We start from the raw sequence: 130,188 nt of genomic DNA, 5'->3' as shown, positions 1-130,188 counted from the left end.
TCAATACAAGGTGGTTAAGAGGATTTAAACCCAAGATAGCCTATTGGCTTGTTTACACTGACTGGGGACCTTCATACTCAATTCATCAAACGTGAACCCAGGGCGATATTGAACCACTCAGTGAACCACTCATAGTATTGTTTAGACAGATGCTACAGGTTTAATTTGGTAAATGGTAATCCATGATTATAATTTTTTTGCATTCATTGTTCACTTATTTGCACTGTTGACTATAGTGTTCATTCATGCATGCTTTAATACTTACCGTACTCTGATTGCTCTGGGATGGCTAAAAGCATCTACTAAATGCCTAATTGTAAATTGTACTTTTTTTGTAATTTGTTTGTGAATTTATTTAGGCCTGTGTTTTCACTCCAAACTCAAAGGGCCGTTTAAATATAGGCCTCCTTATTCTTTTATTGTGAAGGAAAAACGATCATTCCGGAAGTAAAGATGTTGGGTAGGGTGCGTATATTTTCTCTCCAACAGGGACAGCAGTTGGTAACAGCGAAACAAACAACTTGCCATTCAAAAGCTGGGGGAGGACCTGCAGTGCAGCTGGGCATGTTGGGACATGTAGTTGTATCACAGATTCCAAATAGAATGAGTGATCCTCTACTGCTTTATGGGAGACAATTTAGGCCAGGCTATACATTTTGACATTTGAGGGCATTTTTGTGACAAGTGCATGCTGAATTTAATTAGCAAAATGTAGCTAAATGTCTCCGTCCAACATAAAATTGACGACATGATTGGCATCCCAAAAATAGTAATTAATTTAGACAAATAGGAGTTAACAGCTGTGTAATTGAGACCTCATCTGTGTGTGTGTGTGTGTGTGTGTGTGTGTGTGTGTGTGTGTGTGTGTGTGTGTGTGTGTGTGTGTGTGTGTGTGTGTGTGTGCGCGCGCACGTGTGTGTGTGTGTGTGTGTGTGTGTGTGTGTGTGTGTGAAATTCAGTTTCAGCTTCACCCAGGTAATGGCTGCTCAGATAGATTGTCGGAGGGGATTGAGCTGTTGGTATTAGATGTCTGTCTGTCTGTCTGTCTGTCTGTCTGTCTGTCTGTCTGTCTGTCTGTCTGTCTGTCTGTCTGTCTGTCTGTCTCATGTCTGCCTGTCTCATGTCTGTCTGTCTCATGTCTGTCTGTCTGTCACCAAGCTCACCCATACTCTCAAACCGGCAAGCTTCTGATGGCAGGCCCTATATTGCCTTAACACTGATCTCTCGATTTGTACTTTTGTAGCCTTTTGTTGCTTTTGTTTTTCAGCAGAAAATGGGAAAAATCTCAAATTACCTACCTATACACAGAGAGACTGTGTTGAATTGTCTATGCTGCCGTTTATCTAACTCCGTCCGAAGTCATAGGAACAACAGTATAAGGAAGGAAACCACCCTTGTAGTCGCAGTACGTTCATATCTCTGAATCATCATTGCTGCCAGTCTACGGTCACAGGTTCATGTAGTAGGGTGATTATAGCAGGGCATGTGCTGGCTGTAATCTGCAGTACTTTTATGAGCTTGGGTGTACTAAATGCACCTGGGCTTTACTAAACCCAGTGGTTCTACGATTAGACGGCAAGGAGGGACACAGAGATAGCATCAGCAGAGCCTGCATGGAGCTGTGTAAATTGACTGCCCCTGCCCTGCTGACAACTTGTCCACCATCAGTGCAGGACTGTAATTGAAAATCACCATGGTCCTGATGTATCCTTTCTTCTTGACAGGCTCTATATGCCTTCTATGGAGTCACAGGCGTACAATATCTGATTCTGACTTTCTGAGACATTTACAATGAGGAGACATCCACCGTAAATATAGTATTTGCTGTCGGAGTCGGTGAGTCCCAGGCAGTAAGGGTCTCTGGCCAGGACACTGCTAAAAGCACTGCTAAAAGCAGCCATAGCCACTTTCCCAAATGTGCCCAAAACCTCACCACATTTGTCATGATGTGTTTGATGACGTTTTTAGCCCAAGGAGTGTATTTCTTGCAAAACTAATGCTTGGAATGGATTCAGAATCACGAAAACCCCCATGTAGGATGTTAATGGTAGGGTCATAAGAAACCCCTATAAAAAATGCCCAATACAGCCGGTCAGCAAGTGGATTCATGAATGTATGTACAGTATATAGACAATATTTTAGGCCAAATTTCCCACCTGTCCACCTCGGCTGCCGGACTATGACTGGTATCGTAGCCACATCAAACTCTGACCCTGCATACATCTGGTCCTTGCTGGAAGAGAGGTCCAGTCCTCCTCATACAGCGGAATCTCTTCAATAATGAACATCTCCCAAGCGTAGTTCACATCTTTCTGAATGTAGCCGTTTTCAGTGCCGATGAACACGACAGGGTATCACTCTCCATCTAGTGCCAACACACTATCCACTACAATCAGAGTCAACAAGGGCCCTTTCTTCACCACCAGTGGGGCCCTGATGAGCGGCCAAGCACTGTCATCCATGACAATTTAGTCTCTGATAAACAGTTTTATCAGGTAGTTCCTGAGAGATTTCATACCCCAGCTTTCGAGCAACATCATTGATGCAAGCCCCTGGACTGGGGGCATAGGCAGGACCACTTAAACGTCTGCTCATTGGTTGCAACCTCTCCAATGGCAGCAGACAATCAGACAATCTGACTAGCTCGACTGAGGTGTAAAGATGGCATAGATGACACTTTCATTCCAGTTGTGGTGTTTCAGCAGGATCACATCCTGTCGATTTCATTGGATATCATTGGTCATCTGACCAGTTTCATTGGATTTTATTGGATCAAATCGACAGGAAGTGGAGCACGCACAGCCCAAGGACTGTCTAAAGAGGACAAGAAGCGAAGACCGTAAGGGCGCCGCCATGTTGATCACATGGTGCTCCATGGAAGGAAAGGAACATGCGCAGTTGCAGACCAAGGCTGCATAAAGCCCATTGCGCATGTTTCTTTCCTTCCATGTGATCAACATGGCGGCGCCCTTACGGTCTTCGCTTCTTGTCCTCTTTAGACAGTCCTTGACACAGCCCAGGAAAAAGGTGAATAGAGCAGGGGTAGGCAACCTTAGGCACCAGTGCCCACATTGGCACAAAGGAGGGTGATCACTGGCAAGTGTGTGAGAGAGTATCTTTTACTCTATTAAAAATAACTAAACTATTAAAAAAATGCAGTCAAATAAAGTCCCTCACATTTGTGTGTAAATTACATCCTGCATTCTACATTCATTAAAACTGAACTCTGTTATTGCCCTGACTCTAATGATCATTATAACAACGTAAAAGAAAATATTAGAAAAAGAAGGAAAAACTTTATTTGTGGACAAGCAAAATATGTTGGAATTCTTCACGTGGTGTCATTAAAATGAATTAATGTTGATATGGCACACTGACGATCTAGAAAATAAAAACATGACACTTAATTTTAAAAAGGTCGCAGACCCCTGTTATAGAGCAGTCTGGCCTCAGCAGTCCAGACTTCAGGAATGAAGTCCATTTATTCTTAAGTGTACTCTGAGTGGCCTCCTCCATATCCCCCTTGCAGCAACTTTCATTTATCTTTTCGAGCTGAGAAGTCTGCAAGAGCAGCTTTTTGTAGATGTGTTTAAACATTTTAACTGCTGTAGCAAATCCAAAATCCAAAACAGTAGTCTCCAACTACTTCATGTCAGAGTGCTGACTCCTCCTTGTTATGCATTGACAGATTTTCATATGCCATGAAGTGAAAGGATGATGTTTTCATAATTAATGCATAGTGATTTGGCTGAATGTGAATGCAATGCACATATTGTGAAGTGCCATGGATAAAAAATAATAATACCTCTTCAGTCTCCAGCAGTTAACATTCACTCCACCTAGTTTTAATGTTTGGGTTCTGGTGTGCACAGATAAGGTTTAATTCATGACACGCACGCACGCACGCGCACACACACACAAACACACACACACACACACACACACACGTTACACACGCGCGCACACACACACACACACACACACACACACACACACACACACACACACACATGATAATATGGGGGGTATGGAGCTCGGTGTGAGGTAGAGGTGAGGTGGGGATATGGGGATTGATTGATTGATTGATTGAAATATTTATTAACAGTTTGCAGAATTACAGTACATTTCAAGCACAACTCAATACAAATACTGTTAACTGTGAGTGGACGACCCAATAAAGCATTACACTTGTTTACAAGAAGGTCCACCTTGTTCAATTCATCAAAACATTTAGAGACGTACAAATAGACACTTCTATATAGCCAAAGAACAGAACAGAACAGGAATTCATCATCATCATGGTAATTTCATCTTTTCGTGTGATAATATTTTCACCCACTTTAACTGAGAAGCTGTCAGCCTTGCTGAAATTACTATTGCAATGTGACGCCCACCAGACCATGCGGGTCAAATGGGGTGGGAGTATATCAGCTCCATTTGGTGTAAGCAATGGCGTGAGGCAGGGGGGGATCTTATTTAATTTATATATGGATGGCTTGTCTGCTCAACTGAGAGCCTGTAACACAGGGTGCATGGTCGGAGAAACATTAGTAAACCATCTGATGTATGCAGATGACCTGGTGGTCCTCAGTCCCAGTAGTGCTGGTTTACAACAGCTCCTTGACATTTGCTCTAAATATGGTGTGCAACATGATATAAAATACAATGCCAGCTAAAGGGCTGTTCTAATATGTAGAAGTAAAGCGTACAAATGCCTTAACTTTCCTATTTTAAAACTATCAGAAAATAGTCTTGAGGTCTGGAATAAGTATATCTTGGCCATTTTATTACGGATCAAATGACTGATGATGATGATATATACAGACAATGTCGGAAGTTGTATGCTCAAGCAAACACTATTGCCCGAAAGTGAAGGCATATTGCACACCATTTTATACTGCTCACCTGTGGTCATGTTATAAAAAAATCTAGCATGCATAGGTTGCAAGTTGCATAATGATGCCATGAGAATACTCCTTAAACAACCCAGAGGGGGCAGTGCTAGCCAGATGTTTGTCACTGCTGGAGTGAGGACTTTTAAAGCACTCCTAATAAATCTAATGTTTAAGTTTATGAAAAGGCTGGATGTGTCGACAAACAGTATCATTGTAGCGCTTTCAAGCCCCTCAGTGAGCTGTTCACGTTATACATCAAGATTAAGGGTTCACTGGCTTAAATGCCTGTATGTTCTGCCTGTGGTTAAGTTATGCATTTGTTTTACATTCTTTTATGATTTTATTGCCTGTTGTATCTCTTGTGTGTTAACCCCGTGTATGTATCTATATGGACCTGTGTCTGCTAATAAAGTTGAATTGAATTGAATTGGTTAAAAAACATCACCATTTCCGACATACAATTAGATTGGTTTCTGATACAGACACACGTTGATGTCTTGCAAACCCACCTCGGGACTCCGGGGGGCCTAAACAACTAAATAAAGTAAAAAATAGGACCACACCATAAAAAATAATACACTGTATGAATGATGAGAACGTAAATGTTATGATCTCTAAAATACTACATTCGCTTATTCACTATTAACTAGTGGACAAAAAGCATGCTGAATTGAAGACATGGATTAAGTCTTTAATCTCTTCCGCATGACTCATGTGAAATGCTGAGAACACCACTGTTGGCAGGGCTCAGCTCACACCTTAAAACTATATTCCCCCCTTCCAGTGCACACAAAATACATCTGATCACAGATTAATGGAATGTGCCAGCTTGAATTGCTAGACCAAGAAAGTGGCATATCTGTGCTTTCCTTAATTACATAGACTTGTTGGAAACTATATGCACAGAGCCATATTACAGTCTCTGTAGCTAAGATTGTGGAAAAGATAGTCTGGTTTGAAATGTGACAACTGAAGGCGATAATAGCCAAGATATTTTCTCGATGGAAATTATTCATGCTTTTGACATTCGTCTGTAACCGTCTTTCACTTAATACCTTGCATTGAAAATGTTGGATCTGGGAGTTTATCATCATCATCATACTAAAATTCAGCGAATGTCTGAATGTCTGTCTGTCTGAATGTCCCTGACAGCGCTTTATCTCAACTATCTCAACATTGGCTGGCCCAATCACTCCCACTTTTCACACAGGCATGGACCATAATTATATGGAGGGCGTAACGGAGCCCTTTTTCCAATTTGACACATTCATGATTTATAATGAATTTATTAGTGGATTAAAAAATGCAAAAATGGGTATTGTACTGTCAATATGACATGAATATGAATGCAAAGTAGCGGTCCATGTGTGGACAGGCTACCTGTCGCCGTTGTGCATGGTGAGATGTGTGCAAACCGTGTAGTTTATCAGGAGAAGAATACCAAAGGATGCAACATTTATCTGTGAATTAAAAACACACCGGGCGCAGTACCCCCCCACGGCCACAAGAGGGGGGCAAATATCTCACAACGGGTAAGGGCTAGTTTTGTATAATTCAGTATCTTGAAGTATACAAATATTGACATTCAGTACAAGCAAGTACACACACACACCCACCCACACACACACACACACGCACACACACACACACACACACACACACACACACACACACACACACACACACACACACACACACACACACACACACACACACATATATATACATATATATTATATACATATATATACTCAGTGACCATTGTTTTACCATGCTGTTTTGGATGTTATTTGAACCGATATCCTTTCTTTCAATAATTTTATTTTTCATTTGAACCGATATCCTGAAAGCCAGCTCCCATGCATCATCACCAGGGAGAGATCAATCAACTGACAGAGGTGATAGTGCATGCACATCCAGTCATCCACTCTAGTCCAGCTGCTGGACAAACAGCAATACAAGAGGAAACTAGAAAAGTGCCCCCTCGGGACACAGGTCTCCACCAGGATATGATCGTTTGTTTGTGACGTAACAGTGTATTCATAATGCTTAGTAATGTTATAAAGATTAATGCATGCTGTGTTTAAAAAAAATGGCTGGCATACATACATGATTACATGACTATAAAGCAGCATATCACAGAGAGCCACCATGCTCTCTGAGAGCCTCCTCAGCTTTCCATCTCTTTCCAGTGTTCTTCTGCGTGCGTGCGTGCGTGCGTGCGTGCGTGCGTGCGTGCGTGCGTGCGAGTGTGCGTATACCTCTACTCATTTATATAATATTTAACTAAAATGTTATGATGGAAGTCAACAGGGCTGTGGTCATACTTAACCTTGTCATGGATCATAATGTCATAGATAGTACAGTGTAGATATGTCACAGATGACTGATGCTCATGACACAGATGATGTGACGTCACAGAATCCCTAGAATCCCTGAATCCCTAGACTCCTTCATGTGAATCCCCGGACTCCTTCAAAACCGCTCTCAAAGAGCACCTACGGGCGGCTGCAATTCGAAACTGGCCCATGTAAAAAAGTCAAAGCTCTTATTTTTCTTTAACTGTATATATGATTATTTCCTGTGTTTCATAAAAGTGTGTACGTCTTTAAATGTTCTGATTAATTGAAAATGGAGGACCCTGATGTAAACAAGCCTTAGTGCATTTTTCCTGGTTTCATCCTCGTAGCAGTTTTTGTATTGTTTTGTATTGTCACGTTTTCGTTTGAAATGTAGGCTACCCATTCTACATACTGTGAATAACATTTTCAAGCAATGAATCAAACTGACATCCACATTGAAGCCAAGTCAGAGATCAACATTGGAGCCACATCACTTCCTATTTCTTTTGTTTGTGTTTGCCATCCCCTACAGTAAAAAACAAATAGAAACAATAGAAAACTAGGCATTCAGTATGACTATGGGGACTATGACTAGGTCGTCTACATTTCATGAGATTTCATTAGTCTATTCTGATAAAAAGGAAGAAAAAACAGACTGCAAGTTGTTACAGCACATAATGCATATCATCATCAAGAAATTCTCCAGGAAACCTCCATCTATGAAAAACCAGTTAGCTACTACTAAAATTGTTTTTATTTTAAGTGTGGTGAAAAATGAATTATGTATGAATGTATGATACAGTGTTATATTCTTTGGATATTCAAACTGAGAAATCCTTCTGTTGGTGTCCAGACAATTTCCCATGGGAAGTTACATAACCAGTCTGCAAGTTTCAAGAAAATGCTACCAGAACAGAAATCTTTATAGTGTGCCTTGAATCCATGTTCTTTTTTTTCCTAAAAACATTTATCCCACGATTTTGTAAGCCAGTTTTCTTTTCACCCAGTGCCAATTATCTAATGTAATCCTGGGCGCTACACTTCCTCTGCCAACCTGGGGGGGGCAGCGGACTGACCTCATGCCTCCTTCTATGCATGAGGAGTCCAAGCTGCTTCTTTTCACCTGACAGAGGGGAATTTCCCCGGCCGGACGTAGCGCGTGGAAGGGACACGTTATTCCGACCAGTTCCTTTCCCCTCCATCGGGCGCCCCGGCTGGCCAGGGGGAGGTAGTTTTAGAGACCAGGATTACGGCATGTTTTTGTGAGGGTATCTACCCTAGGGGACACGGGGAGAACATGCAAACTCCACACAGAGGGGCCCTATCACCAACCCCCGTCTCGGGTATGGGCACTGATGACGCGGAGGAGGGAGCACGCCGCCAGTGCCCACAGCGTCCCCAGCGGGAATCGAACCCAGGACCTTCTAGCTGTGAGGCGACAGCACTACCAACTGTGCCACCGTGCCCCCCCCCCCCCTTGAATCCATGTTCATCTACATTCTTTGCGATAGTGACCATCAGTTGTACCCAAACGTTTCACAATGCATTGTTGTGGACAAAATGGCATAATCATCACTAGGTTTATCTGGTGCACTAGTGAGTCAGAAGGGATTTCGGACACAGCCTACATTATATATTTCAACGCAACAGCATTTCATTGCGGTTTACAGCTACTCAGCTAGTGCCAAATTGAATATTGTAATAATTTATGTATTGTATTTATTAATTTACTGGAAGGCTGTATACGTATAATTATTTAAAAAAAACAGAAGTGGCCGTGGCACGGGGAGGTCAACTTGGAAGTCGTGGCTCCTGAGTCCAGTGACTTTTTCCACAAGGTCTCCTTCGGAGGCATTAATAAACTGGAAGTGGGCATGGTTGCCCATGGGGGTTTGACCAGTGGCATTGAGCTGAATCCAATTATACCCAACAAGACCCCCTTTGGAGACATTAAACATTTTTTTAGCCATGGCCTGGGTAGTGGGGACGTTTCAAAAGTTATAAATGGATAACTTTTAAATGGCTTTGCAGAGCATTTAATAATGTTACTGTATGATGATGAATCCTTGTTTATATTTATAAACAAGGATTCATCAAAGACAATCTTGGTTTATGAATTTTCTTTCTGAACAGCATTTTATTTAGTTATGAAGATGAAAATAATAATTAAAGCTATACATTCATCAGAGTGGTAAGCTGAGAACCAAGATTCTTATCAGCAGCTAGATTCTGTTATAAGACAGGAATCAGTCTGTCAGGAATCAATTCTTCATAACCCTAACCCTAACCCTTACATGCCATATACTCCAGCCTTGAATTGTTAACACAGCCATTACAAATGTCACACAGTGTATGCATGCCTATCTTGCTCCATTGTGGAAGGAATATAAATGTTAAAATATGTCTCATGGTAAACCAATAAAGAATGGATTAACCTGGCTATGTGGTGCAAGACTAAGATGTAAGTAAATAAACACATTTGTTTTCGTTACATAAAACCACCAGAATAATGCAAACAATCGCCCGAGTTAAAAAGGAGCAAAAATTAAGGAGAGTATTTAATTAACATCAAGTCACGCTTCCAGATAGTCAATACAGCCTAACAGGCAATGCAATATTCTTTAAAGGTACAAAATGTTGTCCAGAATAAAGACTGACTTGTAGCATTATCATATAGCATGTACACAGTTGTGTTTTACAGAAAAAACAGCAGTATCAAACATTAGGCAAAGTCGTCTCATGACAAACCAAGAACATATGCATGCATTTAGTTTTTTTCGTAATATTGAGCTTCAGTACAAAGGCAGACAGATTACAAAATATCACATGTTGGCTGTATTAATAGTACTGTATATCACTGGAGAAAGGTGGGTCACCATGTTCTCAAGGGGTATACTGGACTCCCAGCAAGATTTCATATCAAGCTTGTGCCTCATAACGTTATACTGTCCATAAAGAGACTGTAAGGCTTTTTCAAATGGGTGTAGTGATTAGCTATTGGAGTAAGCTGACAAGTGCTCATGTAAAGTAATGAACATTCCACCTGCTTTGAATATTATCTAATACAATTGAAATCCTGAAACATGAACAATGACACTTTCTCACAGACAATGTAACTGTCTGTAATTTCTCATAAGTCATAGTATTAATACAGTAAAAAAAGATGCACTGTGCTAATAATTAAACAAATCAGGTGAGATAGTCAAAATTATTTAAAAGGAAATTAAATACCTATTGTTTGGGGTCTCCAAAGTTGTTAGTCACTGTGCAGTAGCACCTGAAATTAAATAGAGTACTTCTAATATGTCTTTCTGAAATCCTGTCAGCCACAAAGACATACAGTAAGAAAAAACTGTAGTGCACAATAGCAGTAGGCTTATACTTTTCTTGCATGTAAGTACAGATGAACAAATCAACGATATATACATACAGTACTGCATTTTGAAACATAACCTGACAGGAATTATAAATGCTGCATGGAATTATGGAAAAAGAAAAGTGGGGTGACAAATAATTAAAGGGTCTGTAATTTCAGCGCGTGACATTGGTGTGCAGAGTTAAATTACCCTTAACAAAGGTCATGAGCCAGAATCAAACGTATAATTATTAATTAACATCACTAGTACAGGTCTAAAGCCAAACAGCGAGTGGCCATTTAAAATGTGTAAAAGCCTACTAGGAGGCCAAGTAAAAATATAGATATGATCTGGTATACAATCTTATTTATGAAGCCCAATGTATTATTGTTGAGCTATAAATTCAACTGTCTCTGTTCCATCATATGTGTCCAAGCAAAGACCTTTGAACAATGCATAAACAATATCAACAACACTGAGCACTAAGGTGCACATTCTCAGTGGATTTACTATGGTATAGAGAGGATTAAATGTACATTCTGTCGAATACACTTATAATGGAGTGGCTTACATAAATAATACCTCAAAGAACATATACTCAAAAACATACATGTATGCTACAGGATACTAACAACATACATACAGAGCTAGTACAGTAATAATTCATCCATTCAACCCCTATCCATCTAAGTAAAGCTTACAATGCAGGCCGGGACTATTGCAACGACTTTCACAATATGCTCCGGCTGCAGGTTTCTCGTTGTAGCACCAGCAAGCCACAGCCCCTCAAACTGCGCCCACCACTCTGCAACCCGGTTATATTTCGACTGACTCCACGGATATGTTGCATGATGACCTTTCTGAACAATTCGGACCTGCCAGCCCAACAGAAATGTGTGCTGACATTAAGCAGACTTGAGCCCAGTGAGCTGCCAATTAAGGTGCATTCTAATATAAACCAACTCAAATAGTACTTGAGAATTAACAAAATGAGATAATTGAGATTACACCTGGGGTTAATTTCCACATGGACTGGGTTGAATCGACATGATCTGCAAAGAATGTTGATATGATGAATTCTACTTATTTTTGGTGGTGGTGATGGCGGTGGCTGTGGCGTGTGAGTGGGCAGGGTTGAGGTGCTACCGTTAGGCCGCAGCTGGACTCCTCTCACAACGTTAACAAGAGCTTGTTTGCCCTTTCAGCAGCAAACTTGAACTTTAGCAAGAGTAGCTGTTGTAAACATTACATGCTTTTGTCTTAGCAGTCTGTTGTAAACTTTCTATGTTAAAAGTCTGCCCTTTTAAGATAAATACATGTTTCCATATTTCAGTTGAAAATGCAATCAGCATGATTTGTGAAAACACATTTTCCATAGTGTAAACTTTGGGTTTAGTAGACTGCACACTATACATTATAGGGGTTGCACTGAAAAATGTACTAGTAAGTATACATCAATTATTTACCTTCACAAGAAGAATAGTCAGAAAAGACTTTGAGAGCCATTGTCCATATTTTGTCATACTGTAGGCCTACCTTGCTCAAGGTTTTGCAATTGTTTTGTAATAGCATGCAACATCTATACTTATTGCAATACTATTTGACGGCAGTTTAGATTATTCATTCATATTTTGTGGCATTTAAGTTAAAAATAGACCCGACAAGTGGCATGATTCCTACAAAAGATATCTTTGCTATCAAACTGACAGTAATTATCGTTTGTACTTTGTTTGTACAGTGTATTAACTAATTATAAGGGGCTTTATCTACAATTGGTTTGCCGTCATGCACCATGCATGTTGAGAACAATTCACAACATTACAGCTCCTGTAACAATGACAATGTTGCCTTGTTATTATTTTTTAACTTGATTAACTTTTTTAATTTGATTTGGCCAGGCCAAGTTGAATAAGCACGGGTGCTTCTTTTCACGATACCCTGCTTCACACTCACACTTCACACTGCGAAGTTGTCGAGTGCAACCATATAGTATTCTACGTTGGCCACTGGGAAGCTCCCCAGGAGAAATTGAGGGTTAAGTCTTTTGATCAAGAGCACATTTCAGTAAAAGATGTCCAGGGAGCGGAGAGCATTTCACCCTATTGACTTTCCCCACCTATAGATTTTCCAAGCCGGTCTGACTTGATTTGAGCGGGCAACAAGCTTGGTCTATTTTGTAAAAAGCAGATGTTGTGCAACCCCTATTATACGTATGTGATACATTTGTTGAACACACACAAGATTTCTGCTATTTTGATTCAGACAAGCCCTATACAGTAGATATACAGTAGAGGATTACACGGGGGGGACGGGGGGACGGACGACGACATCGGTCACTCACTGCACAGTTCACGGCCAGCCTGGATATAACACATACAGTAAGAGGAGCTGCGAGCAATAAGACATTGAGGCCGTTGGTCGTACAGAATCGATCTGCTTCATCCAGGTATAGGGACAAATTGATTGGACAAGATAGGTTGTGGGTCTTTAGTCGTTGAGCGCTGAACCAGGCAATTCATTGGTCAATGTATGCCAACGCTCAATTTTCTTGTCTTTGTTTTTGAGGCAGTCAAACCAGTGTTTGAGCCGCTCCCCATTTGCATTGATGCCCAGAGAAACGCCACCTGTGGGAAAGGCACAATTCAAGGAGAATACCAAACATTACATGGTGAAATATACTGCAATAAGTCAAAGAGTTATACAGTGGCCATGAGTAGCCTATACACTGGAGGGCACTTTGAGGGAATTTCATGACATCTGGCACAAAGGTCCACTTGGACTCAAGGATGAACTGATAGATGCAGGTGGTCAAAAGTCAAAGGTCAGGGTCCCTGTGACCACATGTTTCCCATTGTTGTGAACGCGATATCTCAGGAACGCCTCGAGGGAATTTCATTACATTCGGCACAAACTCCGCCAGGACTCAAGGATGAACTGATTTGAAGTATAGGTGGTCAAAGGTCACGGTCACTGTGACCTCACATAAAGCTTTCATTCCATTCCATAAAGTCTTCAATCACTAGTAGTCTGGACCGACAGATGTAAACGGCAACTGGCATGGCGGAGGCATACAACCTCATTGCGATATTTTTGTTACATAATAAAAGTTGGTCATTTAACAATTAACATGACATCAACACGTTGGAACCACCCAATCTGAGAACTTCTGCCTTAAGTCAAAGGCACTAAAAGTAAAAAGGCTTTCAACCATTTGTAACCTGACCTAATAGGAAAACCTGAGCATATGATCTGGCTCCAAGATCCAACCTGACACAAGAGCCCACAGTCACTCCATCCTGATGTGTTCACTGACAAAATTAGCCTGATTTATATTTTGTCATACAATTAGTCTCACGCGGTCTCACACTACGTTGTCACTACCCACCATAGCTCCACCATAGTTTGTGATACAGGAATAAAAGGCAAATCGAGTGGCAAAACAAGTGGCAAAGTGAGTCAATGTTTAACGTTGTTTAATGCAATCAGATAGGACTTTTCTGTATGGTCTGTCAAGGCCAGAATTTATTTTTTGTCACTCAGTAGGCCCATAGATATATATAAGAAAGGCTACATGACTCACCCACGCTGCTGGCCAATGGAGAGCTACGTCGTTACGTGGCGGCTATCTTACCGAGGGGCAGCATAACATTGTGTCTGGGATATGTACTTTTTAAATAACCATAACTTGCTCAATTTTCAACCGATTTTCAAAAGGTTTGGTTTGTTATAAACGTCAGAGACGTCTGCATACTTTTTTCATTAAAGTTTCATTAAGCAGATAAGCGTCCTTTGTAATAAACCAACCCGTTTGTAAATCCGTCAAGATTTGAGCGAGTTATGACTATTTTTGTTTGAGCTGCCATATAGAACATACTGTACTGTAGCCCCTCAGCAAGATGGGTGCCGGGGTAACTACTGTACGTCAGAGACTCCGCCTTGAGCCATCTAGCCTTTATATATGTCTATGAGTAGGCCTTCCTGCATAACTTCCAGGTTTGATGATGATCACGCGCATACCCTCTATAGTAAATACTGTCTATGGCGGTTGCTGCAGAGCTAGGTTAGATAGGGTTGGCGTCAAACAGCACCAGTGCAATGCCTTGCAACTGCCATTGGGGATAATAGGTGCAAGTAGTTGCATATTGGAAGGAGTTGCATGGCGAATCATTGGTGTGGTTTGGGCTTGATAGGTGACCAACATGCACAGCACACACACCATTTTGTTTTGACCTTCACATTTAGCTATCTTTGTGCCAACAACATGACATAATGCTTACCTATGAAATCATTGGATTTTCCTATGTCATAGTCCCACACTGTCACCTCCAGGGTCTTTTTTGTGAGGTCTGCATATTTGATGTCATAAGAGAATTCCTAAGAAGGAAAACAAAATGAAAAGGCAGTATTTCCCAACCTTTTCATCTGAAAGACCCAAAAGATAAATGTGGTGTCTGCCTGGGACCAGAAGAAGAAGAAGAAGAAGAAGAAGAAGAAAAACACATTTTGAATTAACCACTTTCACAAAATAGCTGAGCTACAAGCTCACATGTTGCAACACCGTGAGGTTGTAGATCTGCTGTAGATGGGGCTGTAGAATGTAGATGCGGCTGCCCCCCCTCCCACTTTGTCCCCTCCAATTGGGACAAAGTCGTTAACACTCGTCACCAAAGACCACCACCAGTAGTACATACCCAACAAGATACACACTCATTCTTTCTTCACTTGGACTAAATATATCTCACTGTAAACTACCGGTATTGTTATATTTTATATTTCAATTTCAATTCACAGTTTCACCGTGAGGATGTAATGTTGAATGTACTATTAGTGTCCATTTATGTTTTGGACCTTCTGTATGAAACTTTTCAGTCAGTTCAGTGCAAAGCAGGGTAAAGATTAATTTGTTTTAAAATGCACAGGTATGCACTATCCCACACCCCCACATCACACTTAAAAAGGGCCAGAGCCAACCAATCTAGGATTGACTAGTGCAGTAACATAGATCGCCCTCCCGCAAACATGGCTAATTGTGGTGGGCAGGAATTGACCCCTGATGAGCGTCCAGAATCAGTGATTTCTTTGGAAGAAGGCAGAATGTCAAAGGAATTGACAAGTACGTTTGTGGCCTGTGTGTGTCCCATGGTCAGTCTTTCTGATACTTCTTGGTCAGGGCACACTGTACTATAGTAATAAGGGCCCCATTCACGCTTGAGAGCATTTCTGGCAGCCTCTGCAAGCACATGGATCTGCAGGGGGGTTTGAAATCCATTTCTGAGAAGTGTTACACAAGCTTTGGCAGCCAATCTTTCAGGATAGGACGACAGAAGTTCCAAAGATGTGACCTGTTGCAAGTCTGGGGTGATTCATTTGGCTGGAAAAGGAGATATTCTATAAACTTGACAGCTAGGAATGTTTCCTCTACAGCTTTTCTTGTAATTTTTCTTATTTTAAAAGGTTTTCTGACCTCAATTGTACCAAACAAATCTGAACTTTTTGAATAATTAGGCTCAAACAAGTGCTCTGATCTGCCTGTGGACGGTACGATCCACAAATCTGTGAAAATCCATGAAAATGCAAGGTTCTAACATGAGCTGTTACCTCATTGAACTCTGGATTGAGCGTCTTCTTCTTCACAGCAGTCTTGTGCTTTGATTTTTTGTTCTCATCAGGCTTCAGGTACCTGCAGGCAAGGAGACCACTGTTTGAAAAGCAACTATTCCGTTTATTATTATTCCTGTTTATCACTGTACTGTACGGTAGGCTACCGTAATGCATTATATACTCTGATTCAGACTCTGAATAAGTAGAAATTACTCAGAATAACCATTAAGAATTATTTCGTCAGTCCTCCACAGTCTATTAAAAATCTATCAGATGTAGATGTTTTCAGAAATTGCTCTGTTAAAAGTCTTGTATTCAAAATGAACAAAAGTATAAAAGTACTCATTATGCAGAATGTCCCAATTCACAAAATGTTCTTTAATTTCTGGAAATCTTTTGAAAATAGCCGATCTACATGCTCACAATACATCACATTGTGGCACGTTGGGAGCTTGGCTATTTAAATGATAAAATAGGGCTTCATTTTTTAATGTATGTTTTATAATATTTAAATCTGCAAAGTAGCATAGCAACTACAGTTTTTAAATAATTGTAGTGGAGTAAAAGTGAAGCAGATACCATAGATAGATAGTCTTAGAGATGTTATACCATCCCAACCCTAGAGGGTGCTGTGGCACTGCCCTACAGTCCATTCTACAGCAGTTAACAAACTTTCATCAGGCTGATTAAAATATTCAATTTTAACTATCAACTGCATTATTGATAGCCTTAGCCTAGCATTCAAATCTAACAGCATGGATTAAAAAAGGAAAAATTAAATATAAAATATTTACTGGGCTTTGAGGACAAGATAACTTTAAATACAAATGTATAGTATTCATTTTATAATAACATGGCCATGTATGCAAGAGTAGTAATTGTAACTGTTAACAATGGCAACCAAAGTGTTGGTATTAAATGTGTTTTTAACTTGTGTTAAACAGTGGAAATATATCAGCCAAGAGAATCTTTGGTCCATCTGAGAGTAAGCTATCTCTCAATAGGTGCAGTACATTTCTATCTACTCGCGTCCATTGTAAGAATGTGAACAATAATTTACAAAGACCCAGCCAAGGTTATCAGCACAAGTGAACGATGTCAGTGTACGGGAGACAGACAGATAACTATATCTATGTGTCACAGATTTCAAACAGTCACAGACCAGGTGTCACATCCTTCGTTTACTGCATGCATTTAGGTAAATCAGCCAGCCTTCGTCTGTTTGACATGGAATACATTCCGTTTATAATGCGTTTATGGTCTCGCATAATGCAGCCAGTAAATCTATTTATCTGTCTTTGTGTCATTCCATCCAGACAGGAGGTGCTATATCAGCCTCAAACTGTTAGAAAATGGTTGCAAGCCCTGAACACTGTTTAAAAAAAGAGCCTCTCTTTTGTTCACAGGGCACGCTTGATGGAGTCAAACATTTATTGTGATTTCATTACTCAGCCAGATGAAAGACTAGCTAAAAGTTAAAAGGGTGTGATACATAATTCACTGGGGCTGGGTCTGTACGTTGTTGATAATCATTGAATGGAGAGTCTGCCTACAGTTCCCCTGCTAAAATGTGAACATGTACAGTACTACCCATTTTAAGCAAGTGGCTTTGGATTGGACTGACAAAAAATAAGTCAGTTTCATATACTGACCTATAGGTACAAAACATCTTCTGGATAAACATGTGTGGTGTGATATTGTAATGATCTGATATTGTAATCTGCCTGTGCGTATAGTTTTTATGTATGCTACTATTGCAATACATTTTCAAGCAACAGTGTGCAATATTATGATGGAGAATATCCTGGAGTGTTTTATCAACCACCTGCAGTAAGTAATGAACCCCTTCAGGGCCATGCAGAACCTACAGTATCTGAACACTGTTCTGAGGGCTGAGGATCATTTGGTGTTGGTGGTGGTTTGAAAAACATCATTGCATAACAATATGAATTATGATGTTTCTTACATTTTGAGACACAAGAGGACCGCTCTATTAAAAAACGAATAATCAACTATCAAACAACGCTAAAAAAGTTTCTATTACTTCTGGTAAAGCTTGTACACTCTCGGGAGGAACGACATTCCTATGTTTGTTCATAAACGGTAAGGAAAAAGTGTTCATTTATGTATTTGTATTTATGATTATTATATGTATATTACAAATGCGTCCATTTGGTTACATTTGTACACAGAATTAAATGAACACTCAAGATTGTACTGTTAGTGTGCGTGCGTGCGTGTGTGCGTGTACACTAACGTTTTGACATAGGGGTCAGAGAAGCCATTGGCATCCATGGCGGCGAGGTGGGCACAGCGTACAATGCCCACAACCAGACTAGACTTCTGCGAGTTGTATTTGAGGGAGATCATGATGCGTCCTCGCTCCTCCAAAGACTTGTCTTCTGTCTTGTTGACCTGTTGCAGTGAACAGAGAGGTCAGCTGCATGTTTCAAATATACACTGGAGAAGTATATATGTATGTATATGTATTTATACTCTGTCAGAGTTTTAAAAAATAAGACAGAGGATTTTACAGTATAGCCGAAGTGGTTGGTTTTCACATCATGTCCAGAACATGATTTCAAAATGAACCTTTTCTCTGCAGGTATGACAGTTTCACCATATTTTATTGAGTCCAGTGGCCTGCCTGACCAGCCACCTCAAAAAAAAAAGACACCTTCTGAAAATTACACTGAAAACATTTGAAGAGTTCATTTCTAAAACATTGTATATCGACTTTGACAAAGCCCTAACATACAGTAATATTGTGTTTGTGTGCTCGTGTAGACAGAGTCAGAATCAAATTCTAAAACGGGAGAAAGCAAGTGAGAAGGAGACAGAGGGATGAAATCGTGTTCAATAATTTGTTCAAACTCTGCCATATAGCAAGATAGAAATGATTTCAACACCAGCTCTTGAGTCTTCATACAAGTGGGCGCACGCACACGCGCGCGCACACACACACACACACACACACACACACACACACACACACACACACACACACACACACACACACACACACACACACACACACACACACACACACACACACACAATCACGCAATCACAGTTGGCAGAGGCAGACTATCTCTGAGTTACAAGCAGTATGAGTGGACTCAATGTCTGACTCATCTGACATAACAGCGGAACCTCGCTGGTTGTCAGATTAATTTTGCCTCGTTGCAAAGGATGCATTTTCATTTTTGCAACACTTCAGCCACATGTCTCTTCTTCCCATCTCTCCCCTTCTCACTCTCTCCACCCCCTTTGTCTCTCTGCCTCCCCAATTCAGTAGGCTATGTCTACACAGTTAAATCATGATTTAACTCAAAAGTGGGTCAGTTGGGTTACATGTGTAAACTCTCAGAAAAAGAAAGAAAGAATTGAGACAAAGTATGGACACTCTCAGTCAAATCTGTACTTGAGTTAAAGTAGCCTATAAGTATTATAAAAATAAAATAATAATAGCTTGAGTTTATATAGTGCCTTTCATGAACCCAAAGACGTTTTAAATAAAAAACAAAGAATAAGCAACAAACAACCAAACCAAACATTAGCACTGTTGCTTCAGCTAGAAGGTTGCGGGTTCGATTGAAGGATCGATGCACAAGCTCAGTTCGGGCCTCTCCCCAGGTTGGCAGAGAGAGAGTACACTAGTACAGTGCCCCGGGATTACAGATTAGGCATTGGCACCGGGTGAAAAGATGAGTTACAAAATAGTGGGATAAAATATTTGAAACAAACAAACAAAACAACAAACCACTATCTGTCATAACTCATAAGCCTGAGAGAATGTCTTTTCAAGGCAGCCTTAACAGGGTCCAGTGTTAAAGACAAGTATCCGATCACATACGCTGTACTGTGAAACATGCAAAAAAAAAACTAAATAAATAGAGCAAAGAACTCATACAGTAAATAAACATGCTTATTTAAATTGGAGAAAAAGCACACAGAAGACTGATCTTGACACAAAGTGGGTTATTTTGGAATCACACCAATGCCTCGTGTAGAGACTGCAATTGCAATGTTGCCTCAGATTAATTATTTGTGTGGATGTAATCATAATGTTTTTCTGTGCTCCACAGGCTGGCAAAAAAAGATCAGAAAAAAACAACAACACAGCAACACATCTCAATAATAGCACAAGCAAATTGTTTGTGTTCAACATCGGTATTAGTCATCCCCTCCGCATGGTGTGAATGTTGCCAGAGTGTAGCATCCTGCAGGATGCGCATTGGAGGAGAGAGGGACCAGCATGCATTGTGGTGCACAATCAACAGTAGGCTATTGTTCTTTCATTTGCAATGTGTTGTTAGGGGAATTTATGTGTTGTTGTTTGTTTGTGATTGATATGTTGTTGGTTTGTGTTTATTTAATCATTTCGTGTGCCGTCTCTATAGACAAATTCAGAAACAGGTCTCATGGTCGCAGTTTACGTATTCATACTCATACTTTAAATGCTTAGTATGAGGTATAAAGTACAGCAGCCTTGTGTTCATAAAACAGAAAGATCACTGCTTCTTCTCAACCATTACTCTATGGCTCTGCTCTCAGCCACAGATATTTCACATTCCATCTTTTTATGTTGCCACTACTGTTGGAGCAGCCATAAACTACACAGGTTCATCCCGATGTTCTAGGCATCTTTGTAATGTTAGTGTTAGTAAAAAGCAGGTAAAAGAGTAACGTTTGAGGCAGACTAACATGTCAGAGGTGCGGGTTCGCAGCTATGTCGGCTCCGCCTACAGGAAATACGTAAGCTGAATACTATTACCGGTACTTACTACTGCTAGAAAAGACACCAACAAACTCAATCCTCAGCAGAGTGCAGACAGCAGCACTTGCTGCAACATTGTTGAATGCTGGAAAATACACCAAACTGGCAACCTCGATGTTGTGTATAATGAGGGAATGTGATTCACGTGCGCTCTGAATGATTTGGATCACAGAAGGTCAAGGTGTAATGCGCACAATTGCGCAGGCAGCGTCAGGCTTAAATTGTGTAATGTTGAAAAATACATCTGTCATGACACCAAAACAAAAAAGAAACAGAGAAGGTATAGCCAAAGTAGGCACAGAAGAGCTAGTATAGCTGTAGAGTAGAGCTATTCTCAGGTCAGATAAGGGCAGCCTCGGACCGGTACAGTCCTAGGCTTTTATTTTCGTTCGCATACGGCGGGAAAAGGTTTTCTCATGACGTGAATACTGTGTTTTGTTATTAAACTAGCTAGGCTACTTTAGCTCTCAACGTATAGTAGACCCTTAGAGACTAGACCACACCGGCATAGACGGACCACACGACCAACACAGGGTGCTGACGATGTTGGTGATTAGTTGGTAAGTAGGATATCAAATTAAATAGAGTAGACCCATATCAGTATCAGTCAGACAGACAGATATGTTGATATATAAACGTTACAATTACGGGGTCATACCTATGTTCCCTCAGCCCTATGTTTCCTTTTTCCATGTTCCCTGCAGGACCCCAGCCACGAAAAGCAACTGGAGAGAATAGCATACAGGTATTTCGGGCAACTACTACGTCCATATCAGACCCGGAGAATGCTTTGTCCATATTTTTTTACAGTCTATGGTTTCAACTGACTGTTTAGCCCTATTTTAAAATGGCGCAGTCAGAGTAGACCACGTCCTGATTAAACACGTGAAGCATGTGTAGGCAGAAGAATTATAAAACCTAAATTAACCACTTTAGCTCGATTTTATACTTGGGCTATTTGAAAATAGGCAACATGTGAGCTTGTAGATGTGCTATTTTCAAATGTTTTAGTACTTTACTTTTGTATTTATAATCTATATTTTGATGCCAGCACATCTTCCGCTACAGATTATGTGTGTCACCATGGACAGCTCCTGGCTTTATGCTGGCACACGGAAGCCCCTGATGCAGAAAGTGTTTTTTACTTTTTTTGCATGAAATAAGTGGTAAATAGCTCTATATTCTGATAGTACTGCGATGCTAAACAGAAAAGACTATTCTCAGGTTGGTATTGAGACTTGTTATTTGACACTTTAATAAAATTGAATAGAATTGGTATACCCGTATGCAATCAGGATGCAGAATATAAACACGTGAAATTGGAAGTGATGACACAAAGACATGAGCAGACAAAATTGAAACTGGAACACTATGCATTTTAAGTTGAGTACTTGCTCCTGATTTGGATGAAATTGGCAACCCCCCTGAAAATGTGTTTTCTGTTCATTAAAGAGATGGAGCGACAAGCAATGATTACTAAGTGAATGTAGAGCTTATACCTTTTAACAAAAAAAAAACTTTTTAGTTTTAACCCAAAAATATCAATTACCATACCTTCATGTTACCCATCAAAATGTCTATTGTTATATCCGGTACAGGCCTAGGCTACATCATATTCTTTGTAGTCCTTTAACTTTACCAAACCATATAGCCTACTTGGTTGACCAGTTTCCCTGAGGGCTCTATAGTCTATATACAAGTGACTTCTGTTTTCACTTTACACTTCACTAAAAATAACTTCACTGGGTCTATTTCCATAGACACAATCGGCTGATACCGGGGGCACGATGATCATGCTGTTGGTAAAGACACTGCTGGTAAGTGTTGGCCAGTTAACATCTCTGTTTTACTTCTGTTTTTTGCTGTTTACAAAGAGGGTCTCTTAAACCTTTTTGCTTGGGCCCCCCAAAAACCCACTGTAATGCAGGCCCTGCAATGACTAATATCACAGAAGGACTGATATTCATAATCCATGCTAATCTGGAAATAAACAAAAAATAAGTGATTTCAGTTATTTGGATTCTGGAGATGCCAGCATTTCCTCTATTTAAGCATAAGCGAATAAGCCAAATTAGCCTATTCTACAAGCTCTCAATGTGTCTGCGACGCATTGAGAGCTTGCAGAATAGGCTACTTTTGTTTATTTTAATATTAGAGCATTTCAAGTGGTTGAACTAGCATTATTTGCAGGAAAATCTTCCATTAAACCCTAATCGTCTCGGATATTTCATATAAAAGCAAACATTAAAGCCTCAGTCTGTGATTTCTTCACATGATTGGCAGTATGTAACGGCAGGAACAATATCACGAAAACATCATAATTTAATTCACATATTGTGTTAATTGTTTAGGAAACGCAACTAGTAGTGTGGGGTCACACTGTTTGAGTCGTGAGATTGTATTTTGATTCAATCCATGGGAGAGGTAATGAGTTCCTCTGAGCAATCTGGCAAGCTGTCCTAGTTGGGAGAAACCAGAGCCAATAATGTCTATTCCATGTTAACAGATCAGCAGACAATTTGGCTGCTAATGCAAAGTGCTAGGCTTAGAAATTAGTGTAAAGCTTTTTTTGCCCCTAAATTGATTTTCAGGGGATTTCTCGATTTCAGGTGCACTGAAATTATATAATGATACAGATTGTTAAACATCCTTTCAACTAAGGGCAAGACGGGGGATACTGTAGATCAGAGACAGTTGCAACTTGCTAGGGAAAACACGTTTATGGACATGTAGGAAAATGCACCAGGTGGTCAGAGCACAGTGGCATCCCTGCAAACAAAATTATTAATCACATACAGCCCAAGGCGTTGTGAGTTTGTTGTGAGCAATGTGGCCAGCAGTCCCGAGTTGGGAGGAAACCAGAGCCAATAATGTGTATTCCATGTTAGCAGAACAAACCAAACTAAACTATATAAATAAAGTTTAATTTGATTTGGAGGCCCCCCTGTAGTAACTCAGAGGACTCCCTAGGGGGTCCCGGACCCCCTGTTGAAGTTACAAACTAATTCCAACGTCACACCGCAACAAAGTCTCACTTTGAATAGTGAGCTCTGATTGGTAAATGGTACATTTATATAGCGCTTTATTTACAGAGATTGTGCATTACATTCACCCATTCACACACACATTTACACACCGATGCCGGAGAAAACCATGCAAGGCACCAACCTGCACATCGGGAGCAATTAGGGGTTCAGAGTCTTGCTCAAGGACACTTCGACACCAACTCTGGGGGAGCCCTAGCCCCGCAAGCAGAACCCGAATGTAGTAAAGTTTCTGACACTTTTATGACTTTACTGCATTGGGTCCTGCTTCACGTGGGGCTGTCGCCAGTTACGCACAAACAAATACAATGTAAACACGCCATGATACGGACTTCTGCGCGCTTTTACCATGGTTATTCATGTATTGACTTACGAATGTGCGAACTATAAGTACCTTACATACCATACCGACACATCTCCTGTGTCGCGGAAGCCGTTAAGTATTTTTAATCCATGATTGATTAAAAATGTCGCTTCTTCCTACCTTGTTTATTGACACCTCATTGTACCGCCTATCTGGCTAGCTAGTGGTGCTACAGCTATGACGGAGCAGATCAAAGGCAGGGACATAGCCCGCAAAGCCAACCGCACATCGGGAGGCGGTACAATAAACGGTAAATAAACAAGAAGAAATCAAAGCGACATTTTTAATCAAACATGGATTAAAAATACTTAACGGCTTCCGCGACACAGGAGATTTTATCAGAGGTATGTAAGGTACTTATAGTTCGCACATCCGTAAACAAACACAATAAAAAGCGTCGTAATACCGCGCCGATCGACTAAACTATGAGTTTGTGTATATCCGCGTCCCAACAATCGCATTGAAAAATCTTAGCGTGACCAGGAACCCTACGGGTCAGCCCGGTTCGGTTCGGATTGGGCTGACCCAGGGGGTTCCGAGAGGGGCTAGGGGAGCCCGGGTTCAAACTGGGAACCTTGCGGTTCCCATCCGTTCACTCTACCCCTGAACCACAACTCTGTGGTGAGCGAAATGTAATTCAAACTGAGGAGTGCCCTGTGGCAAATTCATCTGGTTTCCACGCTAGAAGAACCCTTAATAAGTGATTCATTATCTCTAGGTAAATGGATGCCACTGGAGAGCTAACATTTGGCAGTTTGGCAGCATTCAGGGCAGCAAACATTCTGCATCTCTGGGGGTCCGTGGAGACCTGCCTCAAAAACATATAGCCATATTGCTCTCTCTTACAATTTAAATATGAAAGCTTGGCTGCAATGACCAATTACCATCTAAGCTTTCTTCATTCACCTGAATGGTGTCCTAATAGTTGTTTGCTACTACTACTTTGTTTAGGGTTGTGTTCAGCAATAAAAATGCAATGCATTCCATGTACATAACAGTATCAGCATATACACACAGTGCATTACCCCAAAGTCGGCATACTTTGCATGTGCACACCCCCGGCTATGGACTACTTTAGTAGCAACTAGAAAAAGTGCCCCTTGGGGCACAGGTCTCCACCAGGCCAGGTCAGGTTGTGGCCTCCTGGTGGCGCTATAATAAGCCAATGTGAAAAGGGTGCCATTTCCTCTTACACCTTCGATGGCAATTGGATGATTTGAGGCATTTTGTTCCGAAAATGTGTTTTGCAAAAATCCACCTGTTGGTGGCGCTATAACATGCCAATGTGAAAAGGGTAGGATATATTCCTCAGCCTGTAGGAATGTCTGAAAATTTCACGGATGCTGCGTTCTTGATTTGAGGCTTTTTGTTCAAAACGGGCCAATCCTGCAAACTTTGAAAGCCAATGTTAGCCAATTAGGATGGAATATGAAATATTGGACGGTTAAAAAATGTGTTTTACAAAAGTCGGTGGCACTATAAAAGGCCGTTCTAGAAAATTTGGCGCAGAGGTTGCCGGAGATTAGCTGTACACGGACACACGGACGGACGTAGTGCAAAACATACTCTCTCCCCATGCCTTCGGCCTGGTGGAGACAATAAATTGTAATAATTATAGAACAAGGTACTGTATTTTTGTTTCATAATGTAACATTTTCTTATGTGGATGAAGTTGAAGTGTACAGTATTTGCTGATTGGTGTGTGGGGTTTGGGATGAGTCAACAACAGATTTCCATTTTCTATCGCAGCTTAAATCTTGCTTACTTGACAAGGGTATATTTATTCAATGATGCTTGCACTCCCCACCCTTAAACACATCATATTCACTTAATTCCTGCTTATGTTGGACTCAAATTGTGTGTGTGTGTATTCCTATTTAAAATCCACAAAATTCTGTTATAGCTAAATACATATTTTTGATTGAAGCCCTGCATGGTCATCAAAAGTCTGTTGGAGCAAGCACTGGAGAAATATTGGTTCACTGATCAGAGCCCCCCTCCGCCCCTCCCCTTCCCCACTGAAGTCACTATATTGAGAGCGACGCCCCTCTGCACTGTAGTTCACTCCCTCTCCTAGACCAGGAAATGTCTTGCGTTCCCCCAGCCGTAGCGAACTAAAATAAAAGCCTGGGTACCGAGGCTAGACGCATACAGATCTGCAGCACCTAGTCTCGGACCTTTTTCAGGCAAATCTCGCTGATTAAAGGAAGCATCATTATGTACAAAAGGCAGGGTCAACGGTCACATACAATTAATTAGTGGCAATAGGAACACACTTAATATACATCACAGGAAGTCATTTGACCTCAATCAGAAATCGATCTGCATAATGCAGCCTGACAGAGGATCAGGACAAAGGGCAACATCAGGGGAATAGCCAACCTATAATTACATAACAACATCTCATGAGTAATTGTTCACCCTTAGAGGTGAGAGGTATGTGTGTATGTACAGTAGGATTCACATTGCTCAACCCATTAAGACCTGAGATTCTACAATGTCTTCTCAACAGTTTTCTCAAACCTTTTCAACATTATATTAGTTTGGCCATGGACCCCCATCTAAATATATTTTGTGCCGAGGACCCCCAGAAGCAAAGGTTTGAGTTAAAATGTTTGCTTTAATATACAGTAGGGCCTATTCAAATATTTAAAAAATAGCCGATCTACCAGCTCATCGTGCCGCAATAGACAAAAGTTTGGGTTTTTGTTGATTCAGAATAGTCTCTCTTATATCTACCGTATATAGTAGCTTCCCCTTTGGTAGGCAACACTCGCTTGTGCTGTGGTCCCCCCCTTCCATTATAAGCGTGATCTTAGACTGCGTTTTTCTCTGAATTGAGCCTCAGATTGAGGTGATTGAACAGAATGTCGCTGTTAGGAGCTCGTTAAAAAATCACTCTGAGTTTAAAGTTACGATGGTCACATTAGCTTTAGGCAATTTAGCTTCCTGTTTTTTGGGAAGTGAATTTTGGGGATTTCAAAATAAACATCCAGCTGCATCAGTTCAACAGTCTGAGTTGGTGATATACATACTGAATCAATATTGGCAGTCAAAGAGGGATTACGCAGAAGATCCTCTGTTGGGCCGGACAACCTTTTCTGTATCAGTGAAGCAAAATGTAGAAATAAGGTTAAAATGAACATTAAAATGAAGTGCAAAGAGATAACCCTCATCATTTGTGATGATTGAACTTATGTTCACTGATCCTCCACTTGTCTCAACGTTTCGCCTACTGTACATACGTAAGTCCACAGGGACAACATGTAAAATTTCCCTGATCTTCTGCTTAATTTGTCTAGACATTTTGCCTATAACACACCGGTCCACAGGAACAATATTAAATATATGGTTAGATGCACAAGTAATTATACTTTTAATAGTGAACTTTACCCTGTATGTTGGTGGCTAAAACAAAGGTAGTTTTAGATGTGTTGGTGCACTGCATATCACTGCAAGAGTTCCCATTTGGTAGGGGAATTAAGTGTCTGACTCTGTGTCGCAGTGTTCTGGAACTGAAAGCCAGTGTTGGACCAAATTATCTGTCCAAATCTAAAATATAACAAAGGAGAATCTTAAAATATAGGTGCCAATTCAGGACCTGGAATCATGTTGTGCCAATGTTTCTTAAAATATTCACTTGATCTGCGAAATATGAGAATATGTGGTGATGCGTACGGAATTTCTTTCTCCTTTTCTTCAGTAAATCATTACAAGACAAGACCTGCTCCCCAGGCCCATGGCAGGCTGCGGGTCATACAGTATGCCACCGGGCCATGAGAAGGCCAGGGCTCCCACTAATGGTGAGTTATGACAAAATGTACATGTTTCTAAATGGTTATCTGCCTGTGTATAATCGGTATATCGTATATGACATAGCAATATTATGAGACTACTGCATACTCCAAGAGCTGTGATGTCGAATAGCAAAATTGTGCATCGTCTATACCGACCGCGTGGGCCTACATGTCATTATGTTGGAGTGTGGCTCACCTCTTTGCATTGGCCTGCCATGTGTATTGCTTCCTGTGTTGTTGTAGTAGAAGCCAGTTTATCGATAGAGTTAGGGTTAGGTTTAAGGGTTTCGAGTAAGTCAATGACTTACTCAGATTACTATTAAACTGAGAATTGAAACTTTAGTTCTTTTGAGATGCAGATTAATTTCCGATTGAGGTCAAATTACTTCATGTGTGATCTACTGTAGGAGAAGTTCACTCTGAGCCAATTTCCAGTAATGAAGTGTAGGTGATGAGTGGTCACTTGTTGACCTTGCTTGTTGTACATAATGGCGTTGGTTCCATTTGCCAGCATAATAACTGAACGTTGCCTATTCAATTGTTATTGAGCAAGTGAAGGCAGTGAGACGTCCCTGATTCCCCAGGAGATAAACACCTAAAAAGTTTCACAGTTTTATATCTCTAGTTTAATTATTTTGTTTAACACCAAGAAATCTTATTGAGATTAAAATTCATTTTTTTTAAAAGACCTTGTAGTCTAAGCAATTACACATAATGATGACTCCGTTCTTTGTGTTAATGGTAACTGGTGGGCTGGGTAAAATCTGCCAGTACATTCAGGGCTATTGTTAGGACTGGGCCTGGCCTTTTCTATTCCTTGAGCCTGAATTGTTTCCTTCATTGTTTCCTTCATAGACTAAGGAAAGTTTTACCAAAGTAGGCTACAGTAATATATTTGTTATAGATCAAGATTCTGTGCTATACAATATACATTGCTTTTCATTGACACAGCACACACACACACACACACACACACACACACACACACACACACACACACACACACACACACACACACACACACACACTGTTGTTATATTGTAGCAGCAATGAGTAGGATGTAATTTACATGTGTACCAATTTGGGGCTTCTTTACATAAAGATCTACTGGTATGGACCAGCATGCAGCCATGTGTAACAGAACATGTTAATAATGCACCTTAAGGCACTAATTTCCATCCTTTTGTCCTCTGAGCCCCAATTATATCTGAGAAAAGCTGAGCCACAGTTAGCCCCATAGCGGACCCCAAGACTGTGTGTGCTACAGAAGGTGCTGCGACATCTAGGTTATAGTATTTTATTTATACATAATAATAAATCGGCAGCATCAAAGAGCTCATCCACACCAAAAAGGTACAAAAGAACAACTTGCGGACTGCCTTATAAAAAAGGGGGCTTCTCCTCTTCAGTTACTGAAGGCCCTTAGTGAAGGACAGTGGCAACTTACTGAAAGTACTTAGGATTGTGACATTGAAAGGACATTGTCTGTAACAAAAGGGAACATAGAAAGGACATTGCCTATAACAAAGAAAAAAAAGGGAAAGGAAAAAAACTTTGTCACAAGCTGTACGTTGCTGTATGTTGCTGTACATTTTTGTTTAGTTTTAATTATTGAGACAGTGTGTTTAAGTCAATGTAATTCCCTATTGACTATTTCCAGTGTGTGATGTGATGCACTGTGACTTTAAGGGGAGACCGGGAGAGATAAACCCGATGTTGTGACACTGTGTGTGTTGTGCAGTTGGGAATGGCGGAGTGCCGACAATAAAGTTGTGTTGAGAAACTACAGTTGTTTTATTCCAGTAACAGAAAGGAATAATACTGATGCTGGCATGCAGCACACTTACAGGTAGCTGTTTCTCCAGGCAGTTGTAGAAGTTCTTTGTTTGGTTGGGTTTGAGCTTCTTGAGGGGAATTCGTGTTTCCCCAATGAACTCATTGTGGCGAAATTTGTCTTCATCACACACCGAAATCCTGAAAGGGACAGTACACAAGACAGAATATGGCCAGATTAAGTTTTTGTATGAACAGCAGTACACAAGAACCAGTCTTCAACCCTAAATTGCCGAAAAAGATACCATGATAGCTAAAAATGATTGGCAACACACATACAGTGGCCTACTGAGTGCAGCTATTCGTGGCATGAGCTGAGTCAATGACAATTTTATCTTTGCGTGCTCCTCAGAGCGCAGGTCTTTGCCAGGCCGGGTTCAGTTGCCTACCCACTGTACCCAGGGCTGTGTCAGTCATGGGGTGCAGCCGTCAGGACATGAGGAAGCTGTGAGGGGAAATAGAATTTGTACGACAGACGGTGCTACTTTTCTTTTCGGATGTGCACTTTTTAAAGGGCCCTCAACGTGCAATTCCATTTTGGGGATACCGGTAATTGGATGCATTCATGATATAATGGCATTCATTTTCCAGCATTTTTTTTTTAAACCAATCGTAGCCAATTGGAATGGAATATGAACATCTTGATCACATCTTGATCACATTACTCCAAAGTGTGTAATGATTTACGTGAGCTTTGGACAAAAGCTAGAATTCAGAATTCATTTTCATTCAGCATCCTGATGAAAATAAAAATTAGTAGTAGCAAAAAAGTGTGCATGGCTATATGAGATGTTGCATTATGATCAAAGCCATGGAGTTTTTTGTATTTGTTTTCATACGACCTATGGTTGAAGAGTTGTATGGCAAAATGTGAAGCGGCGTCTTATAAGACACCACTATGAGGCCACTAAAGTGTAAAGATATGATGGTGAATGGTACAGTAGTAGCTATCCATGTCAAACCAGTGAGATGTATAAGAAAGCCAATAACACAAGCATGCTTTTTCATGGTTAAGTGCCAATGCCGTACAAATCCGTCATACGCTATGCGGCTCTGATGTCCAGGGTGCCTAATGACGAATTGTACGTCATGTACATTTTCAGAGGTTTGCCACTAGATGGTGCTCTTAGTTAACCTTTTTGTCACTGTTTAACCCTCAGCCATATATGGAAAGAGGGTGACTGCCAAACAAGGGGGGGGGGTCTGCTTCAGTTCTACAGCTCGTTTTCACACGCACTTTGGAGCTCTGCTAGAAACAGACGTCTGCCTGGTCGTCATAAAGGAGCTGTAACTAATTATCAATATCAACGGTCGGGGAATCAATTGTAGTGGATATAAATATTCTGTGATAACTCATTGGCACTGAGAGAATTAAATGATTATTTAGTTTGGCATTGAATGAGTTCATTGCATGGCTGTGTTGCAGCTTTAGGCACGACGTGAAGTGGAGTGTTGTCACCGTGCCAATCATGTGTACTGTTCAGAGTCCAGTCCATGGTGTTTAACCCATTTAGGCCTGACGTCGAAATTTATAAAATGTCTTCTAAATCCTTACAGTTTTCTGTCCGGATTTGCACCACATTTTCACGATTTTTCAAAAATAGCAGAACTACAAGCTCGTAGCGCGCCACTCGGTGGCGCACTATGAGATTGTAGATCTGCTATTTTTCAATAGCTAAATTATTACATAATGCTTAAAACACCAAAAATGGTTTCCGCCCAAAATTGATTAACAAAAGAGCATCTGTATATATGGTCCATGTATGTAAACACCCTCAGCATTTTAATTACTTGACTCACATAATGGGTTCATAAGGTTACTGTGGTGTTAATTATTTTCCTGTCACAAGAATGAAAAGCTGATAGTCTTTTTACACTCTGAAAATATATTTGCTTTAGGTATCATCACTGCATTAGGTATCGTCTGCAATCTGGAACTCATTTAAATTAATCAAATGCTATTTTAAGTCCTCTGTATGTTATTACATTACAATATAACTAATACATCTGCAGTGGCTTGAGATTTCTCTGTTCCACTGAGAAATCTAGACCCTGGTGACAGGTAGGACATAAGACCATAGACCCTGGTGACAGGTAGGACATAAGACCATTATCTAGACCCTGGTGACAGGTAGGACATAAGACCATTATCTAGACCCTGGTGACAGGTAGGACATAAGACCATTATCTAGACCCTGGTGACAGGTAGGACATAAGACCATTATCTAGACCCTGGTGACAGGTAGGACATAAGACCATTATCTAGACCCTGGTGACAGGTAGGACATAAAACCATTATCTAGACCCTGGTGACAGGTAGGACATAAAACCATTATCTAGACCCTGGTGACAGGTAGGACATAAGACCATTATCTAGACCCTGGTGACAGGTAGGACATAAGACCATTATCTAGACCCTGGTGATAGGTAGGACATAAGACCATTATCTCGCCTGGCCAAGCGAGGATTCCCTCTAGTATGAGCCGTAGATATGGTGAGTGGTGGAAAAAGTACTCAAATGTTTTACTTAAGTAAAAGTATCAATACTGCAATATAGAAACACTCTGTTACAAGTACACGTCCGGAAATCTAAATTTACTTGAATAAAAGTACTGGTATTCTACAAAAGTAGAATAGACTGTACATTATGCAGAAATGTCTCATTTCACGTTTTCAATGCATAAATATCTTCAATAGCAGATTTACAATCTCACAATGAATCGCATCATGACGGATTGCGAGCTTGTAAATCTGCTATTTTCAAATGGCTGAAATGTATACAAGGCTGAAGTGGTTACTGTATGTTTTGTATTAGATCACAGTGGCCAGACATGAATCTGCCGGTGACAAAATTTGCCCTCCACGCAATGTGATATTAGTATGGCCAAGCCAGGCTAATTATTAGACCCTGTCTCACTGTAGTATCTGCTTGCGGACAAAACATAATACTGTCCTTGGAGATGTCCAGCAATAAAAACTGTCCCATTTCCACAATGGTTGTGCATGGCATTGTGCCCACTCTGTTGCTCTTCTCAGGGGGAACATTCTTGGTGAATATATATTTTGTCCTTGAGACTGGAAGTGACGATGGAGGACTTGTCTGAGGACGACCTATAGAGAGAGACCCACTGGACAAAATCCAAGACACAAAAAAACGATTACCTTAGTCCAGAAGACAAAGTCAAGCAAACAAAGTCTCAAGCTCATACACTAGTTGAATGTCTGTGATAGTATGGCCTGTAACCTTTTTACACCTTAGGGCCACTGAGTGCATGGTTGTGCGAATAACAATCACACCTGTGTGAAGTGAGGGGTGCTATTATCATCATCAAGAATGGTGGTCCCTTATTGGCCAAGGGTGGCCACCGTCATACCTAGCCGATTTGCTCAGACACATGATGTATATTCTCCATTCATTGTCAATGGCATTTAATGTTTGTGTTCAGACAGAATCTACACTATACTGTAGCTGTTTATAGCGCCCCTCAAAAAAGGTCTTTTTACGCCCCCCTTAACAGCAGCTAATCAAGCAACCACATGCGGGTGGTTTCAACTTTTGCCAGCAAGCTGACGCAGTCTGTGGGTGCCCTCTCGTTATGGGGAGTCTGGGGCAGTGGGGCTCTGTGGGTGCCCTCTGGTTATGGAGAGTCTGGGGCAGTGGGGCTCTGTGGGTGCCCTCTGGTTATGGAGAGTCTGGGGCAGTGGGGCTCTGTGGGTGCCCTCTGGTTATGGAGAGTCTGGGGCAGTGGGGCTCTGTGGGTGCCCTCTGGTTATGGAGAGTCTGGGGCAGTGGGGCTCTGTGGGTGCCCTCTGGTTATGGAGAGTCTGGGGCAGTGGGGCTCTGTGGGTGCCCTCTGGTTATGGAGAGTCTGGGGCAGTGGGGCTCTGTGGGTGCCCTCTGGTTATGGAGAGTCTGGGGCAGTGGGGCTCTGTGGGTGCCCTCTGGTTATGGAGAGTCTGGGGCTCTGTGGGTGCCCTCTGGTTATGGAGAGTCTGGGGCAGTGGGGCTCTGTGGGTGCCCTCTGGTTATGGAGAGTCTGGGGCAGTGGGGCTCTGTGGGTGCCCTCTGGTTATGGAGAGTCTGGGGCTCTGCGGGTGCCCTCTGGTTATGGAGAGTCTGGGGCAGTGGGGCTCTGTGGGTGCCCTCTGGTTATGGAGAGTCTGGGGCTCTTGTCTGCGATGGAACTCATGCTGGCTATCATTTGGCCCATAATACAAATTGTACAGAGGCTCGTTAAAGTAAGTCGGCTGAAATGCTTCTCAGCTATCCAGCTGGGGGAAGTTATCCAGTATTCCAGATATCCACTGCCATAGCAATGAGCACAGCCGTAATGGCTCTTACACTATTTCAGCTGCACACAAGGTATTATTATTAATATAGCAATAAATAAAACCTTTCACTTTGAAATGAAAGGCATATTAAAATATCAAAAGTAGTACATACCATATGAATAGTCAATAGAAAATAATCTTTTTCAGAAAAAGGACTGATCAAAAGGTAATTCCAGACCTTTTAGTCTGTTACATTCTCTGTTCGAAGTCCAGCGTCCCATAGTCTGCTCTTTCAATAGGCCAGATGTTCGGATACCCTCAGATTAGCCAAAAATGCAAATGAACAGATGAGCATTTGTCGTAGACATGCGCAGAGCAAGTTCAGTCAGGGAACCACAGTGCAGTTGCTTCCCGGCCGTTAATTGGGCCGCCTCAGCATCACGCTCTCATTCACATGATTCACTCAGCCAATCACACACTCACTCCATCTTCATACCGGCTACTTTAACTGGAGGTTTGCATTTCTCCTCCTGCTTCCTTTCTTGCTGCTGCTGTATCAGCGTGCTGCTGTATCAGCGTGCTGCTGTATACAAAGCTGCTGCTCACACACCTCCACCCCAGCTACCACCTGTCGTTTTGGATCTACTGTTTAGGTACGGGGGATTCAGAGTCCCTATGGTCGGGACTGATGCGCTTGATCTGAGTACCTAAAAAGCAGATCCAATACATCGCCAAACCATAATAAATATATTGCTCATCTTATATTCAATAAATATATATTCCATCCATTCTTGAGTTGTCCTGACTGAACTTCAATTTGGGAAGATTGAAAAACCTGCTTCATTAGCCCCTGCCTATGCCACTGTGCAATTTCAGATCAGTTTATGCTTTATAGAGAATGCAATAAATAAATAAAACTTCACTTTGTTTTAATTAACTGTAAAAAATCTTTGATGCTCTCTCCCTCCTAGCCTTTAGCACAGGGGTGAGAATACGTACATGGGGCCCTCGTGGTACTGTAGGCGTTTACACACAGCGTGTGGTTTACCTGATTTTCGATGTCGCACGCACGCGCAGCAGCAGCAGCTCTGCCAGTACAGCAGAGGCAGGCGAGAGAGAGAGAGCACCTGCCACACACAGCTAGATAATAGATGTACGTGAAAACCTCAAATCATGCAACACATTATTAGGGTTGTTTGGTTGGTCTGTCATCAAATCTCCTTTCTTTCAGCTTGCATTTTTTGGGAACAGAAAAAGATGATATGGGAATCTTACGCAAGATCTGGTGAATAGGAGTTGTGTGGTATCATAGGAATGTTTTGATACATTCATGAAAAGATAAAGTTAAGGAACGTTTCTGGTTTCTGTATTTCTTGGACATTTATTTTATTTTATATATATACTAGAGCGCTGCCTGTTGGGCACTGGCCTACTTGGAACGATGCAAGTTGGAAATGGATGCCCAACCCAGTTATTATCTGTGTCCCTTTTATGCCCATATATGGAGTTCTTTGTCAGATCTGTGCACTTTTCTACTTTGATATGAAATCATATTGCATAGTTTATGGGTCCTCTGCTGAAATAGAGGGAGACAGACAGCAGTACAGTACGCAGGTCAAGGCTAGTGTGCAATTTACATAAGCGTCAGTCAAATCAATATAATTCCCTCTCCCAGGGTTGACTCAGTGTATAGTCTCTAGACCAGTGTTACCCTTGCGTTTTGCCTTTGATCCCCCCTTCTTACAAAAGCTGAAACCCTCCACGCGTGGGCAAGCACGCACGCTAGATTCGGCAATCTAATGACATGCCCAAAATAGGAATGACAGGGTGAAAGTGGATGAAAGCATGTTATGATTTGGTGCAACACGTGTCAAATTTAGACTACTTCCAAAAAGATACAGCTTCGAGCCTCTCCCCTCAAGGGGGGCCCGGACCTCCGGTTGTGTGTAGACCATTGTGAAACAGTAGTCTACTCTAGATTCCATAGTGAACGGAGGCTGCGGAGCATCCTAGTGTCATTATTTAGTGCAGTCAGTCATGCAGTGTGTTTATTTTACACTGCACATTATGTGCACTTCAGACATTGTTTGCCTGTTGCTAATGCATCCTCCGTCAGTTTCAAGTTTTACAGCTTACTGTGTCATGCCTAGAACTCTTGGGGGAATGACGAGATTGTTTTGATGCAGCGTAGACTAGTCCCATTCAGAAGAACGACTGTATGACAAGTAATTTTCATCGTACAATTAAAAAAGAAAGTATAATGTCAACATTACTTTCTTTCTTAATTGTACGATGAAAATAATACAACATAGATGATCTACAAGCTCACAGCACAACAATGTATTGTGTGTTTTTCCCCCCACTATTTCTGATTTCCCAAAACAGGGACACCAGGGTTTAATGTTTGTTACTCTACCAGCATTTGCATATATATATATACACACTTTTTCTAATAAAACAATCAGTGAAACAAAATAAATAAAATGGCCGGCTAATAATCCCACTAATAAAACAGCTATGATAATGAGAGGACATGCATTGCTGGTCCCTCCAGTCTCCCAACAGGTTGTATGGAGTGGACACAACAAACTAATATCCATTGACTGCAGAAAGCCCACCATATGTTACTAGAATACATTGCCAACAAACTAATGACACATAATTGCATTGCCTGATTTCATCACCAGAGATAAGGCCTTGTTCGAAACGAGAAGCACATTCTGGGTCTATTGTCATGACTGAGCCACTGGGTTGACATGACCAGAAAAGACAATGAAGCATTTATTTCAGAATGAGGAGTGTTTGTTTTCCATGTAGCTGTCTGACTCTCAGATGTTGTCAAGGAAACAGATGTATCTCACCAGCAACCGTCCAAACAAATGTACTAATTCAGTTTGAGAGTAGATGACACAGGGCTTCCCATCTGCTATCTGATCAATGGGGCATCACAGAGTCACATTTGGCTTTGCCCTTCACTACACATATTGTGAATTACATTTAGTAAACGGAAACAGCCCAGGTTTTTGAATAAAACCCTTTTGTCATACACTCATTTTATGATATCAGTTAATTTTGCCAGACTATGTACCTACTGGATGAATGGGGTTTGGTGTCATTTTGTTTAAATCCTTCCTTCCGTTCCTCCCTGGGCCCTAAGCATAATATATTCACTGTATTGCTTATAAATAGTGGTAAAGGCTGTAACCAAATATGTTGATAAGTGGAGTTAAAATGCATAATGGGTGTCACTGTACCTGAGTGTTTTGCGGACCATATCCTCATCAGTGATCCCATAGTAGGTCAGGGTCTCACTCCAGACAGGGTTGAGAGTGTTACGCAGGGTCTTGGTTCTGAGCTTGTTGGCCTAGGAGACATATTGTAAAGTGAAATGTTAAAAACGGTTGCCTGTTAAATGGACCAGGATTCTCTGCATGTATTCAATGTGTTCACCATGATCTTCAATTTACATATCGGCGAGACAAAAATAAACTATAGCTTGGTTAGATGATTTGCAGGAAATGCCTCCATAAATATTCAAGCCTAATGCCAGAGCTGCTGGTGTAGAATATTGTATTTGCATGTCTGATCACTGTATCAATTATAATTCAGCAATGATGATGGAAAATAGTGTAGCTGTCTGGGGAGAGTATTTTCAAGGTAGGTATATCCTTGGGGCACACTTATTAAACGGTGCAAGATGATAATTAGTTAATTACATTGTGCTGTTGTATGCGGTGAAAAAGATCTGATTCTGTTGAATTTAATCAATTAGCTGTTGTGATGATTTGCTAGACTGATGGACGTGTTCCAGATAACAAGGCTCTCTCAGATTGTTTATCTCTCAATCAGTATTTCGCTCTCATAGGAACGGTACTGCGTGTGCATGCAAATTCAGACATGCACACACGATAAGCATATACCGTACAAGGAGTCAAGGACACAGAGCTGATTAAAAAGCAGATGAAAAATGCAAACCATTTAATGGTCCGCTTTTAACCAAAGTGCATTACATTCACTCATTCACACGTGCATGATGGAGGCAACCAGGCAAGTCATTCAGGGGTTCGTAGTCTTGCTCAAGGGCACCTCGACATGGAGCCGGGGATCTAACCGAGAACCTTCTGGCACCAAGACTGCCGCTCTACCTCCTGAGCCAGTGCTCGTCATGTTACACACACCATTACTACTGCTAGAGATCATGAAAGGGAAGTAATCTCAAGGACAAATATGGGGTATATAATATAGGTTACAGATGGATGGCGCCTGCACACTATATTGGGTACAAAAAAGACGTATTTATTATTCGTCTGACGTTTCGATCCTGTGGATCTTCATATGTGCTCAGAAGTCTCTAAGGCCAGCACCCACCTGTCGATGTGCGTATTCTACGTCCTCTCTCCCGTATAATATTATCCCACAACATTTATTGAGAAATTTGTACGTACATGAAGTCCATACAATTATGTTAATGCCGACCCCAGAACACACATGTGGCTAACAGATTTCAAGGAGAGGAGAGAAACTGTTGGCGGACACCTTGCTTATTTCATTGGCATTTCTTGGCAGCTGCTAAGTGGATTGCTGGCAGCAGGGAAAGAAGCAGTCTGAGGGAGCAGATCAATTATATTGTCAATTGATAGCACTTTGAGGCCAGGAGATGGCAAGTAAACACTGTCATACAAACTGTCTTGATCAGTTAACAACCTTGAAATTGCATAATGGGAAAGTTAAACCTGACTTTTTATGTTGGTAGTGAAATATGTATCCTGGTACACAACGGACAGAATGAATAAACTTTTCAAGAACATTATTATTGCAAAATATTGATGGGGAATCCAATCTAATAGAAACTGCAGGCTTTCTATTCCTGAAAAGTTGCAATGTGATAATGGAAGCCATCGTTAGAATAACGATAATAATAATAATTTAAAAATATATATATTATTATTTTAATCTTGTTTAAAACAGAATCTGCCTATCGATGATGTCACTGGTGCACAGGTTTCTGAACTGCCCACAGCCCTCCTATGAGAGTATAACAAAATTGTGGTATTTTATCATGAACATTAGGGACCACACACACACGTAGTCCTTTAAGTATATAATATTTTCAAAATAAATAACATTTGAAGGCTTTTTAAATTGTTAGGTTTTGCTTCCTCAACTTTGCAGCAGGAATAATAAATGGCAACAAAGAATAATATAAATTAGGAGCATTAATATACAATAGCAAGAAATAATGGCAATAAGAAAATAAAGTGTGTCCTTTGGTCAGTCCATTAGTCATAGTACAGTTGAGGTGCTGTGTTCATGGCTGTCACTTCTAAATGTTATCCATTGTGTGTCCAACAAAATTGTTATTATTTCAGCTTATTACACATACTGCTTATTACACATACGGCACATCGGCAGACTTCGAAGCAAGTCTGCCGCAATGGTCCAGTGCCAGACATTTATTATTTTCTTTCGAGAAATCTTGGCAGTCTGTTTGAGTGGCCTTAGAGTCATTGTTGACAACTCCCACACAAGGACATCAATTCTCACTTCACTCACAAAAGAGTCTTTTCTTCCATGTTGCACTTCAATGCACTGCTCTTAAAGGTAATATAAAGTGGGCATTATTTGACTGGCCATGGCTTAATCCATCTACAACACACTGATAATATATTCAGCCTCATCTCCCCATGCACTGTGCCACTTCTCCAAACATTCCAAAAGTGTATTCAGGTTCAGCCGTTTCCCCAAAATAGGGCCAAATATCAATGTATTGTATGAAAGTATACATACAAACACGCATGCACGTACATCAATAGTTAAGTAGCCTTGCCGAGCCATGAGGTCCATAGGGCAGGAGACTATATCTCCTGTTTCTGTAGCGTGAGGCAGCTTGATGTACAAGTACACCCCCTGGACATGACGCTAGTATGTCGCAGGGACTTACCCCCAATCCAACCCTTGATGCTGAGTGTCAAGCAGGGAGGCACTGGGTCCCATTTTTAGAGTCTTTGGTATAACCCCACCGGGGATTGAACCCCAACCTCCCAGTCTCAGGGCGGACACTCTAACCACAAGGCCACTGAGCTGGTACATCAATGCACGCACATAAAACATCAGCTACACTAGTCCATCTTTTCTGTATCATTGCAGGAACCTGTTTTCTGCAGGCAGGTTAGTGGTTTTGGTTTGACAGTTAGTGGAGCTCAGCCTGTGCAGCCGTACGTGTCGTGTATATGTGCCAGAATACACTGCCAAAGCAATAAAACGAGAGGGGAAGAGGGGAAGGCGACTGTCCCGGTCGAATGGGAGACCTCTGCGGAGGAAACGCATCTGGGCTATTCTAGGTCGGACAATGACATGAAACCGGGGATTCCACTATTCATTATTTAGGCCAGGGAAAGGTCTGCCTGAGTGAAGGTGGATATGTACAGAAGCATAATGAATGGATTATTCTTTTTCAGATTTGTATCACTTAGGACTAATATATGTACTGTACTGCACATACCTTGCTGGCCCCGGGCAGAAGGTGCAACTTGACATATGGATCTGAGAGCCCATTATGATCCATCGGCTTGAGCCCCTGTAGAAGATAAGCATGAAAAACAGAATGATCATCACTGCAGTGTTGATTTCGTTGACTGAAACTACGATGAAAAATGTTCGTCGACTACCTTTTTTCACTGAGAACAAAATAAAAACGAAGCTATGATGACTAAAACTAAATATATTGACAATTTCGTCAACAAATAAAAAATAGACTAAAATGTTGGACGGGCTAGTGGAGACATTTTATGTTTGGGTGTACTCTGGTGTTGTGCTCTGAAAATAGCAGATCTACAAGCTTGTAGACCGGCTATTCCCATTACAACACCATCAAGGCTTGCCAAAATACATTTTGGTCTTAGTTTTCGCCGGCTGCCGGGCGTGGCAGGCCCGTCTAGAGTTTGAATGTACAGGTATCGGTCAAAAGGGAGACATCGAAGAGGAAGGATGGATGGGGAAGGATCAGGTTCTGACATATATCCATATATTGAGATCTAAGGGTTTGAGGTCAGATGTAGAGTTGCTGTCCAATATCGATGACATTAGGGATCTCCATATATGGGCTTAACTGCAACAGCAAGTCGCATTTACTATGACGTCAGGGACAGGGTCTCCACATCTACATCCCTGATGATGTCACATGATGTCACGAGACCTGGGCACCATACTGTATATAGTGCCCGACACATTGACCAAGAGCCACACTGTTATCATACCCTGTCTTGTTCAATTTTCAAATAAAATCTTTCCTACGTTCCAGAAAGCCATTGATCTTTATTCATTTCAGTATGAAAATGATCTCACAGAGGCGTGTAACCTGCATCAGATAGGTAACACAGTGAACCTTACTTCACCTTTATTTATTTGGGGCAATGTTACGTAATTGTTGTGTCTACTGTCTAAGAATGGATCGATCTGAGAATTGTAGCTGAAAATTGTCCATGAAGTATATGACGACTTAATGGAAAACTGGCAGAACAAGACTCGCTGCTTACATAAACTATTAAGGAAGACTCTTTAGACAGAGACTAAGAAGTGCTCTGTACTCAAAGTGAAGGGTGCATAAAATTTGCAAATGTTTCGGGCCTGGGACCTTCGTCAGTGCTATACTGTACTATACTGTACAAAATGCTTAATCAGGTTTATTCCAAAACATAACTAAATTGTTGGCAGTAATATAAATTATACATTCAGTTTATAGTATAAACATAGTCTGCGATTTTACATGGTTAGATTTGAGATGATCTAGTTATGCTCAAATTCAGAAATGAAAATGGTCCCTTGATCTTTTCCTTTCATGCCACCTCTAACATTCATTATGTAGTGGTTCTATTGAAACAAACAATGACGCAGTCAAAACGTCTGGGAGAAATGGTAGCTAAGATGTTACAGGAAAAGATAAAAATGCCTTGTGACCTGACCTGGCCTTAAATTCCAGGATTGGCTGAGGACACCCCGGCGGGGAATGTCAGTGAGAATTGTAGTACTCTCTCTCAGCTGCTACCATCATGCTGCCCTTGAGTTGGACATTAACCACATGAACCCTAGCATCTCTTTTCTGGGCATGTCAAAAAGCAAACGGGTAAATGTTAAATAATATAATGAAAATAACTTTATTTAAATTCAAAGAATTCTTGCCAAAAATATGGACGCCAGGTTGAAAGTTGTAGAAAATCGAAAGTCAAATATTGGCTGCTATCCTGTAGCCTATCAGTCTGGCAGGATCTGAATCAAGAATCATCTTTCATCTAGTTTGGCCCTAGATGAAATGGATCTTACTCTGTAGAAGACACCCGCATGGTTCCCTAATGAGAGGGATGAAAGTTGCTTTTCCAATAACGGTCAAATTAAGGCTAAATGGTTTTTCAAAACGGTAAGCGAAGCACATCTAAAAAACATTGTTTTAGCTTGACGTGTTTTAATGTGATAACCAGACACACTCCCAGATTACTGGATACTTTGTACATCAATCTTTCATAAGATTTTCTGTGACAGCATCTGTCATTAGATAAGCCTATATCTGATTCACTATTTAATTACTGGCAAGAGGAGTAAACTGCAGGATGTAACAGGCAGTTGAGGCAGAGTTACCCAATGAATGGATAAACCACAGCAGTTTGATTTCAGTTAAAGGGGAAGAGTCACAAAGACAATCTTTCAATAGCGTAAATTAGGTTACTGCTTCATGTCTGAGCTTTGAAAGAATAAAATAAGAAATAAAATAAATTAATGCGGTTTGTAAAAATCAAAACCTTGGCCCTGAAAGAAATAATTCAAGAAAAGATTTTGATTTGCCTCCTTGTTCCAGCAATTGTCTGTGTAGGATAGGATGAGAGAGATCTTATTAATCCCTAGGGAAATTCACTGGTCTAGCAGCACTGCAGTGAGGATGAAATAAAGATCCAGGTAATATAAGTGTAGAGAACAAGTACAGATGAGTAGTAACCCTAGTAACAAAAAGGGTAAGGTGAGGACACATGCCTGAGCCAGGCATGCATACCTTTTGTGTAATGAGCTAATCTTACAAACTACTAGACCGATCATCAGCGCCCAATTTCTCCTGCGCTACACCTGTTTCAAATGCCATCAAAACATAGAAACGTAAAAGAGCATTGAATGCTCTCCGTAGCCAATCTACTGACCTACCGGTACCAAGATCTCAGTAGGCTGCATTCTGTGCGGTTAATCACAGCTACCAGGGATGACGCACGTTGTCAACTGACTAAGTGGCCAGTTAAGAATGATATGAGGTTAGGGGACTTAAGTGGCCTGTTAAGACTGATATGATTAAATAGCAGATCTACAAGCTCACAACGCGTCACACTGCTCTCCCATTTCCCACCGAAGAGCTCACGTGGACTATTCCTAAATGGCAGCCATTCAGTGAAAAAATTCGAACATCTGGCAAAAAATAACATCTAGATTCGCTATTTTCGGTGAAGAGATGGGCATAGCAGTTTTCTGGTTCCAATGAAAATCGGCCATTAATTTTTACCATAGACTCATAGAGCTTTACAACAATATTTATATCAATTCGTTTAAGCCTACAATCAAGCCATCCAGGATCACCTTTGATTCTGTGAAGAAAGAAAAAATGTAAACGCTAAACAAAGGGTATTTATTAAATGTAGTATATCATATTTATTTACTTGCTTGCTTGCTTACTTAGTTTACTTACTTTTTTATTTCACAGAATCAAAGGTTTTTTTGGTCATGATTCACCAGGATCCTGGATGACTTGATTCTAGACTTTAAATTTATATAAATATTTTTGTAAATGAATGGCCGATCTTTCATTGTAACCAGAAAATCACGGCCACTGCTATGCCCTATAGAGCGTATGCGCATGCTTAAAGTGAATGTCACATCTGAGTGTCAAAGCTACATGCAAAGTGAGTTTAACATTGTTTAATGCAATCAGATATGACTTTTCTGTGTGGATGTATGGGCTGTCGAGGCCAGAAAGTAGTTTTTTGCTACTCAGTAGGCGTTCCTGCATAACTTCCTGGTTTGATGATGTCACGCATACCCTCTATAGAGCGTCGCAGTCCCGCCCCCTTTCATGACAACGCCAGGCCCAGAAAATGATTCCCAATGCATTTTTCCCATAGACATTTCACAAAGTATTTATTTAAAGACAGTTACACCACGGACAAAGCCAACTCGAGTTGTGAAAAATCATGACAACAAACATAATATTTTGGACCAAACAAATAATTACAAAGAAGAAAAACAACAAAAAGAGTGTTTTAACCTGCCGTTCTTCTTTCTAATTATTTGTTCGGCCCGAAAAATTGTGTTTGTTGTCATGATTTGTCACAACTGGAGTTGGCTTTGTACGAGGCTTAAAGGGTCTTTAAATAAATACTTTTTGAAATGTCTGAGGAAAATGAACGGGGAATCATTTCCTGGGCGCTGGTAGGGGGCGGGACTGCGACGCTCTATAGAGTGGGAGTATAGTCCCCTGGGGGTCAACTAAGTACACGATGATTGAAGTGAGTAATGACAGGATGTTTGGGGGCTATTGCTGAAGAGCAGGGAAAATCCCGGGTGGCTAAAACTATATGTATAGCGTGCATGTAATGTAGACTACTTGTTTGATGCCTAGACTTCACTGAATCTTGTTTAGTGGTTTGAGCAGCACCGACTGCTTGCAGAGAAAATAAGACACTTAAGATTGTTGTGGTGTTGTTTGTCTGCATGTTTGTTGTGTTGCCTAGACAATTTGATAGGCCTAGTTTATTGGCCTGAGAGGGGAGAATCCATACAAGCAAACAAGGTTGTTCAGCACCATGGACAGCAACACTGTCAGAAAACACACCCAAGTTTTGAAACAAAATGAATCACAAGGCTATCCATTTCAATAAGATATGTAGACATTGTCTGTTTAATTACAGTAGATTGGTAATAAATACATCATGTGGGTTAATCACCCCTCAACCCCTCCCCCCCCCCCCCCCCCCCCCCCCCCTCTCTTTCTCTACCGGAAGCACTTCAATGATCTCGCTAAAGAAGTGTGGGATGTGCAGTAAAAACACTTCCATTTCAAATTGTAACCTTTGATTGACTGATGATAAAAAGGTAACTGACACAATGAATTGACAGACTTTGCCGATTACAGATACATTTGAACTACATAAATCTGTTTCGTTCAGCTCTACTATCGGAAGAAGTTGCAGCTCCTGATTCTACTCACATAATCGTCATCATTCAGATGAAGATACTAGTTGGGTAATATCTGATACTTCCGTCACCGTGAATTTTTAACTTTCATAATCCACTGAGAAATGGACCTTTGCTCTCCACGGTCACGGAAGTATCAGATATTCCCCAACTAAGTTGATTTTCTACATCAGCACTGAAGGCAACATAATTACAGTACAACTAGATCCATCTTGTAGATCCCTCTTTCTCCTGGAAACCATGTCCAGAACATTTTGGACCACGCACATGATGGCGTCAAAAGATAGATGATTGATGTCCATTGATTATCTGCATCTCCCTTATCTGTTGCTGATTATTGCGGCCGACACTTGAGCTGTAAGCAGTGTTACTTTATTAGAGGGTTGAAATGGAAGGCACAGACAGCTGTGTCATGCCACTGATTGCACAAGCATCGTGTGAATACCCGGTTGATCATAATTACCGGGAGAGGAGAGATAATGACCATCCTGAGCGACAGATGGGTATCATGCGTCCGTGTACCCATATCTTACTTATTCCTACACGGCAAAGTCCACAGTGTTAACCCATTAAGACTTGAGACCAGATTCTACAAAATATCTTCTAAATCGTGACAGTATTCTGAAAAATGTATCAGGGGTGCTCAAACATTTACATATCAAGGACCCCCAGAATCATCTGTATTTGGCAGTCGACCTCCATCTCAAAATATGTTGTTCCAGGCACCTCCCAGAAGCAAAGATACAAGTTAAAAATGTTTGCTGCGAAAGAATATATATTCAAAGATTTGTGCCAAAGATCTACAAGCCCGTAACGCGGCACCAAGTACTGCGCTATGAGCTTTAGGGCTGCCGTAATTGTCCAAAAATTGGATTCGGATATTCGTTTTAAAAACCCACGTGGATTCGAACAATTCGAGCCATTCGGATTTCGGATTTCAATTCGAGCCAATCGGATTTTTTAATAATTATATTTACACCAATACAACCTGAGACATAACATTTAAGATCGCATTGCTGGCGCAACTCTCTCTCTCCGCGCATTGGTGTTGCTGAAAACTGAGATGGAACGGAACGCATACATTCTCCCTTCTCCAGTAAAACATTTTTCTTAAATGAGCAATCCTACCACACAGCCTTATCAAAACGAGGCACGGAGGCAGTGTTAATTCTGCTGCATTATTATTATCTGTGGACTGTGGGTCTGCTGCCGAGTGCCGACGTTATGAAACTTTTTAGCTGGCTAGCTCCGCCGCTCCGCTGTTATGCTCAAATTAGTGACCCTAAAGAATTCTGAGGCAACACGGCTGGAGACGAGGCAGCCAATCAGAACTGCGCTGCGCTGCGCTGTATAGTCTGTGTTTAGGAAATGATTTATTCTTCAATGTATGCCGTTTTCGGCGTGTCGCGTGGCAAATATAACTAATATACAAGCTCACAAGTCACAACGCTTACCCATGGCACCGAAAACTAATAATAATAATAAATAAAAAAATATTTTTTATTATTATTTTTAATTCGAACCTTAATTTTATATATTCGGTTATTAATTATTATTTTTGATTCGAATCTATATTCGGATATAGAATATTCGTTGGCAGCACTAATGAGCTTGTAGATCTGCTCATTTTCAACAGGCTAAAAGCTATAGGTGACACAGATGCGTGCGTTCCCAGTCTTAATGGGTTAATGTAACTCTGAGAGTGTTCACATGGAACCAAATGGAGCCATTTTTACACTCTCAAAGCTACATTAACACTCCATATTTCACTGTGTAATAACTTCCTGTCAGCAAGCCATTGAAATGCTTTGAAGAAAGATCTAAATTATATCAGAAACGATGATGTTCCACAGCCTGATTTGAAGGAAATTACTAGGTGGTTAGCAAGGCTTGGGGGGTGCATGGGCAGTGCATTTTGAAATACAACTTTACAACTGGAAACAAGGTTTCATTTTGAACATTTGTATGATACCTTTTTGTATGATACATTTTGGACAGGATATCGCAGAGACACAATAAATCAAAGGCAGAGAGAGAGAGGAAAGGCATGCGAGAATTATCGGTGGTCAGATTCGAACCTGGGTCCTCGAGCTACGGAGCATTATGGTCTGTGCACTGAAAGACTGAGCCTGTGAGCCACCAGGCACCCCAAGAGCCTACACTTGTACTGTATCTATTGTATAGTTATTCTAATGAATAAGATTTCCTTTGACATATTTATTTAAATTAATTTAAAGGCAATAATGTAGTCCATCTCAATATACTGTACCAATCATTTGCTCACAAAAATAGATGTTGCACACATATGCCTGATAGCACAAAGGTTGAACAAATTAAAGTACTTTTTTCAAAGGCTTATACAGTAGCAAACAGAATTCCTTATTTGACTAAATTATAAATTTTCCTGATTTTGTATATTTTACAGATAAGATATAAGATTGTATACTGGGCAGTGGGCATGCGCACACACACAATGTGGTATTACTGTGTTTCATGTATGTTAACTCAAAGCTCTGTCCACCATGCACGCTCATTTTCCACGGTGGTTTTTGGGCTTTGCTTTCACATCATGGATCACTATTAGCATACGGGGCCCCGGCCCGAAGACAAGCCGGGGCAGGAGACATCAATCACCAGCAGCGATAGCTAATGGAAGGGATAAGATGGCCCACTGCTCTCATCCCGGCAGAGCTGACCTGTTGTCACGGTTTAGAAGGTGTTAACTCTGCAAGGGGCCAACTGAGATCAATATAGACGCTTTCATCCAAACGGCCTCATGTTGCTAGGCGACGAGCCAAATCCCTACACATGCTGCTGGTCGGTTGGTTAATATTTTCTTGTGTTAGCATTGGGCTAACCTCTGTATGTTAGCTCCCATCGACCGTTAAGCCCTGATTTGTACTGAGAGAATGGGTGTCGCACACCGAAAACAGCAGATATACAAGCTCAGAAATATAAAAAATGCATACGAATAATAAACAAACGAATCACTTATACAGTACTGCACTTTTAACTGTTGTTTTTTGTCAGTTTGAATTTGAAACTGTCTATACATAGGTTCTCGGGTCAAGGCTGCTCGCCATTAGCGCGAGGGGATGAAGTGACAGAGGAAGGCATGACAGAGAAGCAACACATTGACGTCGTTTATCAACATTGAATTGTGGTGTTGCTTGTGGCTTGGTCCGTCGTAGCTTGGAACCTTGACGCGGTGGCTGCTTATTTAGAATTTGTGTATGAATCTCAGGAGTGTCAATGTGACACATTCATGCATGTCAGTCTCAATGTCAGTCATGCCATTAGTGGTGACTGGTGAATTATTGATTTGTCGGAGGAATGTCATTATACCATACAGGAAATAAATATAGTATACGACTTAATACAATGAACACAATAACCCATGCTCTTTATACAATTGCATTCAATTCATACAATATTTTAAATGAACACACTTCTCTGAGTCTGGGACACTAGATTTATAACCAGACAGGAAGAGCAAGTCCACCAACAGTAGGTAGGTAAAGGGACAGTGTCCATAGTGACTGCATGGCTCATTGATTCCATATCTGTCCCGAATATACAGTATTGGCTTAGTAAACAATCTAAAGCCCTAACCACACCGAAGGTTCACCATGCAACTCCTTGGGTCAAAACGGTTGCAAGGAGTTGACGCTAAAACCGTCTCGAGCCTTTGGTGTGGTTTGGGCCATTGAATTCCATGCGTTGAATCACTAGGGTCAACGTGGGTCAACGTGCAACAAGATATATCACACTGCAGGGACAACGCGAAAACCGTCTGGACACTTTGGTGTGGTTATAGGGCTTAATTCTAAGTAGACTCCCAAACATATACTATACTTTAAAATTTAGACCAATAGCCAAAATAGCCCTTCTACAATCTCACAAAGTAACACGTTGTTAAATGATTCTTTAATCATTATCTTTATAGAAATGTTGTTTCTATAAATATTATGGACACAGGCTTAATGTGATTAAAAGGGGAACACTACATTTCAGGGTTTTTATATGGCAGATAAAGGAAGGGGACAGAAGAAGGTTTGATTAGGATATTGGGCGTGGTTGTTGATTTGTTGGGATTGCTAAGTATTGACGAGTTGGGATTGGCTGGGATCCAAAAGGTTATCTGAGTGCCTTACCTTCTTGTATCTGGGGATAGGGAGCTGTTGTCCCATACAGATAACGCAGCAACACACAGACAGGATGAAAGCATGCAAGAAAATAGGGTGGAGGAAGAAAAAGAGAAAAAGAAACATTTCAAAAGAAAGTCAAAGGTAAACAAATATGCAAGTAAAAAAAGGAAGACAACATGCATACAAACAAACAAACAAACAAACTGAAAGCACATGACATCTGAAAGATACTTTAAGTATAATTTGGGTAATCGCCAACAGGAAGCTACAGTATATGCTAAATGTATTGTTTGTTTCGGCACCGCCACGTTCCAGCCCATTCCATTCGGTTTGTAACTCCACCAACGCAGACTCACAGATGTAATCCATCATTGTCAAATCCAGTTATGTACAGAAGATACTAAGTCATTTTATATTAGAACAGAAACATGGGAATTGCTCGTTGCACTACAGTGATACGTTTCTGCTGGCCGGGGGTAGGGCGGGGGTGGGGGGGTACTACCTGTCAGTGGGGAGTGTTGGCTGATAAATGAATATCAACATCCTAATACTGGGGGGTCAAATTATGACAGGCAATTCCTGCTGTCAAAATATGACCCCCCAGTCAAAAAACACTGTTTGAAATAGACACTCATGCTTTCCAAGGTGTGATTTGGGGTCCTAAGGATGAATATCAACATCTTAAAACCAAAATGTTGAATTGTGGGTTTGAGCTCACATGCCCTTTTGATGTAAATCAAAAGGGGGGGGGGGTAACTACCTGTCAGTGAGAGTAACTAAGTATGTTTACTCAAATACTTCAATATTCAGTATTTTAATATTTCAATTATTTTAATTTATTGATACTTCTACTCTCCTACATCTCTGTTGGGTGGGTGGAGTAGGACGGAGGCTCTACAATAGCGACTTTAAGCAACGACGGCTACGGCAGTCTGCTCCAGCAAACGGAAATGAATCGGTGCTCGATGCATAAACCTGCTCTCCGTCGCAGCCCTTTATACTACGGGAGAACCATACACTAGTGTCTACAACGCCATGTCATAACCATGTTTATTGAAATTATAGCTGTCATACATTTACACTGATTGCTCCATCACCTCTCTTATGCTGTGTAATGTGTTGGCATGCTCCGAATTAAGAAATAACACTACCATTATGTCATATTAACCATGTTTATTAAAACATTTTAGAATAACACAGATTGATCCAGCACCCTCCTCTTCCCACTGCTGATCATGTCCAGTGCATGTAACAATTAAGCAATATCGACAAGTTAGCTGATGCGCGACGGGTGTTTAAAAAGAAAGTTTGACACATGCTGCATAGACACGTCACCATGGAAACCAATGTCGTCGTTGCCGACGGCTGTTTGCTTAGCGATTTTGACGGCTATGGCGATTGCGTCACAGCTCCCGTATTTCTGCCTAGTGGAGCCGTCCTGAAAACAGTCGTTGCTTAAAGTCCCTAAGGTACAACAGTAAGTGACATGGTTAGGAATTGACATAACGACAAAAATTGGGGTGGAAGAGGGGTAAAATGATTGGCTACTCATAAAAGGAATAAAATAATAAGGCTCAGAATGCAACTACGACTAATAAACCAACTTATTCTGTGTTATTTTATTTCCCCTTGGTTTTGTTTGGGAGCACTTTCTCCCCATTATTTCAATTCACCATTAATTAATGAGCACATCTGAGATCTGACACTCTGAACTCATTAATGTGGATGGTAATGTCATGATAACCCCAGAGCTACCTTATTCATATCTTAATTCCTTTAGATGCGTGGTTTGCAAATCCCAATAATAGTGATGATGATAAAACTATATTTAAGTATTTTCTTTCAATAATACTGCATTGGTTTTTCAGAAATGGCATAACATACAAGCAAAGGAGACAAGAAAAGAAATGAGGAGGAATAAAAAGAGATGTAAAAAGGACAAAGACAAAAAAATAATAAAATAATAAAAAATACATATAAATAAATAATAATAAAACTCCCATTCCGCAAACCCTCAACACCATCAGTGCCACAATAATCCATACAGTGCAAAGGGGTACATACATACTACATAACCCCCACAGACAAGAGCACTTGCATTGCCCGGGCGGTTAGCTCAACCGTCTGGGCACCTAGGCTGCTGAGCCAGCCTGACGGCGTGCCGTGGGTTAGACTCCCAATCCCGACTGCCTTTGCCGCATATCTTCCCCCCATCTCTCTCCCCATTTCCTGTCGGATTACTTTCAACCTATCAATAAAGGCAGAAAAAGACCAACAAATATCTTAAAAAGAAAAAAAAGAGCACTTGTGTAGGAGAGGAAGTCATCTTTAGCAGGCATAGTGGTGGTGGTGCCACCAGTGATGCTAAAGAATGAGATGCCATGTTCACCGTGTCCCCAATGACTGCACCGTAGCGCCTTTATCCAGAGCTTCAGGACAGATCTTTCTTCGCCTTTAAGACCGCACATCATCACGAGGGAGAACATTAAAAAAGCGTAGCAGTTGGATAGTTAATCCAGTTCATTAAAATCCATCAAAACAATATATAACTATGATAATAATGAATGAATGATAATGTGCAATGAGGTCATTGCACATTGCACATTATGCAATGTGGCCATAAATCAATGACAGTTTTCCAAACTAGTTTGGTGAATGTATTTAATTAAGTTGTTGAAACAGATTAACAATTTGAACAGCAGGGGGTCCTGGCACAAATTTAGCTGTACATGGATCTTTAATACAGGTGTAGGAAACTTTCACAGGTTAACCTGGCGTGTTTATTTATTTTTTGGGGGCCATTCCTTATCTTTTAATGTCCTTATCCTTTTTGTTTGTTTGTTTTTTAACCTGGTTGGCTAGTTTTTCTTATCTCATGGATTAAAGTTCTAAGTCGCCACGACTGATCTGTCAGTCATTTGGATTCTATAGAAGCCAGCATGTCTTCCATGGAAGCATGTCACACACCCAAAATAGCCTACAAGGCCAAGCCTATCTACAAGGCAATATGACCTGAGCTTGTAGATTTTTGGTTATTTTAAGATTGTGTGTTTGAATAGTGTTTCAATGGGTCAAACAATAGAATCCATGTTCAGATGCATCTTCCAAACACCCTTATGCTCTCAGATATTTCATGAAAGCAAAGGTTAAACCCTCAATCGGCAATTTCTTCAACTGGTTAGAAAATATACGACTAGAACGAACTGCTGTCTCACAAATCACTTAACTCTGTGCTGTACTCTACTGGCCACTTTAGGTGGTGCAGCTTTCCGTTCTTGGACATGCATACAGACACAGGGACGGATATACGGACACACATAGCTCCGTAACGGAGCAGAGGCACCGCTCAAAAAACAAGTATTTATTACTTACACAACACAAAAGCATCTCTTCTAATAGCATATCATTTGATTAATAAAATATATGTATTATGTATGTAAACCACAGACAGACCACTTCCACTTGCAAATAATCTTTAAAAGTTGCAAAAAATAGCTGGTCTACAATATTTATAAACCTCACCGACCGACTTAAAGGAACACTTCACCCCTTTTGCAACCAGATCTTATTTTAATGATGTTTGGGAGACAAACACTTTCCTGGGGTTTTTATGTGGGTAATACGTGTTTTTAGATACTTTAGTATTTCCAAGTGTGAAGTGTCCCATGATGTCATGGACACTGGGCTCACTTACTTCCTGGACTACATGTTGTCTCAGTAAGACAGCCCTCCTATCCACAAGGAGGAGCATTGCACCAAAGCATTATGGGAATTGTAGTCCAGGAAGGAAGTGAGCCACTGTCCAAGACATCACGGACACTTTAAAATACTAAAATATCTAAAAACGCATATTACCCAGCTAAAAACCCCACAAAAGTTTTTCTTGTCTCCCAAACATTATTAAAATAAGATTTGGTTGCAAAAGGGGTGAAGTGTCCCTTTAACCTCTTTCACTTAACACATGTGATGCGTTGTGAGCTTGATTTCTATTGATCTGCTATTATATATTATTTCTTTATTAAGTAGTGTTAAGAGATTATTATACTTTTCTTGACTGAAATAATGGAGATACAAGGTTTCTGCCCATCAGCAATGTATGATGATGAGTGATGACCATGAGTTCTCACAGAGAGAGAATAGGAGAGGAGTGCTGTGCTGCTGACCATGAAATTGTAGCTAATTACTTGGTCTAGTTGGAAATGTAATTCAATTTAATTGATTTTGCTTAAAGTGAAAAGGTTAACGATAAAATGAACGTACTTGTGTAATGACTTTTTTTCCCTTCTAGTGTAATACAGGATCAGCAATCATTTAGTGACATTTTTGTCACATTGTCTTTTAGATGTCACGCACATTGAAACTCTGCAGCTTTCCACATTTGTGGTATTGGATTGGCAACTCTCAAAAGGCTCCAAATTGTCAAATCTTTTCAGTCATGCGATCATTTATTAAGTGTCTGCAAATGTGGCACAGCTAATTGGAGTGACATTGCAACAGAGAGCAAAACGCTCTCTGTTGCTAAATGCTTCTTTCTAATTATGCACTACTGTACATCACAGAATCAGAATCATCTTTATTGTCACATCACAGGTTTACAGATGTAAAACAGTGGGTGAAATTCGTGTAATATTCCCTTCCTAGTAAATTAATGACCAGCAGTAGCCCTATTGTTGAAATCAGTGAACCATTTATGAATCACAAAGCTGTTTGGCTGACAGATGGCAAGATAATCATAGTTCTTGTGGTTATCTTTAGTATGCACATTACATTCATAATTGATGCTACCATCATATCTTTTGTTCAGCTTAAGTGACATTTTCCCCCTTTGTGTGTGTGTGTGTGTGTGTGTGTGTGTGTGTGTGTGTGTGTGTGTGTGTGTGTGTGTGTGTGTGTGTGTGTGTGTGTGTGTGTGTGTGTGCATGAAACAAAGCTCACTTTGACAAAGTGACTTGTTTTGCTGTCAATGGCTCACAAATAGGCTGTGTTCATTTATCTGTAACGGTGGTTATACACTCTGTTTCACGGTTGGAGCCGTGCCGCCCGAAGGTGGCTTTAGGTACATGAGGCACCAGTGAGCTAAAGCGAGCAAGTCGCCGTGCCGAGCGTTGCGAAGTCTCCTTCAGTCGATTCAGTGCTGTCCGATTTATGTACCCAATCATTGACATTCACAGAAGAAAACGAGTACTTATTTTTAAAGCCAACTGTAGTACTGCTATATATATATATATATATATATATATATATATATATATATATATAAGAGAGATGTAATTAAATGTTAAGAGGTTGCAGTTGGATCTACTACGAATGTACACAAACCCCCAGAGTCCAGAGAAAACTCAACTCGACAGCCAGTGTAATTTTGCTGAATGGGATAACACTGCTGCCGGCGCCACAGTGTATGCTTACACCACTACACCAGCCATAGAATATTGTGCAGAAACCTTGTATCTCCATATTTCAACTAGGGATGTCAACTGGTAACCTGATAGCCGGTTAGCAGACCGTTAAGAAATATCCGAGTATGCTTATCAGCTTTACGGTTAATTTGCATAATAATAAATGCGTGTTCTGATCTTAAATCCCTTTATTTTAGATCGTTTTTTAGTAATAGTATAACATAAACATTACAGAGACTGTAGTTGTCACTGTACAATACTTTAAAACTGTTGTCATGTTGCACACATGCCTAAAATTGCTGTTATTTGCACCGCCCAGCTTGTTACACTCCAGGCTGCATGAACAGCGCTCAGGCGCTGTTTTCTGCCCCCTCAATGTCCCAAAGTTCTCTGTTGTACTTCAATGGCTAGGAGCATAAATAAATGTATACCATTCGTCTACCAACTTTAATTATGTAGTCTATATAGGCCTACATGCATATTACATTTGGGGTAGCCTAATTAACCGGATAATGCCATCGGCTACCGTTACAGACATCCCTAATTTCAAGTTGTGTTTTTTTTCCGCATCATACTATGATACTACAGTGTCGCACAAAAGTAGCAACGTTGTGAACTTGTACTGTAGACCTGCTATAATTCTGTCTGTGGGATTTATACATACTTTCACCCAACTGTGACGACAATGCTTTGTGGCATCAAATCCAAAGTTCATCTACAGTACAAATAACATTTCCTCACATTATGTACATGAACAGCATAATAGATACACCTGTATCTGTTGTGGACATTCAGACTGGGTAACTCTTTTGCAACATTTAGTCGTCTGGACACTTTTTTTGTACTACAGCAGAGTACACGCACGCACGCACCGGACTCCTTAACCCATTAAGGTTTCCTATACTCACCAAGGGATCGATAACAATCACCAGATTTCATTAGCGGTATTTCCACTGCTCTTGGAGCAAACCGCTTCTTCCAGGAAATTACATGGGCAGGATGCAAATCTATAGGTTTTAATTAACACAGCCTGCTTATTTGAGATGTAGGGGCACTATGTCAAGCTATTAGCGTGTTCCACGTACTAATCAGACATGAGCTGCCTTGGCCTGCATGGCCAAGAATGAGAATAAGGTATTGTAAAAGATACAGAGAAATAACAATAATACAATACAATTTACAACAGCCATTCTCACGAGGGTACTGCAAGTGGGCCCCCAAATTAATTGGCAAAACACTTGTTTTGAATGATAATTTATATATTAATTTATATATATAAGTGACGGCAATAAATAATGTGAATTATACTACTGTATGTTGGTTCCATTGATTCGCGGTGGAACACAATTGTTTGTCAATCGACATAATAGTCATGCTACCAGTAAGACGCCTGAAGGCGAGGTTGCGTGCACCCATCCGCCTCGTTGACGGCAGAGCGCTGGCGCTTTGGCATCCCTCACCCGCTCCTCGCATGACTTCTCCCTCACTATTGATGGCTCCACTGTCACCCCCTCCACCCGAGTCCCCAACCTCGTGTCATCCTTGACCCCACCCTCTCCTTCCAGCCCCATGTCAACCAGATCACTAAAGCTGCCTTTTTTACCTCCGAAACATTGCCCGCCTTTGTCCCATGCTATCACACACTCCCGCTGAGACACTCATCCATGCCTTCATCACATCCAGACTCGACTACTGCAATAGCCTCCTGTATGGCGTCACCACCAAGGTTCTCAAAAAACTACAGTGTGTTCAAAACTCTGCCGCCCCCCTTCTCACCAGATCCTGGGACCACATCACACATGTCCTCCGTGAACTGCACTGGCTCCCAGTCAAATTCAGAATTGACTTTAAAATACTCACCATCACATACAAAGCCCTCAACAACCAGGCCCCCCTCTACCTCTCTGAACTCATCCAACGCCATGTCCCCACCCGCTCCCTCAGGTCAAGCACTGCCAACCAACTGGAACCCCATAAGTCAAACAAGCGAACCTGGGGGGACAGGGCCTTCGCAGTGGCCGCCCCCTCATTGTGGAACTCACTCCCAGCTCACATCAGAGCTGCCCCCACCTTTGAAATGTTCAAAAGCACACTTAAAACCCACCTTTTCAGACTTGCTTTTCCTACATAATTCCCCACCCCCCACTTTGTCTGCCTACCTTACTTTCTAGTTTTTAACCTTTTAACGTTTAAGTTTATTTTTCTAATAAAACTGAGACTTAAGCACTTTTCAACCTATCTTCATATAATTGGTCCTCAGTCTCATAGGAGGGCTGTGGGCGGTTAAAAAAACCGTCTTCCAGTGACATCATCCATGGGGAATCCAAGCTAATACAAACTGTAGGCTTTCTATTCCTGAAAAGTTACAATACGATAATGGAATCCATCGTTCTCGCAATACTAAAATGCCTAACGATGATGTCACTGGAGATGGGTTTCTGAACTGCCAACAGCACTCCTATGAGACACAGACCGAACACAAAAGAATTGTGCTATTTTATCTTGAACATTAGTGAGGACCAATTGTATGAAGAAAAGTGGTTAAGTTGTCCTTTAACACGGTCAGATGGCTGCAAACGCTTTTGTGGTTTTCTCAAGTGGGCCCTGATCCAGAACGGGTTGAGAACCACTGATTTACATTTTATGCGTTCAGCAGATGCTCCTATGCAGAGCAACTTGCAAATTGCAAGACTGGCGTAAATGGCACGAGCCTTAATCAACACACGACAGGGTAGGGCTGACCTTCAACCTCTTTTGTCAAGTCGAAGCTTCTAACCATAAAAACAAGCCGAATGCAAATCTTCGAAGACGGGGCCCGGGCGATGGTGGTGCGGGGGGGATTAAATAACAAGTCAGTAATTCATGAATCATGGAGCTCAAACACATGGCTTTGAAGGGTAGCAGATCTACAAGCTCTGAACATGTCATGCTGCAATGTGTGGTGGGCTTGTAGATCAGTTATTTCAATAAAAATAAACTGGAAAAACAAATTTTAAATGAACTAGATTTTGCAATTTTCATGTTCAACTTTCGTGCCATCGAACAAAGCTTCGAATATTCAAATGTGTTGGGTCAGCCCTTGTAAATAGTCAGCTAAACAGAGTGCAAAGAAAACAATGAAGTGCTACAAAGTAACGCGGATACCAGTTAAACATCAAACCTAGCATCCGTCTAAACAACATGCTATCTAAAGCATTTGAGATAACCATACTCGGTGGTTCTCAAAGTGGGGTCCAGGGACCCTCAGGGATCCTTCAGAGGGATTCAAATGGACCCTTACAGGTCTGTAACACTGATACCCTTACTGGTCCATTTGGTTCCATTTGTACACTTCTATTTGTTGTACACCATTTGGGTTCCATTTGAGTTATGGGGGTTCTTGAAATTAAACGTGTGTGAACCACGTCTGTATATGTCTAAAATCCAGATTTATGACAGGTTTATGACGGAGTCGAGAAAAAAATAAACATGGTTTCTTTGGTTGACTAGTCTGTGGTGTACAAGTAGATCCATCCAGGAGTCTAGCAGTCCAGCAAAATAGCTACCATCAATCAAGAGTGACGGGTGCCTGTCCACGCTATTGCCCACTGTCGTGCTGCTGCCCACTCCGCTGTGTGGCACTTACCTTGTCAAACATGCCTGTCAGACTGTCACCATTGCGTCTTTGAATTGTTTCACAATAACAACAAACATTCTTTAAGAAATACTGGGGAACACCACCACAGGCTCCTGAGGAGTGCAAGGACAGCCTGAGTTGTTAGCTTTTATATGGTGTGCCATATTAATTTGCTCTCTCTCTCTCGAAGGCAGTTGAATGAACTCACACTGAATAATTGTGGCGTAGGCAATGAAAATCCTACACTTCCATTGAAAATCGTAACCTTGGACAGATAATAAAAACATTCATTAATTAATAATTGTAGGCAGCTGTGGCTCAAGAGGTAGAGCAGGTCGTTCAATGATCCCTGGGTCGGCGGTTCGATTCCCGGCTCCTCCTGTCCACATGTCGAAGTGTCCTTGGGCAAGACACTGAACCCTACATTGCCTCCAATGAGTCGCTCGGTGTAAGCTTGCCACCGTTGGTGTGTGAATGTGGGAAGTGAGAACACTGACGTCGACTGTTCGCCGCTTCACCTCCCAATGTATGAATGAATTAACCATTGTAAGCGCTTTGAGCACTTGGAAAAGCGCTATAAAAATGCCATTCATTCATTAGTTGACACAAGGAATTAACAATCAGACGTTGTGGATTACAGAGAAATGGGAATGATATCAGTCTGCATCGTGCACACATGTATCTTGTATTGCAACATTGATGTAACCTTAAAGTATGTACAGTATATCGATCATAGTGATTGATACAACTGTTGTTTGAGTCAATGGTCCTCATTCAATAATGCTCTGCCTACACAGTATGTGGTGACTGGTGATTGGGGGGGGGGGGAGATTAGTACTGCTATCTGCAGTGATTTAACACAGCTCTGTCTGTTAATCAAAACAGGATTTCATTGAGACATATGCCATCAGTACGTCCTACACTGTGACTGCAAAAACTGTGTTTTGTGCAAACGACACACACATCCATAGAAGAAAGGATGTCATTGATGCCAGGCAGAAACCTCTTATCTCCATATTCTTTTAGTGTTCTTTCGTAAATGAATGCCCTTCTTAATCACACTACAGCTTCACGCAAAAGCATAAAAAGTAGCAGATCTGCAAGCTCGAAACTCGGGACAATGCAACACGTTCTGAGGCACAAAGGAACGCATTTCTTTTATTTGAATGCTAACAGTTTTGGACATAATGAGGTTTCTACCCGACAGAGACGATGCATACGGATATTTACCAGCATTTCCACGTTCAAATTATTTTAATATTATTGACGACATCATCAAATGAATTATTAACCATTCAGACTATAGCCAACTTTAATACCTCTGACGAGGTACATAGTATGGTTGAAATAGCTATACGTGTCCAGAACAACAATTCTCCAGGCATGATTCTGATATCCGACAGAGATATGATAGTAATCCAAAGGATAATGCAGCTCTGATAAAAAAAATATTGGATATATTTTTTACCTCTGCAAAGGAGAGTGTGCAATTGTTCAATAGAAAGGGCTTATAATATAATTGCCAAGTAGCCTTGGTCCTGAGCTTGAATTTAGGATACTTAAATCAATAGATTAACTAGAGTTGCGTTATGTGAGTAGCCTATATAATACTTTTTAACCGCTGTCAAAATAAGCTGATCTACCAGTTCATGCAGTGCGGTGCATCGCGGGCCACCTCAGAGATGAGGAGATCTGTGCATTTTGCAGGAATGTGATGACGTTTTTCACCCGAGGAAATATATTTTGGTTCCTGTTGCCTTATATGTGGAATGGACGTGGATGTTCAATTATACCAGGCTGTTGCGCTCTACCTCGGCAATCCATCTCCCAGAGTTCTAGCGCATTGCGAAATGGGGATAGACTCCTGCTGGCTGATACTGACAATAAGCCCCTCCTACTGTTCTGCAGAATTCTGAGGAACCAGACTTATAGTGCTCAAAACATCACTACGAAAATAGCTTTTTTTTTTTTGGGAGCTACCTGGTGTGCGGATCCTTTCTTTCCTACTTGATTGTTAAACTGAATCAATTCAATTACAGACAATTTACTTTCAGTCTACATTAATGCTATAGATCAGATTAACGTCACCCTACAGTATGTAATTCTGTTTTAAAATAAATATAGTAATATACAGTATAATCTGAATGGACAAGCATGAACACACACTCGCACGCGATTGTTATTCAACCGTGTTAGATATGCTAGTCAATACACAGGCTGTGACTGAAATATTGATTCGGTGACTAAAGTGGTTTGTTTTTATAAAAAAAGAAAGTCCACACAAAGGAAAATGAATGAAAAGCCTCCAAGGTCCTTCTCATAAGGAACCATTTGTGTGGTCGTCTGTATCATGCTTATGCTTATCAGTGGTACTCACCTTGGCTTTGTTGATGGTACAGTGTAGTGCGTTGTTCTCCTGGTCGTACAGCAGACTGAAGTCCAGGGTCCCCAGGGTAGCTACATAAAGACACAGTGGTCAAGGGGAAGAGAGAGAGAGAGAGAGAGCAATTAGAAATGCAAAACGCTAATTAAAAGGCTCCACTACCACCAGTGTTGTAACTAACGCCCTTACATCACGTTACGTTATCTAACGAAACTACTTTTTGCAGTAACTTGTAACCTAACGCTTTACATTTCCCCATTCCATAACAGCGTTATAGTTATTGTGCGTGCGTTACCCGCGTTATGGCGTTATGTTATGTCAACTTATGTGATCCAAGTGAAAAGTCTCCCTGTCGTCTCTGTGCTGACTGCTTAGAGAGCGCTTTCTGTGTTGTACTCTGTTGACAGGTTGTGCTCTCATACTAGCCTCTGAGCCCACATGGCTTTTCACTCTAACATGAACAAAGCACGTCACAGAAGAGGTCATTGATTGGTTAACGTAGGGCCGGATTTCAGGGTAAGCCAATCAGAGACAGTCTGACAGAGTAGGGCGGGTCTTAATCTTATGGCTGTGGTAAACACAGACACACAAACCCTTGTAACGCATACACAGAAAAAGCCGGTTGAACGAACATTATTAACCACACGCTACAATAGCAAATGCGGATAGCGGCGAGATCGGATGCTTTGTGGGTTGGAAATACAAGCATTATTTTGAGTACTTGCGGGTAAAGGACGACAAAAACATGAGGTGAAAATGCAAATTATGTGGCGGACAGAAAGCATTTCCTCACATGGACCAACCACCAAAACAGACAAAGATCGATTTTAAATCGCCACAGTAGCATGTCACCAAGAGTCAACTTGACAAAATGATTGCTAGGTAGCCTATGTTCCCCTCTCAACGGTGGAGTCTGTTCCTTTCAGAGCACTACTCAGCAAAATACCAGTGAAAGCAGGGCCAATGTGCAGAAATACATTTTCCAAATACCTGAACAGTGAATATTCTAAAATGGAAGATGAGCTCAAAAATACATTTGATGAATTAGAATATATCTCTACCACTGCAGATACAGTATATGGACTCATTCTTTATTTGATTATTATAAATAAAAATGTAAGGCAAGTTGAGGCTACAATAAAGATGCCTGTCAACATTTCTGAGCATGTTTTAGCATCTTGCAGCGTTCTTGAGAACCGCCCATCCATCCCATCGACCTCACACTCAACACCGATGCGATGCCGTCTAACCGAGAACAGTGTAAGGTCTATCGGCTGAACGGTTCTCGAGCTATGCAAAGGACAGGCAGACGGACAGACAAATAAGCAAACAGACATTCCTGGGATTCATAGATTTTGTCACTGTCGGGCAGAAACATTGTATCTCTGTATTTCAAGTTGTTGCTTCACTTAATTAATGCTCTACTTGGTCTACTACATCATACAAGAGTGTTGCACAAAAGTAGTGAAAATAGCAATTGAGCTTGTAGATCAACAAGGATTTCTAAATGAATTCATCACTTAACGGTAGTAATTCATTCTAACATGCATTACAGTACTTTTATGTGACTCCCCGCAAATAGGCGATATGTAGGCCTATGGTAATTGGTCAGGGTTAGGGTTAGAGCTGAGTGCAGTTGCACCTGAGTGCAGTTGCTTAATCTTCTTTTTTAAACATTTTATCATCCGGTACTACTAACCGGGGCAAAACTCACACGCATAGCCCTGTTGCCAGGATTATTGGTCTCCGCACGCCCAGCCTCATAGAACTAAACAACAAAGCCATTGCACACATTGAAATCTCAATAGCACAGAACATCACACCCACTCAATCACCACCTTACTCCAATGGCCTGCTCCGGGCTCTGGTACACATTACAAAACTGAGGTGCAAAGGCTCTCGCTTTGGCGATAGCCTCGTACCTGCACTCATAGTGTTCCCAAATAGCAGCTGCACAAGCTTAGCCAACGCAGAAATCTAAACTGACGCAGATAATACGCTCAACAGCAGTGGTGGAAAGTACATTTAAGTACTGTACTGTACTGTTTTTCAATACAAATGAAGCCCTATTTTACACTTCAGCTATTTGAAAATAGACGATCTACAAGCTGACGCGTCGCAACGCAATGCATAGATGTGTAAATTGGCTGTTTATAAAAGTTGTATATGTATATATTGATGTCAATGCTTTTGTACTCGAGTAACATTTTGAAAAAAGGACTTTTATTCTGAGTACTTCTTCCACCCGGCTACAGTATGATCACCACCGTATAACGATTCCCCGCTCTGGGCGGCGTACAGAACTGAACACTGAGGTGAAGGCTGCTGTCTGACCATAGGTACAGTATGTACTGTTTGCTCTCTGAGAAGTACAGTGCTGTTGAAAGGAACTCGACCTTATGAGACTATAAAATCGAAAGTCTAGTATCACTCAAAATACATTATGTTCAACAGCAAAAGCTCCTGTGATTCCACACTAATAAATCATGCATTTTGTATTGATATCTTTAACGCACTTGGTAAAACTTTTGGATGATCATGTCTCTAACAAGAATGACTCTCAGTCATAACTGCCAGGTGCAACAAGCTCTTGTAGCGCCCGTTTTCGTTCGTTTCCGACTTCCTTTTGTTGGTTCACTCACTGTGTTTTGTTATGGTTGTCCACTAGCTCCAGTTAGCTCATAACGTTGGCTCATTGTATGTTGCCACTTGCTCCGCGTTGCGGCGTTCAGAGTATGGGTTATTATGCTGTTCAGACTATCATTGGCTTAGGAGGCAGCCAATCTTGACTAGGTCATCACTAAAGTCGCCACTAAAGTGGTCTTTACGGTCTTCAGTAGTGGTGGGTGCAAATGTAGTCCAGGCGCTTTTCAAGCACCTGGCAAAAACTATGATACAGTACGTGTCCAGGCTAAATTACATATAGGCATCTGAGAGTAAGTGGCTAACGACAGCAACACAGTTATAGGCTTTAATTAACCACAGCTGTCTCCTCTTTTACTGACTGTGGACAATTGTATCTCATAATGACCTGTTTCCACAGAGTCTGGTCATTGCATTTCCTCCTACTTCACTTATAACTTGACCTTAAAAAAAGACAAAAAGGTGGGCGGTGGCACTGTGGTCAATGCAGCACTGAGCACAGATTTGGTGCCTGTCCAGACAATTTGACTAGATAGGGCAGTGATGCAAATAGCCTGCATCCTGCATCCTTAGACTCACTAAATTGAGAAAAGACGCCATCATGTCACCCTCCGGGGGTCCTGGGCTGCAATACTGTACTTAGTACTGTACTCTAACGTTGTTGAAGTAGTGTCCCTGGGACCCATCTAAAAGACCACCCCTGGATCCTGGGACCCATTATATTGGAAACCTATTTATATCACTGATAGGGTATAGATATGTACTATGGTATGTATTGTCTCCTAGCTACAAAAAAAAGAAAATAACAAAGAGAGAAATGTAGGTTTGCTCAGCTATGTAATTGAAGTTATTCTGCAAAGTTTTAAGCAGACCAAACAGAGACCTGCTTCCTTTCTGATAGAAAACCACCATAAACTGTCCTGGGATTTCCAGCGTGGCCTGAAATGCTGATGCAGCTTGTGCCGCATGATGCTGAGGCAGCTGATAATATATTGTAGTGATAAAATATTGTCAGTCAGATGGATAATCAAAAACATGTCTGTCAGTATTTATGCTTTTATGCAAAATGCAGGATGGCTAATTCTGATTCTGTGTCTGAGAAATGCTCGCATTCATGTTTCTCTTTGGCATGCTTCAAGATCGACAATGATGGTAGGACATAGGCACTGGTAAAAAATATATATTTCCAATAGAATTCTTTCTCAGACGATACTGTTACCTCTTGTAAAGTAAAACACCCAGGTTACCTTCCTCTCGAGGGAGAATGATACCTTCTCAATACCAGTATATATCTTAGATTGGAAATAGAATGTGCTGATTCTACACAATGTCAATGTGCTACATGTTTTTACATCTAATAGTGCTTTATATGATCTGCAATACGAGTTTTCAGCGCTCCACTACTAAGATACATTTATGCTCTCTATAAGATATAAGATTGAGTGTGACAAGAAATAACTCATTTTATAGTGATCTATAAAAGTGATCTACCACAGCAGCCGTTGTCCTCAGGGAGGAGTACTGTAGCCTACGTTTATGTAAACATGAGTTTACCAGATGGTTTGATTGAAGCATTTATTAACATTTTGCAGAATGGGTACATTTCATATGAAAGCACAACTCAATACAAATACTGTTACTGTGGATGACACACTGATAAAGCATTAGGCTACTCTTGTTTACAACAGGGTCCACCATTTTCAATTCATCAGAACATTTAGAGATGTACAAATACACAAAAAAGGAAATCATGTAAGGAGGTAAAAAGGGAAAAGAAACATATACAGAAAGGGGGTGGAGGGGGATTCAGATTTTACGGGGTCCAGTTGAGCTGCCAGAACTTTTCTGCCATATGCATCTCCATAAAGGCCTGAGGCTGATTCTACTAAACGTCTTCTAAATCCTAACGGTTTTCTGAAAAACATATGCTGCTATATCAATGGTTATGAATTTATATGTATTTGGCTGCAGAGTGCAGACCCCCCCCATCTCAAAATATATTGTTCCAGGGACCCCCACAAGCAAAGATTTGAGTTAAAAATGTTAACTATATATAGTGCAAAACAGTATATGCTATAAAGGACAGCTTAGATTTTGCACTGTGCATGGATCAGCCATCTGGGTAACCACATGAGAGCTCTGTGAAAGCAACACATTCTCCCTCTCAATGTGTCACATTACAGTATGGACCCCTTGACATCACATTTTAGCACAATGGATAGCATTTTGCATTGTGCAGTGCAGACGTCGTGGAAGACATGTGCGCCTCCTACAATGGGTGACGGAAGGTGGAATGCTGCAGACCGGCTTAAAAGCAAGGCAAAGCATTGTTGCCATTTGAAACGTAGAAAACAAGTTCAAAACACTGAAAATACAGCAGCGGCACAGCCATTGTCAACATCCAGGAAAAGTTGGTACCTGACCAAGCATCAAAAAATATGTATATTGAGTTGGGAGTGCGAATGCATTGGGGAAGCCTATAGCAGTCTGCTGTACTTGAGTAATGTCTTATACATGGTTAAGGGGCATTCATAAAACTGTGCATGTATTCCTTATTAAAGGCTTACATGCACAAAACGCAAAGTGGCTACGGACAGATGCAAAGGTTATAATTGTATATCATTCTATTCAGAATATCAATATCATTTTGCAGAGAGGTGAGAGACCTTTTCTGCAAGGAGACTCATCACAAGGGAATATCCACGTATTTCATCCAGTAGAATAATATGAATGCACACCTGATCGGCTCAGAGACGGCTGCGTAGGCAGGGATAAAAAATGGCCTGCACACCGTCAGCACTTGCAAATTGCAATATGAACCCATTTATTATTTAAGCTGCGTTTCATTCAAAGACCATCTGCATCTCTCTGCTGACAGCTAGTACTGTAACACAGCCACAGTAAATACATACAGAGATCCACAACAACCAATCGCAGTCTCCCTCGTTGATGGGGATGAGATACAACAGGTGGTGGTCTCATTTGATCAAGTGGTCTTGCCATCACCATCAGTCTGTATACAATACGTCTTCGCTCACTTTACAGATGAAAAAAACACAGTGGATCATAATGTATGAAATCAATCCATCTAATAGTACACCTCAATTATCAATATAAAATAAATTATATAAATGTCAAGCATAAAAATACACTCAGGCAGTGTTCAAGCAGGAGATTAAGACCTAGCTCCTGAGTAGAGAAATTAAAAACGGCAACATTTGGGAGGCAAATCCCAATGAAACAAACTCTAAATATCCTGTTTCAAATCATTAACGTGTACTGCGACTGGATATTCCTGATCATGCCTCCGAATCGAACTTTTGTGTTCACTCATTCTCTGTTTGAGTTGTGTGGACATTTTTCCCACGTAGGCCAGTCCACAGGTACAGCGTATAAGGTACACAACACTACACTTTTATCTTAAACTGTTTACCAGTGTGCAGATGAATAGAAGATGTGGTTTTGACCGTGTTGTTGCATTGCGCACAATGCCCACATGGATCATTTCCCTTAGGGAGGGGAGTCAGGCGAGTCTGCCCGTGTGCAGCAGAGCTGCGGGATCAGCATGAACCAAATGGTCCCTCAAGTTTTTGCTTCTTTTATAAGAAAAGAGGGGAGGGTATTTAAAAAGTTGTGACAATTCAGGGTCAGACTTATTGGATGTACCAATGTTTCTTAACCCATTTTGGGGCGGGAACCCCTTTTGGGTGGCGCGCTACGAGCTTGTAGGTCTGCTATTTTTGAAAAATCGAAGAACGACTGACATAGAAACATAGCTTTTTCAGAAAACTGTCAGGATGTAGAAGACATTTTTTTAATCTGATCTCAGGTCAGAATGGGTTAAAGATCGATTGAATCTTATGCAAGTTGGCAGAATAAGTGGTTGCTTTTTGACGGGCGCTAGCCCCTCCTATATACAGGTTTAATGATTGTCTTTAGTTCAATGTTTGTTTAATAAACGACAATAAAGGGAAAAACGTCATTTTGTAACTCATTACGTCATATTGTCTCTTAATTGTTTGTGTTGGCACTTGGCACCATTAGTTTTACATCACCTATTAGACTTTATATTAGCACCCCCCACTTCACATGGGTGTGATTTTTTTTGTAATAAATCAGAGCAGGGTTTGTTTAAGGCCAGTGTAAAGGCCTGCTCAACACACTCAAAATCGTATTTTACACTTAATCTCTGAAGTTTTATTAATAAGCTCATCAGTGGAGCTTATTAGCCTAGGCTACACGTCTCTGGATCTTTTGCAAAACGCACATTTCTTTTTTTCGAAAATATCCGTTTCAGTGGAGCTGTGTAGTCATGCGAAACGGAGCTTTTGAGAAACGATGATGTCACCGCTTATTAGCGCATATAATTTTTACTATAAATTAGGTGAGAAATGCAGCTTGTGCCTGCATGGAAACTACACGGATATCTATCCATCATTGTTCATGTTTATATATCACTGTTTAAAACGTATCATATGTTGCATCAACTGCAGCGAGCAAAGGCTCTGCTCGTCCAGTGCAGACTGGTAATTTCATTGTATTGCTATGTGCCTAGTGCAAAGCATAACCGATTGTTTTAATTCAAAGTGGTATATATTCTGTGAAATGTGTATCGTCATTCCGTGTGTATCTACAAGCTCCAAGTGTTGTCCACATGCAGCGCGTTGTGAGCTTGCAGATCGTCGGTGCCCCACTCACCATGAATCCAAGCAGAGGTCCTCACAAGTATAGGTAAAACACTGCCAGTCCTCAGCACAATTCACCCGTGTGAAATGAGGTTAGCTCTTGTCATCGTGCATCTATTTATGTTAGCGGTTATCTGACATTGCTACATAAGGTACATAAGGTGGTCCCTTATTGGCCAAGCGCTCCCACCAACATGTGATTGGTTAGCCGATTTGCTCCTTTACATATGACGTAAGTTTTCGTTTCAATGTCAATGGTATTTAATGTTTTGATATTTAATTTACGTCATATTTTGCGGAATTATCAGCTCTTATCATCACACATCATCATTTATCTCATACAGGCCAATCAGAATGCCTGTTGCCTGTGATTGGTTAATTCTGGCCAATCAGAATTCCTGGTGCCTGTGATTGGTTAGCTGATTTGCTCGTTTACATATGACGTACATTTTCCCTTCAATGTCAATGGCGTTTAATTTTTTAATGTTTAATTTACGTCATAAAAAGCGGACATCTGACGTAATGGCAAAACTTGAGACGGGTGGGGAATTTTTTTTGCAGATATTTGACCGGAATTCTCTTACCGTGTTCAATGGCAAGTGACACAAGCTGTTTATAGAAGGGGGTATGGGCCCCTTAAAAATATATAGATGTCCTTAACGATTTACATTTAATTGCTTCCTGAGCACAGTCACGATGACTCACTGTAATTGTCAAAGGCAAATTAACTGACCTTGTTAACATGTCTCTAAAAGAGATCTAATAATGCTGCCTGTCGAGAGAGAGAGCATAATCTAAAAGACCTTTTCTCTGTGAAGATCTGATATGGTAGATTGTCCAAGCAGCAGCATGTTTACAAATCTAATGAATGCCTTGCCATGTGTTCAAAAGGACATCTTCAAGAGAAGAGAAGGTATCTGACTGACTGACCATTGATTACTTTGTGAACATGATCGGCTTCAATAACAGTGTGGCTTCACATGGTTTTTTGGGGGGTTTTTTTAGGTTTGTTTTTGGCCTTTATTGATAGATAGACGTGATAGATAGAAGTGATTGCGAACGCAGTGAGCACTTACTATGAGACCTAGCAGATCATGTCTGTCTGTCTGTCTGTGTGTCTGTCTGTGTGTCCCACCTTTGTGCCCATATATGGAGCTGAGTGATTTGTTTGTGATTGATGCAACACACTCCATATTTGGACGTATAGCTGCTTTGGGGACTCCTTATATGGTTATGGTTATTAAAATAACTTAACTTAAATATGTACGAGCTGCGTTCGCTTCCCGCGTTTGCGCGTCTTACTGGTGATATACAGGAAAGAGGGGGAGAGACGGGTGGAGACATGCAGCAAAGGTCGTCATGAACGGGACTCGAACACGCAACATGCTGTCAGACCAGAGCCTACAGTATATGTGGCATGTGCCTGGAACTCTAGGCCAGTGGGCGCCCCTGGCTTCACATGTGATCTCTATAGCTTCATGTGGCCAGGCTTCACATGTGATCTCTATAGCTTCATGTGGCCAGGCTTCACATGTGATCTCTATAGCTTCATGTGGCCAGGCTTCACATGTGATCTCTATAGCTTCATGTGGCAAGGCTTCACATGTGATCTCTATAGCTTCATGTGGCCAGGCTTCACATGTGATCTCTATAGCTTCATGTGGCCAGGCCACCCATCAAGTCTACCCCCATCCTCAATAACGGCTCACCCACCATCCTGGGCAATCGCACCTATGAGCAGCACAATTGACTGCACTAAATCCAAACGCTTGACCCCGCAGTTGGACATCATGGGCAAGCGGGTGAGTAGCCCCACTGGCAGGGGTTCACAATTGTAAGATTATAACTATAAATGCACCAAGTCTCTTTCTGTGTGTGTGCATACGTGTACTGTTGTAATCCACGTAACTCGAGAACCGTTTGCCCCACCGACTTCAAATTGGACAGACGCGTTCCACATTACCACAGGGAGTGCAGTGCCAGGTGTTGGCCCGGGAAATATTTCCTGGGCCAGTCGTCGTCATGAAAGGGGGCCCCACGGGCACATATCTAGTATTATAAGTTGGGGGCCACAAGACAAAAACAAATCTATTTAGATTTACCCTTTTACCTGAACCAAAACTGCATTGCTACATTTTCTGTCGCAAGTCAACATAAAAGAACACAAGATGAGATTTGAGTGCAGTTCATCCATTACATGCCCTTTTAGTTTTGTAGCTACAGGTATCTATTTCTGGGGTTTGAGTGGATTTTGTCCATCACACCAAAGAAAGATTTCTCCGTCTCATCTCTTTTACAAGGTTGTGTGATTCATCCAATCACTCAATAGTGTCTCGTGCTTAATGTCATGATGCACTAACTAACTCTCAACTAATGGTTCATGAAACACGTCATAAGACCCTGTACCCTTTATCAGCCAGGTACTCAAATATAAACAAAAAAAACAAAAACCTTTCATTCATACAAACATGGAAACACGTCACCATGCATGTCAGCCTGCCTCAACTACTCACAAAGACGCTTTCATGCCAGGGACATGATATATTATACCTATTTTATCAAAATCAAAGCCTGTGCACTATAAAGGCTTGGCAGAGATTGATTCATTGATTGAAAACGTTATTAAAGGGACACTTCACCCCCTTTACAACCATTATAATATTTATTAGTATTTCAAAGTGTCCATAATGTCATGGACACTGGTCTAACTTCCATCCTGGACTACAAGTTGTCTCAGTAAGACAGCCCTCTCCCTCTGCACAAGACGGTGTGAGTGCACCAAGCATTATGGTAATTGTCTGAGCCCCTTTGACTTACATTATATACCTGTATGTGTAAAAAGTATATTACAGATGATATGAACAGAAATCAGTGGGGTTTATGTTGGCCCTAGTGACAGTGTGTACAAGACATCTGGCACTGATCGGTACAGTGGTATGTGAAATCAGCTCTAGAAAGACACACTGACAGACAGACAGACCTAGCCTGGTTTCCAGCCCATAGACCCCGCCCACTCGACTGAGCGCACTGGTTGTAAGCTGGAAGCTCTCTGAGTCTGACAATCAGGCTAAGACAGACCCTCTTCGGATACCTCTTTCATAGCCATGCTGTAAAATCACGTAATCAAGCATGACATTTGTGATAAGCTGCGACCAGCTCTCACTCAGTTTGTGCTTATAAGTGTGGTTGCAGTTAAAATTATGAAGTAATGTGATATAGCTTCCCATGAAATATGACAGAAATGGCAACGCCTTGAGTATGGATTGCCAGGCAACTGTTGCAGGTGTATCCCAAGTTAACACCAAATGTCAAACATGTCATTGTGATGAAGATGTACTGTACAGTAATAACACATCTAGAGGCTTCCTCTGCAGCCATTATATGATTTGGTATCAAATAGCTGACTATTAACCCTGGAAAACAAATATCTTGTCCATACACAAAGAACACCTATTTAGTTGAGCAGATTATCTGAAACTAAAAGAAAATACAGGTACAAGCAGTGAAATGTTGGCATGTCATGTTCTGCAAGACTGTGTTAGCAACAATATTGGATTGTGATCAAATAAATGAGAACAATAATAATAATTAGGTTCAAAACAAGGGTAAAAAGACACACACGCCATGGTTTAATTCAATTTAAGACTTCACTATTCAGGGGATAAGCTGGCCAGGCTCTTTAACATGCCAGACCCTGGATTACCAAAATGTAGCCAGATCCCAGCCTCGTTAGGCCACACGCTTTGGACGTGTCCTTCCCTCACTACCTATACTGGAAGCAAATATTTGACGTATTCTCTCATATGTGTGGAACAGTGGCGACCCCTTCTTTCCACACCGCCATTTTTTTGCATAATTCCCCCAAACTGTACACACACATCTCCACAAGCAAATGCTTTGGCATTTTTATCCCTATTAGCCCGTAGACTAATCCTCCTTAATTGGAAGGCACCTTCCTTTCAACAATGGTTAAAAGAAGTTCATTCCTGCCTCTGGAAAAACTCAGGTATAGAGTGGACAGAGCCCAAAAAAACTTTGTCCTGGCTTGGAGTGCCTTTGTAGTTTGTTGAGGACTTTTCATTTCAGTGAACTGTAATCCGGACTGTGTCCAACTATGTCCCTGTCTTGACTCTCTTTTTGATCTATGATTGTCCGCTGCTTTGTCCCACCACTTCGTTTTTTTTTAGTTTTAGTTTTAGTTTTAGCCTAGGGGGGAGGGGGTTGTATATGTTTGCGTGTTTTGTGTGTTTTCTTGCGTACATGTGTAATGTCATGTGAAGAAATGTAAAAATAAAGTTTACAAAAACAAAAAAAAAGACACACCAGTCTAACCCTCTTTAAAAAACCTCTTAGTAATGGGTAATGTGCAAAATAGGGAGGTGGAGGGTATTAGAATGTGGCATGTTATGGGCCATATGCCATACGTGTTGTGCATCGCTGAGATTACCTTAATGTATCCACGTGTTGTGCCTGCAGGCAGAGTTTGGAATAACCAGATGAAAAAGTGAGGGAGATGGTGTTCCGCATCCTCCCCAAGAAGCCAAATACATTACTCAATACTTAGAAAGCGACAGCTTAACTTGCTGCCCCTCTTTATCTACACAGTATGATGTCACATGTGTGCACAGGCTGGAACGGCATATTGGACATGCTGCAGTGCTTCTTGAAATCTGAACAGTCAGCCACTCTGATGTGAAGAGAGCTGTATAGAAGGTGGGAAGACCGAGAAAGCTTCTGTGTAAATTTAGATTTTATCCACTTTAACCATTATTTTATACTTTATCATATATTTGGTCCCCACTAATGTTTATGATAAAATACCACATTTTTTTTCCTACTCAGTCTGTCTCTCATAGGAGGGCTATGGTCAGTTCAGAAACCCATCATTGCTAGGCAGATTTATTTTAACCCTGCAAGACCCGTATACATTTCTACTTTCAAGAAAGAGATTTCAACCTTACTACTACTTTGAACTACTAGGACTTTGTAGAGGAAATTATGTAAAAAAAATATGATTTTATGCACATTTATAATAATTATTAAAATAATAAATGAATCATTTACATTTGGGGGATATCTTTCACAATAATAAATGAAACATGTTCTAGACATTCTAATGATGACAAAAATACATATATTACAGGCCTTTTACTTACTTTTATCAGGTTTAAAGAGTCCAGAGATTTTTAATTTGTGTGAATTTCAGCCTCTGTGGGGGGTATTTATTTGCAAATATCATGACCAATGGCATTGCAATGAACATCAATGATGATGTTTAGGTGAAAAAAGAACAGGAAAAAAATATTAATTAATTAATTAATATTATGTTGTATATTTACAACGGTGGGTCTTGCAAGATTTTTTGTAAAAAATATTTAGATTTTTATTATCGTGAGAACGATGGCTTCCATTTTCATATTTCAACTTTTCAAGAATAGAAAGCCTGTAGTTTCTATTGGCTTGGATTCGCCATCGATGATGTCACTGGTGGGCGGGTTTCTGAACTGCCCACAGCGAGACACAGACTGAGTAGAAAACAATTGTGCCATTTTTATCATGATTATTAGTGAGGACCTATTATATAGGTTGAAAAGTGGTGAAGTGGTCCTTTAAAAAAAGAATAGCAGATATACAACCTCATAACGCAGCATGAACTTGTAGATTTGCTTTTTTTATCGTCAACATTTTGCTTCTGGGGTGTCCCTGGAACAACATATTTTGAGATGGGGGGGGGGGGTCAAATAGATTTGGGGGTCCTTGACATGAAAAAGTTTGAGCACCACATAGCAACATACGTTTTACAGAAAACTGTAGAATCGGCCTCAGGTCTTCATGTGTTAACAACACCCAGACTGACTGGGACAGGGTCCCTACTGATGGCACCATCAGTGTCACAATTTGTCTCCGTCTCTCTTATCCAGCCACATCTGTCTCTCCGTCTGTCTCTCTCTATCTGTCTCTCCTTTCTGGCCACATCTATCTTGTTCTATCCTCTCCATCCACATCTGTCTATCTGTCTCTGTCTGTCTCTCCTATCCAGTCATATCTGTATCGTTCTATCCCCTCCAGCTACGTCTCTCTCTCTCTCTCTCTCTCTCCCCCCCCCCCCCATCCCCAGCCTCTCTCAAGCTGTCTTTCCTCTCCAGCTACATCTGTCTTGCTTTCACTGTCTTGTCTTGTCTAGTTTACCGTACTGTCTGAAATCATTCCCTCAGTCTACTCCCTAAATACATCCTATATAAAGAGTTGTACAGTAAACGCATTGGTAAATAAAAGTCAGACACGGCATTTGACAAAGGATACAGGTGGCCCGTGGCCGGGAAGCGAGGGCAATGCTTTGGTGAAAATGTGGGCCGTCCCAACGTCCCGACCTGGATCTTTTAATGAGCTGCTGGTATGTCCACTGAAGTGCAACCGTTTAACAGATGAATGAACAGGATACTGTATAGCCAATGATCATTCGCTAGCTGTGATATAGGCCTGCAGGCACTTCATCTAACTTTGTGTCTCAAGTGTTGCCTATCAAGACTCTGTATTCTGTTGCCTGAGACCTGGCTCAGTCTCAGTATTAAGGCCTTTTCAGACGGGCAGCGACTGACACACCTAGTAATTCATTTTCCCTGTATTTTAAATTTTGAATTTCTGCCCACTCACTATTTGGATTCCCTTGTCTGTGGCCTACTGCCTCACTGGTCTCGACTTTGCCTGCATCACCCCTCTGTAAGCCTTGTGCCTTCTGTTATTGTAATACATCTATCTAATTGGACCTGCTCTGCATTTGGATCCTTCCCCTGTGTTGCCACTTGGCACTCAGTGGTGTCCTTTAATAAAGTCTGTCTGTCCAAAATGTTAAAGTCCAAACCAAGAACAGTTTATCACGAATGACATGCCCCTTATTTGAACAAAAGACGCTCACCAAGACAAAAAGCCATTTCTGCGTCATTATAAACACTCTCATGACACTGCGCAAAAAGTATGGAATAGGGATGTGTACAGTATATTACAGGAAACTCCCGTTTCCAACAAACTCTGGTAAACTCCCGAATTGTACCATCACACCTGTATATTACCGTATATTATATGCCTGCTAAACTAACCCCACATCTGCTAATCCACCTAAGAGGGTACAAGTGTGTCAGGTGTATTTCAAAGTAAATTATTTCACTCTGAACTACTGTAGATTAAACAATGTTTTGGATTTAATTTCTAACCATAAATTTGGTGGAAACGGCAGTGATCAAGAATTTAGTTTGGCAGCCTTCCCAGATAATTTATCTCTTCCACCAAGCTATATATTCAGCATGGCAGCTGGATGGATTAGAAAGGGGGGTTTGGATCCTTCGCGATATGGCATGTGTAGCAGCTGTATTGCTGAAGCCTGCAGTGTCATGCCTCTCACCTCTCATCTGGTACACTAAAGGCACACCCTTGAGCTTCTATTTTTCAAAATAAAAGGTCATGTCTGTTCTGCTTTTCATAAGTCTCCTGTTACGATGGCGTGATGTGAAACTTACATTATGCATTCAAGGGAAGACTTCACATTGAAGGGAAAAGTCATCCAAACATTTTGGTTTAAATGGCAGACCATGTACACAATATGTTTCTGAACCGAGAAATATGTTTCTAGAGGTGGAATGTGTCAACTCATTGTCAAATACTATACAGTATGTGCAATTTTCAAATAGATTATGAAATGACCTATCGGTATGCAACTCGGTGGTGTGGGAATTTAGGTTTAGGTTTATTTATTTAGCACGTAGTACAAACGATAGACAAATAGACAATAACATATCAAAGAACAAAAATACAATGCAAGCCAGCTGGCTTATTTGGAATCCTTTCCTGTATGGAAGAGGTCATTTGTTTAAACAGATTAAAAGTTCATAAAGAACGATACAAAAGTCTACAAGTTGGCAAAGGGGGGCAGCTGTGCAATAAAGAAATGCACAAAAAAGGGAAATAAACAATGCAACAACAAACACACAAAAGAAAATATAACACATCAAAGTAAAACATGTAATCTACAGAGAGGAAGAAATAAGATATTTCTTTAGATGTTTTTTTAATATTGGCAAGGATAATGAGGATTTATTCTTCTCTAGACATTCATTCTCTAGTCGGGATATCTGCCTCGCTTGGGTGCACCTCACAAGGCTCAAGCCTGCTTCTGTCTATATCTGCTTTTTCTGGAATGTGATTGGAGTCCAAACACCACACCACTTTTTCAAGTCTAATCCTGCCCTCGGGGGGGGGGGGGGGGTTTACGTTGGGTATTTTATTCCTGTGTTTGGAACCTCACCCTCTGCTATTAGCTCTGAGCAGAGGTTTGTCTGGATAACGATTTGCGGGATTTTTGGACAGAATCTGGAGGAAGATATTTGGCTTGAATATTTAGGAAAAGTCATGGAAGGGGAAACTTCTGAAAGCTTCATGAGCATACAGTAGATAATAGACTTCAAAAGCTCAGGAAGACTGCTTAGACACTCAATTCCAATTCCCCCTATACTGTATGTGGGGTATAGGGGGAATTGGAGTTTGTGTGACAGGCGGTCAACACAGCCCTGTGTTGTCAACCCGGCCCGGTGGAGATCTAGTTTGCTTATTGCTCTTGTACATGCCCTTAAGAGTCATGAGATGCGAGGCTCCATGCTGTAGCATTACAGTCTTAGCTGCATTCTGGTATGAATGACAATGGAGGACATCAGAGGAAATGTGCAATATCTATGCAAAATTCAATGTCCATGGTTTTCTAAAAATGCATTAGTTTGTGAATGACTGTGCTGACACTAAATATAGTTTGGACAACAATCCTATATATTGATAGACACTGTATGATGCAACATTATAGTGTAGTTCTTTATAGCTTGGAATGCCATACCCTGCTCTGCCCTCTCCATAATGAATGTAAACTGAAAACTGTGTGTATGTCATAGCTATACATGTATTTAAGACAGATATTTCCATTCATAGTAATGCTGTGCTAGTATGTCAAACACAGAAGAGGACATACTGTAATCAATCCACGGGAGGGCCTGCATGAAGCGCTTGTTGATGAAGATGTGTTGATATGGTATCCATAGAAATTATACCATGGGTCTTCCAGTAAATATGACAGCAGTGAACACACAATTTGGTTGCTTAGGCCATAGAGAGGTCATCTGGGAATTGGGAGGTCGCCGGTTCACCCCCGGGCTCGCCCTGTCTATGTGTCCAAGTGTCCCAGAGCGAGTCACTTAACTCTGAGTAGCTCCCTAGAGCTGTAACATAACCCTATGAACATAAATGCACCGTGTGTGTGTGTGTGTGTGTGTGTGTGTGTGTGTGTGTGTGTGTGTGTGTGTGTGTGTGCGTGTGCGTGTACGTGAACATCTGTAATCCACGTAACTCGAGAACAGTTTGCCCCACCGACTTCAAATTTGACACATGCGCTCCCCACCACCACAGGTAGTGCAGTGCCCGGCCTTGAGTCGGTCGGATACACGGTTGTCCAGAACCGCAAAAATAAATAAATAATTGATTACCATGGCAACCCCGCACTTGATATTTGAAATTGATTACTTAACCAGTCCACTTTTCACAGTCAGTTTGCACTCTTCAGACACAGGCAGACAGACAGATACAGAGTCCTCCATATACAGTATGGGCACAAAAGGGACACAGTCAGAGGGTTAAAACGGGTAAAACAGGTATTGCATACTAGGTTCCCAACTTGCATCGTTCCCAAGTAGGCCGGTGGCCGACAGGCACAGGTCTTGGAAGTAATTGAAAATAGCCAGTCTATAAGCTCAACATGTGTCCTACAAAGTGCATTGCATGCTCTACTCCAGACATCACCTCACACAAGAGATGACATTATCAAACCTGACTTGTAATTAACAAAATGCAATAACTGCATAGTATAAATAGTTGCCGATTCTTAGGAGGTGGCGTTATTGTTTGTTAGTGATTGCTGGATCTTCAAATAGAGGTTCTACCTTCCTGGCAAACATGCTGAGCCTCTCCACTTTGATGGAGTGCAGCTTGATTGGCGCAGTGCTTAAGCTTGCTCTTTGATCAGTGTTGGGCATTGTGCCAACCAGACCTGCAGGCTTATTTGACAAACTATCTCTGGATTTATGTATTGTAGAATGCAAAGTCCTATACTCCTCAGTGTTAATTATTGAACTCTGATGGTGTACAAAGGTAACCAAACGGAGCCTTTCGGATCCGTTTGGTTTCTGTATACACATGAGAATGATAATTTCTGTATATAATGCTATGGATTGTGCATGAATACATCTCCACTACACATATTTTATTTACTGTAGTATTGTGTTTAGAATTGTAGTTATAATTGGTGTCATGTGCTGTGACGTGCTGCGTTTCACGTAAATTTCACTGAGCAATTTTAAAGGTGTTTCACCAACTAGTGTGGTTACAAGTAGGTTACAAGGGACAGGACCACACTGGTAATACGTATTTCAGTATAATTCATGTGGAGCAGAAACCTCTTGTCTCCATATTTTAACTTTTTGCGTTTATTTATTTATTTGTAAATTAACGCCCTACTTGATCATACTATACCACATCACACAAAGCATCAAAAGTAGCAGATCCACAAGCTCATATACCTTAGAGATCTTAGCTTAGCTTGTATTTACAGGTTTCATTTGTGTCTGTCTGTCTGTCTGTCTGTCTGTGCGTGCGTGCGTGTCACATATGTATTTCCTTTGTCCTGCGCTCGCATGCACACGTGAAATTTTGTACAACATGATTGCATTATCTGCCTGCACTCGATGCCTCCCCAAACCACTCAGAAACAGACAGCCCATATAACCTTGTTGGTTGCTAGGAACTGGCCAAGCTGGAGAATGGCTGAGACAGACAATTTTCTATACCCAGAAAATAGCCTTCCACATCGAGGGTAGCCTTGATCTAATAAGTTGTGTGAGATATACTATAGGTTATAGATGAGAAGCATGCATTTGATCTGCAGTAGAAAAACCATAATTGAAAATATAATCTCGGCATGTGTCTTTTATGACCCCTTTAATGCCCCGCAGGGCGATATTAAAGATTTAAGCTCACAGTAGCAGAGGTCAAAATGATATGTGCTTAACCTGAGATTAGGCTTCAACATTGGGAGTAATTCTCATTGTGATCCAGCCATTGTTAATTGACGCAGAGGATTTCACTGGCGGGACTTCATTTTGGAGATCTAGAGGTCGAGGTTAATGCTGCTGACAGTGACTGAAAACGTTCAAACATTTTATTTTGATGTTTCATGAGGCGCCCGTCCAGAAATAGTAAGATTTTATATTAACTCAGGTTTGCAACGCAGGCATTTTAAATTTAAGAATGGTTACATGGCACATGCACATTCATGAGCATATTATCCACATGAACATTGGGCTATTCTGGGCACGTCATACTATGGCAAACATTCTGCAAAATAATTGGTTACTATTTGGTGAAAATAGGCAAACAGATGGCAAAAATAGTTGTAAGCTTGTGTAGCGTATGTTTTTTGCTATCATCATCATCATTTTTCGACCGCGGTCGAGATCATGGATTTCACAATGCCATGCCAGACTTTTCAGTCCTTCATTGCCATCCCCAGTTCCTGCTTACTGATACACGTTTCCCTAGCGATGACATCAGGGAACGACAGTTTTCTACCTCTGGTCTGCTTTGAGGCAGGATTCCAGAGAAGAAGGGAAGATATAACCTCATTGTCAGCTCTGTAGCATGTGGCCGGCAAACTGTTCTTCTGGATCGGACTAGTGAAGAAACACAGGGAAGGTTGCCATATTAGATTAGTCGATGGGTGGCTCTTCCAAGAGAGATTTTAATTTCTTTGAATGTGTCCATGTCTCACTATATCATGTACACAAAAAAATTATAGGGTTACTGTGAATGAATCCTTACATTATGTATTCGTATTTTTTGTCTTTTCTTTTCTAAAAGCTTTTTTCTTTATTTTCTTTATATTGCAAGACATTTCAGCATTAAATCCCTGGTCCCCACTTTGAGAACCAATGGGTTTAAGTCGTTAATAATAATAACTAGAACTCGACCGGTCTCCCTCTAGCACCACGCCACACCATCCAGGTGGCCAGTTGTCCAGAGAGGGCACCATGGGTGTAGCTTGAACTTAACCCCAGGGGGTGCAAATGTGCGCACGCGTTTTTCGCCGTTTTTATACAATGCCCTAACCCCTACAAATGTGTTATTTAGGACAGCAGCACACACACACACACACACACAGACCAGGCACAGACACGCACTACAGCCGTACAGCGAGTCATCATGTCATGATAAGAGAGATGATTGATTACAAATTACGGTCTGTCTTTACAGATAAACAAGTCCAAAGTATGCAGCTTTTAGTAGTACTTTTAGTAGTAGTAGTACAGTAGTAGTAGTTTTTAATTCAGAATGAGATCATATCGACATCTGTAATATCGGTTATCGGCCATAACATCAAATAATTATATCGGATATCGATTTAAAATGTACAGTAATAGATTTTCTCAGTGGAGAAAAAGAAAACAAAATAGAAATGGCTTCATTGGCTCGGGGCTAAAACAGTGTGGGGTTGTGTGTGTGTGAAAGCTTGAATTCAATCATGATAAAAGTAGTGAAAAAAACTGAAGCAGGTCCTCAGTGTGAACCCATACAACATAATCAGAAGGACATCTACACGTGTCTGGTAAATCTACAGTTTTCAAACGTGTGCGTGCGTGTGTGTGCACGTGCTGCATGTGTGCACAAAGATCCCTGTGTACAATAACATAGTATAGTATAGTCTTGTATAGGCAGACGTATCAGAGATACCAAAACTGTCATCTAAATTCAGTGTAAGGGCTTGAACTACATGGAAAACCATTCCAAGATAACAGCATTGCAGGAGCAATGCAGTCAGATACTTTAGGGCAGTCCTTCGTATTGGGATAGTGTCAGGAATTGGTTCTCAAAGCACTGCAGTAAGCATAGGTGTGTGTATATGAGTAGGTTTTCTCCAGTGTTCTATGTAATATTATATTAGTCTCAGAGAGATCTCTGACAGATATCTCTCTGAGACAAATATAATATTACATTTGATTATACTGTTGTTGTGGAATTCAAATGATAGACAGTTGATGCAATTTGTTAGCATGCAGCATTGCAGCATGGGGGGAAGGAGAACACTGTGCAATAGCTTATAGCTATATATTGTATACATTGTGTTGCGAGTGGAACCTTTTCAAATAGCTTCATAGACTTCTGTAGCATTGTGTTGGACTCACTTGCCGCCAAGGTCGTCTTTCGACGTCTTTTTATATTTTTATTGATTCAAAATGGTCTCGCTGATATCTACGGTCTGGAGCATCCCCGTCGCTAGGCAACGTTTGGCTCGGCCTAGGTGCCCTGACCAAGATAGACTCCTGTAATGACTGCAATCTTAAAACGCCTTTTTCTTTTAAACCTTTCTCAGATTGAGGTGTTTGAACAGAACGTTGATGTTATCAGCTTTAGGCAATTTTGCTTCCAGTTCATTTTGGGGTGAATTTGGGGATTTAAATTTTGGGTCTCCCTCAGAATAGGGATTCTATAGGGTTAGTGGTTAATGTAACAAATAAGGTCCCCCACCACGCAACTAATAACGGTCTCCCCCTGTATGCGCGTGTGTGTGTGTGTGTGTGTGTGTGTGTGTGTGTCTGCTCCATATAGAGATGCATCTTCGATAGCAGTAGAGCCTCAGGGGAATTTAGAGAGGTGGAACTCATAAAGTGAACGTTTATAGACGAATGAAGCTATACGTCAGCCCTGTTGTCTTAACAGCAACAGGCAAACATTGCCTTCACGTCTAGACTGTGTTCCACTCCCACACATCTCTGTCTCTCTCTGTAATCAACCAGCAGTCTCACACATGTGCTGCTGGGAGATATGACGCACGGAGAATTAGAGATGGGTTTTGGTTCTCTGGAAGTAGGAATAAAATAGTTATCAGGTCGATAGCCTGCCGTCAGACGAGGCCTGAGTCATCTTACCTTACTCCTTGGATTGAATACCAAACTGTCTAATGGTACACTGAGCTGCTCTGCAAATGTCAGTTGCCAAAAATGAGGGGGAATTGCGGGGAAGCTAATAAATAAATAGTAGCTGTGTTCTTTTGTGACATTGGTGTAAAGCTTCTCCTAGCAGAAGTCACTCTACTGATGCAGTTCATGATGTATGGTACTGGTATAGAATTGAATTAAAACGGTTATTTATTTTTATGCCGTAGGCGTAGATTGACAAAATAAGGGTTTGTTTTACGCTGGTGTCGTGCACTGACAATAATAAGATCTACATGCTCACAATGCATCGTAGCTTCGTCAATAACTTCCTGATTTTCCAATGTTTTACAGTCTAGTAGTCTACCAGGGCACAGCAATTAGCCAATTTCTTTTGAAAGTGGTTCAAAGAGGAGATTGTGTGCACACCTAGTACCTGTATTTAGGTCAGAGGTGCAGCCAGGAAATCAAGGCCAGAATCAAATAGAAAAGCCAGATGAAGACCCTACTCAGCACATTGCAGCATTAATACAAATTGTCTGGGAGCGTGCGCAGATGTTTTAACCTCCTTTTTTAAAGCAGTTAATGACAAGTTATAGGAAGACAGAAGTATACTGTATTCAGTACAAGGCCTCAATAGACTTGATCAGCTTGTTTTCACTGCACTCACTTGATCGAGTGACAAGTAAACATTTTGTTCGTGATTTATGTGTTGAGCATATCACAAAAATAGCAGCCGATGCAGTCTTTTTTCACAGGGCTCTGACAATTATTGATGTTGGTCTAACCGGCTAAAACATTGGTCCCAGACAACATACTGTAACTAGAAAAACAACTAACTACTGGCTGCATTTCTATGGAATTTGTTATAATTATAATATATGCTATTTTTGAATAGCCAACGTATAAATGCATAAAAGGGTTAAAATGATTGTGATGCTGTATTAACACATTTTGCCGGGGGGACCCCTTGAAACCCACTCAAGGACCCCTGGTCCCCACTTTGAGAACCAATGGTATAGAGTGGGTTTAAGTGGTTAGGTGTGGTGGGAGCACACTGGGTTGAGGCTCAGGCTTGAATTTCCAAGCACAATCACATCTCAAAGCCGTGTCGAAAGGAGCTTGAACAAGATAAAGCACTATTCACATTCTGCCTCATGTCACAGTACAGGTCTGCAAGTGAAAACAACCCCCAAAGTGTCGACTTCACTGGCTTATTCCCAAGGCCACCGTTGTGTTTATTGAGCCCTGCTGTTTGTTCTAAATGTAATTGCACTCACCAGGTGTGCTAACTGTAGAAGTGTTCTTCAGACTGATTATTTGATTGCACCTTGCGTATATTTTCTTGAAATGACCTTTAGGAGATGGGTAGCTTGAGCAAAAAAGACTATCCTCGTTAACCATCATCCTGCGTGTATGGGTGGCGTAAGCTGTGAAGAAATAATTTAGTTTTGAGAAATACCTGGATGCTTTGGTCCCTGTGTTGGACTGGCCCAGCCAGGCTAATTTCTGGTATAGAGGGGCGGGTCCCAGCTGGATCAGTGCATCCTATTGTTTCACCGATCTGAGCACCCCCCTCCTCCCCTCTCCTCCCCGGTAGAAAACAGCAGAAAACACTGACTGACGTCACCAAATTTAGAGCGACGGCCCTCTGCACTTTAGTTCACTCCCACTCCTATAGACCAGAAAATTTTGCTCGTTTCCCCAGGCTTTTCTTTTTCTTGTGAAACGAAACACCTGCGGTCTCCGAGGCAAGGTACTGTATGTCTCTGTCTGTGTCACTATAATAGAGTACATTTTTGTTTTGTTGTTTGAAAGTTAGACGACAAGATCGCCACCTAGTCGTGATTGATTCTAGCCAATGGGACGGCAAAGCGGCCTCTGGGCAATGGGAAGGGGAGAGGCAAATATCCCTGGCAACCACGCAGGCTGCAGACCAGTGGCGGCCTTATATATGTCTCAATCGTTTCAATTGAAACAGGCCTTGGAGTAATCTAACTTCCGCTGTGATTGGCCGAGCTTTGCATAACGATTGTAGTAGCTAATTGGCTGTTGTTGGTTACGTAACTGATCTATGTTTTACAATCGTTTATAAAGACATAAAAAGAAAAAATATTAATAGAATCTCGTGTTTCTCGTGTTTGGCACACAGGATATCTCGTGAATGGCACAGAATTTACCCTGTGGGTAACAAATAGAGCTTTAATAAATAATGGTCTACATTACAGTAAATGCGTCAGCTTGGAATTGTTATTGGTGACTCCTGTAGGACTACACCATACAATGCAATCAGTGGCTTAAGATCAATAACCTTGTATGAAAAGGTATTAAATACACCTATCCAAAATGTAATTTTAATGTCCCTTTTGTCCATAACAAAATGTGACATTGTAATTGGCTGACAATATTAGTGGGAGGGGCCTATGTAAGCGACTGCGGCAACCACACTTGCATTTTTTCAAAATTGCGACCTTTCTTGTTATTATTATTATTATTATTATTATTATTAGTAGTAGTAGTAGTAGTAGCAGCAGTAGTAGTAGTAATATTGCATATAACGTCCCATATCTTATGACACACTTGACCAGTTGCAAAAATGTGTGTTCTGTAACCTGTACTTAATGTAAACTGTGGTTCATTTGGTTGCATCATGGTGCATTAGCCCTCTGCCTTCATCATCAGATGAGAAATCAGCTCATCAATGTTGCACACGCTCCACCAACCACCCCTTTGCTCCTTGGTCGCTCATATCAATAATTATGTAAAGGCAAAATTATCTTGAAATAGAACTCATATTAATCACAAATTCAACCCAGCATCCCTTCTTGATCACGTCATTCATAGGTGGATAATTTTCTAAAGCTTGTAAAACTTTTCAGAATTTTCTAAAGAGGTCTGCAAACTCAATGGGGCACAATGCGACACGTCGCAAGCTTGTAGACTTAACAGATAGAGCTTAAATGATTAAAACCTCCAACAATACTTGCTGCTCCCATTCCACATACTGCCGGTCTGAAAGCCCCGCGAATGGTTGGTCTGGGATTGTATCTCCTTTAAGGTCTTTAAGGACACCTTTTGTTTGTGTTGAAAGAGCTGTTGCTGAAAGAGATGTTCAAATAAATGCTCAAGTTGTACGTTTAGGCAAAATGAAAGCTCACAGAAGCACGGAATGATTTCACCATGACCCTTTTAGCTTTGGTTTCAAATGATAGAACTTCCCTTTGTAAATCTGAAAGCAACATTAGTGAACCTTGATGAAAATGGACTACCCTGACCATCACCCCTCTGTACACACCAATGTAGCAATTAATTACTCTCCCTGACCCCGGCCATCCATCCCATGCATGCACACCACTGCATCAATCAATCGTTCATCTTGTTTTTTGGTTTTGTTTTTTTAACCACTCGAACCCTAGCCTTGGAACTTGGAAGCATTACTTTTCGGGATTATGATCCAGTCGGGAGCGAATGGTAATTTACCAGGGGTGTAACGATATAGTAACTGTATCGAAATATCAATTTTAATTAAAAGAATCGAAGTATCGATATGTAAACAGCAAATATGGTATCGTATCATTTTGCATATTCATTCTAAGTACTTGTGCATTGTATTTAGCAATTTTAAGAAGAAAAAAAAAAGATAGGTTTAATTACTTTCCCATTCTATATCACTACAATTGGTCTATCGAAATTGTGTGTATTCTCTGTGTTCATGTCAAGGCGTGGGTTTGTCCATAATGTGTTCACAATGTCCATCTATTTGCCAGAGAATCACTGTTTACTTATTTATATCCATAAATAAGGCGTTAAAAAAGAAGGAGAAAAATCATGGCGATAAGAGGTTTCTGCCCGACAAACTGGTTTCCACTTGACAGTGACGATATGCAAGAATGATGTACGGAAGGATGCATCATTCTTTGAGGAGATGAGCTGAAGATTCATGTGCGTTGGTGGCAGTGGTTCTATTACCTGATTCTTTCAGAGCAGCACATTTAGCTCATTTAACTAATGGGACACGTTTAGAGGAGATCAATGGGACGCTGCCTGTCAGACATCTTTACATCTCAAGGAAGCAGGCACGACTCCAACTCGTTTCAATCTCACTGAGCATTCTTACTGGTGTCTACGGTCGGGAAGAGTTACCTTGCAATAAATCTCTATGAGAATACCAGCACAAGGTTTCGCGTTTCGGCGTTAAGCCTTTCATCAGCTAGTTGAAAAAGGTACAAAGACATGCACATCCAATCCCAACTTGGGCAGGTGCTGATCGGTAGGAGTAGTATGCACAGATAAAGAAAAGAAGGTACGCACACTGTGGGCTCCGATGCTCGTGAAAGTGCCTTTATTTGCACAAAAAATCACTGACGTTTCGAGCGCAAAAATTGTGCAATACAAAGCACAATTAATACAATGTGCAATGCAATACAATGCTCTTCCTCAGACACAGTGTGCGAGTACCTTCTTTTCTTTACCTTTCATCAGATAGTTAACACTCACATGACTGAAGTAAGGCCAGGTACAACACAAGCTGAATTCAGGTCGAAAATACCTTTTTTTTCTCCTTCAGGTCTGTAACTCTGAGAGTGTACAAATGGAACCAAACTCTAAAGACTCACAGACACTCATGTGTTAACCCCCAACATGTATTTTTTTCAAGTCTCCATGGGGTGAGTAATCAATAGATCAGATTGGGTTGAACTATCCCTTCAATGCCGAAAAACATACGACTTGCTGTCTGCTCTGCAGCGTACCATGCAGATTTATCTATTTAAATAAAAGTTCCTTTAAGGACTTCTGTCAGAGACCACAGCGATACTTTACTTTACTTAAACTTTATTTGTTTATTTCGACAGGACATCGCATGAATGCAACGTAAATAATACAGATTTAGCTAAAATGGTAGCCTACTTTACACCTGCAGTCCCCACACAAAACATAAAAACAAAACAGGCAAACAGTGAAGCACTATTACACTAGGGAACAAAGCATCAAAAACATACAGTACATGCAAGAACAATGCACAAAGGTATAAAGTGCATGTATATGCTTTAGCAGCGTTTTTTTAGCGCAATACAGATTTGTAACTAAAGTAGCTTGTGCATAAAGTGCAATACAGGTTGTGTGATACAACGATAAGTTTTAACCTTCAACCTTAAACCTTCATCAAGTTGTGTATAGACCACCATCTCATTTTAAATCACCTAAACACAGCGGATGGTCCTTGACCCCGAGGCAAGTCACTCACCATGAGCCATGTGGTCGTCAAAAAACAATCAATCAGGTGTAGCCATAGAAAATAGAAATACGCAGTGATGGAAAAAGTACTCACATGTTTTACTTAAGTAAAAGTATCAATACTGCAATGTAGAACGACTCCGGACCGTTACAAGTAAAAGTCACGGAATTCAAAATGTATTTGAGTAAAAGTACAAAAGTATCGGCATCAAAATGTACTTCAAGTACCAAAAGTACAAAGTGCTCATCGTTCAGAATGTCCCATTTCAAAAATTTAAATGTCTAAAAATCTTTTGAAAATAGAAGATCTACAAGCTTGTAGATCTGCTATTTTCAAACGGCAGAAATGTAGGGCTGACGTGGTTAGTGTATGTTTTGTAATAATAGTAAAAATCTAAAAAGTAACTAGTAAAGTTTTCAAATAAATGTAGTGAAAGTAAAAGTACATTATTTGCCCCTGAAATGTAGTGGAGTAGAAATAAAAGTACTTGAAATTGGAAATACTCAAGTAAAGTGTAAATACCTCAAAATTGTACAGTAAGTAAATGTACTTTGTTACTTTACACCACTGGAATAACGAAGGTCAATAATAGAAAAGGATGCAAGTAGCGTGGTATGGTCCGCAGTACTGTCCTAACACAATATGTAGGACCAATATCATAAAGATAAAGATAGACATAATGAAGATAAAGCTCCACAAGGATTTTCTATAGCAGTCTGGATGGTGTCTGGATTTATACAAATGCAATATCTATAAATGTATGCAATTATGCTTACAGATACCTTTGTGCAATATACCGTATCTGCAAGCAATTTTTAAGGAAGAATTACAGTTCCGAGTGCCAAACATTTGTATTATGTCCACTTCATAAAGACAATCCTCACTGTCCAATATTTGTACAAACCCCAGATGTTCATATCACGCTCATCACTGGATTACGCAGAGTCACTGGACTCTGGTCAGCTATTCTCGGTGTGCAACACCGTTGCGTGAAGAAGTATCTCTTGGGCTCGCTAGGGCGCGCCTCATCAGACAACACACAGGAGGAGGTTGGGCTCGCTAGGGCGCGCCTCATCAGACAACACACAGGAGGAGGTTGAATGAACTGAAACCAACGCTCCTCAAAGCAGGTTTGGTGATCTGTTGGGAATTGATTACATTAAACAGGCACATGTGCGTCCTGTCTCAATGTTTGTAAAGAAATAATTGGTCTATACTTTGTCATGCGACGTGCCGTGTGTCACAACTAGCCAACCTAAAAGAATAAAAAAATAAAAACTCCAGACCACCACACGTTGTGGAGAAAAATCACAGCGGTATAAATAACCTTTAGATGATGAAGCCAGTGCAGACTGCAGAGATCTGAGAATTGATGTCTGTTTTCAGCTTTCTAAATCCTTGTAACTCTCTGGGTGCTGTAGCTGTCTGAAACCTGAGGGAAGACCAGTACACAGCAGTTTACAGATAATGGCATAATGTTGTTTTGCCTTCTTATTTCAACATAAATCCTCTATTTCTTGCTAAAGGTTTCAGATGATATTAGGCTGAGTTTATGGGTTGCATCAGTTAATCAAACTTATCGACGATAAATATATATATATATAAATTGATAATTGACAAGTTAATATTAATATAATAATAGATTAATAGTCAATCTCTATTTTGGGTATATGGGCGGAAGATATTTAGAAAATACGTGATCTACAAGCTCAGAACGCATTGCATCATTATCAGTTGTGACTCTTATTAATTTTCATTTTCATATTTTCACTATTTTTGCCCAACACCATATATGAGTATATAATAATGCAAAAATGTGAGCAAATATGGCAATGAGAACAATTAATAGTTGCAGCCGTGGCTGAGTTTGTTATTGACTTGTCACAGTATGGCCATTACAATTTACATCTTGATCAATTACTATAACCCATTAAATGGGTTATAGTAAAAGTCTAAATTTTAGACTTGAGACCGATTCTAAAAACGCCTTCCAAACCAGCTTTCTGGAAAACAAAATAATGTCACATCATAATTTTTCGACTGCGATCGAGATCATGGATTTCTCAATGCCACACCAGACTTCCCTATCCTTCATTGTCATCCCCAGTTCCTGCTTAATGATGCATTATGAACGACGAGATATATAACCTCATGATCAGCTCTGTAGCAGTGGCCAGGCATTGACCATAATAATATGGAGGTCTTAACGAAGCCCTTTTAGCAATTTAACAAATTATAAAATAAAACAATGAATTTATTAGTGAATTAAAAATGCGAAACCGCACCCAGGGTGCAGTACCTCCCCGCGGCAAGTATTTCACGACGGGTAAGGGGCTAGTAAGAAGAACATAACAAAAATGACACATGCTGTCCGGGATTGAAAGGTATAAAGACCTATAGGTCAAAAGGGTCTAAAATAATTATGATCTAATTGGCCTCCCAGCGAGAACATGAGACAGATTCTAAAACTGAAAACATTTAATTGTCAGACTTTGAGGGAGTGAACTCCATCCATGCACATGAAACACGGCCATACAGACCTTAATGATCTGCCTTAGTCTTTAGATTTTCTCCTATATGTCAAAGACATCACGTTAAAGGTCACACTCTGACTCTGGTAATTACGTGAGGGTTTAAGTTATCATGTCATCTCATCTGTCACTTTCACTGATGTAACTGTGTCCTACCATTTATCATTTGTTTTTTAAATAACCTTCCATTAACTAAATATTGCTGCAAGCAGCGATAAGACGGGCCAAGCAATAAGAAAAATCACACCTGTGTGTGAACTCAGTGGTGCAGGCTGCTCAACAACACCGCTGGCTGGCTGCAGTTATAGTGCTCAGTGTGAATATCCCTTTTAGGCTGCTCAACACAACAGTGTCACCCAGCGGTATTGCAGCTGTTCGTACCTCAAACAGACCCCAAACAGACCTGCTTATTGTGCATGGTCGTGGGCTTTGCATCTTCACCATTTGCCAAGTTTTATGAAAACTGACTGCACGGTTAAGCCAGAACTGCTATTTTGGGCAGAAGGAAAAGAAGAAACAGAAGAAAAATCCGGGCAATTATAACAAAGGTGACAGCCTATATATATAGGCTTGGCCACCTAAATACAATAACGGACCAAAGTCCCTTCGGGCTTGGCCCCTTAAAAAAACAGACAAATACAATAAGGGACAATGGGCCCTTCAGGCTAATTAGTCCCTGCATTTCACGAGAACATATTTTGGATGTAGCCACTCACAAACGAGTTTCTTCTTGGTCTTGATTATACTGTACGTTTGAAAAATTTTAACGTTTTGTTGGATATAGCTGTGATATCTATCTATCTGAAAGAGAAACAACTCCTGCACACTATTGTCTTCAAACGCAAGAAAAAGATTTAATGGAAACACAATTTGCAACGTTTTGGTCTGTTAGACCGACATAAGGTTATATCTTAAGGTAACCTGATGAAGGTCTAACAGACCGAGACGTTGTTGTATTCCCATTAAAAAAAAAAATTGCATTTGAAGACGGTGTACAGGAGTTTTTTTCTTTCAGTATGCTGGGATCCAAAATTGGTCTTCTCCTACAGACCTGTCGCCTTTGTAGGTGTACAAAATACTTTTTATTAGATATAGCTGTACAGTATATATGGGGAAGAAGGTCAGTAGACCGAAAGCTTGCAAAATAAATACTTTGATTGTGCGCAGATCTGAGTGTGCTGAGCTTCCCTTTATTTTTTTTCATTATCCCTTTGTGACTCCAGCACCTTATATTATAAAATCAAGAAGAGGTTATTTGAATTGGTGCCATGGCATTGTGAGAGAACTTCAGCAAGAACGGAATAAGTGATTGTAGATGATTTTGCCTTGAATACAGGTGTGAGCATAATATAAATGGTACCAAAACTGAGAAACGCCTCTTAGTATAGTCGATGCTAGGCATGTAACGATATATCATATATCGATATTATATCCCGACGATATGTATTGATTTATTAAAATTTTATATCGATTCAAAGAAATTAATAAATACAAATATATGTTTTAGGGGTGCTAGTGTGTGATATGAAATGTGAGCTGTAATCATATTCCATCATATTCATGTGCTTTTGGAGAGAAATGAGACAGACTCCATGCAGTCACTTTCAGTAGTAGAGGCCTGCCCTGCAGAGGGGAGCTGTATGTGTCTGTGACACAGGTGATGGTCGTTATTGATGCTCATTAATACATCAAGGAAGGCAATTATGTTTCTGCACTGTCAAATAGGTCTACATCTATCCTAAGATGCCATCGAAGAAAAGAAGAAATGTTAACTCGAGCTAGGTTTAAACATGAAAGCATGTTTACAGTTGTTGCACAGAAATTAAGTAATTTTACATGAAAAGTAATGCTACTTTTGCAATGTAGTTAAATAAATAAAAAACTAGTCGATGCCCAATCGGGTGCAAAAATACAATTGTATGCTATTAGATAGACAGATACTTGGACAGACAGACAGACAGACAGACAGACAGACAGACAGACAGACAGACATACACCTAGAACGCGATGGGGAAATTCAGGCATACAGTAGTACTGCAGAATTGTCATTTGCCGATATACCCACTTACAATAGTGGGTATATCATCAACAGTGAATATATAGTGAGTAAATATAATCCAATGAAACATTGAGCTACAACAGGCATCAGTGATGGTTCTGTAGTGTACATATAACCCCCAGTTGTCTGTGTGTAAATGAAGGGTTAAAGGGTATTCACTAAGCCCAGAGGGCATTTGACCCACACACCTGCTCAGATGAGCACACTGGGGAACAGTTTGAGGTTATACCATAGTCTTTCTCTTGCTCAGGGACACTTTGTTACAGAATGTGCCAGAGTTAAGCAGGAGTCAGTAATCCAAGAACAGAATAGAACAGAACATATGGGACAGGTTTGGTTGTGGAGCCTGCCTGATGGCTACTTGCACTAAGGACTGTTTAAGTCACTTTGTAACATTGAGTCTTTGGCTGAATGTGCTTCTCGTCCTCACTAGCACATCACACTCCTACTTTTCGACTGCAAAGCTTTCCAGATCCTGCAAAAGTTCTGTATATGGTTTTTCAATTTTGATTATAGCCTGAACCTTGCTACAGAAGCTACAGTAGGCTACTTACTTTGCTCCACAAGCAAAAGTAAGGTCAGGTCTGTATGAAAGAGAAAGAATCACTTTCTGGTTGCTTTCATCCTCTACACTTACTTTGTACGGAAGAAAAGCAATGTGCTATTTGACTGACAGCTCAACATGGTCCCTGTCAGCATCCCCTTGGACCAATTTGAGCAAAGCTCATTTAAAGTGAAAGATGTACAAACTAAAGTCCAGCGTGTTACTTTGCAGACTTCAGTTGTCCGGGACAGGTCTGCATTCTGAACCCAGAGTTTTTATGCACCACATATCTTGCACAAACTAAAGCTGCAGGTCTGCTACAACTGTCACTTATTTTAAATCGATGCAGAAGACTTTGTGAATCTAAAGCACTTTGTTTAAAAATAAACTTTATACAGTATGGGTGTAAAAAAGAGATACACAGTACCTTAATTGAACATTGATTTGATCTTTAATGTGTTTGCAGACTTTCTAACTTTAAAGCAATTTCAACCAAGAAGAGGCTCAAATGTTGACAGATATCGGCATGCCCGAGTCAATCGTCAATCGGATCCTTGAGTGAATATGTATCCTATATGAATATTTAATCTACAGGGATATCCAAAGATCAGTGGTATTGGTATTTAATAGGATTCATGTCCTGTCATGGAAATACACTCCCCTGGGGGCTCTGACCATGAACTGTTTGATCAGTGACTGTGACAAGACTAGATCAAAACCTAGTAAAGTATATGGCTGGACTGCATGTGTATGAAACGTTGGATGATCTTTAAAGGGATAGTTCACCCAAAAAATTATGTTCCCCATGCCTCCATAGGGAACCACTGCTGGTCATCCAATTATTGGCTTAATAATGTGAAGAAAAACATTTCTGGGGTGAACTATCACTTTAATATGAAACACTCGACAATGGTGTCAATGATGTTCACGTTTTCAGGTTCTCCCGTATGGAGGTTAGGTCCTGCCAGTTAAATAGATCATCCTATAGGCTGACTGGAACCAAGGGCCGGAGATATGTACTCGACCATGGTACTGTAGCCCCAGCCCCAGCGTCAGATTGAGAGGAAAAGGTTGGATATAGACCTATAGCCTGGACGCCCTGGAGAGATGATGGCTCTGTGATTGGCTACTTCATTGGTTCAATAATGGTGTAACTGATGACTAACCTAAGTGGTTTAGTGTCTAAACAGAAGTACTGGAATTTATCAGAAGTACCCCCCAGGACGTTAGGTTGAACTTGAGGCATTACAGACCTGTTTAATCTAGCCTCTCCGACCTACTTACTTACAGTAGCTTACATTGTCATTAAGGGACCAAGCAGTCCCATGAAATAGTATAACATCCTCTCCTTTATTGAGCCATTTGTGGAGAATATAGTGATTCTTTTAAATATAATATCTATATATTATCTATTCTGTATTTACTATTTACCCAGGGCAATAGTGTTGTAGGCTACTTCTCTTAGCGGGGGGGGGGGGGGGGGGCAGCGCATCTCCGGCCGATAGGTCAGAACGGGTTTTCCGATCGACGTGCTAATGGGGGATCATTGAAAACAAAGGTGGCTTGCATGCTGTGGTTTGCTACTAACAGAAATGTGCATGCACACGGGCTGCCCAAAGTAGGCTATCTTTTGTTGTTTTTTCGCCACCTCTCTTCGAAGTTAGACTGGCAAGCGAGTCTAAACTGACTGGGCATCTGGACCCTACGCCGTGATCACACACACACACACACACACACACACACACACACACACACACACGGGCGCGCATTCGAAGTGAGTGCACCAACGCTTTCTCTCTTGTCCTCTCTCGTCTCATGTTGATTCAATGCTGCGCAGCCAGCGTGCTGCGCACATATGCAGTGAAGACTCAGGCAAGGCGCAAGATTCCTGTCCCCTCTCTTAAAAGTTTCCTCCCATAAACTTCACTTGAAAATTACGTTTAAGAAACTTTAATAATGAGGTTGCTTCAGTGCCAGGCACAGCGCGTGTCACTGTCTCTAGACTCCTCAATAACTAACTCCATGCAGAGAGGTGGGGTTCTGAATCTTAGAATTAGATTCTTTGTTTTTTTACTCGTGGCCATTCATATTGGCCAATTAAATAAATTCCAGTTTTTTGCCCAGGCCTTCCGGGTACGCCAACTTTGATTGGTTCCCGCAAAGATTCCCAAGGGCCTTGGGTTGGAACTAATTCAGAGGTGATAGTAGACTCCTTTATAAACATATTTGTGAAGAAAGCTATATTGGTGAGCATTTTCCAGATTGGTCCAAAATTTGGCTAACTTTAACTAGGCTAACTATCAGAACGAGAAAATTCTGGGAACGAGGCTATAGTGTACTTCAACAGCCGGCTGTATGTCAGTTTACAGGGGTTGTCCCATAGTCCAGTTACAACATAAAAAACACAAACAACAGTAAAACAGAGATATTAAATACAAATGCCTCTATACACAGGGCTTTTTATTTCAGTGCAGTGTTTATAACCACACCTTCTTTGAATCAATAGACATAGGGCTCCAATTTTGTCGCAGCCTTTACCCACGACACCTTTTTGCGCCTAGAGGTGTGGTCATGGGCGTGCTGGCACTCTTTCCCCTAAATTGCTATTTTGTTCACACACATTTGGGAAAGCGACAGTGGAGTTTTAAAGCACCCTTTCGCTTCATACCGTTCCGTAGAGACGGCCTACACACACGATCTATACACCAAATGAAAGCCCACATTTCGTAGTTAACACAGAATTTAAAAAATGAGTGAGATTTGAGCGAGTTGTGACTCATGAATGAAGCAATATAGAACTGGGCATAACGGGCAACGGATATGGGATCTCTTAAAGGAGAATTCCACGCTAAAAGTCTTTCTTCCCTTTATTTGTAGTTGTTACATCACCCACCAAAGAGGTCCAGGTGTTATTTTGTGCAAAAGCTCCTTATTGGCTATTTCCCCTACCATAAGCCTTAAATGAATTGCATTGAATTGAATGGGAATTGAATGGGGCTATGGGGTGTTGTGCTAATTCACTAATTTCCATCGCTCAAAATTATATATTTTTGTATATATCATCTCTTCATAATGTAAATAATATCCCAAGCGGCACAGTTTACTACTTATTTCGATGGAAATAAGCAAATTAGCACAACACCCCATAGCCCCATTCAATTCCCATTCAATTCAATGCAATTAATTGAGCGCTTATGGTAGGGGAAATAGCCAATAAGGAGCTATTGCACAAAAATACACCTGGACCTCTTTGGTGGGGACGTAAAGACTACAAAGAAAGGTAAGAAAGCATTCTAGCATGGAATTCTCCTTTAAAGGCAATGGCACGTGGACTGGTGATTGGTCAATTATTGTAACGTCCAAACCACACCTATGCATAATATAACGGGTGTTTTAGGGATTTAGACAGGTAACCAAGATACCAACTTTAGTGGGGGAACACCCCTTCCCCACTGCTAAATCCCCAAACAGTGTATTTAGAAAGATGAGACGAAATTGGAAAACATACAGTAGTATTCACTTGTGGTTATTCAATCAGCACACAGCCAGGGTCTGCTTTTATCCCTCAAATTAATTCTTGTTCTTTCTATTGTTCTTTCTCTGCCTTTTATCTCTCTGCCCATTTTTCATGTAGCCTGCATTTGGCGTTTTTCAGCCTATAACCCCAGCTTCCCATTATAAGGTGGCGTTTTCCATTAGTTTAGTGCAACCCATACAAAGGCTATACGCTGGAATGTCACCTGCACTGAAAAGGTGGATTTATTTTTTCCTCTCACTAGAATGGCAATGACCCACGCTTTCCAATTATTTGGATCATCTAATTTGGTCTGTTTTCTTTTATGAGGCTGTGGTAGAAACCATTTTATTGCTGTCATAGCATTTTATGTCTGGTTTGGTAGTGACAATAAAAAAAGTGTGTGATGCAGTAGTGTACTCGCATTCCCCTCTCAGTTAAATGCCACCTGGTCCCAAATGCAAGAATCCATTCATTACCTGCTAAATTCACATTCAGAAGCACAGGGTAGGAATAACAAAACTGTGAAAAATATAAACATCATGCAAAGATTATGCTGCAAACGTTTTTGTTTATGTCACTGGTATGTATTGGCTGTATTTGGTGGTGTTTTATGTGCCATTACAATAAACTCTGATGTGTTTCACATTAGAGAATGTGAGAGTGCTGTGCGTGAATACAGATTCTATAGGTAAAGGGGGGCACTCGGGTGGCACAAGGGTAAAAGTCTTCCCCACCACCACAGCTCTGGGTTTGAATCCTTTAGTTTACGGTGAATCTGACTTGGCCAGGCGTCCCAACGAATGCAGTTAGCCCTTCGCTATGCCCCACCTACTCCACTCTGTGATGGCAAGCTGTCCTGCTCAGCCATTGAGATGCGCATGTTAAATGCCAGGATTTCTCCATATATGAATAATCGATCATTTCAGTAGCAAGAGCTTTATTTATAATGTATTTTAAATATAGTCAACAAGGCCTGCAGTAGGCTATGCACTGGACAAATGTGCATGACATTATTTCAATAAACTATGCGAGGAAATGATAGAGGGAGACACAGTATTCAACTCAATCAACTTTAACGTCCGTCCAACAGGAGTTTTCATGTAATGCACGATAAGACTACGGTGATTAGTATAGTATTGCCATTCCCTGGGTGGGTCAGTCATGTCATTTTCCCAACGTTAAGCTGTGTATGTGTTGAACAACACAGGCAGCCATGCAAAAATGATGTTGTTGCTATTTTGATAAACGATTTGGATTGGCACTGGACAATCGCTTTTGGTGTGGGCTTTAGCGATGGGCTTATTCTTGGCTGTGTTCGTGGAGGGGGTAACTTGGCTAGAGGGGGATCCCTTCCGCTGAATTAGCGACTCCTAGGTTTGGCATATTTACTGCAGGGAAGAACTATAGGATAGCGTTATCTCCTCCCGATGAAACACACTGTGTGTGTGTGTGTGTGTGTGTGTGTGTGTGTGTGTGTGTGTGTGTGTGTGTGTGTGTGTGTGTGTGTGTGTGTGTGTGTGTGTGTGTGTGTGTGTGTGTGTGTGTGTGTGTGTGTGTGTGTGTGTGTGTGTGTGAATCAAGTAAGTATGTGGACATTTGGGAATTTGCCTAATGACAAAATATTGAGAAAATATTATTATTTAAAGTTAAAGATCGGCTAAGTGATATTTTTTTAAAGGTGAAAGCACTATATTCTGATTGTAATCATTGCTATAGACTGTTCAGTAGGGTCTCCCTGTCTCTCCAGCTCTTTAATAAACAGCTAATACATTTTCAGGTGGGTTGCAAATGTTCAGCCAAGGGAGTAACCATCCATCAGCTTAAATGTTATGGTGTTACCGTTCCAATTTTTTCTGCTCATTTATTTGAGTCATCTCTTCCAATTTCACTTCCTTGATCTTCTGATACAATTGGTATCCTGACCTGAAAATGTGTTTTCTGTTCACTGGAGAGCTGGGGAGACATGGAGACACTTAACAAAAGAAAATCATTTACCCTACATTTAAATGTACTAATATTGTTCGAGGGTCTAAAAGGAGCTTCAAGCTTCTCATTTGGGCATTCTGTTTTCAATATTTACGAGATATAAATATAATCACATTTTGTCAGTCGGGTCAAACCGGAAATTGACAAGATTATTTGCATTGAAATATATTTGAGCAGTAGGCCTATTATTTAAAAATAAAGATTAAAGCATGAGGGATATAGTGGCTGCCTGGCATTACTATGTAGGTGATATCAAAACTCCAATTACTAAATTGAATTGCACTTTTATCAATAAAAGTTGTCTAAATTCATTCAAATGATGGCCATTTGTACACCCCAGGCATTATACACCCCTGCACTATGAGGGGCAGAGGTCAGTAGCAATATCTAGTCAAATTGTGAATAATTTAGCTTGTTAGCTCGTACCAATTCATCTAACTATAAATGGTGTCTGTATGTGTGTACGGTTGTTATGCACGTAACTCGAGAACCGTTTGCCCCACCAACTTCAAATTTGACACACGTTCCACACCACCACAGGAAGTGCAGTGCTCTGCCTTGAGTCGGTGGCATACACTGTTGTCCAGAAACACCACAAAAGGCTCTTGTCAGGCTCTGCCAGTGGACCTAATGAGGCCAAGTCCCCTCACCTGTGCAATTTCCAGCCTCTGCATCAGCCAATTGTTTGCCATGGCAACCCCACACACCAATTGATTACTTAACCAGTCCACTTTTCACAGTCAGTTTGCACTCTTCAGGCACAGACAGATACAGAGGTCTCCATATACAGTATGGGCACAAAAGGGACACAGACCAGGGGGGCAGTGAAGCCAATAGTGTCTGAAGCCAGTAGGAAATCCTGACTTCCTGAAGGTTCATATAATGGCCTGTTGTGGCGCTGTCATTGGGCCCAAAAAACCCCATAGCTCCATAGAGGTCCATGTATTTGGGCCCAACTTCACCTAGACTGTATTACCTTAATAAACATGGTCATGAATACTTTCTGCTTCCAGTCACTATTTGAAAGTCCAATTCAAGTACTGACAGGCTTCATCTTACGTCCATATCAGACCCGGAGAACGCGTTGTCCATATTTCTTTTACAGTCTATGACACAGACAGATAGTTAAAACGGGTGCTATGACAAGTTGATAACGGGTATTATTAGGTTCCCATCGTGGCCGACGGGCACGTACAGGTCTAGTTATCGAACCTGTTGATTGCATTTTTGAATAATAAACAACCATTAACAGCACAGGCTGTAGTAGTAGTAGTACTGTATGATTGGAACTGAAAGTGAAAGTCTTGCCATGCAAGGAAAGCCTCTCTAGTTTCAGAGCAGTGTACACAATACAAATCCACTGTGTTAATTTATTCATGTGTAACTCCGAGAGTATACGAATGGAACCAAAATGGACCTGCACTGATGATTTTACGATGTAGACTAAATTTAGCCTGTGGGCCAGCCAGCCAGTTGAGCTACTGCTGTTGGCCCTGCTCCTGTATTGTAGTATCAGTGCATCTCTGGAGGGATCGAAGGGACAGTGTAGCAGTGAGAGGCAACAAGACCCGATCAAACTCACATCATATAGTATCACATCTTTGGAAAGTTGCTCTCTTTTAGAGAACCTAAACTTGAAACATTTTGAGTGTTGATTTACTGTAGCAACTTGTAACCGATGTTAACCGTGCCATCCCTCTTTTGGGCATGTATGTATGTGTGTGTGTGTGTGTGTGTGTGTGTGTGTGTATATATATATATATATATATATACACACACACACACACACACACACACACACACACACACACACACACACACACATTAGCGGTTGTATAGGCAAGTGCCCTTTAGCTGCCATTAAACCAATTTCCAATAGCTCACATTCATTTCTGCTCTTTGAAGAAAGAACTAAACAAGATCTACTGTATGTCAAAGCCATGATGATAAAGGGGTCTCTGAATGAATGTGTGAGTGGACAGTGTACTGTATGCAGTGGACCATGATGAAACGGAATGCAAGGACAAACAGGAGGGATTGCTATGGGAACATCGCTATGGGAACATCGCTATGGGAACATCGCTGTACAACTTAAACAGGAGGGATTGCTATGGGAACATCGCTGTACAACTTAAACAGGAGGGATTGCTATGGGAACATCGCTGTACAACTTAAACAGGAGGGATTGCTATGGGAACATCGCTGTACAACTTAAACAGGAGGGATTGCTATGGGAACATCGCTGTACAACTTAAACAGGAGGGATTGCTATGGGAACATCGCTGTACAACTTAAACAGGAGGGATTGCTATGGGAACATCGCTGTACAACTTAAACAGGAGGGATTGCTATGGGAACATCGCTGTACAACTTAAGGGATCAATGGTGGAAAGCAACAGTGTACTCAAGTGCTGTACTTAAGTACAACTCTGAGGTATAGTAGAAGCCCCAGTAGGCGTCCACGTGCACCCTTTTTTTTCTAGTTTGGATTTTTTATAGATGTAATACAGTGGTCTACATATGCACCACAGTGGTATGTAGACGACTCTAATGCATGCTTAGACCACTCTAGTGCATCACTAGACCACTCTAGTGCATCACTAGACTACTCTAGTGCATCACTAGACCACTCTAGTGCATCACTAGACCACTCTAGTGCATCACTAGACTACTCTAGTGCATCACTAGACCACTCTAGTGCATCACTAGACCACTCTAGTGCATCACTAGACTACTCTAGTGCATCACTAGACCACTCTAGTGCATCACTAGACCACTCTAGTGCATGCTTAGACCACTCTAGTGCATCACTAGACCACTCTAGTGCATCACTAGACCACTCTAGTGCATCACTAGACCACTCTGCATGCTTAGACCACTCTAGTGCATCAGTAGACCACTCTAGTGCATGTTTAGACCACTCTAGTGCATATAGGGGTAATTCTTGGGATCATCGAAATCTGTATATTAGAGGTCCTATGGATCCCAAAGTTCCAAACTAAAAAAAGGGGGGTGCGCGTGGACGCCTCCTGGGGCTTCTACTAGTACTTTTACTTTACTCGAGACTCGAGTATTTCGCTTTTTCAATTCTTTATACTCAGATCTCAGAGCTTTTTACTCCACTACAACAAACTTTAGTTACTAATTACTTAAGATTTAGATTATTATTACAAAACCTGTTTCATACATTTGATTGTAGACCGGCCATTATCAAATAGCCAGTCTACAATCTAAAAAGAATGAAGTACTTTTGCTTCTATTTTGATGCCAGTACTTTTTACTTTTACTCAAGTAACATCTTGAATGCAGGACTAACTACTTTTATTGCTACTTTTACTAAAGTAAAGAATATTCAGAGTACTTCTTCCACCACTGGAGGAAGAAGTACTAAAGTCTCTACAAAAACAACGAGGAACAAATGTGCAGTTGTTCAGTAATGGCAGACGGGTTAAGAAGCGTGTCTTTGGTCCTGCGATACAGCCACTCCTGTGTCGTGTGCCTCCGCTGCGCTGTCTCCTCTCAGTTCTGCTGTTATCTGTCTCAATCAATACATGGGAGAAGTGGTCGGCCCACTCGGCTTTAAAAACTGGGAGATTGTCAATAATCTATTAGGTGCCAAATGAAGAAATATCTGCACAGGTCAGTGCTGGATTGAGTCGATGGTGCACTCCACACTTATTGTCATAAGTCAGGGGGTGGGGATTGTAAACAACCACAGATTCTTTTGTTCTTGATTCACAGTCGCATTGATTACCTTTCTGAGCCTTATCAGAGCACACTGGGTAGAGACGGGTAATATTGGGATGGAAGTGAAGCTTCACCCGTTTTGTATGTGCTGCACGTTGCAGGTGATGTCTTCTTCTTCTTCCACCGTCTTTGAGAAGTGCGATACCTTTCAACTCTGCAATGGCACAATAAAGCGCTCTGCATCCAAGCAATACACGCACTGGATATGAATCCCAACATAATGAGATTTGGACAAGAGAGGGGGGGGGGGGGGGGTGCGCCATAATACATTAGGGAATGACAGAGGAGAATCTTTATTTATTTCTTCAATCAATCAATCAAAATTAAATGCCCGCCGAATGCTTGAAGGTCCACATTTAACTATCATAATTATGTTTTCCTAATGTTATTTTTATAACACAGTCATGCATTGTGCTTCATCGATATTGATTTCAACCCATCATTCTTAACATTTTAAAGGTTCAGTTTTATTGATTAAATTTATCAGTGGCAGAGTTTGAAGTGGTGGACGTAGAGATGAATATAGACAATCTTTGGCTTTTTGAATATGGCACACAATGTCACATTACATAATCCTACATAATAACCAGTGGCCTATATAGAGTAAGCTATAATTGTGGCAATTATAATTTAGGCATTTAGCATATGTGTGCTACTGTGCTCTTGATTAAGAGCATCTGACAGATGCCTAAACTGTTAATTGGAATTGTAAATTGTAATGCTCTTATCAGAGAAGTCACGTATCAGGTTATATGATCTGAGAAAGCAGCATTAAAGCTATAGTAAGCTAACACGGTACGCAGTCGAGATTCAGGTATTGTCAAACCTTGCATCTCTTAAAGGAGAATTCCATGCTAGAAGGCTTTCTTAATAATAATAATAATGAATTGCATTTTTATAGCGCTTTTCCAAGTGCTCAAAGCGCTTTACAATGGTTCATTCATTCATACATTGGGAGGTGAAGCGGCGAACAGTCGACGCCAGCGTCCTCACTTCCCACCCCCAATCCAACCCTTACCTTTATTTGTAGTTGTTACGTCCCCACCAAAGAGGTCCTGGTGTTATTTTGTGCAAAAGCACATTATTGGCTATTTCCCCTACCATAAGCCCTCAATGAATTGAATTGCATTGAATTGAATGGGGCATTGGGGTTGGGTTGTGCTAATTCGCTTATTTCCATCGCTCAAAAATCAATTTTAAATTTTAAATCTTTATAATGTAAATAGTACCCCAATCGGCACACTTTACTACTTATTTCAATGGAAATAAGCAAAATTAGCACAAAAACCCAACCCCCATTGAGGGCTTATATTAGCGGAAATAGCCAATAATGCACTTTTGCACAAAATAACACCTCTTTGGTGAGGACGTAACAACTACAAATAAAGGTAAGAAAGCCTTCTAGCATGGAATTCTACTTTAATGTTGTAATGCCAGGCGGCATTTAAAAATGCTCACAGAAAATAGGTGCATTGTGAGATTGTAGATCGGCTATTTTTAAAATAGGCCTTAAGTGGTTAAAGTGCTATCTCACCGTGACAGGTTATTCAGTTTTTACCAAGCACGTCCCTACACCAGTTAACATCCAATCTCACAAGGGAGTCATTGACAGCAACTAGGCTTTATTCCAAGCTTTGAACATCAATGCTCGAACCAAAATTACTTTCATGCAAAGTGGGGTCCTGGACATGAAAAATCATTACCGCTGCCTATCATCTTGGGTTTGTTATTTTCATACTTGGCATTTGAAACAAGACTGTACAGGTGTTGATCACAGTCCCCGGCAACAGATATGTGCTGCAGACATGGAGTTGTGCGCGTGTCCATTTGTCGAACATGTCCTCTTAAATGGTACTGTAAATCACTTTAACAGCATGTGCGTTGTCCTTAGGTTCCCTGAACGTAACCCTCACAAAGAGGCATCAATCTGTAGGGATTAAAACACTTCAGCCTTTCACTGAACCAAATCCAGCTACGCCCAAATGGCAATGGACGTCTTTTTCCCGGACCCTGGGGGGGGGGGGGGCTCTGACTGACTGACTGCGCATTGTTGAAACATATGCATGTGTGTCAATCGCTCTGCTGCAAACAACTAGAGTGCCATATCCTGTTTCTGCTCAAAGTACAAACAATATAATGTATGTCAGGGGTTGGCAACCTTTTTGACATGAAGTGCCATGTTTTAATGTTATTGATAGTCAGTGTGCCACATTAACATAAAGTTACTGTACATTTTGACACATCAAAAGAATGTATTTCCAACCGATTTTGATTGTCCATATACAGTACATTTTTCTGTTTCTGTTTTTCTTCTTCTTTTGAAATATTTTCTTTCACATCCGGACATTGTAATGATAACCCACCTATCGATCAGAGTTCAGTTTGAATGTATAATTATGTGCAGGTTGTAATTTTGATCTAAATGTGAGGAGACGTAATTTAATTTATATATATACAGTATATATATCATCGTAATTCTTCGGTCGAGATCATGGATTTCACAATGCCACGCCAGACTTTCTGGTCGTTCATTGCCATCCCCAGTTCCTGCTTACTGATGCATGTGTCCCTAGCGATCAGGGAACGACAGTTTTCTACCTCTGGTCTGCTTTGAGGCAGGATTCCAGAGAAGGGCAGATATAACCTCATTGTCAGCTCTGTATCAGTGGCCGGCAAACTGTGTTCTTCTGGATCGGACTAGTGAAGAAACACAGGGAAGGTTGCCATATTAGATTAGTCGATGGGTGGCTCTTCCAAGAGAGATTTTATACACACACACACACACACACACACACACACACACACACACACACACACACACACACACACACTAGACCAAAAGTACTCTCTCTCTCTCACACTGCCATTTATCACCCACCCCTGTGCCAGTGTTGGTTCCCGTATAAGGTTTTCTACCCCTGCTGTAGGCTCTGCTTTCTTCACAAACACAACACAGAAACCTATGCTTCTCAGTCATTTCACATGCCACTGAGTGACTTAATTCCTATTAAATGCACCATCAAGTAACTTCATAACAGATAAAAAGGAGACAGGGCTGTGGAATCATGCGCTGGGGGAGGTGGTGGCTCAGGGGTAGAGTGGCTGGATGGTAACCGCAAGGTTGCCAGTTCGAACCTGGGCTCCCCCAAAGTTAGTGTCGAAGTGTCCTTGAGCAAGACACTGAACCCCTAATTGCTCCTGATGTGCTGGTTGGTGCCTTTCATGGTTTCTGCCGCCATCGGTGTATGAATGTGTGTGTGAATGGGTGAATGTAATGCACAATCTATGTAAAGCGCCTTGGATAAAGGCGCTATATAAATGCACCATTTACCATTTATTTTCATTTGTTTTTCCCACAGCTAAACATAGAAATTAGATTTTCCTACCCTGCTGCGTGTTGCATCCATTAATGTTAACCCGCTTTGCCCTTTCGACTGGAGTGTGAATTCGGCAGTCTATACAGTAATTGCGCCGACGGAGAAGAATCCTTTGTTAGTTTATGGTTGACATTGGCAAGATAAATGCTAAACACCACAGGTTAATGGTGTAACAATACTATTTATTCTGCATGAGTAATCACTCGTGAGTTGCATATCCAGAGGAGAAAAGCCAAGATGACTATTTCCATAGGAACACTTTTATTTATAATCATGTGGCCAACTGTGTCTTTAAAGCAACTTGCACAACAGGTAGGCTAGTTACTTCAGATGAATTATCTCTTTTTCAAACAAAAATGACAGCATTTAAAAGACAAACATACAAAAAGACAAGACTATGAAAGGCAAATTATTGAGATGGGAGGGTTGGGAAATTACATGTAGGGTGGTTGCTGGGGAGAGAAGGTCACGGTAATGAAAACAATGAGCATAAATGAATAAATATTAACCACTGCTATACAATAAAGCATCGACATTCTCCCATCTCGTCCTTTAGCATGCCTATAACTCGAGCCTTTAAAATGAGATAAGGCAATAAAAGACAATAAAAGCCTAATAAAGTCTAAGATGGCTGAAACATTCTGTTGCATTAATACTGTCTCTCTGCCTATGCAGGTATTTACGAGGAACTCTATAATGTGTGTATAATAGCACATGGTTACCTGTATAAACGGTTAATAAATAAATGCATTAAAACTATGCACGGACACGACCAGATGCTGTCATGTTGGTTGTTGGTCAAGCTTAGACGGCTGCGTGCTGCGTGTACTGACCTGAGAGGTTTAGTTTAGGACCACATGCTGAGATAACGCCTCTGAGAACCTCCATCCTCTGTGGGTCAAGTGAGAGGAAAGGAGGGCTGACAAATAAGTGTAATAAGTGTAATAGTGTAAATAGTATAATACCTACCTAGTGTAATAACCCTAATTGCCTACTGTGCCAAATTTGGCATCTATTGTTTCTGCTAAATTCAAATTGAGTATCTCTCTCAACTTAATATAGCATCTGATTGATGGCAGAAACACAAAGAAATGATTATCATTATCATTAGAAATTATTTCAGTCCAAAAGGGAGGTTAAACTTGATTGGTTAATTTAGCTGGGTACAAGGTACCCCCTGCCCTGGAACCCCCTCCGACCAGGACCCCCACCTGGAGAAGCACTGCTCTGGGAGTCGAAGCCTGAGGTTGAGCCCCATGCGCAAAGCTATGAAGAATCCTACTGTTCTATATTGGACAGTCTGTATGCAGAATGTAGCCTCCCAGCACTTTCCATCCATGATAATTAGGATTTCCCAGAACCACATCACTTCGGACCAATTAGTGAGCGCACAGCAGGGCTTTTAGACATCATCACCTCAGTACATTAGAGGTGTATGAAAATCTCTCAAAATGATCCATTGTCATTTGTAACAAAAAAATCACATAGTGAGTGGTGCAACTCCGTGTGGGGGTCCCCAGGGGGTCCCTGAAACTTCCAGACCCACAGGAATGAGCCCAGGGTGCCAGCCCAGTTCCGGTGAGCCGCCCCGTGTCCGAAACGGTCGAGAAATGACTGTTACCGTGTGGGGGTCCCCGGGGGTCCCTGTAACATCCAGACCCCCAGCGGCGAGCCGCCCCGCGTCCGAAACGGTTGTACTGTACTGTACTGTACTGTCACACCCAAAATCATCATATATACAGTTATTTCTGTGCGTGCTTGCGTGCGTGTGCGTGCATTAGGTTGCACAACAGTGACACTTGGTGGTGAAAACCAACCAAACGGTATTTCCGTGCTCTGATACGATGACACAGACAGGGACACAGGGACACAGCCAGCTAGAGACACACACAGCTCCGTATATAGGAGCTCAAAAACCCTGTCTATTAGGCTGTCATGGCGCAAGTTTGAAGATTGTGTGTGTGTGTGTGTGTGTGTGTGTGTGTGGCCTGAAACTCATTCTCATGGGGTACTAATGAAGTCATCGTTATCTATCTACAGTATGGATTCAATGCCCCTGAGATTGCTGCCCACTGTCAGAATGTAAAGATGCCAAACCGGATATCTGTCAGTGTGACATAACAGTCCAGGATCCTAATGTAAAGGTGAGTCCTCTGAGAATATGTAGTAAATCTGATCAGTATAGCGTTGCATTAACGTTAAAAAATAAATGCAGACCATTTATCTTAAGCCTTATTACAAAAAATAATAATAATACATGATCTAAAAGCTCACAACACATCATGATGTGACTCGCTGTTAGCTTTTAGATCACCTACTTTAGCTATTTAAATGTTCAAATGTTTGGCCAATAATGACTTGCCCAAAATGGAGATGCCAGGGTTGTAATTTTTCTGCAGCAATAAGTGTTTCCATACGTTCATGTTTAAAGGAACCGGCTCGTAACGGTCAGCTGAGATGTGAATGAGGAATTAATTGGATGCTAGGTTGATTGAACCATAGGAAAAATGTTCCTACAGCACTTGATGAGACATTCAGCATAATTGTGGGTGAAATGTCTGTGGCGATGAGAGCCAGTGGACATGTCTGCCGGCTAAAAGCCTTATTGTTTTGACAACCAACAGCACAATGTGAGGTCTTGTTTATAAAATCAACTCTTTGTTTCACGTCTCACTTCTCATCATTCTGTACTGTATGAAGAAAGCCCACACATTTGTTATAGATGGGAATGGACTTTCATTGGTAATGGATTTTGTTGGCGAGGCCCAGCAGAACATTAACCTGCAGTATGTGTTTTTATAGGTCCACACTTCCTTCAAAGGATGATTGAAGCTTTATTATTTGTGAGGATGGCAATAGTGGTCAAGTCACTTGGTGTTCTTTTTTAGGTCATATGTGGATATTTTGATACACCAGTAGAATCACATTGCGATGCGGAATACTGATTTGTGGCACATATAGGGGCAGAAGTGAAAGCGCTTCTGATGGTGCGCTCTCTACAGCATCAAATCCCTGTTTGACGGTCATTGTCACATGACTCACTAGATCATTTGTACTAATATGGTGGAAAATGTCATGTTTCTGCAGTAACATTAGTACATTCTGGGAACCCCCGTTCCCTATGATGGAAGTGAAATTGCTTTTGGCTCTGTTTTGTTTATGGGACCCCTCAATGTGGGACCCATATTTGGGGTAGATTATTATTATTTCTGCCATTTTGTTTGTCAATTGGGCACTTTTGGAAAGCAATTACAAAGTCCATAACTTGTTTTTTGAAAATGTAAAGTGGCTCTATAACAACAAAAAAGATGAGTCACGCCACGGCACAAACTACAAAGTATTGTCCTCTGTGTTAATTTATCCATGTTACTGGTCCGTTTGGCAACATTTGTAGACTGTCAGAGTTAAATGAACACTCTGGATTTTACAGTGTGTGCTTACTACTCACACACCGGCAAAAACCCACGTCGATAATTGACCACCTCTACAGGGTCAAGGCTGCAACGCAGAACAAGGAAATGCTGCAATGTGGGAAACCTTGACGGAGTTGTCATCTGGTCTGACATGTAGTAGATACCGGAGGCACCAGTGCAACTCCATGATCAGGTCCATACTAGTGATGCACCAATATGAACATTCTTGGCAGATACCGATTTAGCTGACTGATACTGATTTTTATTTAGTATTTGGTCTTATTATTTGCCCCGTTTGTGCCATGGGTAAAAATAAATCTTCGATATAATAAATAACTGTTCAGAATCTGCAGAAATGTCACAACATAATTAACACACACACACACACACACACACACACACACACACACACACACACACACACACACACACACACCTCATCTGTGCTGAACTGAAAGTGACTGGTGTTAGTTAAAAACAAGCCCTTGAATATGACATGATAATGTTTACTGTGATTATGGTAAGCTTACATTTCATTTCACAAACGCCATCGAGTAACTGAAATCTGTGTTGAGCGATAGTAGCAAATATCAGCCGATACGGATGTGCGGCTGATATGTCGGCGCATCCCTATAGTCCATACAGATACCCTCTCTGTGCACATCAACATGTACATACAGTACGTACACTGTATACAAGTCCTCAGTGTTCATTCAAAGGGCGATCTGTTTTTTACCTGGGCTCTATTATGTTTCTTTAGGTGATTTGGAAGACAAATCAAGGGTATTGGAATCGGTCCATTGGTTCACCTCCAGACGTTTCACGTCCGTCACTAATTGAAATTATGCCTATTTTATATTCATAAATCTGTCTAAGAAAACATTATTCCAGTGGTCCCCAGGGGTAAAATTAAATTGAATAAAACTGAAGAAGAAGAACAAGAAGAAGAACAACAACGCATAGTTCTGGCTTGTCCAGTGGCAATCGAATGGACTATCACTAATTCCAATAGTTTGGAACCCAATTTGGAACACACCCTCCCTTCGTTTGTGATCCAAACGATCTAAAATGATCTAAAAATAGGGCCCAGGTTTAAAGAAAACAATGTTCCCCTTTAACTCTGAGAATGGACAAATGAAACAAATGGACCGTAAGGATCCAAATGGACCCTTACGGTTCCATTTGGTTCCATTCTTCCACTCTCAGTTGAGTCAGTTACACATGGAATGAACACTGAGGTTTTTACTGTGTACAAGCTTAGAGTATATATTAATAGAGACGGCACCGGATTCCTCCTCCCATCCACTTGCATTAAGTTGCTCAAAAGTGCATGATTCCACTCCTCCTTCCGTGTAGGAACAGAGTGCATTCTGGGATGGATCGCCCCAATAACATGAACGCGCTGGTCGTTGACTATCATTGCGCCGTTTGCGAGCGTTCACGTATGAAACATTCGTTCACGTGTCATGGGCCCAATAACATGAACGTGCGCAATGATAGTCAACGGGCTCGAGCTGCAATGACAAATTCGGCCACTATGTCCATTTCGCCTCAGGGTTTCCTCCGGGTGCCGTCTCTATTCATATATACTCTAAGTGTACAAGGTGTGACAAAAAAAAACAAGCTTTTCAACCCCAAATGTCAAATTGGTTCTCTGCACTGAAATAGCTGGCATTATGATGACATAATGGGCTTAGTGGGATAAAAGGAGAGCAAAGGCAGACTTTCTGTGTGATTAGGCAGAACTGCGGGCAAATGTTCAGTGCGGAAGGAAAGTCCCAATATTAGCAAATAATTTTTGCAACGTCAATAGTACCAATAAAACAACGTATGCTGTGAACGGTACAAAACTCTGCCCAGCTTTATTAGCCCTTGGCTATAGTCAGGAAACATCAAGCCATGCACTGCGGTGTGTTACACCAGGTTATTATCAGATGACAGTTTACAGATACCCTTAATAGGATTCTAGGGCACTGGGCTGGGCAGCAAATGTTTCCCTCATTACATTAAAGAGTGTGTTATGAGACCAGTGTGAGATTTCCACTGGATCTGTGAAGTTTTTTTTCAGTTTTTGTGGCCTTGTACCGTAGTGTAGACTGGCAATTGGCAACACCATTGTATGAAAACCTATAAACAGGTCGTTTATGTCTTCACAGGACCGAAACTAGTGAAAATAGCTTGTAGATCGGCTTTTTCACTACTTCTTAAATATTTGTTCTAATTTGTGGAATTTCTTAGATTTTTCTTTTATTGTCTGCACCAGGCCGAAGGCATGGGGAGAGAGTATGTTTTGCACTCTGTGCATGTCTGTTACCAGCTAATCTCCGGCACAGTTAACTTGGTCGATGCCAAATTTTGCACACGCACTCTCCCCCACATTTTCCAGAACAGCCTGTTATAGCGCCACCAGGAGGCCGACTTTTGTAAAACATTTTTTTAAATATTACTCCTCCAGATTCTGTCCAAACATCCCGCAAATCGTTACACAGTATCTCTATAGTCATGTGTTCAAGACAGATCTGTCAGATATTTCAGATCCCATCCTAATTGGCTAACATTGGCTTTCAAAGTTTGCAGGATTGGCCAGTTTTGAACAAAAAGCCTCAAATAATGAATGCAGCATGCCTTTTTTTCCTGCTCCTCTCTCCATCCTCTTCATTCATCACCGCCATATCTCCCTTCCCTTTCTTTGGAAAATATTAATCCAACCTCCTTATCAAAATGTCAACTATCCTCCACAATAGACTGAATTAACTGCCCCCCCCCCCCCCCCTCGCCATGAAGCAGTTCTAAAACCGCGGGCGCCTTCATCTGGATGAGAGGCCATGCAGAACTAGCAAAGCGAGACGTCTCAGGGGTAGAGCGGTTACGCACCCCAACCTGCAGTGCTCCTGTCAACATTATACTGTATGTGGCTCGGTTGCTTATCTCTGGGAAACACAAGAGCCCCGGCCCTGTCACGCAGGGCAGAGCGACTATTTCACGCGGTACCGGTTGTGCCTTTTCATTCCAATGCTGATCTGCAGACTCACAGTCCGTCTCGTTGCTACACGTTGTAAGCCATAGGTCTGCTATTTTGGCTAAATGTTTGCCCCCAGAGTAGGGAAGGGTTCCCAAACCTTTCAGGCCACGACCCTGTTGCCTGAAGAAGGTCAGTAGACCGATAGCTTGAAAAATAAGTACATTGATTGTGCACAGATCTGAGTGTGCGGAGCTTCCCTTTATTTTTTTCATCAGGCCACGATGGGCCTGATGTGGGGAGTGGGGAGTCTAGCGGACCCCCCACGCTGACAAGCAATTGAATCTGTTCCACAGATAAATTGTGGAAAGAAATGAAAATAAAATAGCTGAAAAGCTCAGAGTGTGATTGTTGATCGGCTATTTTCACAATGTTTGCATCTTTCTTACGTATTATTTGACAGATTGGCCAATTTGGCATTAAAAAGGTCTTTAACGTTATTAAATTGTAACTTCAGAAATGTGCAGATACCCCCCCCCCCCCCCCCCCCCCCGAAAAAACGATTTGGGGACCCCTGGTTTGGGGACCCCTACTCTCGGGTTCATGTGGTCAAATCTGGTCTGGTCTCAATCTGTAGCGAAAGTGTGTTAGTTGCTCCAGTGAGAGAGCCTCCAGTGAGGAACACTGTCTCAGCTCACATATATTCCCTTGGTGTAAACTGTGCCTTGGGATCATTTGGGGTGTTACATCATCAGAGCCAAGTAGTTGTTTACCGCGTCTCCCCTCATTAGACGCATTTAGCACTGCAGGTGAGGGTTTTCGTCATGGCAGTCCTTCTCAAGACTTTTATTTACTATTATTCATTCATCGTCACAGCATTTGCACTGTGCAGTCTCAGTCCGACACGGTAGATTAATGGCGGTGTGTTGCAGATGTCTGTCTCCTCATGTGTTCATCATGTCGTTAATTTGGTGCCACTGTGAAGGTGTCGTCTGGCGGTGTTTGTCTGCAGGGAGCACGAAGAGTTGCAGTGCAACTCATGCTGAACTGACACCGTATTGGACGCAAGTTCTAATGTGATGTATAATAGCTCCCTCTCAAGAGCATGAATTGTAATTTGCCATGCCTATTCATAAGCTGGCACATAGAACAACTCAACCGCCGATTTACTCAGATAAGTATGGCTTAAGTACGTGAAAAATTGCAGAGAAGCCACAGAAGTGGTGGATGATGTCAAAACCACCAGATTTAGCTCTTGTATATATTATACATTCAGAATTCTCTCAGACTAAAAAGCATGTAACGTAGTGGTATACTAAAGTATTTCTGTAATGAATCACAACTCATACATGGCCAATTTCTTAATTGTCGTGTTTTTCATTAACTTCCGGCGCGCCAATGACTTATTTTACGTGTTATTTAGCTTCCTATAAATTGATTATATTAATGATGACTTACTGCACATCAAAGCGAGCGTTCTTGTGCAGACAGAAAAACAAACAGAAACACCACTGCCGGAGCGAAATCATTTGCACACAGCAGTATATGACGAGGAGTGGGAATTACTCTCTCATGCCGTTCTTTCTGTTTCCTCTATTGATAAGAGCTTATCTCCGCTGTTAGGCATAAACCTTTTATGTCCAAAACTGCTTTTCAGGGAATGCGGGAAATAAGTGTTCCAATGGATTCAACGTAATTATTATTTAGCCACAAGCTTTTTGTTACAACTTTTAAATATTTATAAAACCCACAGACGGCCTCAACCACTTCCGACTTGACGTCTCTATTTTGGAATTATGCAACACGAGCTTGTACATTGGATAGTATCCTCTCACGAAGGCATAGATGAACATCTGCCAGACCAGACCTGTTTGTTGTGCTCTCTACCATCCCCCCTGTCCAGTTCTGGATTAGAGATGGCCTAAGCCCTCGTGCATGTGACAGTACATGGATTAACTCTTTGGAGAAGCCTCACTGCCGCCACGCGTTAACCTGCGATCACGAGACAACCCTGACAGTAGAGCGCCAGAAGCCATTCCATTCACTGACCCTCGTGAGAAGTAGTAGGGCTACAACTTCTGTTAACTACTTTCAGGAGCGAGACACACAGTATAAATCAGGCTTCAGAAATATGGAAATTCCCACCCAAAATCGATGATTTTACTAGAAATATATCACAGATTATTTCTTATAATTGATGTAATCAATTAGTTTGATTAATTGTTGCACCCTTATTGTTGGGCACAGGTGTGGTTTGGTATTGATGGGGTTATTAGAAGGTTGAGTCTCTTAACAGGGAAATAAATCTCTCTACATCTGTGACTTTGTGTGGATGATCCTGTGATCCCATCGCTCATGACAACCTAGTCAGATTAAAGGAGTGTTCCCTTCTATGATCAACAAGTCACTATTGTTGCATTGACACGAGCATAGGCACCTCAACACACACACGGACGCACACCTGATGCACACACACGCACGTTTGGGTTGCTATTTAAGGCAAAATTCTCAAATTCTCTGAATTAAGTAGTATGTGAAGTGTCAAACTAGGGGGTTTTCATGATTCTGAATCCATTCCAAGCATTAGTTTTGCATGAAAAACACTCCTTGGGCTCAAAACGGCCATAGCCACTTGCCCATTTGTAATAACCATCACATTTTGTGATGACGGCTATGGCCATTTTAGCCCAAGGAGTGTTTTTCGTGCAAAACTAATGTTTGCAATGGATTCAGAATCATTAACTTCACAGGCTACTAATAGCCTAATAACATTTTGAGAATTTTGCCTTAGGTATATGTTAATATGTTAATGATATCATCACCTATTTTAGCATTTTCCCCTGGGATTTCTTAGGACTTTTGATAACATATTTATGAAACAAAAAACATTGAAAGAGTTTCTGTTGCAATTTGTTTGAGGTTAACCCCTATAATGCCTACGTATACTAAAAGCCTGTGTATGAATGTAAACAAGCTCTACTCCCAGAGGCTCAACAATATGCCGGCTATAGATGTACACAGGAAAAAAAAGAAAAGTAAAACCCCCAGTGTTAATTTAACTCTGAAGGTGTGAAAATGGACTCGTCTTTTACACTCTCACAGTTAAATAAACACAGAGGGGCTTTGCTGTGTATAGTCGGAGGATCCGGCTGCCGGTTCATTCTGACAGAGAGAGAGAGAGAGAGAGAGAGAAAAGCAATGAATCATACGAACTGGTGATCGACAGCGGAGACACGTGAACCAAGAAACCTCTGGATAAATAAATAGATGGAAATAAAAAGGGACACATACGCTCGCACACGCACACACGGAATCGGCAACACAATCACACAGCACACATTTACACCAGGGACGTTAAATCATCATCATCAAGCCTCATCATGCGTCTTTCGTCCTCATTAGGCATAGATTAGACGAGCCGAGCGGAACCGCTGGAGTCAGTCAAGGCAGCAGCAACAGTTGGCCGTCGACAGCCTAAGAGTTAGGAAGTAGAAGCGCCACGGCAAGATGTGCGCACAAACAATCACACACACACACACACACACATACACAGTACACACACACACTCACATACACACACTCACATAAACACATACACACATACACAGTACACACACATACACAGTACACACACACAAAACACACATATGGACCCGCAATGGGAGACTTGAGAGAGGAGAAGAAAAAGATGGGGGGAGTAGTCAAAGGAAAGGGAAAGGTGAAAGATAACGGCACAAAGCCAAACCACCGCAGAAATGCCTGGCAACCGCCCGGTGGTAAAAATGGAGAGTAATCTGAGAAAGGGAGGAGGGCGGGGGGGGGGGGGGGGCTAAAAGCACTAGGCACGGTGGACAGACATCTGAAGCCTGATTTATACTTTGTGTCTCGCTCCTGAAAGTACAAGCTCACAGCTTGTAGATCTGCTGTTTTCGGTGCAAGACGCACACAACTGAGTGTAAATCAGAGGGCAACATCAAGGGAGGAGGGGGGGGGGGGGTGACGGGGAACAAGCACAAGAGTGTAAAAAGGAGAGGAAGAGAGGGATGGTCACTCACTGGAGTCATCTGAGTCATAGCCCTCCACATCTGGCTCCTCTTCCCTCTTGGTGGCCTGCGAGGAGGTGGCGGCTGTGGCGCCGCCCGCCAAAGCCCGGTCCGGGCTATCCTCGCCACAGCGGACCGGGTCACTGTCGGACGAGCCCCCTGCGGACGCGGCGGCAGCGCGCTGCGGGCTGGAGGTGGGCAGCACCGAGGGCGGCAGACCCCGCGGGTAGCGGGGGAAGTAATCTGAGATCTGCTTGATGGGCTGGATTGGGCCAGGGCACACATCAATGGCCATGTGCTCCTGGATGCTGATGGTGGGCTTCTCGCCTTTGCGTTGTGTCATGCATGCGATCCCCCCCGGGAGCAGTAGTCCCTGCCCGGCCGCAGAGCCGACCTGACCCACCCCCCCCGAACAAAAACAACCCTCACAAAAAAACTAAAACTAAAAAACAAAACAGGACCCACCCCCCCCTCCCCGTTGTTCTGTGTCCTGATGGGCGCTGGGGGAGTGGGAAGCGGTCCAGGTGCTCTGGTGGGCTGTGAGGAGAGTTGTGCCTGCCTGCGACCTGCTGCTTCATACCATGCTGTCTATAACAGAGTCACTCACTGCCCACTATCTACCCGCTCCCTCTGCTCTGCTCCACCCCTCTCTCTCGCTCTGTCTCTCGCTCTGTCTCTCTCTCTCCCTCCACCCCACACCCTGCCCACATCTCTGCGCGTATGAGAGAGAGTGGTGTGAGAGGGAGAGGGAAGGGATTAAGGAGAGAGGAAGGAGGGATCAGATGATGTCACTGCTTAGCAACCAAGCGGTAAACAGGAACCGTCGACCGAGGTGCTTAATTGTGATATTAACCCATCCATCTGTCAGTGGGAGGGAAGCTCAGCGGCAGCACACACACACACACACACACACACACACACACACACACACACACACACACACGTGCGCACTGTGCACAGACATACTCTACCAGAAGATAGATCAATACCCCCCTCCCCCCGCCCACCAACCTCCAGTTTCATTACGTGAGACAATGATTAAGTCTTTTTAAGTCTTATCCTTAAGGGCATGCGTGCGTGCGCGACTGCATGTGCGCGTGCTGACACTGACAGATAATTTGTGAATTATGCTCAATGAAGGATGGCAAAGCAGTGTGGCACTCTGGGGTATTCAAAGTGGCCCTTTCTAAGCCTCCAACCATTTGATTTAAATTAAGCACTGCAGCAAGTCCACAGTAAACTGAGGCGCCGGTGTGCAAAGATAACCATTAAATTCCCCTGAGCAATTGGTGCCAACCCACTGAGCATTGTTGTCAGAACAAGACTCTGACAGTCGTAGTGGCCAACACCTCGAGGGCCATATGTATCAACGGGTGTGTGTGCACATGAAAATGATGCTGAGTAAAAATCTATGCAGCGATCGATATTATGAAAAGGAAATGTGAGAAGGTGCATGTATTTCCACAGGCACATACTCTGTAGGTGGTGTACACGGATTTTCAGGCAGTGTGTTTTAACCACAGAGTCGTGAGACACGAGGAGAGATTATGAGAGTAAAATAAAAGTTATTTTCAACGTTTTAAAGATGGAGTCCCACAATTTCCAGTTTTTCACGTGTTTATGAGGTGACAGTACTTCATTAGACACCCTGGAGTCGTTTTTATGTGCAATGGTGTATTAACTTTGTATTTAGGGTTTCTTCCTGGAGGCTGAACCCTTGACAGTCAAACGGGCCAATGATATAAACACTGATAGTGTGACGTATTACTATTGCAGCCTGCCACATACACACGTGTGAGCTGAACTGCGCAGTTTGCTGCTCTGTGCTTGTGTGACAGATTTTCAAACAGTCATTTCACACATTACCACACAACACATTACCAGATCACAGCAGAGCAGACGTCCATTAGATTGTTTTTCGTTAGATTGGAAGCAAGTAGATGTCGGGTCCTCAGGATTAATCGAGGAAACCACAAACCTGCCTTATACCTGCTCTGCTGTCTAGTTGCTCTTGCTGTTCTCAAGGAGTTCAGGTTGTTTCTTTTATAATCACAGTGGTCGGGCTTTGATACAGTGTATGTGGCACAGTGTGTTGGCTGTTATATGTAGGTCCTAATACTTATACAAGGCTGTAAAGTCAAGAATTGGTTGACTTGACCAATGGTTCATGTGAAGGACCCTCATATTAAAAGGATTGGTGTTGTTGAAACGTTTTCATAAATATTCAAGGCAATTTCTGTGACTTGTTTTCGTGGACCTGGCCGCTTGTTTCTTTAAATCTGGCAACGTGACTAGTTGAAACTCAATGCAGTCAGAAGGAACAGCATATTCATGTTGTAAATTGAGTTTGATCAGAGCAATAGAAGAGTGGAGAGTCTTCTGTCCAGAGCATCATGTGCCTAGGGCAGAGCTGCAAGTGTTTTGTGTCAATAAAGGACAGTTTCAATGCCAGGGTGCTTAGCTGGAGGAAATCAATAGCCTACATACAGTATATTGGCAAATTATTCATGCTAAATGATCTATCAAACTAATTGTTTCTGCTGTTAAACTATGATTTAATTGGATGATGAGATGAGCTGATGACAATAGGGTCAATATAATTGGAGGAAATAAATAAATGATAAAAAAGAATCTGAAAAAAACAGGTCTGATATGGTACGGATCCGTGGGTGGGGGGGAGTTGCACCACTCAGTTCACACGGGTGTGATTTTTATTTTATTTTAAATATTCCTTTTGCTCCCTGTTGTTCTTTATTTAGTTCGGAGACAGGAATCTGAGTTTAGGGGGAGTGACACACAACACAGGTCTCCAGATCAGGCAAACCGGGAACATTGGAAAATATCTGTTCAATGCACCAGCATTATCACTGAGACGAATCATTTCAGTGACTTATAGGACTATTACGTTTATAGGGGCCATTTTTATAGGGAGAAAATGATTCACTAAATTGCACATGTAATTTAACCTCCTTGAATAGACTGAGGAGTGTGTGATAACAGGCTAATTGCGATGTCGTTTTCAATTTTCACAAGGGTTACATACATACTGTACAACAAAAGCGTCTGACAAACATAATACACACTCCAAATATTGTACTGGCAAACATAATAAGGAAAGGCTGAAAAGCCTTACTTTGTCTGAAAGACTAAATAATTTGAGGACTGCTACCCCTGCTGTCCTATGGTTGGCTGTGCAAATTAACTACTCGTTGACTACTTCAAGCTTCATTATTTATAATGAGAATAAACAAGAATAGAAATGGAAAAGTGGATAGTAGCTTAGAATGTTATCAACCGATAAACGATGTTCTTAATGGAGGCAATATGGACATTTCCACATACTGCCACTACCACCGCGAGTAAGCGACTAGGACATGCGGAAGTGACATTACTGCAGCCGAAGCGAAAACATCGTGAAACTGTCTTTGGCAGTGTCTGAAGCACCTCTGCTGGACTGAGCTGGGTTTTAGAAAGGAGATGAATGATTATTTTAGGACTTAAAGTTGGAGATAAGGGATGGACATGGAATCAAGCAAAAGGGGAGAAGAGATAAGCACACTCTTTTATGTTAGATGAGGTGTTATTGTGATATGATGTACTTTTGGTACTTTAAGTACATCTTGATGCCAATACTTTTGTTATCTTGAATTCCGGACTTTTACTTGTAATGGAGTATATACATTGTTGTAGTAAAGAGTACTTTTTACACCACTGCACATCACATGTTTTCCTTTTAGACTTCGTAAAAGAAATCTGCACACGGCATGACAAATAACTTTGAATAACGTTGACTATGCTACTGACTGTGTGTACAAACGGGGGTGGTGTTAAAAATAGGCTAAAAGTTACATACGTACAGTAGTTGACCTTTAAATAGCCTATACAAACATTGGTACTGAAAGAACAAAGATGTCTGGTACCAATAACCAAAATTAATAACGCACTACGGCCAAAATAGGCAACATCCTTAATGATGTTATACTTAAAAACAATAACAATATATAATAATAATACTAATTAAATAATGCATTGCAGCTCAATGGACGGAATGCCATCTTGTGAGGATATTATTAATTCACCACAGTAGGGCATCACGTTCATATAGTCTTATATAGCAATAATAGCCAATCTACAAGCTCATTTTTGAAATACAGTATGACCATTTTTCAACATTAAAGAATATATATCGTGGCTGTCGGGCAGAAACCTGTGCCCAGGGCCTTTCTATGTGGAGTTTGCATGTTCGCCAGGGTAATATCCTCACAAAAGAACATGCAGTAATCCTGGTCTCTAAACTGCCTCCCCCTGGTCAGCCGGGGCGCCTGATGGAGGGGAAAGGAACTGGTTGGAATAACGTGTTCCTTACACAGTATACACACGCTACGTCCTACTGGGGAAACTCCCCCCTGTCAGGTGATAAGAAGCGACCTGCTCCCTCCTCATGCATTGAAGGAAGCATGAGCTCAGTTCGGGGCTCTCCCCAGGTTGGCAGAGAGAGAGTAGATTCATAGGTTTTCACTGCATTAAATACACATTATCAATCATTATCAGGACGTTGGAATATGACGTTGTTTTCAGCAATGACGCCAGGCTGTGTTCACTTGGACTGCACCTATTCCGGGTGTTGCAGACATAACCTGACTCCGCCTGCCACCATCTGGCGGAGTCAGGTTAGTGCAGACATGTCGGGTGGCATGGAAAGTAGGGGGGCTAATATTTAATTTACTATCGGTAACTCGAGCGGCGCTGAGTCGCTCGGCGGTCCCTCACGTGGCTCAAGGCTACCAGAGAGGGCGCGCCTCGGTCATGGTCACAAAAAGCAAGCGCTCCGGGCCGCTCCCGTAGTTTCACTTCCGTGTTTCCCAGTATGTGTGATTATCACATTTGGCTCTTTTCCAAGGTCCTGATCACGGACATATTCTTGATTATAGGCTGATAACATTCAAAGCGGGTGCGCCCAGGATTACAGTTTAGGCCAATTGGCACTGGTTGAAAAATGGGTTACAAAAATCGTGGGATAAAAATGAATGAAAAATGTACAACAACGTGGAAATAATGTAAATATGACATTTCTGTTCATTTAATCCAGCAGTTCTTTTTTTTAACAGATGACTGGAAATGACTCTAATGATTATGGAAATAAATTAGATTAGCTCAAGCCTCAAACAATTGCAATCATGTGATTATGTAATACTCATGAGCTATAGTAAGAAGAGAGCTGGAATATGAGAATCTCTTCCCCCGAACATTCCCAGACTGCACCCGATACCTAGAACTACCTAGAAATCATCCCATTACAAGGGGCTGTTATCACCTGCTGAAGTTACTCTAGTGTCCAAAAGAGAGATTTATACCCAAACTAGTGAAAATAGCAGATCTACAATCGCACAATGTTGCCATGTTGTGAGCTTGTAGATCAGCTATGTTCACTACTTCTTAATAATAATATTATTTATTTATTTTATGGAATTTCTTAGATTTGTTTGTTTGTTTGTTTTAAATGACCTATAACATCAAATTCAACTTTTTGCTCACCTATGTATTTTCTATCCCCACAAATACGAATTTTTTTTCAACATATAGGGCTTTTATAGGAAATTGCTCTCAGGAACAGCTCAACTGATTTGGTCATATGCGTCAGTGATGTCATCAGTATCACCCTACTTTGTATAATTCCACCCCCTCTTCAGTCTTCAGTTCCAAATGTCCATTTCTACATTGTTTACAATGTGGAAAGGAGGCACTGGAACTGAGTTGCTCCAGTCCCTCCTTTCCTCCTGTAACCTGTCTGCCTCTGAGATGCACCAGACTGCTGGCCTGCCATAGGCTAGAGGCGTGGTTGGAACTCCCTTCTGTTTAGTTACTAGTTACTTTGTAGATTTTGATTATTAGTTTCTCAAAACATACATTAACCACTTCAGCCTGAAATGTGAATACTTTTTCCACCACATGCCCAAAGGTCCAAGCTGTAGAAATGAGCCCACATGTCACACTAAATAGACTTGGCAGATTTCTGAGGGCCCTTTGAATGCCTCATTCAAGGCACTTAAAGTACTTACGCTACACTGTGAGTCAATGTGGTCCAATCATATCCCCTTTAGCTGCATGGCCAAAAAACAAACACGTTACCTTGCCTTATGACAATTAACCCATTAATGACCCGAGGCCCCTTTTCTATAAATGGCTTCTAAATCAGTTTTCAGAAAAATGTTTCTATAAATTAGCCCTCAAAATATTTTGTTCCAGGGACCCCAAAAGCAAAGATTTGTGTTTATATATATATATATATATATATATATATATATATATATATATATATATATATTAATGCTGTCAAAGTTAACGCGTTATTAATGCGTTAACGCAACACGTTATTAACGGCACAATTTTTTTTTTTCGCATTAACACAACAAAACACAAACAAAATCACAACGATTGGCAGGCGGGATGTTGAGGAATATTGGTTCCTGCAATGCACTCCCTTCCCAGACCCCTTGTTAGGATGTTTTAAGTGGAGTAACAGCCTTCCATTTACATTTCACAAAAGTTTTGCTCGTGTCGTACGTTCCAGTCCAAAAAGAAACCTGTGCAATTCATCCATCCAGACCAAAAGCAAAACCCCCGCTGTTAATGTTGCTTATTTATTATTGATTTAAGTGGTTAAACTCTAATATGACACAGTACACAGATGGTTTCCAGGTTTTAATGTGTTAAAAAGTAAACCTTTCAAAAAATGTGTTGAACCAAAATAAAGTTGATGCCATGAGATATAAGGCTACTTGAAATTCAAGTTTATATGGTAATACATTTAATTTAGGTTTTCATAAAGTATTCATGAATGTATTCATAAACAGGGTCCAATAACTGCATGGCTTCCCTGTGAATACGTTATGTCATAATTGATTAATATTACCGCCCATCCTGACTATAAGTGCATGTGTTTGTGTGCCTTCTGCTCTCTGCAGTTCAGTGAGAATATTTTATTTCAAATGAATAGGCAAAGATAAGCAGATGTTTTGAAACAGGTCTGTGCCACATTGGAGAGGTTGTTATTACAGTGAAACAGGTCTCTGCCACATTGGAGAGGTTGTTATTACAGTGAAACAGGTCTGTGCCACATTGGAGAGGTTGTTATTACAGTGAAACAGGTCTGTGCCACATTGGAGAGGTTGTTATTACAGTGAAACAGGTCTGTGCCACATTGGAGAGGTTGTTATTACAGTGAAACAGGTCTGTGCCACATTGGAGAGGTTGTTATTACAGTGAAACAGGTCTGTGCCACATTGGAGAGGTTGTTATTACAGTGAAACAGGTCTGTGCCACATTGGAGAGGTTGTTATTACAGTGAAACAGGTCTGTGCCACATTGGAGAGGTTGTTATTACAGTGAAACAGGTCTGTGCCACATTGGAGAGGTTGTTATTACAGTGAAACAGGTCTGTGCCACATTGGAGAGGTTGTTATTACAGTGAAACAGGTCTGTGCCACATTGGAGAGGTTGTTATTACAGTGAAACAGGTCTGTGCCACATTGGAGAGGTTGTTATTACAGTGAAACAGGTCTGTGCCACATTGGAGAGGTTGTTATTACAGTGAAACAGGTCTGTGCCACATTGGAGAGGTTGTTATTACAGTGAAACAGGTCTGTGCCACATTGGAGAGGTTGTTATTACAGTGAAACAGGTCTGTGCCACATTGGAGAGGTTGTTATTACAGTGAAACAGGTCTGTGCCACATTGGAGAGGTTGTTATTACAGTGAAACAGGTCTGTGCCACATTGGAGAGGTTGTTATTACAGTGAAACAGGTCTGTGCCACATTGGAGAGGTTGTTATTACAGTGAAACAGGTCTGTGCCACATTGGAGAGGTTGTTATTACAGTGAAACAGGTCTGTGCCACATTGGAGAGGTTGTTATTACAGTGAAACAGGTCTGTGCCACATTGGAGAGGTTGTTATTACAGTGAAACAGGTCTGTGCCACATTGGAGAGGTTGTTATTACAGTGAAACAGGTCTGTGCCACATTGGAGAGGTTGTTATTACAGTGAAACAGGTCTGTGCCACATTGGAGAGGTTGTTATTACAGTGAAACAGGTCTGTGCCACATTGGAGAGGTTGTTATTACAGTGAAACAGGTCTGTGCCACATTGGAGAGGTTGTTATTACAGTGAAACAGGTCTGTGCCACATTGGAGAGGTTGTTATTACAGTGAAACAGGTCTGTGCCACATTGGAGAGGTTGTTATTACAGTGAAACAGGTCTGTGCCACATTGGAGAGGTTGTTATTACAGTGAAACAGGTCTGTGCCACATTGGAGAGGTTGTTATTACAGTGAAACAGGTCTGTGCCACATTGGAGAGGTTGTTATTACAGTGAAACAGGTCTGTGCCACATTGGAGAGGTTGTTATTACAGTGAAACAGGTCTGTGCCACATTGGAGAGGTTGTTATTACAGTGAAACAGGTCTGTGCCACATTGGAGAGGTTGTTATTACAGTGAAACAGGTCTGTGCCACATTGGAGAGGTTGTTATTACAGTGAAACAGGTCTGTGCCACATTGGAGAGGTTGTTATTACAGTGAAACAGGTCTGTGCCACATTGGAGAGGTTGTTATTACAGTGAAACAGGTCTGTGCCACATTGGAGAGGTTGTTATTACAGTGAAACAGGTCTGTGCCACATTGGAGAGGTTGTTATTACAGTGAAACAGGTCTGTGCCACATTGGAGAGGTTGTTATTACAGTGAAACAGGTCTGTGCCACATTGGAGAGGTTGTTATTACAGTGAAACAGGTCTGTGCCACATTGGAGAGGTTGTTATTACAGTGAAACAGGTCTGTGCCACATTGGAGAGGTTGTTATTACAGTGAAACAGGTCTGTGCCACATTGGAGAGGTTGTTATTACAGTGAAACAGGTCTGTGCCACATTGGAGAGGTTGTTATTACAGTGAAACAGGTCTGTGCCACATTGGAGAGGTTGTTATTACAGTGAAACAGGTCTGTGCCACATTGGAGAGGTTGTTATTACAGTGAAACAGGTCTGTGCCACATTGGAGAGGTTGTTATTACAGTGAAACAGGTCTGTGCCACATTGGAGAGGTTGTTATTACAGTGAAACAGGTCTGTGCCACATTGGAGAGGTTGTTATTACAGTGAAACAGGTCTGTGCCACATTGGAGAGGTTGTTATTACAGTGGCACAGGTCTGTGCCACATTGGAGAGGTTGTTATTACAGTGAAACAGGTCTGTGCCACATTGGAGAGGTTGTTATTACAGTGAAACAGGTCTGTGCCACATTGGAGAGGTTGTTATTACAGTGAAACAGGTCTGTGCCACATTGGAGAGGTTGTTATTACAGTGAAACAGGTCTGTGCCACATTGGAGAGGTTGTTATTACAGTGGCACAATTCAGTGTGCTCGTACATAGTACAATGTGGGTCCATTTGGCTTCATTTGTAAACAGTGTGAATTAAATAAACACTTTAATTACTTGCGGTTATTGCACCTTTTCATGGATCATAGGCCGTTGACTACCCTACACCAGGGTCCAGTGTTTTCCAGCTGTTTCCATGTCAGCCCAAACTGCTTCATGTCACCCTTGAGGGTCCCTATGCACAATGAAGGTCTTCTTCTTCTTCCCTCTTCCATGTGGGCCTTGTGGGCCTTGTGGGCAATCAAAGAAGCTGTCTGGAGTGTGCAGTGGCCAATCCATCCAGGGCCTGGCTGTAAACAAGTTATTGAGCTTATCCAGTTACCCTGGGTAAACATAGTAACTTTCTTTCTTTCTTTCTTTCCACACCCTCTTCTCCTGAAGTACAACCTGTGTTTTTCAGAATACTGTATTTAACCTATAGGCTTTATAGAACCAATAGTGGAAATACTAGACAATCTACAAGCTTGCTTGCCTTGTTCTCAAGAGATCATGCATAGTAATCGCAAAAAGCATCAATAGCTAACATGTCTCCTGTCGGTGCGACACGCATGCACGTTTGCACGACCCGTCGCTGCTAGTACTGCTGTGGGGCGCAGCTCTGCGTGTTACTAATACTGCTGTGGGGCGCAGCTCTGCGTGTTACTAATACTGCTGTGGGGCGCAGCTCTGCGTGTTACACAGCTGTGATACTAATACTGCTGTGGGGCGCAGCTCTGCGTGTTACGCAGCTGTGTGAAGTTGTGGGATTGATGGCGATGTTGCACAGAAAGCTGTGACCCATTAAATTAGTTACTTGCTTCCCGTCATGCATCTGTATCTCAAGATGCATCAACTGCGTCACACACGTGTCACATGTCCTTCGGGGGAAGGAAATGGCGTTGTGATGCTAGAAGGTGATTTTGGCAAAAATGAAGTAAATTAAGATTGGAGTTTGTGCTTGTAAGCAGTGTACATTGAGGCCATAGGACAGAGCAATATTGCGTGCGGTGCGTAGAGGCGTGATGGGTTGCGTCGCGCTTGGAGATGGATCCATAAGCGAGCAGCAGTCTTGTGCAGTGCTACGGAAGTGACCAAAAGGGACCACAGGGTTAATGTGGTTAACAACATGTTAGATTTGTTCTTCCTCATTTCAATTATTTAAGCTCTTAGTTCAATTTGCCTGACACCGTTATGCAAGGAAGAACAACACTGCCACTTTCTTCCTGTTGCTTTGCTCCTTTAGAGGCTTATAGATTTAGCCGTGTCTGCACTAGAAAATGCATTTGTAGCCAATAATAGATTTGTTCCCCATGGCTGGTTTTGTAACTTGAAGAGCATGAAGGTTGGTGAAATTGATTCTTAAATACTAACAGAATAAACTCTCTCCATTAAGGTGCCCCTCCCACTCTGCCCACACCTGCAAACAACTCAAAACATTATTTTGCAAAGTGGAGCTAGAACTTTGGGGACTAATGCCTAGGCTATAGGCCTATTAGCCTATAGCCTATACTGGCTGCAACTATCCATTTCTTAGTGATTTTCTATCGATTCGTTTTTAAAATAGTAGATCAACAAGCTCAAAACATGTCACATTGCGATGCGTTGTGAGCTTGTAGATTTAAATGTTTGGGTAAAAAGGGAACATTCATTACCCCCACCCAAAATGTATTATAAAATTGATAATCGATAATGTTTAAAGTTCAATTTGGTTGGATCGAGGGTTGACTCCCAATCGAGTGCGTTCATACAGCCGCTCTTACAAGACCCTGGCCTAGAATCAGGTTGTTTACGAGTAATTTGGTACCAAGTTATTCACAAACATGAAGTGCACGTCCGGGGGGATAGTCACGAACATCCCTCTGTGCGTGAGGCCATGCTGAGAGTCATCGGCGCACAGATCCTGTTCCGTCTAGGCAGGAATCAGGATTCTGACTTTGAGGTGTTCAGCGTTCAGTCATAACCCTTCATGGTTGCACATCACATCATCAGTAGGATAAAATTAACCTAAGGAGGAATTTAAATACCTGAAGTCAACTATCCAAATGAATGGGGAGTGTGTAAGAGGAGTGCAGGCATTGTGGAACGGATGGAGGAATGTGTCAGGAGTGATTTGTGACAGAAAGGTAACAGTGAGAGGGAAGATGTATACGGCGGTAGTGAGACCAGCCATGCTGTGCGGCTCAAAAACGGAGGCACTCATGAAAAGACAGGAGGCTGAGCTGGAGGTAGCAGAAATATGAATGCTACTATTCTCATTAACTATAGTGACAAGGAAGGACATGATTCGATTCGGAAATGACTACATCCCAGGTGTGGGGATAAAACAAGAGAGGCGAGGTTGAGACAGCTTGGATGTGTGCAGAGGAGGGATGAGGGTTACACCGGGGGAAGGATGCTGAAGATGTAACTACCAGGCAAGGAGAAGGCAAATGAAGGCTCACAGTGTTTTTGTAAGGCTCCATCCTATCTTTGGTCATGTGCTCCAAACAGGATCGAATCCCGGTTGCACTGAGATGGACCCCAGTAGGGAAAATAAGTCAAGGTCGATCCAAAACCACCTGGCGACGAACCGTGACAGCTGTTGTTTTGTCTCACCTGCTCACATGGTCCTCTTTCAGACCACATTGTCATATTGTGCACCATTTTTGTTGCTTTCGGGCAAAAACCTTGTTTCTCCTTTTTTTTTCGTTTCGTCAGCTAAGAAACGTTTAAACTATTCCCAAGTCAGTTGAGCTCTCTGTATCTTTTTTATCTCTCCCTTTACTGTTCATATTTAAGATTCTTCAGCTCAGGATTGACCAAACCTATTGCATTTTTGGCGGTGTGGCTCTGCTCATGTGATATTACAGATTACCTGTGCAACGTATACACAATCTGAGATCACAAACCCCCCAGAGCAGAGCATAAGATAAGACATAACATGAACAACATAACAACTGATCTGAGATCATAAACCCCCCAGAGCAGAGCATAAGATAAGACATAACATGAACAACATAACAACTGATCTGAGATCACAAACCCCCCAGAGCAGAGCATAAGATAAGACATAACATGAACAACATAACAACTGATCTGAGATCACAAACCCCCCAGAGCAGAGCATAAGATAAGACATAACATGAACAACATAACAACTGATCTGAGATCACAAACCCCCCAGAGCAGAGCATAAGATAAGACATAACATGAACAACATAACAACTGATCTGAGATCACAAACCCCCCAGAGCAGAGCATAAGATAAGACATAACATGAACAACATAACAACTGATCTGAGATCACAAACCCCCCAGAGCAGAGCATAAGATAAGACATAACATGAACAACATAACAACTGATCTGAGATCACAAACCCCCCAGAGCAGAGCATAAGATAAGACATAACATGAACAACATAACAACTGATCTGAGATCACAAACCCCCCAGAGCAGAGCATAAGATAAGACATAACATGAACAACATAACAACTTTCAATGTATGCCATATACCACATAGATCCATATGATACAGAACAACCCATAAGTCACATAATCACCGAATCACCCATTACAGAACTAGCTATCACATATCACAACCCATAAATCACACATAATCACAGAATCACCCATTACAGAACTAGCTATCACATATCACAACCCATAAATCACACATAATCACCGAATCACCCATTACAGAACTAGCTATCACATATCACAACCCATAAATCACACATAATCACCGAATCACCCATTACAGAACTAGATATCACATATCACAACCCATAAATCACACATAATCACCGAATCACCCATTACAGAACTAGATATCACATATCACAACCCATAAATCACACATAATCACCGAATCACCCATTACAGAACTAGATATCACATATCACAACCCATAAATCACACATAATCACCGAATCACCCATTACAGAACTAGATATCACATATCACAACCCATAAATCACACATAATCACCGAATCACCCATTACAGAACTAGAGATCACATATCACAACCCATAAATCACAGAATCACACATTTAATACGGAACTAAATGCCACAGGGAGGAGGCCGCGAGGAGGTGGAGGGAATTGGAACGCCGACATTTGAAGAACTTGGGTCTCAGATAGCATATAAATAAGAGAACGCAGAATACTGACTGCTTACAGATGGACTCGCCTTATGTTCTATGTGTGTGAGAGAATGAGAAACAGACAGACTGATTAGTGGGAGTACCGTATATACTATTTAGCGAATGAATGGGGGGGTCTGAGGAGAGAGATAATTAGAAGGCAATGTCCTGTCTACTCACAAAATGTCGTTTCAGCATGACTTCATAGAAAATATAGTTCCATATGGAGCCTGCAAGTGCATATAATTGTGTAGGAAAGAAAGCTCGTACTTCAGTGCAAGGGCTACATTCTGCATTATTAGTAGTCCCACTCCCTCTCAGCCCTCGGTATAAATAACGGGTAACGGGTATATGTCACAGAGACCACTTGGAGAGCAGAGGGAAAGTGGTTGGTGAGGATTCAAATTGAAGACAGCGCTGCAAACTATCATGGATCGACCACCAGTTGTAGGTTCAGTGATTTCCTGCTTTTTACAAATCATCGGAAATCTGCAGACTCAGCATGTCAGTTTAGTTTTACAGGTGTAAGGCCATATGGCCGTACGTTGCTTCATTTTTAAACGAGAGGAAAGCACGTCTGTGCTTGTTAGCGTTTCATTACGTACAGTAATGCTCATGAATTTGATGTTATTCTATATCGGTTATGCGGAGGCGAACACTTCAGTTCCATTTATTGAAGATTTATCCGGGTGGCAAGGAGGTTATCATGATAGATTCAGGCTCTTGGAACAGAAAAGTCCCATGGCTGGGAACCTTGACTGGAAATTCTTTGTGTATTGGCTGGCTCATAGGGCAGTACTTCTCAAAACAGACGGGACCTCCCATAATAGTACGACAATGTCAGAT

At 41.3% G+C, this 130,188-nt stretch overlaps 1 protein-coding gene across 1 annotated transcript; it reads right to left on the bottom strand.

The window, feature by feature from the left end:
* Window positions 1-10,766: 10,766 nt before the first annotated feature.
* Window positions 10,767-116,193, bottom strand: doc2b (double C2-like domains, beta). Its single transcript, XM_080780049.1, has 9 exons — window positions 115,824-116,193; window positions 61,048-61,127; window positions 40,787-40,861; window positions 37,539-37,648; window positions 30,027-30,153; window positions 18,452-18,609; window positions 16,192-16,273; window positions 14,871-14,967; window positions 10,767-13,217 (listed from the first exon to the last, which is right to left on the bottom strand). Exons 1-9 carry the CDS (start codon window positions 116,152-116,154, stop codon window positions 13,081-13,083), a joined length of 1,197 nt encoding a protein of 398 aa, XP_080636175.1. The 5' UTR covers window positions 116,155-116,193; the 3' UTR covers window positions 10,767-13,080.
* Window positions 116,194-130,188: the final 13,995 nt, after the last annotated feature.

The sequence above is a fragment of the Protomyctophum bolini genome (assembly GCF_963924005.1).
Source record: "Protomyctophum bolini genome assembly, chromosome: 13".
Lineage (NCBI taxonomy): Eukaryota > Metazoa > Chordata > Actinopteri > Myctophiformes > Myctophidae > Protomyctophum > Protomyctophum bolini.
The sequence above is the reverse complement of the archived record's forward strand: the minus strand, read 5'-3'. Positions and strand labels throughout refer to the sequence as shown.

What these genes read in the sequence shown, in the direction of transcription:
- doc2b (XM_080780049.1), bottom strand. Translation starts at nt 116,154, where the DNA reads ATGACACAACGCAAAGGCGAGAAGCCCACCATCAGCATCCAGGAGCAC. An exon ending in CTATGACTCAGATGACTCCA is followed by an intron (nt 61,128 to 115,823) that starts GTGAGTGACCAT and finishes GTCTTTATGTAG; the next exon opens with CTACCCTGGGGACCCTGGAC. An exon ending in TCAATCCAGAGTTCAATGAG is followed by an intron (nt 14,968 to 16,191) that starts GTAACAGCTCAT and finishes TTTCCTTCTTAG; the next exon opens with GAATTCTCTTATGACATCAA.